The 144179-nt window shown below is 45.8% G+C and overlaps 1 protein-coding gene across 1 annotated transcript; it reads right to left on the minus strand.

The window, feature by feature from the left end:
* Positions 1 to 30335: 30335 nt before the first annotated feature.
* Positions 30336 to 96732, minus strand: LOC135057349 (uncharacterized). Its single transcript, XM_063963238.1, has 5 exons — positions 96685 to 96732; positions 67900 to 68018; positions 65854 to 65958; positions 61381 to 61484; positions 30336 to 30557 (listed from the first exon to the last, which is right to left on the minus strand). The coding sequence occupies exons 1-5, from the start codon at positions 96730 to 96732 to the stop codon at positions 30385 to 30387; spliced, it is 549 nt and encodes a 182-aa protein (XP_063819308.1). The 3' UTR covers positions 30336 to 30384.
* Between the last annotated feature and the right edge of the window lie 47447 nt (positions 96733 to 144179).

The following is a 144179-nucleotide window of genomic DNA, read 5'->3' on the forward strand; positions in this document are numbered from 1 at the left end:
ACACACTGTCCCACTTTGTATCACAATATACACTGCTCAAAAAAATAAAGGGAACACTAAAATAACACATCCTAGATATGAATTAATGAAATATTCTTATTAAATACTTTGTTCTTTACATAGTTGAATGTGCTGACAACAAAATCACACAAAAAATAAGAATTTACTTACCGATAATTCTATTTCTCGTAGTCCGTAGTGGATGCTGGGAACTCCGTAAGGACCATGGGGAATAGCGGCTCCGCAGGAGACTGGGCACAAAAGTAAAAGCTTTAGGACTACCTGGTGTGCACTGGCTCCTCCCCCTATGACCCTCCTCCAAGCCTCAGTTAGGATACTGTGCCCGGACGAGCGTACACAATAAGGAAGGATTTTGAATCCCGGGTAAGACTCATACCAGCCACACCAATCACACCGTACAACCTGTGATCTGAACCCAGTTAACAGCATGATAACAGAGGAGCCTCTGAAAAGATGGCTCACAACAATAATAGCCCGATTTTTGTAACAATAACTATGTACAAGTATTGCAGACAATCCGCACTTGGGATGGGCGCCCAGCATCCACTACAGACTACGAGAAATAGAATTATCGGTAAGTAAATTCTTATTTTCTCTGACGTCCTAGTGGATGCTGGGAACTCCGTAATTACCATGGGGATTATACCAAAGCTCCCAAACGGGCGGGGGAGTGCGGATGACTCTGCAGCACCGAATGAGAGAACTCCAGGTCCTCCTCAGCCAGGGTATCAAATTTGTAGAATTTAGCAAACGTGTTTGCCCCTGACCAAGTAGCTGCTCGGCAAAGTTGTAAAGCCGAGACCCCTCGGGCAGCCGCCCAAGATGAGCCCACCTTCCTTGTGGAATGGGCTTTTACAGATTTTTGGCTGTGGCAGGCCTGCCACAGAATGTGCAAGTTGAATTGTACTACAAATCCAACGAGCAATAGTCTGCTTAGAAGCAGGAGCACCCAGCTTGTTGGGTGCATACAGGATAAACAGCGAGTCAGATTTTCTGACTCCAGCCGTCCTGGAAACATATATTTTCAGGGCCCTGACTACGTCCAGCAACTTGGAGTCCTCCAAGTCCCTAGTAGCCGCAGGTACCACAATAGGCTGATTCAAGTGAAACGCTGAAACCACCTTAGGGAGAAATTGAGGACGAGTCCTCAATTCCGCCCTGTCTGAATGGAAGATCAGATAAGGGCTTTTACAGGATAAAGCCCGCCAATTCTGACACGCGCCTGGCCGAGGCCAGGGCCAACAACATGACCACTTTCCATGTGAGATATTTTAACTCCACAGATTCAAGTGGTTCAAACCAATGTGACTTTAGGAACCCCAAAACTACATTGAGATCCCAAGGTGCCACTGGAGGCACAAAAGGAGGCTGTATATGCAGTACCCCTTTTACAAACGTCTGAACTTCAGGAACTGAAGCTAGTTCTTTCTGGAAGAAAATTGACAGGGCTGAAATTTGAACCTTAATGGACCCCAATTTTAGGCCCATAGACACTCCTGTTTACAGGAAATGCAGGAATCGACCTAGTTGAAAATTCCTCCATCGGGGCCTTACTGGCCTTGCACCCGCAACATATTTTCGCCAATTGCGGTGATAATGCTTTGCGGTTACATCCTTCCTGGCTTGATCAGGGTAGGGATGACTTCATCCGGAATGCCTTTTTCCTTCAGGATCCGGCGTTCAACCGCCCTGCCGTCAAACGCAGCCGTGGTAAGTCTTGGAATAGACAGGGTCCTTGCTGGAGCAGGTCCCTTCTTAGAGGTAGAGGCCACGGGTCCTCCGTGAGCATCTCTTGAAGTTCCGGGTACCAAGTCCTTCTTGGCCAATCCGGAGCCACTCCCCTCCGTCTTATAATTCTCAGTACTTTTGGAATGAGAGGAAGAGGAGGGAACACATACACTGACTGGTACACCCACGGTGTTACCAGAGCGTCCACAGCTATTGCCTGAGGGTCCCTTGACCTGGCGCAATACCTGTCAAATTTTTTGTTTAGGCGGGACGCCATCATGTCCACCTTTGGTTTTTCCCTATGGTTTACCATCATGTGGAAGACTTCTGGGTGAAGTCCCCACTCTCCCGGGTGGAGGTCGTGCCTGCTGAGGAAGCCTGCTTCCCAGTTGTCCACTCCCGGAATGAACACTGCTGACAGTGCTATCACATGATTTTCCGCCCAGCGAAAAATCCTTGCAGCTTCTGCCATTGCCCTCCTGCTTCTTGTGCCGCCCTGTCTGATTACGTGGGCGACTGCCGTGATGTTGTCCGACTGGATCAGCACCGGCTGACCTTGAAGCAGAGGTCTTGCTTGGCTTAAGGCATTGTAAATGGCCCTTAGCTCCAAAATATTTATGAAGTGATGTCTCCAGGCTTGACCACAAGCCCTGGAAATTTCTTCCCTGTGTGACTGCTCTCCAGCCTCGCAGGCTGGCATCCGTGGTCACCAGGACCCAGTCCTGAATGCCGAAACTGCAGCCCTCTAGAAGATGAGCACTCTGCAACCACCACAGGAGAGACACCCTTGTCTTTGGTGACAGGGTTATCCGCTGATGCATCTGAAGATGCGATCCGGACCATTTGTCCAGCAGGTCCCACTGGAAAGTTCTTGCGTGGAATCTGCCGAATGGAATTGCTTCGTAGGAAGCCACCATTTTTCCCAGGACCCTTGTGCACTGATGCACTAACACTTGGCCTGGTTTTAGGAGGTTTCTGACTAGTTCGGATAACTCCCTGGCTTTCTCCTCCGGGAGAAAACACCTTTTTCTGGACTGTGTCCAGGATCATCCCTAGGAATAGAAGGCGTGTCGTCAGGATCAGCTGCGATTTTGGAATATTGAGAATCCACCCGTACTACCGCAGCACTATCTGAGATAGTGCTACCCCGACTTCCAACTGTTCCCTGGATCTTGCCCTTATCAGGAGATCGTCCAAGTAAGGGATAACTAAAAACTCCCTTCTTTCGAAGGAGTATCATCATTTCGGCCATTACCTTGGTAAAGACCCGTGGTGCCGTGGACAATCCAAACGGCAGCGTCTGAAACTGATAGTGACAGTTCTGTACCACAAACCTGAGGTACCCTTGGAGAAGGGTAAATTGGGACATGTAGGTAAGCATCTTTGATGTCCAGAGACCATATAGTCCCCTTCTTGTTGCAGGAGGGGTACCTTGATTATCACCTGCTGGGAATACAGCCTGTGAATGGCTTGCAATACTGTCTCCCTGTCTGAGGGAGACGTCGGTAAAGCAGACTTTATGAAACGGCGAGGGGAAGACGTCTCGAATTTCTTGAGACGGGCCCCTACCGTGCCTGAGACCGCTTGTAAAGCCCCAGCGTCATGCTGAGGACTTTGCGGAGGCGGGAGAGGGCTTTTGTGGGAATTGGCTGTTTGCTGCAGCCTTTTTCCTCTCCCTCTGCCACGGGGCAGAAATGAGGCGCCTTTTGCCCGCTTTATGGGGCCGAAAGGACTGCGCCTGATAATACGGCGTCTCTTAGGTTGAGAAGCTACCTGGGGTAAAAATGTGGATTTTCCAGCCGTTGCCATGGCCACCAGGTCTGTTAGACCTACCCCAAATAACTCTTCCCTTTTATAAGGCGATACTTTCCTCAGATGCAGGAAAAACTACAGGCAGTTTTTTCTCACCCAACATAATACCCTTTTTAGTGGTACTGGTATTATCAGAAATGTGTAAAAACATTTTCCATAGCCTCAATCATGTAACGTGTGGCCCTACTGGAAGTCACATTCGTCTCTTAATCGTCGACACTGGAGTCAGTATCCGTGTCGGCGTCTGTATCTGCCATCTGCGGTAACGGGCGGTTTAGAGCCCCAGATGGCTTTTGAGACACCTGGACAGGCACAGACTGAGTCGCCGGCCGTCACTTGTCATCAATCTTTTGTAAAGAGCTGACACTGTCACATAATTCATCCACTCAGGTGTCGACTCCCTAGGGGGTGACATCTCTGTTACAGGCAATTGCTCCACCTCCACCTCATTTTCCTCCTCATACATGTCGACACAACGTACCGACACACAGCGCACATACACAGGGAATGCTCTGATAGAGGACAGGACCCCACTAGCCCTTTGGGGAGACAGAGGGAGAGTATGCCAGCACACACCAGAGCGCTATATATATATATACAGGGATAACCTTATATAAGTGTTTTTCCCTTTATAGCTGCTGTATTGTTATACTGCGCCTAATTAGTGCCCCCCTCTCTTTTTTAACCCCTTTCTGTAGTGTAGTAACTGCAGGGGAGAGCCAGGGAGCTTCCCTCCAACGGAGCTGTGAGAGAAAATGGCGCCAGTGTGCTGAGGAGATAGGCTCCGCCCCCTTCTCGGCGGCCTTTTCTCCCGTTTTTCTGTGGAATCTGGCAGGGGTTAAAATACACCCATATAGCCCTGGGGGTTATATGTGGTGTATTTATGCCAGCCAAGGTGTTTTACATTGCTGCTAAGGGCGCCCCCCCCTAGCGCCCTGCACCCTCAGTGACCGGAGTGTGAAGTGTGCCTGAGTAACAATGGTGCACAGCTGCAGTGCTGTGCGCTACCTTGTTGAAGACTGATGTCTTCTGCCGCCGATTTTTCCGGACCTTTTCTTGCTTCTGGCTCTGTAAGGGGGCCGGCGGCACGGCTCCGGGACCGAGCTCCGAGGCTGGGCCTGTGTTCGGTCCCTCTGGAGCTAATGGTGTCCAGTAGCCTAAGAAGCCCAATCCACTCTGCACGCAGGTGAGTTCGCTTCTTCTCCCCTTAGTCCCTCGATGCAGTGAGCCTGTTGCCAGCAGGTCTCACTGAAAATAAAAAACCTAAAACTAAACTTTTCACTAAGAAGCTCAGGAGAGCCCCTAGTGTGCACCCTTCTCGGCCGGGCACAAAAATCTAACTGAGGCTTGGAGGAGGGTCATAGGGGGAGGAGCCAGTGCACACCAGGTAGTCCTAAAGCTTTTACTTTTGTGCCCAGTCTCCTGCGGAGCCGCTATTCCCCATGGTCCTTACGGAGTTCCCAGCATCCACTAGGACGTCAGAGAAATTATCAATGGAAATCAAATTTATTAACCCATGGAGGTCTGGATTTGGAGTCACACTCAAAATTAAAGTGGAAAAACACACTACAGGCTGATCCAACTTTGATGTAATATCCTTAAAACAAGACAAAATGAGGCACAGTAGTGTGTGTGGCCTCCATGTGCCTGTATGACCTCCCTACAACGCCTGGGCATGCTCCTGATGAGGTGGCAGATGGTCTCCTAGATGGATCTTCTCCCAGACCTGGACTAAAGCATCCGCCAACTCCTGGACAGTCTGTGGTGCAACGTGGCGTTGGTGGATGGAGCGAGACATGATGTCCCAGATGTGCTCAACTGGATTCAGGTCTCGGGAACGGGCGGGCCAGTCTATAGCATCAATGCCTTCGTCTTGCAGGAACTGCTGACACACTCCAGCCACATGAGGTCTAGCATTGTCTTGCATTAGGAGGAACCCAGGGCCAACTGCACCAGCATATGGTCTCACAAGGGGTCTGAGGATCTCATATCGGTACCTAATGGCAGTCAGGCTACCTCTGGCGAGCACATGGAGGGCTGTGCGGCCGCCCAAAAAAATGCCACCCAACACCATTACTGACCCACTGCCAAACCGGTCATGCTGGAGGATGTTGCAGGCAGCATAACATTCTCCTTGGCGTCTCCAGACTCTGTCACGTCTGTCACATGTGCTCAGTGAGAACCTGCTTTCATCTGTGAAGAGCACAGGGCGCCAGTGGCGAATTTGCCAATCTTGGTGTTCTCTGGCAAATGCCAAACGTCCTGCACGGTGTTGGGCGGTAAGCCCAACCCCCACCTGTGGACGTCGGACCCTCATACCACCCTCATGGAGTCTGTTTTTGATCGTTTGAGTAGACACATGCACATTTGTGGCTTGCTGGAGGTCATTTTGCAGGGCTCTGGCAGTGCTCCTCCTGTTTCTCCTTGCACAAAGGCGGAGGTAGCGGTCCTGCTGCTGGGTTGTTGCCCTTCTACGGCCTCCTCCACATCTCCTGATGTACTGGCCTGTCTCCTGGTAGCGCCTCCATGCTCTGGACACTACGCTGACAGACACAGCAAACCTTCTTGCCACAGCTCGCATTGATGTGCCATCCTGGATGAGCTGCACAATCCTGAGCCACTTGTGTGGGTTGTAGACTCCGTCTCATGCTACCACTAGAGTGAAAGCACCGCCAGCTTTCAAAAGTGACCAAAACATCAGCCAGAAAGCATAGGAGCTGAGAAGTGGTCTGTGGTCACCACCTGCAGAACAACTCCTTTATTGGGGGTGTCTTGCTAATTGCCTATAATTTCCACCTGTTGTCTATTCCATTTGCACAACAGCATGTGAAAGTGATTGTCAATCAGTGCTGCTTCCTAAGTGGACAGTTTAATTTCACAGAAGTGTGATTGACTTGGAGTTACATTGTGTTGTTTAAGTGTTCCCTTTATTTTTTTGAGCAGTGTATATACATATGAGAACCTATGAGAACTGGATCTGAGATGTATTTTTGTGTACATTATCCATAGTAAAGTTAAGGACCAGCTACACCCCGGCCACAGCATGTTTAACTTGCTTCCTTCAGACAGGCGTTACAGGGCCGTCCCCGCCGGGTCCACCAGAAGCCTCAAAAGTTTCTTTCCCCAAGCGGTCCACCTGCTGAACTCCTGATCATTGACTGACTAGACGTACATGTAACTCACTTATGTCCCTACGGTATACCTATCTGTATGACTTTACTTGCCCCCACCTGCTTATCTGTTACCTACTTGGCTGTTGTATAGCAAACGAAAGACAAATTCCTAGTATATGCAAGCATACCTGGCCAATAGAGCTGATTCTGATTCTGATCTACTGCTGTAGGCTGGGGCGGATTGGGAACAAAAAGCGGCCCTGGAAAAATTTGTACTAGTGGCCCCACATGGGCAGCACCAGAGATGTAAGGTCTAGCCATGGGCCATGGCAGCAGCACCCTCCCCCCAAGACTTTCCAGATAGTGGGGATGTCTAGCATCATGGGGGAAGTTAAAAAGAAATAAAATTAAATATTATGAGCACATTATATGATACACCTTCAGAATTTAGGAAACTATATAATTCTTTAGAAATTCTTTAGAAAGATACACTAGATCATCTGCAATCACAGGCTAAGTGGCAAAGTCATTTTCATATATGCAAATTATTTTGCATCTTATTCATTATGTCTATAAAAAGGACCACATGTCCTCAAACAAAACAGGCCCGCGGGTGCGTCGGCCCACCGGGAATCTTCCCTGTAAACCCTATGGCCAATCTGCCTCTGGCTGTAAGCTTGTAAAAGGTCCGGACAGGACCGAAACGTCGCCGACTATGGACTTGTAAGCACTTTAATGATTTAATAAATTTGTTGCATTAATAAGGAGAGTGCCTGGATTTGGAATAGTGTGTGTGTATATATATATATATATATATATATATATATATTAGATCACAGTCAGGATCCCGGCTGTCGGTATCCTGGCAGTCAGAATTCTGACGCCAGAATACTGACCCTATTCTGAAAGCCAACACCAGCAATCCAGAATGGGTGCACCATCCTGGCGCCAGAATACCGACAGCCGGGATCCCGAGCGATGACAGACCACGGCACAACACAGGTAAGCCACGAGGGGGGAGGTTAGGTTTAAGCTGTGTGGTGGAGGGTTAGGGTTAGGCTGCATCCCGGAAGGTTAGGGTTATGCAGCGGGGAGGGGGTGTTAGGGTTAGGCACCCCCCTTGGAGGGTTAGGCTGCGGAGGGGAGGGTTAGGTTTAGGCAGCGGGGACATGGGGTTAGGTTTAGGCACCTCCGGGGAATGGTTTGGGTTAGGCACCAAGGGGGGAGGTTAGAATTAGGCTGCGGGTAGGGAGGGTTAGGGTGTTGGGGAGAACCCTTACTCACCTATGTCGGCTTCTTCAAAATTGGGATCCTGGCGTCGGTATTTGAGAGCCGGGATCTCATACTAATCCCATACACACACATATATATGCACTCAAGTGTTAACAATCTAAAGTTTAACTAAATATGTAGGTTTAATACATGGGTAGGTTTAACACAATGCGTGATGTAAATCCAAACAGACCATAGTACAAAATCAGTTTTTGTACAAATAACACGTGTGAATTGCAAGCAGGACAGATAAGATATAGCAGCACTCTATGTAAAAGAAGATTATATGGGGTATGTTACGCAACTAGCGCAGCCATTCCCCCAGCTATCTCCTGCACCAGTTTACGCAGATTTCATAGCCCACTTCTTGAGAACATCTAAGAGGCCCACCAACTGTCAGATTAAAGTTAGTGGAGGCACCAGGGCAACTAAGTTGTGGTGGCCCACAGCAATAAAATTGATGCTGCCACTGCTATGCCTCTTACCATGTCTCCAAACTCTTCACCGACTCACAGCATCATAGCTTGGGTTACCAGATAATTCCTCTCTCTAGTAAGGGAAGCAGGGGTGAGAGAGAGAGGGGAGCGAGAATTAGACAGAGCGAGAATTAGACAGAGAGGGTGTCAGGTAGAAAGAGACGGTGTCAGAGATAGAGAGAAAGAGAGGGGGAGAGAGAGAGGGAGAAAGAAAGGTAAACGGAGAGAGGCAGATAGAGAGGTAGAGAGTACGAAAGTGAGGGTGTCAGAAAAAGTCTGAGTTTGGCTAGCATCCCGCACAGCCGCCAAACTAGGGCGTCATTATATCTGGCTCTAGATGGGCCAAATGATTCTTATCTGCCGTCAAATTCTGTGTTTCTAGTTTTTGCAGATGTGCACGTCTAACATAGATTTGGGCATTCAGTTGCACCAATGTGAAAATGGTAAAAAAAAATTAAAAAATTTGAATAAATTAATTAAAATCTTCAGTCTTAATTCATTCAAAAATGTTTTAATAACATTCTCCCTCAACCCATATTAGCAGGTCACTGATCCCTTATAATACCCACGGATTTCATGGCCCCTGCCTCTATACCATACACTCGGGAATTTGCAGCATGCCCGCGAAAGGGCAGGGCTACGATGGTCAGTCACACGCACTCTCTACAGTCTAAATATGCAAAACTCACCAACTGTTCCGCTGCCTGGAGCCAGCGGTTAGGGCAGTGATGGCTAACCTTGACACTCCAGCTGTTGTTGAACTACACATCCCAGCATGCCCTGCTACAGTTTTGCTATTTGGCCATGCTAAAACTGGTACAGGGCATGCTGGGATGTGTAGTTCAACAACAGCTGGAGTGTCAAGGTTAGCCATCACTGGGTTAGGGTAATGTCTGCTGCAAAATGGGCTGTCCCGGCCTACCGTCATGCCTATAATCCGACCCTTGCCCCGCCCACTTCTCAATGCATTGCAAAGATCTAATGGGCCCTACACACTTCACGATTGCCGGGCGAGGTGTCCGATGGCTAATACGGCCGACGGGCGCCCCGGCGGCGGGGGAGTGATGGGGAGAGTGAAGTTTCTTCACTCCCCCCGTCTCCCGGCTCCATAGCAATGCATACTAATATGAACGAGATTGTCTGTATTGGCTTGCATGTTTAAACGTGCCGGCACCAGCGATGAACGAGCACGAGGCCGCACATCGTTCATCGCTGGTGCCTACACACTGAAAGATATGAACGAGTTCTCATTCATTAATGAACAAGATCATTCATATTTTTCACTGGTATCAGCCAGTGTGTAGGGCCCATAACACAGATAATATAAGTGAAGAGACTGCAGCTTCCGACAACATAATGCCTGCCCCTGCACAGGCTGCCTACAGTGCCTGAACCTCTCTCTCAGTGGCTGTGCTGCGGGCAGCGCTCGGGGGATTTTCCTGCATGCAACCGACGCTCCAACGTTATGACACATGGGAGCTTCATAAAGTGCATAGGAGCGGGACTTATCCAACATCCCCGGCAGCACTACCGCAGCTACAATAAAAAGGAAAAACACACACTAGGCGCTGATTCTTCAGAGAACCCTCTACATATAATCGTATTCACAGTATGCTGCAGCCTCATAAATGGAGAGCACCAATTCTCCAACCATCAGATAGACACAAACACAAACTAATGAATCACTGTCATACCAGAATACTTTGATATTCATTTTTTAATCCCACAAAATCACATATAAGCTAGAGATGAGCGGGTTCGGTTTCTCTGAAACCGAACCCGCACGAACTTCATGTTTTTTTTCACGGGTCCGAGCAGACTCGGATCCTCCCGCCTTGCTCGGTTAACCCGAGCGCGCCCGAACGTCATCATGACGCTGTCGGATTCTCGCGAGACTCGGATTCTATATAAGGAGCCGCGCGTCGCCGCCATTTTCACACGTGCATTGAGATTGATAGGGAGAGGACGTGGCTGGCGTCCTCTCCATTAGAAATTAGATTAGAAGAGAGAGAGAGATTGTGCAGAGTCAGACAGAGTTTACCACAGTGACCAGTGCAGTTGTTGTTAGTTAACTTTTATTTATTTTAATATAATATATCCGTCCGTTCTCTGCTATATCCGTTCTCTGCCTGAAAAAAAACGATACACAGCAGCAGCCAGTCACACAGTGTGACTCAGTCTGTGTGCACTCAGCTCAGCCCAGTGTGCTGCACATCAATGTATAAAAGGCAAAGCTTATAATAATTGTGGGGGAGACTGGGGAGCACTGCAGGTTGTTATAGCAGGAGCCCCCAGGAGTACATAATATTATATTAATTTAAAATTAAACAGTGCACACTTTTGCTGCAGGAGTGCCACTGCCAGTGTGACTAGTGGTGACCAGTGCCTGACCACCAGTATAGTAGTATATTGTTGTATGTATTGTATACTATCTCTTTATCAACCAGTCTATATTAGCAGCAGACACAGTACAGTGCGGTAGTTCACGGCTGTGGCTACCTCTGTGTCGGCAGTCGGAACTCGGCAGGCAGTCCGTCCATCCATAATTGTATTACAATATATACCACCTAACCGTGGTATTTTTTTTTCTTTCTTTATACCGTCGTCATAGTGTCATACTAGTTGTTACGAGTATACTACTATCTCTTTATCAACCAGTGTACAGTGCGGTAGTTCACGGCTGTGGCTACCTCTGTGTCGGCAGTCGGCAGGCAGTCCGTCCATCCATAATTGTATTATTATTATAATATATACCACCTAACCGTGGTTTTTTTTTCATTCTTTATACCGTCATAGTGTCATACTAGTTGTTACGAGTATACTACTATCTCTTTATCAACCAGTGTACAGTGCGGTAGTTCACGGCTGTGGCTACCTCTGTGTCGGCAGTCGGCAGGCAGTCCGTCCATCCATAATTGTATTATTATTATAATATATACCACCTAACCGTGGTTTTTTTTTTCATTCTTTATACCGTCGTCATAGTGTCATACTAGTTGTTACGAGTATACTACTATCTCTTTATCAACCAGTGTACAGTGCGGTAGTTCACGGCTGTGGCTACCTCTGTGTCGGCAGTCGGCAGGCAGTCCGTCCATCCATAATTGTATTATTATTGTAATATATACCACCTAACCGTGGTTTTTTTTTCATTCTTTATACCGTCGTCATAGTGTCATACTAGTTGTTACGAGTATACTACTATCTCTTTATCAACCAGTGTACAGTGCGGTAGTTCACGGCTGTGGCTACCTCTGTGTCGGCAGTCGGCAGGCAGTCCGTCCATCCATAATTGTATTATTATTATAATATATACCACCTAACCGTGGTTTTTTTTTCATTCTTTATACCGTCGTCATAGTGTCATACTAGTTGTTACGAGTATACTACTATCTCTTTATCAACCAGTGTACAGTGCGGTAGTTCACGGCTGTGGCTACCTCTGTGTCGGCAGTCGGCAGGCAGTCCGTCCATCCATAATTGTATTATTATTATAATATATACCACCTAACCGTGGTATTTTTTTTTCTTTCTTTATACCGTCGTCATAGTGTCATACTAGTTGTTACGAGTATACTACTATCTCTTTATCAACCAGTGTACAGTGCGGTAGTTCACGGCTGTGGCTACCTCTGTGTCGGCAGTCGGCAGGCAGTCCGTCCATCCATAATTGTATTATTATTATAATATATACCACCTAACCGTGGTTTTTTTTTCATTCTTTATACCGTCGTCATAGTGTCATACTAGTTGTTACGAGTATACTACTATCTCTTTATCAACCAGTGTACAGTGCGGTAGTTCACGGCTGTGGCTACCTCTGTGTCGGCAGTCGGCAGGCAGTCCGTCCATCCATAATTGTATTATTATTATAATATATACCACCTAACCGTGGTTTTTTTTTCATTCTTTATACCGTCGTCATAGTGTCATACTAGTTGTTACGAGTATACTACTATCTCTTTATCAACCAGTGTACAGTGCGGTAGTTCACGGCTGTGGCTACCTCTGTGTCGGCAGTTGGCAGGCAGTCCGTCCATCCATAATTGTATTATTATTATAATATATACCACCTAACCGTGGTATTTTTTTTTCTTTCTTTATACCGTCGTCATAGTGTCATACTAGTTGTTACGAGTATACTACTATCTCTTTATCAACCAGTGTACAGTGCGGTAGTTCACGGCTGTGGCTACCTCTGTGTCGGCAGTCGGCAGGCAGTCCGTCCATCCATAATTGTATTATTATTATAATATATACCACCTAACCGTGGTTTTTTTTTCATTCTTTATACCGTCGTCATAGTGTCATACTAGTTGTTACGAGTATACTACTATCTCTTTATCAACCAGTGTACAGTGCGGTAGTTCACGGCTGTGGCTACCTCTGTGTCGGCAGTCGGCAGGCAGTCCGTCCATCCATAATTGTATTATTATTATAATATATACCACCTAACTGTGGTATTTTTTTTCTTTCTTTATACCGTCGTCATAGTGTCATACTAGTTGTTACGAGTATACTACTATCTCTTTATCAACCAGTGTACAGTGCGGTAGTTCACGGCTGTGGCTACCTCTGTGTCGGCAGTCGGCAGGCAGTCCGTCCATCCATAATTGTATTATTATTATAATATATACCACCTAACCGTGGTATTTTTTTTTCTTTCTTTATACCGTCGTCATAGTGTCATACTAGTTGTTACGAGTATACTACTATCTCTTTATCAACCAGTGTACAGTGCGGTAGTTCACGGCTGTGGCTACCTCTGTGTCGGCAGTCGGCAGGCAGTCCGTCCATCCATAATTGTATTATTATTATAATATATACCACCTAACCGTGGTTTTTTTTTCATTCTTTATACCGTCGTCATAGTGTCATACTAGTTGTTACGAGTATACTACTATCTCTTTATCAACCAGTGTACAGTGCGGTAGTTCACGGCTGTGGCTACCTCTGTGTCGGCAGTCGGCAGGCAGTCCGTCCATCCATAATTGTATTATTATTATAATATATACCACCTAACCGTGGTTTTTTTTTCATTCTTTATACCGTCGTCATAGTGTCATACTAGTTGTTACGAGTATACTACTATCTCTTTATCAACCAGTGTACAGTGCGGTAGTTCACGGCTGTGGCTACCTCTGTGTCGGCAGTCGGCAGGCAGTCCGTCCATCCATAATTGTATTATTATTATAATATATACCACCTAACCGTGGTATTTTTTTTTCTTTCTTTATACCGTCGTCATAGTGTCATACTAGTTGTTACGAGTATACTACTATCTCTTTATCAACCAGTGTACAGTGCGGTAGTTCACGGCTGTGGCTACCTCTGTGTCGGCAGTCGGCAGGCAGTCCGTCCATCCATAATTGTATTATTATTATAATATATACCACCTAACCGTGGTTTTTTTTTCATTCTTTATACCGTCGTCATAGTGTCATACTAGTTGTTACGAGTATACTACTATCTCTTTATCAACCAGTGTACAGTGCGGTAGTTCACGGCTGTGGCTACCTCTGTGTCGGCAGTCGGCAGGCAGTCCGTCCATCCATAATTGTATTATTATTATTATAATATATACCACCTAACTGTGGTATTTTTTTTTCTTTCTTTATACCGTCGTCATAGTGTCATACTAGTTGTTACGAGTATACTACTATCTCTTTATCAACCAGTGTACAGTGCGGTAGTTCACGGCTGTGGCTACCTCTGTGTCGGCAGTCGGCAGGCAGTCCGTCCATCCATAATTGTATTATTATTATAATATATACCACCTAACCGTGGTTTTTTTTTCATTCTTTATACCGTCGTCATAGTGTCATACTAGTTGTTACGAGTATACTACTATCTCTTTATCAACCAGTGTACAGTGCGGTAGTTCACGGCTGTGGCTACCTCTGTGTCGGCAGTCGGCAGGCAGTCCGTCCATCCATAATTGTATTATTATTATAATATATACCACCTAACTGTGGTATTTTTTTTTCTTTCTTTATACCGTCGTCATAGTGTCATACTAGTTGTTACGAGTATACTACTATCTCTTTATCAACCAGTGTACAGTGCGGTAGTTCACGGCTGTGGCTACCTCTGTGTCGGCAGTCGGCAGGCAGTCCGTCCATCCATAATTGTATTATTATTATAATATATACCACCTAACCGTGGTTTTTTTTTCATTCTTTATACCGTCGTCATAGTGTCATACTAGTTGTTACGAGTATACTACTATCTCTTTATCAACCAGTGTACAGTGCGGTAGTTCACGGCTGTGGCTACCTCTGTGTCGGCAGTCGGCAGGCAGTCCGTCCATCCATAATTGTATTATTATTATAATATATACCACCTAACCGTGGTTTTTTTTTCATTCTTTATACCGTCGTCATAGTGTCATACTAGTTGTTACGAGTATACTACTATCTCTTTATCAACCAGTGTACAGTGCGGTAGTTCACGGCTGTGGCTACCTCTGTGTCGGCAGTCGGCAGGCAGTCCGTCCATCCATAATTGTATTATTATTATAATATATACCACCTAACTGTGGTATTTTTTTTTCTTTCTTTATACCGTCGTCATAGTGTCATACTAGTTGTTACGAGTATACTACTATCTCTTTATCAACCAGTGTACAGTGCGGTAGTTCACGGCTGTGGCTACCTCTGTGTCGGCAGTCGGCAGGCAGTCCGTCCATCCATAATTGTATTATTATTATAATATATACCACCTAACCGTGGTTTTTTTATACCACCTAACCGTGGCAGTCCGTCCATAATTGTATACTAGTATCCAATCCATCCATCTCCATTGTTTACCTGAGGTGCCTTTTAGTTCTGCCTATAAAATATGGAGAACAAAAAAGTTGAGGTTCCAAAATTAGGGAAAGATCAAGATCCACTTCCACCTCGTGCTGAAGCTGCTGCCACTAGTCATGGCCGAGACGATGAAATGCCAGCAACGTCGTCTGCCAAGGCCGATGCCCAATGTCATAGTACAGAGCATGTCAAATCCAAAACACCAAATATCAGAAAAAAAAGGACTCCAAAACCTAAACTAAAATTGTCGGAGGAGAAGCGTAAACTTGCCAATATGCCATTTACCACACGGAGTGGCAAGGAACGGCTGAGGCCCTGGCCTATGTTCATGGCTAGTGGTTCAGCTTCACATGAGGATGGAAGCACTCAGCCTCTCGCTAGAAAAATGAAACGACTCAAGCTGGCAAAAGCACAGCAAAGAACTGTGCGTTCTTCGAAATCCCAAATCCACAAGGAGAGTCCAATTGTGTCGGTTGCGATGCCTGACCTTCCCAACACTGGATGTGAAGAGCATGCGCCTTCCACCATTTGCACGCCCCCTGCAAGTGCTGGAAGGAGCACCCGCAGTCCAGTTCCTGATAGTGAGATTGAAGATGTCAGTGTTGAAGTCCACCAGGATGAGGAGGATATGGGTGTTGCTGGCGCTGGGGAGGAAATTGACAAGGAGGATTCTGATGGTGAGGTGGTTTGTTTAAGTCAGGCACCCGGGGAGACACCTGTTGTCCGTGGGACGAGTATGGCCGTTGACATGCCAGGTGAAAATACCAAAAAAATCAGCTCTTCGGTGTGGAGGTATTTCACCAGAAATGCGGACAACAGGTGTCAAGCCGTGTGTTCCCTTTGTCAAGCTGTAATAAGTAGGGGTAAGGACGTTAACCACCTCGGAACATCCTCCCTTATACGTCACCTGCAGCGCATTCATAATAAGTCAGTGACAAGTTCAAAAACTTTGGGTGACAGCGGAAGCAGTCCACTGACCAGTAAATCCCTTCCTCTTGTAACCAAGCTCACGCAAACCACCCCACCAACTCCCTCAGTGTCAATTTCCTCCTTCCCCAGGAATGCCAATAGTCCTGCAGGCCATGTCACTGGCAAGTCTGACGAGTCCTCTCCTGCCTGGGATTCCTCCGATGCATCCTTGCGTGTAACGCCTACTGCTGCTGGCGCTGCTGTTGTTGCTGCTGGGAGTCGATGGTCATCCCAGAGAGGAAGTCGTAAGACCACTTTTACTACTTCCACCAAGCAATTGACTGTCCAACAGTCATTTGCGAGGAAGATTAAATATCACAGCAGTCATCCTACTGCAAAGCGGATAACTGAGGCCTTGACATCCTGGGTGGTGAGAAACGTGGTTCCGGTATCCATCATTACTGCAGAGCCAACTAGAGACTTGTTGGAGGTACTGTGTCCCCGGTACCAAATACCATCTAGGTTCCATTTCTCTAGGGTTGCGATACCGAAAATGTACACAGACCTCAGAAAAAGAGTCACCAGTGTCCTAAAAAATGCAGCTGTACCCAATGTCCACTTAACCACGGACATGTGGACAAGTGGAGCAGGGCAGGGTCAGGACTATATGACTGTGACAGCCCACTGGGTAGATGTATGGACTCCCGCCGCAAGAACAGCAGCGGCGGCACCAGTAGCAGCATCTCGCAAACGCCAACTCGTTCCTAGGCAGGCTACGCTTTGTATCACCGGTTTCCAGAATACGCACACAGCTGAAAACCTCTTACGGCAACTGAGGAAGATCATCGCGGAATGGCTTACCCCAATTGGACTCTCCTGTGGATTTGTGGCATCGGACAACGCCAGCAATATTGTGCGTGCATTACATCTGGGCAAATTCCAGCACGTCCCATGTTTTGCACATACCTTGAATTTGGTGGTGCAGAATTTTTTAAAAAACGACAGGGGCGTGCAAGAGATGCTGACGGTGGCCAGAAAAATTGCGGGACACTTTCGGCGTACAGGCAGCACGTACAGAAGACTGGAGCACCACCAAAAACGCCTGAACCTGCCCTGCCATCATCTGAAGCAGGAGGTGGTAACGAGGTGGAATTCAACCCTCTATATGCTTCAGAGGTTGGAGGAGCAGCAAAAGGCCATTCAAGCCTATACAACTGACCACGATATAGGAGGTGGAATGCACCTGTCTCAAGTGCAGTGGAGAATGATTTCAACGTTGTGCAAGGTTCTGCAACCTTTTGAACTTGCCACACGTGAAGTCAGTTCAGACACTGCCAGCCTGAGTCAGGTCATTCCCCTCATCAGGCTTTTGCAGAAGAAGCTGGAGACATTGAAGGAGGAGCTAAGACAGAGCGATTCCGCTAGGCATGTGGGACTTGTGGATGGAGCCCTTAATTCGCTTAACAAGGATTCACGGGTGGTCAATCTGTTGAAATCAGAGCACTACATTTTGGCCACCGTGCTCGATCCTAGATTTAAAACCTACCTTGGATCTCTCTTTCCGGCGCACACAAGTCTGCTGGGTTTCAAAGACCTGCTGGTGAGAAAATTGTCAAGTCAAGCGGAACGCGACCTGTCAACATCTCCTCCTTCACATTCTCCCGCAACTGGGGGTGCGAGGAAAAGGCTCAGAATTCCGAGCCCACCCGCTGGCGGTGATGCAGGGCAGTCTGGAGCGACTGCTGATGCTGACATCTGGTCCGGACTGAAGGACCTGACAACCATTACGGACATGTCGTCTACTGTCACTGCATATGATTCTATCACCATTGATAGAATGGTGGAGGATTATATGAGTGACCGCATCCAAGTAGGCACGTCACACAGTCCGTACTTATACTGGCAGGAAAAAGAGGCAATTTGGAGGCCCTTGCACAAACTGGCTTTATTCTACCTAAGTTGCCCTCCCACAAGTGTGTACTCCGAAAGAGTGTTTAGTGCCGCCGCTCACCTTGTCAGCAATCGGCGTACGAGGTTACATCCAGAAAATGTGGAGAAGATGATGTTCATTAAAATGAATTATAATCAATTCCTCCGCGGAGACATTGACCAGCAGCAATTGCCTCCACAAAGTACACAGGGAGCTGACATGGTGGATTCCAGTGGGGACGAATTGATAATCTGTGAGGAGGGGGATGTACACGGTGATATATCGGAGGATGATGATGAGGTGGACATCTTGCCTCTGTAGAGCCAGTTTGTGCAAGGAGAGATTAATTGCTTCTTTTTTGGTGGGGGTCCAAACCAACCCGTCATTTCAGTCACAGTCGTGTGGCAGACCCTGTCACTGAAATGATGGGTTGGTTAAAGTGTGCATGTCCTGTTTTGTTTATACAACATAAGGGTGGGTGGGAAGGGCCCAAGGACAATTCCATCTTGCACCTCTTTTTTCTTTTATTTTTCTTTGCGTCATGTGCTGTTTGGGGAGGGTTTTTTGGAAGGGACATCCTGCGTGACACTGCAGTGCCACTCCTAGATGGGCCCGGTGTTTGTGTCGGCCACTAGGGTCGCTTATCTTTCTCACACAGCTACCTCATTGCGCCTCTTTTTTTCTTTGCGTCATGTGCTGTTTGGGGAGGGTTTTTTGGAAGGGACATCCTGCGTGACACTGCAGTGCCACTCCTAGATGGGCCCGGTGTTTGTGTCGGCCACTAGGGTCGCTTATCTTTCTCACACAGTCAGCTACCTCATTGCGCCTCTTTTTTTCTTTGCGTCATGTGCTGTTTGGGGAGGGTTTTTTGGAAGGGACATCCTGCGTGACACTGCAGTGCCACTCCTAGATGGGCCCGGTGTTTGTGTCGGCCACTAGGGTCGCTAATCTTACTCACACAGCTACCTCATTGCGCCTCTTTTTTTCTTTGCGTCATGTGCTGTTTGGGGAGGGTTTTTTGGAAGGGACATCCTGCGTGACACTGCAGTGCCACTCCTAGATGGGCCCGGTGTTTGTGTCGGCCACTAGGGTCGCTTATCTTACTCACACAGCGACCTCGGTGCAAATTTTAGGACTAAAAATAATATTGTGAGGTGTGATGTGTTCAGAATAGGCTGAAAATGAGTGTAAATTATGTTTTTTGAGGTTAATAATACTTTGGGATCAAAATTACCCCCAAATTCTATGATTTAAGCTGTTTTTTAGGGTTTTTTGAAAAAAACACCCGAATCCAAAACACACCCGAATCCGACAAAAAAAATTCGGTGAGGTTTTGCCAAAACGCGGTCGAACCCAAAACACGGCCGCGGAACCGAACCCAAAACCAAAACACAAAACCCGAAAAATTTCCGACGCTCATCTCTAATATAAGCATAGAAAAACTAGAGATGAGCGCCTGAAATTTTTCGGGTTTTGTGTTTTGGTTTTGGGTTCGGTTCCGCGGCCGTGTTTTGGGTTCGAACGCGTTTTGGCAAAACCTCACCGAATTTTTTTTGTCGGATTCGGGTGTGTTTTGGATTCGGGTGTTTTTTTCAAAAAACACTAAAAAACAGCTTAAATCATAGAATTTGGGGGTCATTTTGATCCCAAAGTATTATTAACCTCAAAAACCATAATTTACACTCATTTTCAGTCTATTCTGAATACCTCACACCTCACAATATTATTTTTAGTCCTAAAATTTGCACCGAGGTCGCTGTGTGAGTAAGATAAGCGACCCTAGTGGCCGACACAAACACCGGGCCCATCTAGGAGTGGCACTGCAGTGTCACGCAGGATGTCCCTTCCAAAAAACCCTCCCCAAACAGCACATGACGCAAAGAAAAAAAGAGGCGCAATGAGGTAGCTGTGTGAGTAAGATTAGCGACCCTAGTGGCCGACACAAACACCGGGCCCATCTAGGAGTGGCACTGCAGTGTCACGCAGGATGTCCCTTCCAAAAAAACCCTCCCCAATCAGCACATGATGCAAAGAAAAAGAAAAGAAAAAAGAGGTGCAAGATGGAATTGTCCTTGGGCCCTCCCACCCACCCTTATGTTGTATAAACAAAACAGGACATGTACACTTTAACCAACCCATCATTTCAGTGACAGGGTCTGCCACACGACTGTGACTGATATGACGGGTTGGTTTGGACCCCCCCCAAAAAAGAAGCAATTAATCTCTCCTTGCACAAACTGGCTCTACAGAGGCAAGATGTCCACCTCATCTTCACCCTCCGATATATCATCGTGTACATCCCCCTCCTCACAGATTATCAATTCGTCCCCACTGGAATCCACCATCTCAGCTCCCTGTGTACTTTGTGGAGGCAATTGCTGCTGGTCAATGTCTCGGCGGAGGAATTGATTATAATTCATTTTAATGAACATCATCTTCTCCACATTTTCTGGATGTAACCTCGTACGCCGATTGCTGACAAGGTGAGCGGCGGCACTAAACACTCTTTCGGAGTACACACTTGTGGGAGGGCAACTTAGGTAGAATAAAGCCAGTTTGTGCAAGGGCCTCCAAATTACCTCTTTTTCCTGCCAGTATAAGTACGGACTGTGTGACGTGCCTACTTGGATGCGGTCACTCATATAATCCTCCACCATTCTATCAATGTTGAGAGAATCATATGCAGTGACAGTAGACGACATGTCCGTAATCGTTGTCAGGTCCTTCAGTCCGGACCAGATGTCAGCATCAGCAGTCGCTCCAGACTGCCCTGCATCACCGCCAGCGGGTGGGCTCGGAATTCTGAGCCTTTTCCTCGCACCCCCAGTTGCGGGAGAATGTGAAGGAGGAGATGTTGACAGGTCGCGTTCCGCTTGACTTGACAATTTTGTCACCAGCAGGTCTTTCAACCCCAGCAGACCTGTGTCTGCCGGAAAGAGAGATCCAAGGTAGGCTTTAAATCTAGGATCGAGCACGGTGGCCAAAATGTAGTGCTCTGATTTCAACAGATTGACCACCCGTGAATCCTTGTTAAGCGAATTAAGGGCTGCATCCACAAGTCCCACATGCCTAGCGGAATCGCTCCCTTTTAGCTCCTTCTTCAATGCCTCCAGCTTCTTCTGCAAAAGCCTGATGAGGGGAATGACCTGACTCAGGCTGGCAGTGTCTGAACTGACTTCACGTGTGGCAAGTTCAAAGGGCATCAGAACCTTGCACAACGTTGAAATCATTCTCCACTGCGCTTGAGACAGGTGCATTCCATCTCCTATATCGTGCTCAATTGTATAGGCTTGAATGGCCTTTTGCTGCTCCTCCAACCTCTGAAGCATATAGAGGGTTGAATTCCACCTCGTTACCACTTCTTGCTTCAGATGATGGCAGGGCAGGTTCAGTAGTTTTTGGTGGTGCTCCAGTCTTCTGTACGTTGTGCCTGTATGCCGAAAGTGTCCCGCAATTTTTCTGGCCACCGACAGCATCTCTTGCACGCCCCTGACGTTTTTTAAAAAATTCTGCACCACCAAATTCAAGGTATGTGCAAAACATGGGACGTGCTGGAATTTGCCCATATTTAATGCACACACAATATTGCTGGCGTTGTCCGATGCCACAAATCCACAGGAGAGTCCAATTGGGGTAAGCCATTCCGCGATGATCTTCCTCAGTTGCCGTAAGAGGTTTTCAGCTGTGTGCGTATTCTGGAAAGCGGTGATACAAAGCGTAGCCTGCCTAGGAAAGAGTTGGCGTTTGCGAGATGCTGCTACTGGTGCCGCCGCTGCTGTTCTTGCGGCGGGAGTCCATACATCTACCCAGTGGGCTGTCACAGTCATATAGTCCTGACCCTGCCCTGCTCCACTTGTCCACATGTCCGTGGTTAAGTGGACATTGGGTACAACTGCATTTTTTAGGACACTGGTGAGTCTTTTTCTGACGTCCGTGTACATTCTCGGTATCGCCTGCCTACAGAAGTGGAACCTAGATGGTATTTGGTAACGGGGGCACACTGCCTCAATAAATTGTCTAGTTCCCTGTGAACTAATGGCGGATACCGGACGCACGTCTAACACCAACATAGTTGTCAAGGACTCAGTTATCCGCTTTGCAGTAGGATGACTGCTGTGATATTTCATCTTCCTCGCAAAGGACTGTTGAACAGTCAATTGCTTACTGGAAGTAGTACAAGTGGGCTTACGACTTCCCCTCTGGGATGACCATCGACTCCCAGCGGCAACAACAGCAGCGCCAGCAGCAGTAGGCGTTACACGCAAGGATGCATCGGAGGAATCCCAGGCAGGAGAGGACTCGTCAGACTTGCCAGTGACATGGCCTGCAGGACTATTGGCATTCCTGGGGAAGGAGGAAATTGACACTGAGGGAGTTGGTGGGGTGGTTTGCGTGAGCTTGGTTACAAGAGGAAGGGATTTACTGGTCAGTGGACTGCTTCCGCTGTCACCCAAAGTTTTTGAACTTGTCACTGACTTATTATGAATGCGCTGCAGTTAACGTATAAGGGAGGATGTTCCGAGGTGGTTAACGTCCTTACCCCTACTTATTACAGCTTGACAAAGGGAACACACGGCTTGACACCTGTTGTCCGCATTTCTGGTGAAATACCTCCACACCGAAGAGCTGATTTTTTTGGTATTTTCACCTGGCATGTCAACGGCCATATTCCTCCCACGGACAACAGGTGTCTCCCCGGGTGCCTGACTTAAACAAACCACCTCACCATCAGAATCCTCCTGGTCAATTTCCTCCCCAGCGCCAGCAACACCCATATCCTCCTCATCCTGGTGTACTTCAACACTGACATCTTCAATCTGACTATCAGGAACTGGACTGCGGGTGCTCTTCCAGCACTTGCAGGGGGCGTGCAAATGGTGGAAGGCGCATGCTCTTCACGTCCAGTGTTGGGAAGGTCAGGCATCGCAACCGACACAATTGGACTCTCCTTGTGGATTTGGGATTTCAAAGAACGCACAGTTCTTTGCGGTGCTTTTGCCAGCTTGAGTCTTTTCAGTTTTCTAGCGAGAGGCTGAGTGCTTCCATCCTCATGTGAAGCTGAACCACTAGCCATGAACATAGGCCAGGGCCTCAGCCGTTCCTTGCCACTCCGTGTGGTAAATGGCATATTGGCAAGTTTACGCTTCTCCTCCGACAATTTTATTTTAGGTTTTGGAGTCCTTTTTTTACTGATATTTGGTGTTTTGGTTTTGACATGCTCTGTACTATGCCATTGGGCATCGGCCTTGGCAGACGACGTTGCTGGGATTTCATCGTCTCGGCCATGACTAGTGGCAGCAGCTTCAGCACGAGGTGGAAGTGGATCTTGATCTTTCCCTAATTTTGGAACCTCAACATTTTTGTTCTCCATATTTTAATAGGCACAACTAAAAGGCACCTCAGGTAAACAATGGAGATGGATGGATTGGATACTAGTATACAATTATGGACGGGCTGCCGAGTGCCGACACAGAGGTAGCCACAGCCGTGAACTACCGCACTGTACTGTGTCTGCTGCTAATATATAGACTGGTTGATAAAGAGATAGTATACTCGTAACTAGTATGTATGTATAAAGAAAGAAAAAAAAAACACGGTTAGGTGGTATATACAATTATGGACGGGCTGCCGAGTGCCGACACAGAGGTAGCCACATCCGTGAACTACCGCACTGTACTGTGTCTGCTGCTAATATATAGACTGGTTGATAAAGAGATAGTATACTCGTAACTAGTATGTATGTATAAAGAAAGAAAAAAAAACCACGGTTAGGTGGTATATACAATTATGGACGGGCTGCCGAGTGCCGACACAGAGGTAGCCACAGCCGTGAACTACCGCACTGTACTGTGTCTGCTGCTAATATATAGACTGGTTGATAAAGAGATAGTATACTCGTAACTAGTATGTATGTATAAAGAAAGAAAAAAAACCACGGTTAGGTGGTATATACAATTATGGACGGGCTGCCGAGTGCCGACACAGAGGTAGCCACAGCCGTGAACTACCGCACTGTACTGTGTCTGCTGCTAATATATAGACTGGTTGATAAAGAGATAGTATACTCGTAACTAGTATGTATGTATAAAGAAAGAAAAAAAAACCACGGTTAGGTGGTATATACAATTATGGACGGGCTGCCGAGTGCCGACACAGAGGTAGCCACAGCCGTGAACTACCGCACTGTACTGTGTCTGCTGCTAATATATAGACTGGTTGATAAAGAGATAGTATACTCGTAACTAGTATGTATGTATAAAGAAAGAAAAAAAAACCACGGTTAGGTGGTATATACAATTATGGACGGGCTGCCGAGTGCCGACACAGAGGTAGCCACAGCCGTGAACTACCGCACTGTACTGTGTCTGCTGCTAATATATAGACTGGTTGATAAAGAGATAGTATACTCGTAACTAGTATGTATGTATAAAGAAAGAAAAAAAAACCACGGTTAGGTGGTATATACAATTATGGACGGGCTGCCGAGTGCCGACACAGAGGTAGCCACAGCCGTGAACTACCGCACTGTACTGTGTCTGCTGCTAATATAGACTGGTTGATAAAGAGATAGTATACTACTAATATTATATATACTGGTGGTCAGGTCACTGGTCACTAGTCACACTGGCAGTGGCACTCCTGCAGCAAAAGTGTGCACTGTTTAATTTTAATATAATATTATGTACTCCTGGCTCCTGCTATAACCTATAACTGGCACTGCAGTAGTGCTTCCCAGTCTCCCCCACAATTATAAGCTGTGTGAGCTGAGCAGTCAGACAGATATATAATATATATAGATGATGCAGCACACTGGCCTGAGCCTGAGCAGTGCACACAGATATGGTATGTGACTGACTGAGTCACTGTGTGTATCGCTTTTTTCAGGCAGAGAACGGATATATTAAATAAACTGCACTGTGTGTCTGGTGGTCACTCACTATATAATATATTATGTACTCCTGGCTCCTGCTATAACCTATAACTGGCACTGCAGTAGTGCTCCCCAGTCTCCCCCACAATTATAAGCTGTGTGAGCTGAGCAGTCAGACAGATATATAATATTATATATAGATAATAGATGATGCAGCACACTGGCCTGAGCCTGAGCAGTGCACACAGATATGGTATGTGACTGAGTCACTGTGTGCTGTGTATCGCTTTTTTCAGGTAGAGAACGGATTATAAATAAAAGTGGTGGTCAGTCACTGGTCACTATCAGCAAAACTCTGCACTGTACACTTCTGAGTACTCCTAATGCTCCCCAAAATTAGTAAATCAAGTGTCTAAACGGAGAGGACGCCAGCCACGTCCTCTCCCTATCAATCTCAATGCACGTGTGAAAATGGCGGCGACGCGCGGCTCCTTATATAGAATCCGAGTCTCGCGATAGAATCCGAGCCTCGCGAGAATCCGACAGCGTCATGATGATGTTCGGGCGCGCTCGGGTTAACCGAGCAAGGCGGGAAGATCCGAGTCGCTCGGACCCGTGAAAAAAAACATGAAGTTCTGGCGGGTTCGGATTCAGAGAAACCGAACCCGCTCATCTCTAAGAAAAACATACATACACATGGCCTGTGTTGAATTAAAATACAATATAGTAATTAAAAACACCTAACAGGTAATCACCATACAGCTGTTACATAAACACCAGAGAAACTTTACTGATCACGATCAGTATTGGGGAAAATAAGTAACTGATGCAGGTGATCAATAACCTCTTATTCTAGAATATTTATTTTTTGTTTTTATTCTATTAGGAATCAATTTTATTACTTCTCCCAAAAGACTGAGGGGCAGATTTATTAAGCTCGGTGAAGTGATAAAGTGGAAGGTGATAAAGGACCAGCCAATCAGATCTTAACTGCCATATCACAGGCTGGGCTTGAAAAATGACAGTTAGGAGCTGACTGGCTGGTGTTTTATCACCTTCCACTTTATCACTTCACCAAGCTTAATAAATCTGCCCCACAGTCACTTTGTAAGGAATCCAGCCACAGTTGGTTGTTTAATAAGTGGTCATCACCATCTCCAAGATTGATTATTTAGTAAGTGGTCATTGCCATCTCCATTGTACAGGGTCGGACTGGCCCACAGGAGTGTCAGGGAAACCACCGGTAGTGCCCACTCCTTCCTCTAGGGATCAGGTTCCAGACTGTGCACTTGTATTATACATGGTAGTATGTTGCATTACACTGCACTAAACTATTGTGTATTTCAAGCCTCTGTGGAGTCTGGCCACACCCCCTTTGTAGGCTGGCCACACACCCTTAAGTATGGGCCCCTATCACTGCATCCCCCCGGTGGGCTCTTCATGCCCCAGTCCGACACTGCCATTGTATCCTTACTTTATGCTGTGTCAATCAACTGCTATTATAAGCACAAACACATGCATGCATCAAGCAGAGATTAGTTGTTTTAGTATGCAGTCTTTATAGTCTCCATTTGTCCTTGCTTAATGCTGTATAAATAGACTGGTTAGTATAAGCAGTCACACCTGTCAAACAGTGATTAGTGATTTACTGTAATAAGCAGTCAGTGCACTGTCCATATCACCTTCCTTAGTGCTGCATATTTGGGCTTGTTAGTATAAACATGGTCACATAGTATCCAATTGAACTGTCATGAACCAAAATGACAATAGGCACAGTCACATATAAACCCCTTTTACATGCATGGTACAATAAGCAGCAGCTCGGTTTTGAGACAATAGTCCTTAGTTATCGGCTTGGTGCATTAAGGTCTCACAATGGAGCTAGGCAATCTCACCATACAGCGTTCCCTCCTTGGAGTCCTATTTACCGCACTGCAGGTCCATTTGTAAAGAAGTCTCACCAAGCATTCAGCTGCCAAATGGAATCCCGGATCCGTGTATAACACCTCAACGCGTTTCCCCGCTTCCTCAGGAGTATCTACCGCAGCTACACCTGCTCCTCAACAGCCAGGTCTGCTTGTAGGACTAATTCAGCCACTCCCTAACGATGGCCTCCTTCGCACCCTCTGGGCCTTAAGCAGCCGCCTTGGATGCCTAGGGGTAAATCCGCTACTGGATGTTGGCAAAAGATACCGAGAATTGGGAAGGTTGGATGATAATAAAGTTAGGCTTAGATATGTCAGGTTTAAGAATGTGCTGAGCGGGGGTGTATTAAGAGAGGAGGAGGCACATCTGTGGTCTCTATCAAGGCCCCCTACTCTAGCAGGCAGTGTCAGTGACTCTGAGGGCTAGGTTATGCTCAGGTCTGTGATATTCTTTACTGTGCAAGCGTAAATCGCTGGAAAAAATGGACGCTGTGCCCACTGGCGTGCGCAGCACATTTTATTAGGGAGTGCACCGTCGGAGGGGTGTGTCTAGCACCGTCTATTGATGGTCAATGCATATAAAATATCCACCTTTGTACCAATCCTAATAAAGCAGATACATTGTCAGATGTTGTGGTGTGCTCCAAACAAACACCCCTGATGGCACTCACTGAAATGACACTGTTCCTCCTCTGCCTGGTCTGGCTCCCCCTGTCTTTCCCCTGCAGACTGCAGCAGCTTACTTACAAGTCAGTCACTCACTGACACTGACAGTCGCAGACTAGTACTGCTGCTGCTGCTGCCGCTGCTGGAAAAACAAGTGACGTGTCAATGCTGCTGCCGGCCGTCCGCCAGTATTGAATTTGTCTTCCTAAGAGGAACGCTGGCTGCATGCTGCTCCTCATCAGTGGCTGGTGTTGGCATAGCATAGAATGAAAGAGGTGTGTATATGGCGGGTGTGACGGGTGGGCATGCCAGCAGCATGATATCATCACGTCACATCACACTGTTTTTGTACATTAGGCGGAGCCGGGAGTTTGAAAGCCGGTGGCAGTGGCACCCTTGATTAACCCAGGCGTCCGGTCAGTAATGCAGTCCTGACAGGGTGCAGCGCAGAGGGGACAGTAATCAGCCTGCTCGGCGATCGCTGCCTCAGGCATGTGAGATCAGGGTGCCAGACATTAGGGGGTGCCTGTGCGCACCAGGCACCCCCCCTGCGCACACCTATGGCTGTGCCATTTCCCCAGAGACCTGCGTACAACCTTATGCTCACAGTCAGTGCCACTGCTGGAGGACTCTGGAGGTTAGTATTGATAAAAAAAATGGGTGCTGTGTGTGCGGTATGGGCCTTTCTGGACCCAGGGGCCCATGTGCACTGCACACACTGCTCCCATTATAGATATGCTACTGGTGCTGAGACATCCAGTAGAGTATAGAAGAAAAACAGCATGAAATGTGTGAGAGTGAAAGATCTAAGTATTCCCTCAGCATAGAGATGGTATTTGATGCCCGACAAGCTAAGAAATACAAACGTAGAAAGTTTATATGATGAAAAGGAGAGGGACAGTCACATCATCGCTTCCTCTGCCTAGGCCCTTGCACTGGCTGGTTGAAGGAGGGTTATCTACATTTAGGAGTCTCATGGAAATTCCAGGTGGTCTGCATGGTACTTGCTGCCTAATGTAAAGACAGAAAACTGGTAATCATATAGGTTGCTCATTAGACAATGACAAAGATACAGGGGCAAATGCATCGTCAAGTTCCCGGCGAGACTGCACGATCGCTGGTTTTGGGTTTTAAATGATTGCCCCTTTAACACATCGGGCAGTCTCACTGGGAACTTGACGTTACACGCTTCGCATAGGCTATTACAATTTGCCCCACAGTATGTTAGACTTAGGTATGTGAATCTGTTGACAAGAGACTAATATACTGTTTCAGCAAGAACCGAGGTGTAAATGTATCGTCTGTCGTAATGGTGAAGAAAAAGTATCAGCGCATGTTATGTGCACTATGCCGCTTCTCCCCCATGTATGATGGCAGCAGTGTGTCCACAGTGACAGCGATACACTCTGTGCCCCTGTCCACATCAGCGCTGCTATCTATAAGATGCAGGCCGGTATGTGAGGGCAATGTAAGAATGGCATGCCGATATGTGTGGACAATGTAAAAATGCCATCGCAGACCGTTCCGACACCTGCAGCTATCGTTTTCGACAGCTGCATGGTGTCGATGCCCTATCTCAGCAGGAGGGACAGAGCTGTCCCTCACTGAAGCCGGTGCCGGCTCCAGACTTGTCAGGGGATCTCGTGTAAGTAGTGAGATTCCGCACATGCGCAGTGCAGCCTGCCGGGCAGGGAGACACAGTGATCAGGTGGGGGGGGATTGCAGGAGGGGAGCGTTTTCTTCCTCCGCCTTGGCAGACAAGATGTTTATACATCTTGTCGATATCCCTTCCTACTTCACCTCACTAATGAGATGATGAAGGAAGTGTTATAGCGACATGATCCATGTCGCAATAATACATTTACTCACGAGTTTCTCAAAATCAGATTATGTAGCTAGCAAGTCATATGGTTATGTTGAAAATTTTTAATTTAATAAAAAATATATATTTTTTGGCATAGATGTTACTTTTTTATGATTTACGTATTTATTATGGTGTAATATTGTGTATAATGTGTCTGCAGTTGTATCCCTACAGGAGGTACTTAAAGCAGGATGCGTTTGGCACCCCGGCGGTCATGTGACGGACGCCGGAATCCCAACACCCCTTAGGATCAGGAGACCGGCGCCGTGAATCTGACAGCCGACATCCCGAAGGTGAGTATCGGGGTAGGTTAAGGTTAGGACCGGGGTGGGGGGGCTTGGGGGTTAGCTCTGGCCAACAACCCCTTAGGGCTAGCCCTAGCTGACACCCTCGGAGAGTTAGGGGAGTGGAGAGGGGTAAAATACTAACCACCGCCGATGTCGGGATTCTCACTGTCGGGATGCCATGGTTGGTCATGTGACCACCCAGCATCCCGACCGCCGGCATTCCATACCCAACCCCTTAACCACTTGCCTGGCATGGTCGCATCTAATTCTCTCATTAAAAAAACAGACAATTTCAGAGCGGTTTTTGGCAAAATAAATCGTCAGTTATGTGGTTAAAACAGCATTAATTATGTATTAGATCTAGTACAGTATGTAACCATGATTCATATAATCTTTTGCTAGAGCCTATTTAAAAATAAATAAATAATAATAAAAGTAATAAAAGCTTAAGATTTGTATATATTTTTTAATTATGTTGGTAAATAACTTTCAAGTTCTTCCTGTATGCTTTGCCTAAATGTTTACTGGAAACTTGGCTTCCCAATGCTAAATTAGATACAGGTGATTATGTAACTGAATGCCCCTTCACACAAAAAGAAGTAAGACTACAAAAGAAGTATGCAGATTTTTATTTTGTAAATGCATTGGCAGTTATATAATTGAATTCTCAGGTGGCATAATACAATTTGAAATGTTTTTGTTTAGAACAGATTGGTCTTTAACATTATCTCAATGAATTCCCTCATGTCCACTGCCTGATCTCCATTTTTGTCAGCTGCCTGCAGCATCTCTTCTAGCTCTTTGCTTGAAAAGTGAATTCCAGCTAGCTTGGAGGCTTCCCTTAAATCTGCAGCTGTTATTTTTCCATCTTTATCTGTAAGCAGGGAGAGAATTACAATGTATGGCGTACTAGAAACATAGACTGTAACGTCAGAATAGAACATAAAGGTCTAGGTATAGTAGTGTGCCTTTTTGTGTGGGTTTGTTTTTTAAATGCTTTATTTTATTGTATTTTTAAATTAAGAGATATATACTGCTTCTCGCCGGCGTTTGACTCCAAAATGTAAATTGGTACTAATATTAAGTGTACCTGGTGTATTTTGCACTTAATATTAGCTCCACTGTAAATCTTGACGTCAAACCTAATGCTTTATAAATATACCAGTAGGTGTGACCAACAGCAATACTGTGGGCCAGCTCTACTAAGCCTTGAAAAGTGGGGAGTGATAAACTACCAGCCAACCAGTACCTATCATTTTTCAAACAGGGCCTGTGACATGGCAGTTAGGAGCTGTTTGGCTGGTACTATAGCACTCCCCTCATTATCCCTCTTTAAGGCTTAGTACATCCAGCCAAGTATGTTTGCACAATGCATCCTGGCATCCTCGTGAGTATAAATCCTCACCATAACTGCTGGGAGACTGTTCTAAGGATCTGTCACTAATAGATATTATTTATATATATATATATATATATATATATATATATATAGTGTGTGTAACATAGTAACATAGTTTTTGAGGTTCAAAAAAGACAATTTGTCCATCGAGTTCAACCTATTGGTGGTCTCATACACTGTATTATTTTTACGACTAATTTTATCTGTTGTGAATGTCGGTTGTTATGTTTATTCCCTTTTTTTCTAACTATAGTGCGTGATCTACCCACCGTAACCCTGTATATCCTTATCCATTAGGAATTTATCTAACCCATTCTTAAAAGTATTGACCGAGTCTGCCATTACTACTTCTCTCAGGCAGGGAATTCCAAACACGTATTGTCCTTACTGTAAAGAAAACTTTTGGCCTCTGTGTGCGAAATCTATTCTAAGTGGATGTCCACGTGTCCTCTGTGTCAATCTTATCAAAAACAGATCCTCTGCAAGCTCTGCATATTGTCCCCTTATATATTTGTAAATGTTAATCATATCCCCTCTTAATCTCCTCCTTTCCAGCGTAAACATGCCTAACCTAGCAAGCCTTTCTACCTATTCCGGTGTCTCCATCCCCTTACTCTGTTTGGTCGCCTGCCTCTGAACCTTTTCAGGTTCCAGGATATCCTTTTTGTAGTATGATTCCCAAAATTGTGCACAGTATTCAAGATATGGCCTCACTAGGGATTTATATAATGGGAGTATAACACTCTCATCCCTTGCATCAATTCTCTGCTGTATACATGCTAATACCTTGTTTGCCTTCTTTGCTGCAATCCTACTTTGGGTACTGCTGCTAAGTTTGTTATCTATGTGAACACCTAAGTCTTTTTCCAGTACAGAATCCACTATTTTTACCCCATTTAGTTTGTAGGTGCTATTTATTTCCTTGGTACCAAAGTGCATTACCTTACACTTGTATGTATTGAACCTCATTCTCCATTTTGCTGCCCATGCTTCCAGTTTAAATAAATCGTTCTAAAGAGACTCAGCATACCCCACCGAATTTATAACCTTAAACAGTTTGGTATTATCTGCAAAAATTGACACCATGCTCTGTAGACCTACTGTTAGATCATTTTTTAAAATGTTAAACGATAGTGGTCCAAGGACAGACCCTTGTGGCACACCACTTAGTACTTCAGTCCAATTTGAAAACATTCTATTTACCACAACTTGCTGCTCCCTGTTATATAACCAATTTCTAACCCAAATGCATATTGTGCTCCCTAGCCCCAGTTCTTGTAACTTGTAGATAAGTCTCATTCCGAGTTGATCGCTCGCTAGCTACTTTTAGCAGCCGTGCAAACGCATTGTTGCCACCCACAGGGGAGTGTATTTTAGCTTTGCAAGTGTACGATCGCATGTGCAGGCGAGCGGTACAAAAACATTTTGTGCAAAACAAGACCAGCCCTGTAGTTACTTATCCTGTGCGATGATTCCAGCGACGGAGGTCCCGGAATTGACATCAGATACCCGCCCTGCAAACGCCTGGTCACGCCTGCGTTTTCCCTTCCACTCCCAGAAAACGGTCAGTTGAAACCCATAAACGCCCTCTTCCTGTCAATCTCCTTACGACTGGCTGTGCAAATGGATTCGTCGCTAGAAGCATTGCACAGCAACGATGCTGTTTGTACCCGTACAACGCGCGTGCGCATTGCAGTGCATACGCATGTGCAGTTTTGCCGTTTTTTTACATGATCGCTGCGCTGCGAAAATCAGCAGCGTGCGATCAACTCGGAATGACCCCCCATATGTGGTACTGTGTCAAAAGCTTTAGCAAAGATTTAAAAAGATTACATCCACCTCCTTACCCTGATCTAGGTTCGTGCTAACTGTTTCATAAAAGCCTAGTAAGTTTGTTTGATATGTTCTATCCTTCACAAATACATGTTGGTTCCCATTAATGACCTTATTGGCTTCAAGGAACTTCTGTATACTATCCCTTAAAATACCTTCCAGTACTTTTCCCCACTATAGATGTAAGACTAACTGGTCTATAGTTACCTGGTTCAGATTTACTTCCCTTTTTTGAATATCGGCACTACTTCCGCTATGCCACTGTTACACTGTTACCTGTTCCCACTCAAAATTACAGGACTTTACCCGGGCTTCACCCACTCTGTGGAATGCACTCCCACGCACAATAAGACTCTCCTCTAGTCTCCAAACCTTTAAACGTTCTCTGAAAACTCATCTCTTCAGACAAGCCTACCAAATTTCAGACCCACACACATAACCTTCACAGCTTCCCTATCAAGTTACATCCCCTCTGTACAGTCCACATAAACTCACATTTTGTCTTCCAACATTGCTGGGTGATCATATCATATACAACCCATTAAGAACCTAGCAACCTGGGGAAACATTATGTAACAGGTAGCATCTATCCTTGTGTATCAATGCCTATTTCCCTATAGATTGTAAGCTTGCGAGCAGGGCCTTCCTACCTCTGTCTGTCTGTCTGTCTGTCTGTCTTTGCCCAGTTTTGTTCTATAATTGTTGTTCTAATTGTAAAGCGCAACGGAATATGCTGCGCTATATAAGAAACTGCTAATAAATAATAAATAAATAATATGCGCCAGTCTTTGGGAACCATGCCTGATGAAAGAGAGTCATTGAAGATCAAAAATAGATCAAAAATAGCGGTCTTGCTAGTACAGTGTAGTTCCATTAGAACCCTTGGGTGAATTCCGTCGGGACCGGGTGATTTATTAATCTTAATTTTTTTAAATTGGTCACAGAATCATTCCTTCCTTAGATAAGCACTTAGTAGTGGGACATAATCATTGCTGAGGCTATGTGTTAATCCCGTCATCTGGTCCTCAATTGTGAATACAGATGAGAGAAACTCATTTAATTTTTCCACTATTTCATTATAGTTTTTGATTAAGACGCCCAACTTGTCCTTTAATCTTTGGCTGTTGATGTATTTAAAAAACTTTTGGGGGTTTGATTTACTTTCCTTTGCTACTCACTTTTCAGTTCCTATTTTAGCCACTCTTATTTCTTTTTTGCAACTTGTGTTACAATCCTTATAGTACTGGAATGACTGTGCTTTCCAATCTGATTTATATTTTTTGAATGCTTGCCTCTTTTTGCCCATTAGTTTCTTGATCTTTTTGTTAAGCCACATTGGTTTGGATCTATTAATCCTTGGTTTGCTGCCCATGTGAATAAATTTACGAGTAAAATTATTTAGCAGCATTTTTAGTACCTCCCATTTCTCCATAATATTTTTTCCTTGAAACAAAATTTCCCATTTAATGTCCCTTTAAAGCTTCCCTCGTCATTTCAAAGTTGGCTTTGCTAAAGTTTAGATTCCTAGTTGAGCCTATATAGGACTGCTTATGAGCACTGATATTGAACGTGGCCATATTGTGGTCGCTGTTTCTCATGGGCTCTCCTACTGTAATATTTGATATCAATTCCCCATTAATTGTTAATACCAGGTCTAATATTGCATTGTACTTAGTTGGTATCTTGATTAGTTGAAGTATGTAGTTATCATTTAGTGTGTTTCGTGTCATAGCTGCAGATTTAACAACCGGCACCCAGAAAGACCAGAGGTATTTTTTGGACAACCACTCCGTGACTTGTCAGCCACAGTCCCATTTTCTTTGAATTTGGAAATTAGGCACCTGACAGTGTTATGTGAAATTGGAGGTCTTTCTGTGTGCCAGTTGTTAAAATCTGCAGCTATGACACAAAACTTTGTTCTCTAGACATCAAAATGACCTCAATTCTCTTCTCTTTTGTCAAAGCCATCTTCAGTTACCTGCAACAAAATGTGTTGTAACTTTTGAACCATAACTGCTATCTCAAATCTGTTTGCAGCAATAAACCTTTTAGCAAATTATGATGTTGTTTGATATGTTATACGATTCCCTTTCCATTTGAAAAACCTGATTTAGATTAAAGATGGACGATTTCAAGATGGCACCCATGTTCCATACATACCCTAAAAGATAGCCCACCTCACCTATACCTTACTGGGGTATTCAGTTTTCCCATTTCCTGCACAGTTTTGGAAACAAAAGGGTGTACTGAGACTTTTGAATCACCCTGTATATAAATAAACATATACATATATATAATTCGGATTTATCAGGTTCTTAACGCCAGAATTAGAGCAAGTTCAGATTTTCTGGATTTTTATTATTGGCTAACCAAAACACCAGACATCCAAGAGCCAATAAGGAGATCTGGGTAAATCCGAATCAGCTCATCTCTAATATATATATATATATATATATATATATATATATGGAGGAGTCAGAACAAGCAAATGTTCAAGACAGGACATGGCACTCCAGGACTTAATATAGATGATTTTTAACGTATCAACTTGGTCCACGACCTGCATCACTCCAAAAGCCAGTGGTGCAGTGTAAAATGTCACATCATAGCACAAGCAAGTTACAAACGATGCAGCATTTCGGGTCACGCAGGACCCTTCCTCAGGTCGTGCTAGTGCTTCTAACAGACAGATAAACAAACACACATATAACATAAATCTTACCTATATAGCGTCCCCATGCCGGCGTCCTCGGTCTCAGGGCAGCGTGGAGCTTCCGGTCAGGACGAGACGCCTGGAAGATGACGTCATTGGGCAGCGGCGGTAACCACAGCAACCCGATGCACGGAGCTGCTGACGCTTCCGGACAGGACTGGACGCCTGGGTGATGTCATCATCGGGAGGCGGCGGTAACCACAGCAACCCGATGCACGGAGCTGGTGACGCTGTCCCCGGCCGTGCTGCCTGGCAGGGGAGGCTATCAAAATATAAACATATAGAGCAATTGGTAAAAGAGCAACAACAGATAAGGTGGAAAAACGAAACACAATACATTTAAGAAATAAGTGTGCAGTGCTGGTACGCAGGTTGAGACACACTAAAATGTGACCTACAACCTGCGCATCAAACACCACAGAACCAAACCTCATATTATAATGGATAAACAGTAATGCATGGAGCTAACTGGCATACACTAGTGGAGGATAGTATATCATGGTGTCGTTATTAGATAATTTGGCCACCTAGCCGGAATTACCTATGTTGTAGATAATTCCAATTAATTTTCTCATTAAGTCCTGAAGGGCGCAACGTGTTCAACTTAATGATCCACTTAGCCTCTAGTCTATGTAATGCCAGGACCCTATCACCACCTCTATGTAACTCTGGGATATAGTCAATTATTTGATAACGGAGTTCAGACAGTGTATGGGCTTTGGCGCAACAATGTCTGGATACCGGTTGTTCATTGGCATTACCTGCTAATGCCTGACTAATGTTGGAGCGGTGCAAAGCCATGCGTTCGCGTAAAGTGCGGGTAGTAAGACCCACATATAGTAATTTGCATGGACAAATAATGTAATAGATGATGAATCTGGTCGTGCAGTTTAACACATGCCTGATGTTGAATTTCTGTTTAGTTACTGGATGTATAAAAATTGATCCTGTAATCAAAGAAGAACATGTAACGCAAGAAGGGCATTTGTAACAACCAGCTTTCTTAACTGATCCAAAAATGCCTGGTTTAGGGGAGTAATCAGTGATATCGGTTTTAACTAACACGTCACGCAAATTGCGACCTCTTTTGTAACTCGTCATGATTTGAGTGTTGTGGAAACCCGGTAGGAATTTGTCGGTCTTAATTATAGGCCATAGTGCTTTACTAGCACGGGGTATGATGGGACTAGCAGTAGAATATCTAGTGGACCAAATAAATTTATTATGATCTTGCTTCTTATCAGGTGTTTCTTGGAGTATAATTTCTCGATCTTGACTCATCACCCGATTTTTAGCTAATTGCAGATCCCTACTGTTATAACCACGGCTTCTAAACTTAGTGACCACAGTTTCCAATGCATCACCTAACTGTTCAGGATTGCTGGTAATGCGAGCCACCCGTAGCATTTGCGAATAGGGAAGACCCTTCTTCAACGCTACTGGATGGTGGCTGCTAGCGTCAAGCAATGAATTACGATCAGTGTTTTTATAAAACACTGTAGAGCTCAATTTGCCATCAATTAGATGGACTGTGACGTCCAGGTAATCAATCTTATCGGGTCTACAAACAAAAGTGAACTTGATGGGACCTGGTGTCTGGTTAATATTCTGCATCATTTCGTAAAAAGAAACATAACTCCCCTGCCATAGCATAAATAAATCATCTATATACCTAGCGAACCATCTGATGTTGGCACTGTATATAGCATTGTCAAAAAATAATTTTTGTTCCTGATCGAACATAAATACATTGGCATATGCTGGTGCCACACTGCTGCCCATGACACAACCAGCTCTCTGTAAATAAAACCTACCATTAAACAAAAAATAATTTTTGGTAAGGACCAATTCTAGTAATTTAAGAAATAATGTCTTATCCAGACCAAATTCAACATCTAAGTTACTAATAAATCTGTCCATGGCATCTAATCCCTCTCCATGTGGTATGGACGTGTATAGGGAAGAGACGTCCATAGTGCAAAGTAACGTGTCTGCTGGCAGTTCATCAAACTCCTTGATCTTTCTAAGAAATGTTGTCGTATCCTTGAGATATGTATGTCGTATGGTCACGTGAGGTTGGAGAAGAGAGTCCAGGAATTCCGCTGTCAGCTGGTACAGAGATCCCCTAGCCGACACAATCGGTCGACCCGGGGGGTTCACTAAGCTCTTGTGAACCTTTGGCAGTGTATATAGACAAGGAATAATAGGATTCTTGGGAATGAGGGCCTCCTTCAGTCTCGGATTGAGCAATTTGTCCAAGACCGCCTGGTCTAAAATCGTGTTAAGTTCCTTTTGAAAATCTACCGTCGGATCTTTTTCTAAAATCATGTAAGTATCGGTGCAAGCAAGTTGTCCCATAATTTCTTGGACATACTGTGATCTATCTTTCAACACTATGCCCCACCCTTGTCCGCTGGGCGGATAATGATGGACGCATCTTGGCTCAGATCTTTCAAAGCTTTGTACTCATCACGTGATAGATTGTTGTAAATCGGTTTTGGAGTAGCTAAGAATCTATTGACTGAATCGTCCATCAACCTCCCAAACATCTTCAACAATGCATTGTTGGAGACGGGATCGAATGTTGAGATATGGTACTTCCGCATGATGTAATTCGCTGGGTCCGATGATGGTTGACTGCTTGTATGTTGAAAAAATTCTCTTAAACGTAACTTTCTATTCATCTGATGTATGTCGGCCTGCCACTCAAAAGGGTCATGATGATTCGTTGGGACGAAAGACAGTCCTCTATTGAGTACAGCTTCTTCCGTAGATGTTAATTGCCTCGAGGACAAATTAAAGATCAAGTTTTCTTGGACTTGTTCCCTTTTGCTGATCCTTTGGTTTTGTCCGCCGCGTCTCGTGGGTTTGGACCAGCCTCTGCTCTGGCCCTGGTGGTAGCCCCTAAAGGGGGACGTTTTGCAGAAAGAGCATCATCTGAATCGGCGACCACAAAGTCGCTGTCGCTATTTGATGAATGGTGTCCTTTATCCGGACGTCCCCTGCGTTGCCGATACATAGTACGTGTCTGAGCTCTGTAGTTGGATTTGGCGGAATCTGTACCCGTTAGCCATCTATAAACCTGGAAGTCTTCATAATCATTTTGAACAACTTGTAATTTTGATTTCTTAAATTTGAGTAATTCTTTGCGGTAATTTTCTATTTGTTGTGTCAATTTAGCCCAGGTTGCTGCATGGTTAGGGTCAGACATAATTCCTGCATGAGTGGTATTAAGAGCCTCAATTTTAGACTTGTCGACTTGTAATTCTCGTCCTGATTCTTCTATGACAAGAAGCATCAAGTCAAAACTGCACTTATTCAGTACAGAAATCCACCGTCGGCAAAATTCGGGGTTAGTCCTCCCTATTGTCGGGGTGTTGCGGACACGGAAACCTTGCGGGATCAGCTTTTGTCTAAAGTAATCTGAGAGTGTAGAGCCGTGTAATAGATAGTCAGTTTCACATTTCTTCAAACGTAATAGTTGTTTAAATACATCGTCAACCGTATCATCCAATGCCTCTGGCACACAATCTTCAGCAAATAAGATACGGTCAGCTTGTGCTTTATTGAAGCTCAATGTATCACCAATCTGAGATGACATGTCCATGAATGGACTGGCCTCCACTCTGTCGACGCCAGTAGCTTCCATCTTGCAAATTATATCCACCAATGCTGGTCATGAATCACCAACGCAATAAATGTAAAAAAAGAATAAATGGTGACTGGTGCCTTGATACACAGGGGTATTACCCCAATCACACACAATGTCCAGATAATCCGGCATTCCCAGTAATGTCCAACCGCCTGTGTGCCCCTGTCCAAAATTCAGATATATGGAGGAGTCAGAACAAGCAAATGTTCAAGACAGGACATGGCACTCCAGGACTTAATATAGATGATTTTTAATGTATCAACTTGGTCAACGACCTGCATCACTCCAAAAGCCAGTGGTGCAGTGTAAAATGTAACATCATAGCACAAGCAAGTTACAAACGATGCAGCATTTCGGGTCACGCAGGACCCTTCCTCAGGTCGTGCTAGTGCTTCTAACAGACAGATAAACAAACACACATATAACATAAATCTTACCTATATAGCGTCCCCATGCCGGCGTCCTCGGTCTCAGGGCAGCGTGGAGCTTCCGGTCAGGAAGAGACACCTGGAAGACGACGTCATCGGGCAGCGACGGTAACCACAGCAACCCGATGCACGGAACTGCTGACGCTTCCGGACAGGACTGGACGTCTGGGTGATGTCATCATCGGGAGGCGGCGGTAACCACAGCAACCCGATGCACGAAGCTGGTGACGCTGTCCCCGGCCGTGCTGCCTGGCAGGGGAGGCTATAAAAATATAAACATATAGAGCAATTGGTAAAAGAGCAACAACAGATAAGGTGGAAAAACGAAACACAATACATTTAAGAAATAAGTGTACAGTGCTGGTACGCAGGTTGAGACACATTACTGTTTATCCATTATAATATGAGGTTTGGTTCTGTGGTGTTTGATGTGCACGTTGTAGGTCACATTTTAGTGTGTCTCAACCTGCGTACCAGCACTGCACACTTATTTCTTAAATGTATTGTGTTTCGTTTTTCCACCTTATCTGTTGTTACTCTTTTACCAATTGCTCTATATGTTTATATTTTTATAGCCTCCCATGCCAGGCAGCACGGCCGGGGACAGCGTCACCAGCTCCGTGCATCGGGTTGCTGTGGTTACCGCCGCCTCCCGATGATGACATCACCCAGGCGTCCAGTCCTGTCCGGAAGCATCAGCAGCTGCGTGCATCGGGTTGCTGTGGTTAACGTCGCTGCCTGATGACGTAATCTTCCAGGCGTCTCGTCCTGACCGGAAGCTCCACGCTGCCCTGAGACCGAGGACGCCGGCATGGGGACGCTATATAGGTAAGATTTATGTTATATGTGTGTTTGTTTATCTGTCTGTTAGAAGCACTAGCACGACCTGAGGAAGGGTCCTGCGTGACCCGAAATGCTGTATCGTTCGTAACTTGCTTGTGCTATGATGTTACATTTTACACTGCACCACTGGCTTTTGGAGTGATGCAGGTCGTTGACCAAGTTGATACATTAAAAATCATCTATATTAAGTCCTGGAGTGCCATGTCCTGTCTTGAACATTTGCTTGTTCTGACTCCTCCATATATCTGAATTTTGGGCAGGGGCACACAGGCGGTTGGACATTACTGGGAGTGCCGGATTATCTGGACATTGTGTGTGATTGGGGTAATACCCCTGTGTATCAAGGCCCCAGTCACCATTTATTCTTTTTTTACATTTATTGCGTTGGTGATTCATGACCAGCATTGGTGGATATAACTTGCAAGATGGAAGCTACTGGCGTCGACAGAGTGGAGGCCAGTCAATTCATGGACATGTCATCTCAGATTGGTGATACATTGAGCTTCAATAAAGCACAAGCTGACCGTATCTTATTTGCTGAAGATTGTGTGCCAGAGGCATTGGATGATACGGTTGACGATGTATTTAAACAACTATTACGTTTGAAGAAACGTGAAACTGACTATCTATTACACGGCTCTACACTCTCAGATTACTTTAGACAAAAGCTGATCCCGCGGGGTTTCCGTGTCCGCAACACCCCGACAATAGGGAGGACTAACCCCGAATTTTGCCGACGGTGGATTTCTGTACTGAATAAGTGCAGTTTTGACTTGATGCTTCTTGTCATAGAAGAATCAGGACGAGAATTACAAGTCGACAAGTCTAAAATTGAGGCTCTTAATACCACTCATGCAGGAATTATGTCTGACCCTAACCATGCAGCAACCTGGGCTAAATTGACACAACAAATAGAAAATAACCGCAAAGAATTACTCAAATTTAAGAAATCAAAATTACAAGTTGTTCAAAATGATTATGAAGACTTCCAGGTTTATAGATGGCTAACGGGTACAGATTCCGCCAAATCCAACTACAGAGCTCTGACACGTACTACGTATCGGCAACGCAGGGGACGTCCAGATAAAGGACACCATTCATCAAATAGCGACAGTGACTTTGTGGTCGCCGATTCAGATGATGCTCTTTCTGCAAAACGTCCCCCTTTAGGGGCCACCACCAGGGCCAGGGCAGAGGCTGGTCCAAACCCACGAGACGCGGCGGACAAAACCAAAGGATCAGCAAAAGGGAACAAGTCCAAGAAAACTTGATCTTTAATTTGTACTCGAGGCAATTAACATCTACGGAAGAAGCTGTACTCAATAGAGGACTGTCTTTCGTCCCAACGAATCATCATGACCCTTTTGAGTGGCAGGCCGACATACATCAGATAAATAGAAAGTTACGTTTAAGAGAATTTTTTCAACATGCAAGCAGTCAACCATCATCGGACCCAGCGAATTATATCATGCGGAAGTACCATATCTCAACATTCGATCCCGTCTCCAACAATGCATCGTTGAAGACGTTTGGGAGGTTGATGGACGATTCAGTCAATAGATTCTAAGCTACTCCAAAACCGATTTACAACAATCTATCACGTGATGAGTACAAAGCTTTGAAAGATCTGAGCCAAGATGCGTCCATCATTATCCGCCCGGCGGACAAGGGTGGGGGCATAGTGTTGCAAGATAGATCACAGTATGTCCAAGAAATTATGGGACAACTTGCTTGCACCGATACTTACATGATTTTAGAAAAAGATCCGACGGTAGATTTTCAAAAGGAACTTAACACGATTTTAGACCAGGCGGTCTTGGACAAATTGCTCAATCCGAGACTGAAGGAGGCCCTCATTCCCAAGAATCCTATTATTCCTTGTCTATATACACTGCCAAAGGTTCACAAGAGCTTAGTGAACCCCCCGGGTCGACCGATTGTGTCGGCTAGGGGATCTCTGTACCAGCCGACAGCGGAATTCCTGGACTCTCTTCTCCAACCTCACGTGACCATACGACATACATATCTCAAGGATACGACAACATTTCTTAGAAAGATCAAGGAGTTTGATGAACTGCCAGCAGACACGTTACTTTGCACTATGGACGTCTCTTCCTTATACACGTCCATACCACATGGAGAGGGATTAGATGCCATGGACAGATTTATTAGTAACTTAGATGTTGAATTTGGTCTGGATAAGACATTATTTCTTAAATTACTAGAATTGGTCCTTACCAAAAATTATTTTTTGTTTAATGGTAGGTTTTATTTACAGAGAGCTGGTTGTGTCATGGGCAGCAGTGTGGCACCAGCATATGCCAAAGTATTTATGTTCAATCAGGAACAAAAATTATTTTTTGACAATGCTATATACAGTGCCAACATCAGATGGTTCACTAGGTATTTAGATGATTTATTTATGCTATGGCAGGGGAGTTATGTTTCTTTTTACGAAATGATGCAGAATATTAAGCAGACACCGGGTCCCATCAAGTTCACTTTTGTTTGTAGACCCGATAAGATCGATTACCTGGACGTCACAGTCCATCTAATTGATGGCAAATTGAGCTCTACAGTGTTTTATAAAAACACTGATCGTAATTCATTGCTTGACGCTAGCAGCCACCATCCAGTAGCATTGAAGAAGGGTCTTCCCTATTCGCAAATGCTACGGGTGGCTCGCTTTACCAGCAATCCTGAACAGTTAGGTGATGCATTGGAAACTGTGGTCACTAAGTTTAGAAGCCGTGGTTATAACAGTAGGGATCTGCAATTAGCTAATAATCGGGTGATGAGTCAAGATCGAGAAATTATACTCCAAGAAACACCTGATAAGAAGCAAGATCATATTAAATTTATTTGGTCCACTAGATATTCTACTGCTAGTCCCATCATACCCCGTGCTAGTAAAGCACTATGGCCTATAATTAAGACCGACAAATCCCTACCGGGTTTCCACAACACTCAAATCATGACGAGTTACAAAAGAGGTCGCAATTTGCGTGACGTGTTAGTTAAAACCGATATCACTGATTACTCCCCTAAACCAGGCATTTTTGGATCAGTTAAGAAAGCTGGTTGTTACAAATGTCCTTCTTGCATTACATGTTCTTCTTTGATTACAGGATCAATTTTTATACATCCAGTAACTAAACAGAAATTCAACATCAGGCATGTGTTAAACTGCACGACCAGATTCATCATCTATTACATTATTTGTCCATGCAAATTACTATATGTGGGTCTTACTACCCGCACTTTACGCGAATGCATGGCTTTGCACCGCTCCAACATTAGTCAGGCATTAGCAGGTAATGCCAATGAACAACCGGTATCCAGACATTGGGGTAAATTTACTAAGATTCGTATTTTCCCGTTTGAGGTCAAAGTTCAATCACGAATGACATCGAAAGTGTAAATATGCAACTTTTTGAATTGATTACGACTAATTTACTAAGCTGCCGTATTCTGCATTTTCGGGTTTTCCGATGTCGATGTCATTCGTTTTTTTTGGAAGTGTTTTACGTGAGTGACTTGTAAAACACTGCCGACTTTAATACAATGAATCTCGGCCGGATCTGAGAGATCCGTGCAGGGCTTCATTGTGCACCTTGTAAAATAAAAAAAATGTTTAAATGTAAAAAAAAAATTGCGTGGGGTCCCCCCTCCTAAGGCAAACCAGCCTCGGGCTCTTTGAGCCGATCCTGGTTGCAGAAATATGGGGAAAAAATGGACAGGTTTTCCCCCATATTTAAACAACCAGCATCGGGCTCTGCGCCTGGTCCTGGTTCCAAAAATACGGGGGACAAAAAGCGTAGGGGTCCCCCGTATTTTTGAAACCAGCACCGGGCTCCACTAGCTGGACAGATAATGCCACAGCCGGGGGTCACTTTTATACAGTGCCTTGCGGCCGTGGCATCAAATATCCAACTAGTCACCCCTGGCTGGGGTACCCTGGGGGAGTGGGGACCCCTTCAATCAAGGGGTCCGTCCCCCCAGCCACCCAAGGGCCAGGGGTGAAGCCCGAGGCTGTCCCCCCCATCCAATGGGCTGCGGATGGGGGGCTGATAGCCTTTGTGAAAAGTGTTTGATATTGTTTTTAGTAGCAGTACTACAAGGCCCAGCAAGCTTCCCCCGCAAGCTGGTACTTGGAGAACCACAAGTACCAGCATGCGGCGGAAAAATGGGCCTGCTGGTGGTACCTGTAGTAGTACTACTACTAAAAAAATACCCCAATAAAGACAACACACACACACCTTGAAAGTATAACTTTAATACATCCATCCACACCTCCATATACACATACTTACCTTATGTTCCCACGCAGGTCGGTCCTCTTCTCCAGTAGAATCCATGGTGTACCTGTTGAAAAAATCCTACTCACCAAATCCAGTGTAGAGGGCTCCTCGGATAATCCATGTGTAATCCACGTACTTGTAAAAATAAAAAAACGGGACACCCGACCACAAACTGAAAGGGGACCCATGTTTTCACATGGGACCCCTTTCCCCGAATGCCAGAAACCCCCTCTGACTGATGTCTAAGTGGGTTTCTTCAGCCAATCAGGGAGCGCCACGTTGTGGCACCCTCCTGATCGGCTGTGTGCTCCTGTACTGTCTGACAGGCGGCACACGGCAGTGTTACAATGTAGCGCCTATGCGCTCCATTGTAATCAATGGTGGGAACTTTCAGGTCAGCTGTTGACCGAAAGTGACCTCACCGCTGACCTGAAAGTTCCCCCATTGGTTACAATGGAGCGCATAGGCGCTACATTGTAACACTGCCGTGTGCCGCCTGTCAGACAGTACAGGAGTACACAGCCGATCAGGAGGGTGCCACAACGTGGTGCTCCCTGATTGGCTGAAGAAACCCACTTAGACATCAGTCAGAGGGGGTTTCTGGCATTCGGGGAAAGGGGTCCCATGTGAAAACATGGGTCCCCTTTCAGTTCGTGGTCGGGTATCCGTTTTTTTATTTTTTCAAGTACGTGGATTACAAAAGGATTACAAGCAGAGGAGCCTTCAACCATGGATTATGTGAGTATTATTTTTTCTACAGGTACACCATGGATTCTACTGGAGAAGAGGACCGACCTGCGTGGGAACATAGGTAAGTATGTATGTATGTTGGTGTGGATGTATGTATTAAAGTTATACTTTCAAGGTGTGTGTGTGATGTCTTTATTGGGGTATTTTTTTAGTAGTAGTACTTAGAGATGAGCGGGTTCGGTTTCTCTGAATCCGAACCCGCCAGAACTTCATGTTTTTTTTCACGGGTCCGAGCGACTCGGATCTTCCCGCCTTGCTCGGTTAACCCGAGCGCGCCCGAACGTCATCATGACGCTGTCGGATTCTCGCGAGGCTCGGATTCTATCGCGAGACTCGGATTCTATATAAGGAGCCGCGCGTCGCCGCCATTTTTCACACGTGCATTGAGATTGATAGGGAGAGGACGTGGCTGGCGTCCTCTCCGTTTAGAATAGATTAGAGAGACACTTGATTTACTAATTTTGGGGAGCATTAGGAGTACTCAGTACAGTGCAGAGTTTTGCTGATAGTGACCACCAGTTTTATTTATAATCCGTTCTCTGCCTGAAAAAAGCGATACACAGCACACAGTGACTCAGTCACATACCATATCTGTGTGCACTGCTCAGGCTCAGGCCAGTGTGCTGCATCATCTATTATCTATATATAATATTATATATATCTGTCTGACTGCTCAGCTCACACAGCTTATAATTGTGGGGGAGACTGGGGAGCACTACTGCAGTGCCAGTTATAGGTTATAGCAGGAGCCAGGAGTACATAATATATTATATAGTGAGTGACCACCAGACACACAGTGCAGTTTATTTAATATATCCGTTCTCTGCCTGAAAAAAGCGATACACACAGTGACTCAGTCAGTCACATACCATATCTGTGTGCACTGCTCAGGCTCAGGCCAGTGTGCTGCATCATCTATATATATTATATATCTGTCTGACTGCTCAGCTCACACAGCTTATAATTGTGGGGGAGACTGGGGAGCACTACTGCAGTGCCAGTTATAGGTTATAGCAGGAGCCAGGAGTACATAATATTATATTAAAATTAAACAGTGCACACTTTTGCTGCAGGAGTGCCACTGCCAGTGTGACTAGTGACCAGTGACCTGACCACCAGTATATATAATATTAGTAGTATACTATCTCTTTATCAACCAGTCTATATATTAGCAGCAGACACAGTACAGTGCGGTAGTTCACGGCTGTGGCTACCTCTGTGTCGGCACTCGGCAGCCCGTCCATAATTGTATATACCACCTAACCGTGGTTTTTTTTTCTTTCTTTATACATACATACTAGTTACGAGTATACTATCTCTTTATCAACCAGTCTATATTAGCAGCAGACACAGTACAGTGCGGTAGTTCACGGCTGTGGCTACCTCTGTGTCGGCACTCGGCAGCCCGTCCATAATTGTATATACCACCTAACCGTGGTTTTTTTTTCTTTCTTTATACATACATACTAGTTACGAGTATACTATCTCTTTATCAACCAGTCTATATATTAGCAGCAGACACAGTACAGTGCGGTAGTTCACGGCTGTGGCTACCTCTGTGTCGGCACTCGGCAGCCCGTCCATAATTGTATATACCACCTAACCGTGGTTTTTTTTTCTTTCTTTATACATACATACTAGTTACGAGTATACTATCTCTTTATCAACCAGTCTATATTAGCAGCAGACACAGTACAGTGCGGTAGTTCACGGCTGTGGCTACCTCTGTGTCGGCACTCGGCAGCCCGTCCATAATTGTATATACCACCTAACCGTGGTTTTTTTTTCTTTCTTTATACATACATACTAGTTACGAGTATACTATCTCTTTATCAACCAGTCTATATATTAGCAGCAGACACAGTACAGTGCGGTAGTTCACGGCTGTGGCTACCTCTGTGTCGGCACTCGGCAGCCCGTCCATAATTGTATATACCACCTAACCGTGTTTTTTTTTTCTTTCTTTATACATACATACTAGTTACGAGTATACTATCTCTTTATCAACCAGTCTATATATTAGCAGCAGACACAGTACAGTGCGGTAGTTCACGGCTGTGGCTACCTCTGTGTCGGCACTCGGCAGCCCGTCCATAATTGTATATACCACCTAACCGTGGTTTTTTTTTCTTTCTTTATACATACATACTAGTTACGAGTATACTATCTCTTTATCAACCAGTCTATATATTAGCAGCAGACACAGTACAGTAGTTCACGGCTGTGGCTACCTCTGTGTCGGCACTCGGCAGCCCGTCCATAATTGTATATACCACCTAACCGTGGTTTTTTTTTCTTTCTTTATACATACATACTAGTTACGAGTATACTATCTCTTTATCAACCAGTCTATATATTAGCAGCAGACACAGTACAGTGCGGTAGTTCACGGCTGTGGCTACCTCTGTGTCGGCACTCGGCAGCCCGTCCATAATTGTATATACCACCTAACCGTGGTTTTTTTTTCTTTCTTTATACATACATACTAGTTACGAGTATACTATCTCTTTATCAACCAGTCTATATATTAGCAGCAGACACAGTACAGTGCGGTAGTTCACGGCTGTGGCTACCTCTGTGTCGGCACTCGGCAGCCCGTCCATAATTGTATATACCACCTAACCGTGGTTTTTTTTTCTTTCTTTATACATACATACTAGTTACGAGTATACTATCTCTTTATCAACCAGTCTATATATTAGCAGCAGACACAGTACAGTGCGGTAGTTCACGGCTGTGGCTACCTCTGTGTCGGCACTCGGCAGCCCGTCCATAATTGTATATACCACCTAACCGTGGTTTTTTTTTCTTTCTTTATACATACATACTAGTTACGAGTATACTATCTCTTTATCAACCAGTCTATATATTAGCAGCAGACACAGTACAGTGCGGTAGTTCACGGCTGTGGCTACCTCTGTGTCGGCACTCGGCAGCCCGTCCATAATTGTATATACCACCTAACCGTGGTTTTTTTTTCTTTCTTTATACATACATACTAGTTACGAGTATACTATCTCTTTATCAACCAGTCTATATATTAGCAGCAGACACAGTACAGTAGTTCACGGCTGTGGCTACCTCTGTGTCGGCACTCGGCAGCCCGTCCATAATTGTATATACCACCTAACCGTGGTTTTTTTTTCTTTCTTTATACATACATACTAGTTACGAGTATACTATCTCTTTATCAACCAGTCTATATATTAGCAGCAGACACAGTACAGTGCGGTAGTTCACGGCTGTGGCTACCTCTGTGTCGGCACTCGGCAGCCCGTCCATAATTGTATACTAGTATCCAATCCATCCATCTCCATTGTTTACCTGAGGTGCCTTTTAGTTGTGCCTATTAAAATATGGAGAACAAAAATGTTGAGGTTCCAAAATTAGGGAAAGATCAAGATCCACTTCCACCTCGTGCTGAAGCTGCTGCCACTAGTCATGGCCGAGACGATGAAATGCCAGCAACGTCGTCTGCCAAGGCCGATGCCCAATGGCATAGTACAGAGCATGTCAAAACCAAAACACCAAATATCAGTAAAAAAAGGACTCCAAAACCTAAAATAAAATTGTCGGAGGAGAAGCGTAAACTTGCCAATATGCCATTTACCACACGGAGTGGCAAGGAACGGCTGAGGCCCTGGCCTATGTTCATGGCTAGTGGTTCAGCTTCACATGAGGATGGAAGCACTCAGCCTCTCGCTAGAAAACTGAAAAGACTCAAGCTGGCAAAAGCACCGCAAAGAACTGTGCGTTCTTTGAAATCCCAAATCCACAAGGAGAGTCCAATTGTGTCGGTTGCGATGCCTGACCTTCCCAACACTGGACGTGAAGAGCATGCGCCTTCCACCATTTGCACGCCCCCTGCAAGTGCTGGAAGGAGCACCCGCAGTCCAGTTCCTGATAGTCAGATTGAAGATGTCAGTGTTGAAGTACACCAGGATGAGGAGGATATGGGTGTTGCTGGCGCTGGGGAGGAAATTGACCAGGAGGATTCTGATGGTGAGGTGGTTTGTTTAAGTCAGGCACCCGGGGAGACACCTGTTGTCCGTGGGAGGAATATGGCCGTTGACATGCCAGGTGAAAATACCAAAAAAATCAGCTCTTCGGTGTGGAGGTATTTCACCAGAAATGCGGACAACAGGTGTCAAGCCGTGTGTTCCCTTTGTCAAGCTGTAATAAGTAGGGGTAAGGACGTTAACCACCTCGGAACATCCTCCCTTATACGTCACCTGCAGCGCATTCATAATAAGTCAGTGACAAGTTCAAAAACTTTGGGTGACAGCGGAAGCAGTCCACTGACCAGTAAATCCCTTCCTCTTGTAACCAAGCTCACGCAAACCACCCCACCAACTCCCTCAGTGTCAATTTCCTCCTTCCCCAGGAATGCCAATAGTCCTGCAGGCCATGTCACTGGCAATTCTGACGAGTCCTCTCCTGCCTGGGATTCCTCCGATGTATCCTTGCGTGTAACGCCTACTGCTGCTGGCGCTGCTGTTGTTGCCGCTGGGAGTCGATGGTCATCCCAGAGGGGAAGTCGTAAGCCCACTTGTACTACTTCCAGTAAGCAATTGACTGTTCAACAGTCCTTTGCGAGGAAGATGAAATATCACAGCAGTCATCCTACTGCAAAGCGGATAACTGAGTCCTTGACAACTATGTTGGTGTTAGACGTGCGTCCGGTATCCGCCGTTAGTTCACAGGGAACTAGACAATTTATTGAGGCAGTGTGCCCCCGTTACCAAATACCATCTAGGTTCCACTTCTCTAGGCAGGCGATACCGAGAATGTACACGGACGTCAGAAAAAGACTCACCAGTGTCCTAAAAAATGCAGTTGTACCCAATGTCCACTTAACCACGGACATGTGGACAAGTGGAGCAGGGCAGGGTCAGGACTATATGACTGTGACAGCCCACTGGGTAGATGTATGGACTCCCGCCGCAAGAACAGCAGCGGCGGCACCAGTAGCAGCATCTCGCAAACGCCAACTCTTTCCTAGGCAGGCTACGCTTTGTATCACCGCTTTCCAGAATACGCACACAGCTGAAAACCTCTTACGGCAACTGAGGAAGATCATCGCGGAATGGCTTACCCCAATTGGACTCTCCTGTGGATTTGTGGCATCGGACAACGCCAGCAATATTGTGTGTGCATTAAATATGGGCAAATTCCAGCACGTCCCATGTTTTGCACATACCTTGAATTTGGTGGTGCAGAATTTTTTAAAAAACGACAGGGGCGTGCAAGAGATGCTGTCGGTGGCCAGAAAAATTGCGGGACACTTTCGGCGTACAGGCACCACGTACAGAAGACTGGAGCACCACCAAAAACTACTGAACCTGCCCTGCCATCATCTGAAGCAAGAAGTGGTAACGAGGTGGAATTCAACCCTCTATATGCTTCAGAGGTTGGAGGAGCAGCAAAAGGCCATTCAAGCCTATACAATTGAGCACGATATAGTAGGTGGAATGCACCTGTCTCAAGTGCAGTGGAGAATGATTTCAACGTTGTGCAAGGTTCTGATGCCCTTTGAACTTGCCACACGTGAAGTCAGTTCAGACACTGCCAGCCTGAGTCAGGTCATTCCCCTCATCAGGCTTTTGCAGAAGAAGCTGGAGGCATTGAAGGAGGAGCTAACACGGAGCGATTCCGCTAGGCATGTGGGACTTGTGGATGCAGCCCTTAATTCGCTTAACAAGGATTCACGGGTGGTCAATCTGTTGAAATCAGAGCACTACATTTTGGCCACCGTGCTCGACCCTAGATTTAAAGCCTACCTTGGATCTCTCTTTCCGGCAGACACAGGTCTGCTGGGGTTGAAAGACCTGCTGGTGACAAAATTGTCAAGTCAAGCGGAACGCGACCTGTCAACATCTCCTCCTTCACATTCTCCCGCAACTGGGGGTGCGAGGAAAAGGCTCAGAATTCCGAGCCCACCCGCTGGCGGTGATGCAGGGCAGTCTGGAGCGACTGCTGATGCTGACATCTGGTCCGGACTGAAGGACCTGACAACGATTACGGACATGTCGTCTACTGTCACTGCATATGATTCTCTCAACATTGATAGAATGGTGGAGGATTATATGAGTGACCGCATCCAAGTAGGCACGTCACACAGTCCGTACTTATACTGGCAGGAAAAAGAGGCAATTTGGAGGCCCTTGCACAAACTGGCTTTATTCTACCTAAGTTGCCCTCCCACAAGTGTGTACTCCGAAAGAGTGTTTAGTGCCGCCGCTCACCTTGTCAGCAATCGGCGTACGAGGTTACATCCAGAAAATGTGGAGAAGATGATGTTCATTAAAATGAATTATAATCAATTCCTCCGCGGAGACATTGACCAGCAGCAATTGCCTCCACAAAGTACACAGGGAGCTGAGATGGTGGATTCCAGTGGGGACGAATTGATAATCTGTGAGGAGGGGGATGTACACGGTGATATATCGGAGGGTGAAGATGAGGTGGACATCTTGCCTCTGTAGAGCCAGTTTGTGCAAGGAGAGATTAATTGCTTCTTTTTTGGGGGGGGTCCAAACCAACCCGTCATATCAGTCACAGTCGTGTGGCAGACCCTGTCACTGAAATGATGGGTTGGTTAAAGTGTGCATGTCCTGTTTTGTTTATACAACATAAGGGTGGGTGGGAGGGCCCAAGGACAATTCCATCTTGCACCTCTTTTTTCTTTTCTTTTTCTTTGCATCATGTGCTGATTGGGGAGGGTTTTTTGGAAGGGACATCCTGCGTGACACTGCAGTGCCACTCCTAGATGGGCCCGGTGTTTGTGTCGGCCACTAGGGTCGCTAATCTTACTCACACAGTCAGCTACCTCATTGCGCCTCTTTTTTTCTTTGCGTCATGTGCTGTTTGGGGAGGGTTTTTTGGAAGGGACATCCTGCGTGACACGGCAGTGCCACTCCTAGATGTGCCCGGTGTTTGTGTCGGCCACTAGGGTCGCTAATCTTACTCACACAGCTACCTCATTGCGCCTCTTTTTTTCTTTGCGTCATGTGCTGTTTGGGGAGGGTTTTTTGGAAGGGCCATCCTGCGTGACACTGCAGTGCCACTCCTAGATGGGCCCGGTGTTTGTGTCGGCCACTAGGGTCGCTAATCTTACTCACACAGCTACCTCATTGCGCCTCTTTTTTTCTTTGCGTCATGTGCTGTTTGGGGAGGGTTTTTTGGAAGGGACATCCTGCGTGACACTGCAGTGCCACTCCTAGATGGGCCCGGTGTTTGTGTCGGCCACTAGGGTCGCTAATCTTACTCACACAGTCAGCTACCTCATTGCGCCTCTTTTTTTCTTTGCGTCATGTGCTGTTTGGGGAGGGTTTTTTGGAAGGGCCATCCTGCGTGACACTGCAGTGCCACTCCTAGATGGGCCCGGTGTTTGTGTCGGCAACTAGGGTCGCTAATCTTACTCACACAGCTACCTCATTGCGCCTCTTTTTTTCTTTGCGTCATGTGCTGTTTGGGGAGGGTTTTTTGGAAGGGCCATCCTGCGTGACACTGCAGTGCCACTCCTAGATGGGCCCGGTGTTTGTGTCGGCCACTAGGGTCGCTAATCTTACTCACACAGCTACCTCATTGCGCCTCTTTTTTTCTTTGCGTCATGTGCTGTTTGGGGAGGGTTTTTTGGAAGGGACATCCTGCGTGACACTGCAGTGCCACTCCTAGATGGGCCCGGTGTTTGTGTCGGCCACTAGGGTCGCTTATCTTACTCACACAGCGACCTCGGTGCAAATTTTAGGACTAAAAATAATATTGTGAGGTGTGAGGTATTCAGAATAGACTGAAAATGAGTGTAAATTATGGTTTTTGAGGTTAATAATACTTTGGGATCAAAATGACCCCCAAATTCTATGATTTAAGCTGTTTTTTAGTGTTTTTGGAAAAAAACACCCGAATCCAAAACACACCCGAATCCGACAAAAAAAATTCGGTGAGGTTTTGCCAAAACGCGTTCGAACCCAAAACACGGCCGCGGAACCGAACCCAAAACCAAAACACAAAACCCGAAAAATTTCAGGCGCTCATCTCTAGTAGTACTACAGGTACCAGCGGGCCCGTTTTTCCGCCGCATGCTGGTGCTTGTGGTTCTCCAAGTACCAGCTTGCGGGGGAGGCTTGCTGGGCCTTGTAGTACTGCTACTAAAAACAATATCAAACACTTTTCACAAAGGCTATCAGCCCCCCATCCGCAGCCCATTGGATGGGGGGGACAGCCTCGGGCTTCACCCCTGGCCCTTGGGTGGCTGGGGGGGGACCCCTTGATTGAAGGGGTCCCCACTCCCCCAGGGTACCCCGGCCAGGGGTGACTAGTTGGATATTTGATGCCACGGCCGCAAGGCACTGTATAAAAGTGACCCCCGGCTGTGGCATTATCTGTCCAGCTAGTGGAGCCCGGTGCTGGTTTCAAAAATACGGGGGACCCCTACGCTTTTTGTCCCCCGTATTTTTGGAACCAGGACCAGGCGCAGAGCCCGGTGCTGGTTGCTTAAATATGGGGGAACCCCTGTCAATTTTTTCCCCATATTTTTACAACCAGGGCCGGCTCAAAGAGCCCGAGGCTGGTTTGGTTTAGGAGGGGGGACCCCACGCATTTTTTATTTTGAAAAATTATAACATTTCCCACCCCTTCCCACTGATAAACATGCACGGATCTCATGGATCCGTGCATGCCTATACAAACACGGGATAAAAAAGCAGGTCTGTTTTTTTTTTAGCACTTTTTCACGATTTGTATTTTAGCACGGCAGTGTTTGGCTATTGTCGGCAGTGTTTGTGTTTTGCACTTTTTAGTAAATTCCCGATTTCTAGCAAATTGCAGGCGTATTTGACCGATGGTGTATTGATTCGTGATTTTTTCCTAGGACTTCCAAAATATTACGAATGCCCTCATCACTGCCGTGATTTTTGCTTAGTAAATTACCGAGATGACACTTTGAAGAAAAAACGGCATCTCGGTCAAAATCGGGACCTTAGTAAATATACCCCATTGTTGCGCCAAAGCCCATACACTGTCTGAACTCTGTTATCAAATAATTGACCATATCCCAGAGTTACCTAGAGGTGGTGATAGGGTCCTGGCATTACATAGACTAGAGGCTAAGTGGATCATTAAGTTGAACACGTTGCACCCTTCAGGACTTAATGAGAAAATTAATTGGAATTATCTACAATATAGGTAATTCCGGCTAGGTGGCCAAATTATCTAATAACGACACCATGATATACTATCCTCCACTAGTGTATGCCAGTTAGCTCCATGCATTACTGTTTATGCATTATAATATGAGGTTTGGTTCTGTGGTGTTTGATGCGCAGGTTGTAGGTCACATTTTAGTGTGTCTCAACCTGCGTACCAGCAGTGCACACTTATTTCTTAAATGTATTGTGTTTCGTTTTTCCACCTTATCTGTTGTTGCTCTTTTACCAATTGCTCTATATGTTTATATTTTTATAGCCTCCCCTGCCAGGCAGCACGGCCGGGGACAGCGTCACCAGCTCCGTGCATCGGGTTGCTGTGGTTACCGCCGCCTCCCGATGATGACATCACCCAGGCGTCCAGTCCTGTCCGGAAGCGTCAGCAGCTCCGTGCATCGGGTTGCTGTGGTTACCGCCGCTGCCCGATGACGTCATCTTACAGGCGTCTCGTCCTGACCGGAAGCTCCACGCTGCCCTGAGACCGAGGACGCCGGCATGGGGACGCTATATAGGTAAGATTTATGTTATATGTGTGTTTGTTTATCTGTCTGTTAGAAGCACTAGCACGACCTGAGGAAGGGTCCTGCGTGACCCGAAATGCTGCATCGTTTGTAACTTGCTTGTGCTATGATGTTACATTTTACACTGCACCACTGGCTTTTGGAGTGATGCAGGTCGTTGACCAAGTTGATACATTAAAAATCATCTATATTAAGTCCTGGAGTGCCATGTCCTGTCTTGAACATTTGCTTGTTCTGACTCCTCCATATATCTGAATTTTGGACAGGGGCACACAGGCGGTTGGACATTACTGGGAGTGCCGGATTATCTGGACATTGTATGTGTATATATATATATATATATGAAATGATAGATGTAAGGGGAGCGCTCAAACAACAGTCTCAATATTTCTTCAGATTGAATATCCACATTCGACAAAGGTTTCTAGAAAAAACCCTCTCACCAGAATACACCCAGTCAGCAAATTCACTAATTAGTCCATTTCCTTTAAAACGGTATAATTTATTAAAACTTTATGTATTAACAGCTCTTACATTTGTCTTGACATTCATGGGATAAGATCTTAATTGGACTCGCTGTCTACCCCAGCCGGGGGGAGCTCCTAAAACAGCTTGTCCACCCACTATGTCTAAGACCGTCAACCAACGCGTTTCGTCTATACAGACTTCCTTAGGGGTGTTTTCTACAGATAAGAGCAATATGTCCTAGCGGATAATTTGTATAAAATGGGGGACTCCCATACCGCCACAATTATTAAAATTAATATATATCCTAATATGACCAGACGATCCCAGAATCTTAAATAGCCAACGTTTTAAGAACCTCCAAATGTCTCTATAACATTCATTATTTATTACTTGTAATCTGGAGCTTGTGTCCTCTGTGCTGGCTTAGCTCGGATTCAGAATGTCAAGACAAATGTAAGAGCTGTTAATACATAAAGTTTTAATAAATTCTACCGTTTTAAAGGAAATGGACTAATTAGTAATTTAGCTGTCTGGGTGTATTCTGGTGAGAGGGTTTTTTCTAGAAACCTTTGTCGAATGTGGATATTCAATCTGAAGAAATATTGAGACTGTTGTTTGAGCGCTCCCCTAACATCTAGCATTTTTTATATATATATATATATATATATATATATATATATATATATATATATATATAGAACTCCAAAAAAGGCAGCGGCACTCGAGGATTTGGTAGATAGAAGAAATTGTATTCAAAAACAATTACATGAAGCCGACGTTTCGGGGCTCACATGCCCCTTTGTCAAGATGTGTAACACACCTTGACAAAGGGGCATGTGAGCCCCGAAACGTCGGCTTCATGTAATTGTTTTTGAATACAATTTCTTCTATCTACCAAATCCTCGAGTGCCGCTGCCTTTTTTGGAGTTCTGCATTATTGTTCCAGAAGGCACCGAGGGCCATATCGTCAGTAAGGAGAGTGCCAGTCCATTTGGGAGCTATATATATATATATATATTAGAGATGAGCTGATTCGGATTTACCCAGATCTCCTTATTGGCTCTTGGATGTCTGGTGTTTTGGTTAGCCGATAATAAAAATCCAGAAAATTTGAAGAAATATTGAGACTGTTGTTTGAGCGCTCCCCTTACATCTATCATTTCATCTTTAAATTTCTGGTTCTCAACTGGCAAGAGGACCTGCTATTGGGGTTTGGCTGCCAAAATTTCTCCAAGGACTTTTATTCCATAAAGGCTACACATTTAGCGCAACTGGTTATTGTTTTGCTAATAAATAAATAAATAAATATATATATATATATATATATATATATAAATCATGTATTTTCATTGTAATAACGTCTTCCTGACCTATACCAACATTTTTGACATATTTGTCATATAAACAGTTTGTCAAGTAGGAGTCTGACACATCTAGGGAAAGATTGAACTTTTGCAGAAGCTCATGGCTGGTGAGATTATGCACCTCTTTAGACAAGTAAGAGGAAGGAGTTTAGTATGTTTGCTCAATCTGTACTATCCTCTTGCGGTGTAAATAGTGTTTATTTTTTTAAACTGCTTAACTCCCATCCTTCACCTGTTTCACTTCAGTTCCTATTCTATAGTGTTCCTACACTAATAAAACTGTTGTTGAAATTTATGTCATAAACTTTGGGGGTTATTCAGAGTGGTTAGCAAACAAAAAAAGATAGCAGTTGGGCAAAACCATTTTGCACTGCGGGGGGGGGGGTGCAGATATAACATGTGCAGAGAGAGTTACAGTAGATTTGGGTGGGTTATATTGTGCAGGGTAAATACTGGCTGCTTAATTTTTACACTGCAATTTAGATTTCATACTTCACCCACATCTAACTCTCTCTGCACATGTTACAACTACCCCACCTGCAGTGCAAAATGTTTTTTTTTCTTAATTGCTAACTTTTTGGGTTTACTAACATCTCTGAATAACCCCTTTTGTCCTCTACTAGTTGGTGTTGAGGTGGTAGTGGCCCTGGGTCAAGTCCTGACCATCATATCTCAAGATTACTATCTATTTTTTTGTATTATTTATTTATTACCAGTTATTCCACCAACTAACACAACTGACCTATGTGAATACCGTGGGGGGTTATTAAAGGTTATAGCATCTAAATTTATATTTCCCTTGTTGAGAGAAAAAACCTGTAGATAATAATAGGTAGTTTTTTATAGCCTGAGATTTAGGATGCTAATGTTTATTTTTTTGTGTGATTGTGTCCTGAGGATTACATACATCCCAACTGTCCCGATTTTCACGGGACAGTCCCGTTTCTTTGGGTCTGTCCCACTGTCCCTCCCGTGGGCCGCAGTGTCCCCGGTGGGTGGGGGGTAGTTGGGAGGCTCCTCCACTCGCTGCTCAGAGCAGAGCAGCAGAGCCGTCTTAACAGCAGTGTAGGCCCCTGGGCACAGCAATGCACTGGGGCCCCTACCCACCCATCAGCGATAGGGGTGGGAGGTGCTATCAGCAGTAGCTTTGATGTCCTGCGGGTGGTAGGGGGGTTCTATCTTTCGCTCAGCATGTAGGACCTGGAGCAGTAATTTCTGCTAATTACTCCTTTACTGCACAGATGGGGAGGGAAGGAGAACACTAAACTGTAGAATGAAGGGGCACTGGTACATGACTTCCAAGGCGGTAGGGGGTATTTAATACACAGGGGAGGGAAGGATAGTGGAGTGGGCTTAATATTCATAATTTTCCGGGGGTCAGGGCAGCTTGCTTTACTGCAGATATCTCCAGTTCCTGGAAATAGATTTCAGATAGTCCCACCTTTCAGGAGGTACTGGGGACTTGGGGATCAGAGTTCAGGAGCCAGAGCAATCCACCAACGAAAATATAAAACTGCATATTATGCGTGTGGAGCTGTAGCAGGGACCAGCTGCTTGAAGGCTGATATCTCTGGTTCTGGGCATAGTAGAGACAAGCTGCCAGTGTCCACTGAAAGGGGAGAGTCTCGGCTTTTGGAGTATACCCTCAGAAAAACTCTAAGTTAGACAGAACTCGAGATATCTGGCTGGGAAGAGCAATTAACAGGCTTGGATGGGGACAACTGCTTTGAAGTCAGATATCTCCGGTTTCCCAGGGCCGATTTTCAAAAATCTGGTACCCCTGGAAAGAGTGGACCCTCAGCTATCAGCCTAGAGCCCTTTTACTCCTGGGGCCCTTGGGCAAGAGCCCATTGAGCCCATACGAAAAGACGGCCCTGCAGAGCAGCGGTGAATAGACGCTGTGCGCATGCGCACAGCATCTATTCCAGTGAGGGAGAGGGACTGGGGTCATGCCAGCAGCTCACAGAGCACTAGCCATGCCCCCACTGTGACAGAAATGGGAGGCGTGGCTTGATATTGCCTCATTCACGCAAAGCCACACCCCCTTTCTAATAGGCCATGCCCCCTTTTTGGCTCCGCGTAGCTGCGCCACGCAGAGAGTCCAGCTCTTCAGCCTCCAGATGTTGGGAGGTATGGGATTATATAGACATTTCAGAGAAGCGTTACTAAAAGGGTGAATGGCTCCTGGGTAAGTCAGGCCACTGGGACACAAGTGCAGTTCAATATTATTAGACCCTAGTCAGGAAGGAAACACTTAAACCGGCATCAGAGGAGGATGACAGTAAGGAGGGTGACAGGTGTAAAGCAGTTATATACAGTTGATATCATTCTAATGCTATTAGATGGTATAGTGAGCTAACATACTAAAATACAGTGGTGGATTTTACCTATTTACCTAAAATCCGCCCCAGCTCAGTGTTATTGAAGCCAGATGCAGTCCGTGAGACTGCACTGGCTTCACTGTGACTGGCATTGACTTCCTATTGGAAGTCCTACCTGTCAATCACAGACACAGAAGGCAGTCCCATTGGGAGGTGTTTCCTCCCTCTAGGACTGCCAGACCAGGCTGCAATTGGAAGCCACCCCCTGCCTCGTCAGCCCTAGCCAGCTTCCATGCTCAGTCCGATCACCGCTGGTGTGCATGCGCCGCTCCTGACACATGCTGGATCCATTCTCTTAATGGGGAAATGCGATAGAAGGCCATATGTTCTACAGAGCAATGCCCACCGCATCCAAGCCCGGATTCTATCGCATTCCAGGGCTTGGTGCAAGAAAACGGCACTTTTGGATATTTGGCCACATTTTTAACCTTGGTGCATCCTGCCGTTTTAGAGAAATAAAGTGGATGGAGATAGTGGCATATATACTAAGCCTCAGAAAGTGATAAAGTGGAGAGAGGTAAACTGCTAATCAATCAACTCCTGTCACTTTTCAAACGCAGCCTGTAACATGGTAGGAGATGATTGGTTGGTACTTTATCTCTCTACACTTTATCGCTCGCCAAGACTTAGTCCATCTCCCCCAAAGTCTCAGCAATCAGCTCCTAACTGCCATGTTACAGGCTGGGCTTCAAAAATGGCAGGAGCTGGATGGTTGATACTTTATCTCCGTCCACTTTATCTCTCTCCAAGGTTTAGTATGGGTATGGGTCGTTGGGTCGACTCAACTTAGGTTGACAATCATTGGGTCGACCACGATAGGTCGGCATGCGTTAACTCGACATGGTCATTGGTCAACCTGTACTAGGTCGACAGGTGAAAGGGTCGAGATGAGTTTTTGGATTTTTTTGGGGTGTCGTTTTCTTCGTAAAGTGATGAGGAACCCCAATTAGTGCACCGTGTTCCCTCGCTCGCCATGCTTCGGGCAAGGTTACCGTTCCAATCGTAGTCCACGTGGATCGTCAAGTATGGAAAAAAAAAAGAAAAAAAAATGTGAATAACTCATGTCGACCTAATGACCATGTCGACCTATCGTGGTTGACCCAATGCTTGTCGACCTAAGTTGGGTTGACCTAACGACCGTATCCCCTTAGTACATAGGTGGTTATTCCGAGTTGATCGCTCACTAGCAGTTTTTAGCAGCCGTGCAAACGCTATGCCGCCGCCCACTGGCAGTGTATTTTAGCTTAGCAGAAGTGCGGATGAAGGAATCGCAGAGTGGCTACAAAATATTTTTGTGCAGTTTCAGAGTAGCTTCAAACCTACTCAGCGCTTGCGATCACTTCAGACCATTCAGTTCCTGATTTGACGTCACAAACACGCCTTGCGTTCGCCCAGCCACGCCTGCGTTTTTCCGAACACTCCCTGAAAACGGTCAGTTGACACCCAGAAACGCCCTCTTCCTGTCAATCACTCTGCGGCTGCCTGTGCGACTGAAAAGCATCGCTAGACCCTGTGTAAAACTACTTCATTCGTTGTAATAGTACGCCACGCGTGCGCATTGCGACGCATGCGCAGAAGTGCCATTTTTGTGCCTCATCGCTGCACAGCAAACGAATGCAGCTAGCGAACAACTCGGAATGACCACCATAGACCCCTAAGTTACATGGAAGGAGAAGCTCATTAGTCAGGTGTGGAGAGGGTTAAAACTTTTTAATGTAGGATTTTCTTTTACTTCACACTGCAATTGCCACATTGGGCCATTTTGCATAATAGATACTGTAGCTATGACTTACAAATATACTGCAGGCTTCTGGCTAGCAAAACTATTATTTTCTCACCAAAATCAATGACTGAAAATCCTTTTTTGAGTTCTCTGTAAAAATCTCGTGTCACACCCTGCCAGTCTGTAACAAGTTTCTGGAATGCGCTGAAGTTGAGATTCCTAAGGTGGGTGAGAAAGAAAAAAATAAGAGATAAAAGAATAACATAAAAGAACATAAAATCAGCAACACATTTCAGTTTCATACATGAGCCAGAAGCCAAGTTTTGCAATCTATTCTGTTAGTTCATATACTGGGCAAATGCCTGAATAAGTCATGACACTGACCAAGTGAATTATGGGTCTATTTACTAAGCATTGGATGGAGGTAAAGATGAAAGAGATAAAGTACCAGCCAATCAGCTCCTAACTGCCATGTCACAGGCTGGTTTTGTAAAATGACAGTTAGTAGCTGGGTGGCTGGTACTTATATCCGCCCACTTTACCTCCATCCAAGGCTTAGTAAATAGACCCCTTCATAACTCAAACCAGCTAATTATGTGATGTATGTTATAAATGTTATTTTAGTATTTGCTAAATAAATACTTTATATCTCTATCCCTGTTTGTAGTAGTGATGTACTTATAGGGGTAAATTTACTAAGATGAGAGTTCTATTTAAGATGAGATATTGCCCATAGCAGCCAGTCAGATTCTACTTCTCATTTATCTAGCACCATCTAGAAGATAATACCTGGAATTTGATTGGTTGCTTCGGGCAACATCCCATCTTAAATAGAACTCCCATCTTAGTAAATTTACCCCATAGTGTGTGTATTCTCGTACCAGTTTCTGAGCATATGTAATAGTCTCAAGTGCATGAGCACCCCCTGGTGGATGAAGTGGATGAACTTGGATAAGAAGTTAACATACATTTCCACAATGATTTTATCACTCTCAACTATGTTCAGGACCGTAACTAGGGGTGCCGAGTGTGCTCAGCCCACAGCGCATATCCACTGTGGGCAGAGAACCAGTAGCACCCCACATCCACCAAGACCAGGCATCCGCATTCGAATCCACCCTTCGCATCGCTGCCTGCTGTAATGTATGTAGCGCTACATACATTACAGCGGGCAGCACTGCAGCTGCCCGCCCATGTGCTCCACCCCCTCCCAGCTCCCCTGTCTCTCCCAGTATCACCTAGTCTACAGTGACAGTGACTGCAGGCAGGAATAGAGAAGTAAAGCCACTGTGTGGCCCGGCGCAACAGGGAAAGTACTGTTCTCAGTGCACCAGCTCACGATGAAAGAGAAGGTGGGAAGGAGGGTGGTTGTGGAAAGAGAAATGATCAGGAGGAGTAGAAGGAGCTATGATGAGGAATGATTATGGGCCAGATGCATCATCGCTTGGAAAGCGATAAAATGGAGAGTGAAATAGTGCCAGCCAATCAGCTCCTAACTGGTATTTTTCAAACACAGCCCGTGACATGGCAGTTAGGACCTGATTGGCTGGTACTTTTTCACTCTCCATTTTATCACAAGCGATGATGCATCTAGCTATTTTACAGCAGCTGGGGGGGGGGGGGTGGAATAATGAGGAGGAATTATGTGCATGAATGTGGAGGATTGATGATGAGGAATGAGGAGTTGGAATGATGGTGAGGAGGAATGATGATGATGATGATGATGAGGTACAGCAGCTGGGGGGGTGATAAGAAATGAGGAAGAGGAGCAGTACAGAGGAGATGGAATAAGGAGGCGGGGGATGACCTCTACTGTGGTGTAATGTGTATAAGTGGCTCTACTATGCAGTGTAACATGTGTAAGGGGTACTACTGTGCGGTGTAAATGTGAATAACGGACACTACTGTGTGGTGTAACGTATATAAGGGGTACTAATGTGCGGTGTAATGTGAATAACGAACACTACTGTACGGTGTAACGTATATAAGGGGTACTAATGTGCGGTGTAATGTGAATAACGGACACTACTGTGTGGTGTGATGTGAACATCCAATTCCCCACAAAGTCAACCCCCTTTTATTTTTGGTGTGCTATTCCTGTTTCGAATATGGGTGGGGCACCGATTATCTTTCTGGCACAGGGCAAATTGTCTAGTTATGGTACTGACTACATATCTTGTATGATGTGTAAGGACTCATTGACATTTGGCAACTATGACAGACATGTGTATTAGGCTTGTGTACACATTACCATTAAAATTCTGCTTTAAGATGTGTTTCCAATTTAAGCACATGTGAAAATAAAAACATTGTACCAAATGAGACAGCACATATTTGCATGCTCACATGTATTTAACTGCAGGGTTTTTTCACAGCAACTACCAGAGAATGTCGTAGACCACCTGCATCACTGAGTTACTGCGTGAGCTGCTGCTGTGTAAAGTAATTCATCGCAGCACTCTGACTTCTCCCCACCAGATACAGCGAGAGTGTAAAGGGCCCTACACATATAAAGATTCGCCGCCGAGCTGCCCGGTGGCGGATACGGCCGACCCGACGGCGGGGTGCAGTGACGGGGGGAGTGAAGTTTCTTCACTCTCCCCGTCACCCGGCTCCATTGAAGTGCAGGCAAATATGGATGAGATCGTCCATATTGGCCTGCATGCACAGCCGACGGGGCACCAGCGTTGAACGAGCGCGGGCCGCGCATCGTTCATCGCTGGTGACTCCACGCTCAAAGATATGAACGGTATCTCGTTCAATAATGAACGAGATCATTCATGTATTTGAGGAATATCGGCCAGTGTGTAGGGCCTATAAGAGCTGCTAGCAGGGTTTTATTTGGAAAGTGATGTGAAGTGGGACTCACTTTCCAACTGTCCCTGTTCGACGGTTCCCTAAAATCTGAGAATCAGGACAAGTGTCAGACTGCCCTGCTAGTTCCTGTTTTTCCATTCAGGGCGCTCCTCCAGAAGACCTACATCTTCCTCTGTCTCTGGGCCTCCATCTAGTCATAACTTGACTGGTGTCCTTCACAAACTTTCTGTCCTTCATGAAGACTGATTGCAATTACACCTGGACTAATTGCTTCAACCTTCCACCATTGCCAAGTACTCCCAGGCAGCTCATACTCACCCTGCCCCTATAACCCTCACTTTCTCACGGCCAGGACTGCTATGCTCCTGTATGCTTTTCTTTTAGTCATCTTCCTCAACTATTCCCATTATGTGATCCTCTTCATACCATCAACATTGTGCACTATTGTTGTACTCATCAGCATTTTGGGGGTAATTCATATCTGATCGCTGGGCTGCATTTTTTGCTGTCCTGCAATCAGATAGTCGCCGCCTCTAGGGGGGAGTGTAAATTCGCTGTGCAAGTGTGTGATCTCATGTGTATGCCGAGCTGCGAAAATCCATTTTGTGCAGTCTGTGCGCAGCCCAGGACTTACTCCTCCAGTGTGATGAGAACAGGCTGATCGGGGCTGGAGTTGACGTCAGACACCCTCCCTGAAAACGCTTTGGCACGCCTGCGTTTTTCTTGACACTCCCTGTAAATGCTCAGTTGCCACCCACAAATGACCTCTTCCTGTCAATCACCTTGCGAATGCCCGTGCGATAGGATTTTTTGCAACATCCCGTCGCTGACCGGCTCTGCCCGTTGTTGTTGTCCGATGCGTGTGCGCATTGCGGTGCATACGCATGCACAGTTAGGACCTGATCGCCCGCTGTGTGAAAACGCACAGCAGCAATAGTATCTGAATTACCCCCACTGTTCCATAACTCACTAGCATTTTAAGTTTGACTGTGTGCATCTTTGTCCCTTTCACCTGTTGCTACCTTCTATAAAATGAGTGAACATTGAAGTGAGCAGGATGGAGAGATAATACCAGGAATCACAAGTCCATAGGGAAGGGGTCAAGCTAAAATTACATGATTCACATAGTTTGATCCTCCCAGCAGACCTACGATTTGCAGCATGTTGCTGCAACAGGGGCGGGGCCTAATGACATAAAAACAACGCTCCCAAAATCGGTCAGCTACAGCCTCTCTCTGGGTTCCTCAGGGATATAAGCAACATAAAGTCGGTAAGTATGGTTTAACCTTCCTCAGACACTATTACAGTACTTTGAGATGAACTAAATGGTGAGTGCCCTCATTTTCTGCAAAGTATCTAATATGTTCATCGCAATAATATGTAGCACCCCATGTGTTTCAAATGAATGAGAAGTGGTATCTTTCTCCTGGGAAATGTGTGTGTAAATACTGTATATATAAAATAGTGAAACATACATATTGTGGGTCGCACTTACATGAATGTTACACAAAGTGTGCCATGTGAAAGTGATGTCACTTGTTTCACTCTCAAAAATATTTGTTCAGCCGCACAGTGCAAATAGCATGTACAATTTAATGTACCTCTTCCATACTTACAACATGGCTAGCTTTCAGCGTGTACCATAGGCGTTTTTGTGTTCATGATCCATGTTTATTTTACATACTTACATTTAAATGTACTTTGGTGTTGCTTCACAATGTTGCATTTATGTGTGACTTTATTCTTTCTTGTCTTGATTTATTGCACTTACCCTTTATTAGAATTAATGGATTTTCTTATGTATTCCTTTCCTTCATTGTTGACTACAAAGCCAAATAGTTCTAGAGCACTGTGCACTTCATTTTCATTAAGACATCTAGGGCAAAAATAATGTATTTGGTGAACATTTTGTTTTTCTCTAATGTTACCATTATAAGTACAGATGAGCCCTGCTCATCTATCCCTTTAATAGGATTAATTGAACCAGTGCTGTTGGACTTAATCCCCTGCTGTATTGTTCTCTCTGTATTGTATTGCAGCTGGGAACAATAGATGAAAGGCTTATGCTAATAAACCTTGGTGCACCTAGGCGCAACAGAGAAGGCTAGATGAGCGCGGCTCCATCTGTACATATGAATTAGTTTTATAGTTTAGTACTCCTCACATTGAATTTAATTACATTTTATTTGACTTAATTTGTATAAAATGATGAGAATAACACTACATAGTCACAATTTTAATCAAACTTGGCAACTTTAAAATGATCCTCTGAGAGATTCTCTGCAGGGGAGATACAGCTGATCACTATGTGGGGAGAGGTTGGATGCTCATCATCATTAGAATCATGTCATTGCAATGCTGTCCCTCCCATATACCTAGGAAGAGGGCAGGATAATACATCTACATATTGCTAGGTGCTCAGTTGATATCGTGTCATGTAAAAAAATATTGTGATAAATTATTACCCTGCATTTTCTACTATAACCCTACAACCTGAAACATTGTTACTGCTTCATAAAGTAACAGTAAAGTTCTTAACATCAGTGGTATGCATCTACTGTGTCTGAGGGTGCGGGAGTCCTTGCCTCTGTTGTGGGGTTGAAAAAGGGGAAGTCAGTGAACTACTTAAGATCTGTACAAAATCAAGAGGATGACCCCTCATATACTGCTGCAGCTAAATTAACATAGGGTCTGTCTTATCCATCACTTATAACAGTTCCAAATTATTTCTGGGTGCGACACAATGATGGACCGTTGTCCCTTTTACCAAGACATGCAATCCATCCATTTGCACGCTATATATAGATATAGATATGTATCTTGTTTTGTGAACCTATCTGTAGCTGTCTAAATTGGTCACTCCTTCATTCGTAGATCCTACATCATGTCACCTAATTTCCTGTATTCACAAGATGCACCTGCCCAGCCCGTGTTTACAGTTTAGGGAACACAGAATTCACCAGTCCTGACACCTACCATAAACTATACACAACATTAACCCCCGAAGTTACCCCTAATTATATGTTGTTGACCTCTTCGGTTGAATCTGTTCCTCTCATGATGTAGCCACACAGTAGTCCCCAGGAAGCAGAAAGCAGATGCTTGTCAGGCAAGTACCTTCGAGGTTGTGACTTTTGTGAGAAGGAGGTGGATCCATGCACCAATAGATAAGAAAGGCAGTGGCTGTACATCCTGTTGCACAGAGTACAGCCCCTGAGAGGAGATAATTGTAGGCTGACCAGCCCCTCCCTACTCTCCGGCATTGCTGCTAACACAGCGGCAATGCCTGATCCCCTGCTGGTGTCCCCCTCCTGTTTCCCTGAGCACATGTCCTACCTGCTCCCCCAGCTGCCCCAAAGAGGTGTATGTGGAGACATGTTATGGCAAATGGGGGGTCCAAGGGCATAAGTTAATGGGGGAGATGTACTAAGCCTGAAAAGTGATAAATATCACTGTGATAAAGCATCAGCCAATCGGCTTCTAACTGCCATGTTACAGGCTGTGTTTGAAAAATGACAGTTAGGAGCCGATTGGCTGGTGCTTTATCACAGTGATATTTATCACTTTTCAGGCTTAGTACATCTGGCCCAATGTATTTTTAAGTTATTACAAAAACTGTCAGTAATGTACATCCTCTCTGAAGATTAAAGGTGCGTGTATCATATTGACCCTCAGTGATCTATTAGGTAAAAGGTGATTGACAGCAACTATAAATTAGCTCAGCTAATTCCAAAAATGTTAACTTTTAAATATTATGCAATTTAATATTTTTATTGTATATTGCATTCTAATGCTAAATGCAAGGCATTAAACTCACCCTTTGTTATTTGAGTCAACACATTTGAAAACAAGCCTTAGGTCTTTTGTGGTCCTTTCTCCATTACTATTTGATATAAGCACTTGTTGATTTTTCCAATCTTGAAGAGCCGCCAGCAGCTATATAACATATAAAGGGATAACTTATAGTCAGTTTAATACATGTTTAGTAAGTATCCTGAAAATGTATCCTCTAGAGCAGGGGTTCTCAAACTCGGTCCTCAGGACCCCACACAGTGCATGTTTTGCAGGTAACCCAGCAAGTGCACAGGTGTATCAATTACTCACTGACACATTTTAAAAGGTCCAGAGGTGGAGCTAATTATTTCACTTGTGATTTTTTGAGGAGACCTGCAAAACATGCACCGTGTGGGGTCCTGAGGACCGAGTTTGAGAACCTGTGCTCTAGAGCACAGGTTCTCAAACTCGGTCCTCAGGACCCCACACAGTGCATGTTTTGCAGGTCTTCTCACAGAATCACAATTGAAATAATGAGCTCCACATGTGGACCTTTAAAAATGTGTCAGTGAGTAATTAATACACCTGTGCACCTGCTGGGTTACCTGCAAAACATGCACCGTGTGGGGTCCTGAGGACCGAGTTTGAGAACCTTTGCTCTAGAGCACAGGTTCTCAAACACGGTCCTCAGGACCCCACACAGTGCATGTTTTGCAGGTAACCCAGCAAGTGCAAAGGTGTATTAATTACTCACTGACACATTTTAAAAGGTCCACAGGTGGAGTTAGTTATTTCAATTGCGATTCTGTAAGGAGATCTGCAAAACATGCACTGTGTGGGGTCCTGAGGACCGAGTTTGAGAACCTATGCTCTAGAGCAGTGGTTCTCAACCGCGGTCCTCAAGTACTCCCAACAGTTCATGTTTTCCAGGTGTCCTCACAGGATTGCAAGTGAAATAATTTTCTCCACCTGTGTGTCTTTTATAATGTGTCAGTGAGTAATGAATACACCTGTTCAACTGCTAGGTGACCTGGAAAACATGAACTGTTGGGGGTACTTGAGGACCGAAGTTGAGAACCACTGCTCTAGAGCAGGCATTCCCAACCTTGGTCCGCAAGGCACACTAACAGACCGGGTTTTAGTGGTATCCATGCTTGAGCACAGGTAAATTAATTAGTACCTCACTTATTTTGACTTAACCATCTGTGGTGAAGCCTGGATATCACTAAACCCTGCACTGTTAGTATGCCTTGAGGACCAAGGTTGGGAATACCTGCTCTAGAGAATGTTTAATTTCTATAAGCCCTTTACATTAAATAAATACAGTTAATGTAAAGACAGCGAGATATTAGGATCACCCAATACAAATATCTTGTTTTGAGATATGATCTGGTCTAGGACTTATGTGCCCCAGAAGCTCCAGTATCTCCAGCATCATGCAAGAGTGGCTGGGTGACATGTCTGACTCGACCAATGGTCACATGTAGACCCCCTCCAATATAATACAGAGATGTATCCTTATTCCTTAGGTTCCGGTGTTTGTAACCTTTTGTTTTTTGTGTGTACTAACCTAAACTGAATCATTGACCTTGACTGAACTCCACCTGCACTGACCTTTTGTTTTCTTCCTGACCATTAATCCTTGGGGCCAAATGTAATAGAGTGAGAATTTCAGAAAGTGAGAGATTTGGTAAGGTTTTGCAGTTTTTTTTTAAAGTGGCAATCATTTACACTGCAAAACCAGGTCGATCTTGCTGTTTAAATGATTGCCACTTAAAAAAAAAACTGCAAAACCTTACCAAATCTCTCACTTTTTGAAATTCTCACTCTATTACATTTGGCCCTTGCTGTCCTTCTGACCTTACAGTACTGTCCATTTTACCTTGCTACTTTGTCTGCTAATTTGGTACTTTGATACTGTTCATGGGTGGTCATTCCGAGTTGTTCGCTTGCTAGCAGTTTTTCTCATACGTCCTAGAGGATGCTGGGGACACCATAAGAACCATGGGGTATAGACGGGATCCGCAGGAGACATGGGCACTTTAAGACTTTGAATGGGTGTGAACTGGCTCCTCCCTCTATGCCCCTCCTCCAGACTCCAGTTTAGAATCTGTGCCCAGGCAGGCACATTGAGGAGCTCTACTGGGTTTCTCGGAAAATACTTTGTTAGGTTTTTTTATGTTCAGGGAGCACTGCTGGCAACAGTCTCCCTGCATCGTGGGACTTAGGGGATAGAAGTCAGACCTACTGTACTTCTAGGGAGTTTAAAGGCTCTGCTTCTTGGCTACAGGACACCATAAGCTCCTGAGGGTTTGGAACACTAGGTACGCCTAGGGGTTCATTCACAGAGCCCGCCGTCACCCGCCTTGCAGAGCCAGTAGTCAGAAGACAGGTGAGTAAAAGAAGACAGAAGACTTCAGTGACGGCTTCTGAGGTATCGCACAGCGAACGCACTGCGCGCCATGCTGCCACACACAGCGGCACTACAGGGTGCGGGGGGGGGGGGAGGCGCCCTGGGCAGCTATTAAAAAACCTCTTTTGAGACTGGCAAAGTGCAATTAGAGTGCCTAGGCACTAAATTCTTACCCCCGCCAGTATAATTAGTTTGAAAAATAGCGGGCTGAAGCGCGCCATGAAGGGGGCAGGGCTTAGCCCTCACAGCTCTCATCAGCGCAATTTTCTCTTCACAGAGCTGCAGAGACGCTGGTCCTTCCTCACCACTGCTGTACAAGTAACAGGGTGCAAAACAGGGGGGGGGGGGGGGCACAGTAAATTTGGTGCTAAAATAAGTTATTATACAAGTGCTGCAGGGTCTGAGGCATTATATTAAGGTTTCAGAGCCGGGATAAGCGTTGGGTTGTGAGCTGGCAAACTCCCTCTGTGTTTCTCTGACAGGCTTTACTGTGGGTCTATCCCCTATTGGCCCAGTGTGTCGGTGGGTGTCGGTACACGTGTGTCGGCATGTCTATGGCGGGGTGCTCTTCCCAGGAGGAGACTGTGTTAGGGGCAGAAACAGCTGTGGGAGTGACCCTGTCGGCACCGCCGACTCCTGATTGGGTAAATGTGTTGAATGCTTTGAATGCTAATGTGGCTCTTATTAATAAGAGATTAGATAAATCTGAGTCTCAGAACCAGGTATGGAAGAAATCTGTGGAGGATGTGTTGTCACAGGTCCAGACCGCCTCGGGGTCACAGAAACGTTCGTTTGCTCACTTGGCAGACACAGATACCGACACGGACACCTACTCCAGTGTCGACTGTAGTGATACCAGATTAGACCCAAATTTGGCAAAGAGCATTCAGTACATGATTGTGTCAATAAAAGATGTGTTGCATATCACCGAGGACCCTGCTGTTCCTGATACTAAGGTCTGTATGTATAAGGGAAAGAAACCTGAGGTAACGTTTACTCCCTCTCATGAACTGAATACCCTTTTTGAAAAAATGTGGGAAAATCCTGACAAAAAAGTTTCTGATTCCCAAAAGGATTCAAATGGCGTATCCGTTCCCCTCTGGGGATAGAGAAAAGCGGGAGTCACCTCCCATTGTGGACAAGGCGTTATCACAGTTGTCTAAAAAGGTGGATTTACCGTCTCCTGACACGGCAGCCCTTAAGGATCCTGCGGATCATAGACCGGAAAATAAGTTCAAATCCATTTACGTCACCACAGGTACACTGCTCAGACCAACCATTGCATCGGCGTGGGTGAGTAGTGCTATCAAAAAGTGGGCAGATAACTTGTCATCTGATATAGATACCCTAGATAGGTATAGCATCCTTTTAACGCTGGGTTATATCAGGGACGCTGCAGCCTACCTAAAGGAAGCGGCGAGAGATATTGGCATTTTGGGGTCAAAAGCCAATGCCATGGCAGTCTCAGCTAGGAGGGCATTGTGGATTCATCAATGGAATGCTGATGCTGACTCTAAGAAAGCTATGGAGTCTCTTCCATATATTGGTGATGGTCTCGCTGATTTGGTATCTATGGCTACCGCGGGTAAGTCGTCATTTTTGCCTTATGTTCCTCTACAACAAAAGATAGCTCACCACTTTCAGATGCAGTCCTTTCGGCCAAATAAATACAAAAAAGGCTGAGGTTATTCCTTCCTTGCTAATAGAGGAAGAGGTAAAAGATCTCCGGCCGTGGCAGGTTCCCAGGAGCAGAAGTCCTCCCCGGCTTCTGCCAAATCCACCGCATGATGCTGGGGCTCCTCTGCGGGAGTCCGCACCGGTGGGGGCACGTCTCAAGCTCTTCAGTCAATTCTGGGCTCGTTCGGTCCTGGACCCATGGGTTTTAGAAATAGTGTCCCAGGGGTACAAACTGGAGTTTCAAGACTTCCCCCTCGACATTTTTTCAAATAGGCCTTACCAGCTTCTCTTCCGGACAGGAAGGTTGTATGCAGGGCCGGTTCAAGGGCGCAGAGCGCCCCGGGCAGGAAAGGGGCGTGGCCTAATACAAGGGGCGTGGTGAGCCACGCCCCCTGTACATTGAAAGCGCCGCTTGAATGCTGAGCGGTGCGCGATGACGTCATCGCGCACCGCACAGCAAAAGGTCCTCTCCACGAAGAGAAACTAGACGCTATGCGTCTAGTTCCCTTCGTGGAGAGGACCTTTGCTGTGCGGTGCGCGATGACGTCATCGCGCACCGCTCAGCAGTTACTCTCCACGAAGGGAAACTAGACGCATAGCGTCTAGTTCCCTTCACAGGAGGCGCCGAGGACGGGGACGGCAGCGGGCAGCGGAGGCGGACGGGGGACACAGCGGGCAGCAGTGGCGGATCTTGCCACGGTGCGGCGCCCTCCGGATGGCGCCAGCGCCCTCCGGAAGGCGGCGCCCCGGGCAAAAGTCCTGCTTGCCCGTGGCAAGAACCGCCACTGGTTGTATGCGATGCAATACAAAAGTTGTGTCTAAATCAAGTCATTATCGGGGTTCCCCCATCTCAACAGGGATAAGGCTTTTATTCAAGCCTGTTTGTGGTCCCGAAGCCGGACGGCTCAGTCAGAACAATTCTGAACCTAAGTCCCTCAATCTTTACCTAAGAAAATTCAAATTCAAGATGGAATCTCTCCGAGCAGTGATCTCCAGTCTGGAGGAAGGGGATTTCATGGTGTCGGTCGTCATAAGGATGCCTACTTACATGTCCCCATATATCCTCCGCATCAGGCTTACCTGAGGTTTGCTATTCAGGATTGTCATTACCAATCCGAGGATTTTCACCAAGGTAATGGCGGAAATGATGGTTCTCCTTCGCAAGCAATGAGTCACAATTATCCCTTACCTGGACGATCTCCTGATAAAGGCGAGATCCAAAGACAAGCTGGAGCAGGACATTGCGCTCTCCCTGACAGTTCTGCAACAACATGGTTGGCTCCTAAACCTGCCGAAGTCACAGTTGAATCCGATGAAGCGGCTGTTGCTTTTGGGAATGATTCTGGACACGGAATTACAGAGAGTTTTTCTTCCAGAAGAGAAGGCTCTGGAAATTCAGAGTTTGGTCAAACAAATTCTGAAACCAGCGAGAGTATCAATTCATCAATGCACTCGGTTGCTGGGGAAGATGGTGGGGGCCTACAAGGCCATTCAGTTTGGCAGATTCCATGCCAGAGTGTTTCAGTGGGACCTGTTGGACAAGTGGTCCGGATCCTATCTGCATATGCACCAGAAAATAATTATATACTCCAAGACCAGAATCTCACTCCTGTGGTGGCTGCACAGCTCTCACCTCCTAGAGGGATGCAGGTTCGGGATCCAGGACTGGATCCTAGTAACCACGGAGGCTGGGGAGCAGTCACACAGGGGGAAACCTTCCAGGGAAAATGGTCAAGCCAGGAAGTTGTCTACACATAAACATTCTGGAGTTAAGGGCCATTTACAATGACCTTCTTCAAGCGGAACGTCTTCTTCGCAACCTGCCCGTCCTAATACAATTGGACAATATAACAGCAGTAGCGCACATAAACCGCCAGGGCGGAACAAAGAGCAGGGCGGCAATGGCTGAGACCACAAAAGTTCTCCGCTGGGCGGAGAGACATACAAGCGCTCTGTCAGCGATCTTCATTCCAGGAGTGGACAACTGGGAAGCAGACTTCCTCAGCAGACACGATCTCCATCCTGGAGAGTGGGGTCTTCATCAAGAGGTCTTCACAGAAGTGACAAGTCTTTGGGGAATTCCTCAAGTAGACATGATGGCGTCTCGCCTCAACAAGAAAATTCAGAGATATTGTTCCAGGTCGAGGGACCCTCAAGCAATAGCGGTGGACGCGCTGGTAACACCATGGGTGTTTCAGTCGGTGTACGTGTACCCTCCGCTTCCACTCATTCCAAAGGTGCTAAGGAGGGCTAGGTATCCAGATCTTCAGGAATTACTCAAAAGAGATCCCTGGCCTCTTCCTCTACAAGAGGATCTGTTACAGCAAGGGCCATGCGTGTATCACGACTTACTGTGGCTACGTTTGACGGCTTGGCGGTTGAACGCCGGATCCTAGCCCGAAAGGGTATTCCCAGTGAAGTTATTCCCACACTTCTTCAGGCTAGAAAAGGAGTAATGTCTAAACATTATCACCGTATTTGGAGAAAATATGTGTTTTGGTGTGAATCCAAGAAGGCTCCTACGGAAGAATTTCAGCTAGGGAGTTTTCTCCATTTCCTGCAAGCAGGTGTGGATGTGGGCCTAAAGTTAGGCTCGATTAAAGTACAAATTTCGGCCTTATCGGTTTTCTTTCAAAAACAATTGGCTTCCCTTCCAGAAGTTCAGACTTTCGTGAAAGGAGTTTTGCACATCCAACCTCCATTTGTGCCCCGAGTGGCACCATGGGATCTTAACGTGGTATTGCGTTTCCTTCAATCACATTGGTTTGAACCTTTACAGAGGGTTGAGTTGAAATTTCTCATTTGGAAAGTGGTCATGCTATTGGCCTTAGCATCCGCAAGGAGGGTGTCTGAGTTAGCGGCTTTGTCTCACAAGAGTCCTTATTTAATCTTCCATGAAGATAGAGCGGAGTTGAGGACTCGTCAACAATTTCTGCCGAAGGTGGTTTCATCGTTCCACATGAACCAGCCGATTGTGGTACCAGTGGCTACTGACGCCTTCGCGGAGTCAAAATCTCTCGATGTTGTCAGGGCCTTGAAGATTTATGTCGCCAGAATGGCTCAACTTAGGAAAACGGAAGCTCTGTTTGTCCTGTATGCTGCCAACAAGATTGGAACGCCTGCTTCCAAGCAGACTATTGCGCGCTGGATCTGTAATACGATTCAGCATGCTCATTCTACGGCTGGATTGCCGTTACCGAAATCAGTGAAGGCCCACTCTACCAGAAAGGTGGGCTCATCCTGGGCGGCTGCCCGCGGGGTCTCGGCATTACAACTCTGCCGAGCAGCTACTTGGTCGGGTTCAAACACTTTTGCGAAATTTTACAAGTTTGATACCCTGGCTGATGAGGACCTCATGTTTGGTCAATCTGTGCTGCAGAGTCATCCGCACTCTCCCGCCCATTCTAGAGCTTTGGTATAAACCCCATGGTTCTTATGGTGTCCCCAGCATCCTCTAGGACGTATGAGAAAATAGGATTTTAATACCTACCGGTAAATCCTTTTCTCTTAGTCCGTAGAGGATGCTGGGCGCCCGTCCCAGTGCGGACTCTATCTGCAGTTATTAGTTATGTTTACACACGGGTTGTGTTATGTTGTAGTCAGCCTGTTGCTGACGTTGTTCATGCCGTTGACTGGAGTTCTGTTAAATGTCATGTTGTACGGCGTGTTGAGGTGTGAGCTGGTATGTATCTCACCTTAGTTTAACAATAATTCCTTTCCTCGAATTGTCCGTCTCCCTGGGCACAGTTCCTATAACTGGAGTCTGGAGGAGGGGCATTGAGGGAGGAGCCAGGTCACACCCATTCAAAGTCTTAAAGTGCCCATGTCTCCTGCGGATCCCGTCTATACCCCATGGTTCTTATGGTGTCCCCAGCATCCTCTACGGACTAAGAGAAAGAATTTACCGGTAGGTATTAAAATCCTATTTTTGCAGCCTTGCAAACGCTATGCCGCCTCCCACTGGGAGTGTATTTTAGCTTAGCAGAAGTGCGAACGAAAGGATCGCAGAGCGGCAGCAAACTTTTTTTTATGCAGTTTTAGAGTAGCTCAGTACCTACTCAGCACTTGCGATCACTTCAGACTGTTCAGTTCCTGTTTTGACGTCATGAACACCCCCTGCGTTCACCCAGCCATGCCTGCATTTTTCCTGGCACGCCTGCGTTTTTCCGAACACTCCCTGAAAACGGTCAGTTGACACCCAGAAACGCCCACTTCTTGTCAATCACTCTGCGGCCAGCAGTGCGACTGAAAAGCTTCGCTAGACCTTGTGTGAAACTACATCGTTCGTTGCAATTGTATGACGTGTGTGCGCATTGCGCCGCATACACATGCGCAGAAGTGCGTTTTTTTGCCTAATCGCTGCAGAGCGAACGAAAGCAGCTAGCGATCAACTCGGAATGACCACCTTGGAACCATACTTTGCTATATCTAATATAGATAATCAGGGCCTGATAAAAATGATGTTATCACATTGGAATGTAATGACAGTTGGTCAGACCTCTGACCCATCCAAGCAGTGTCAGCGATGCACAGGAGAGTGAGGGGGCAGCAGAGCCAGATTAAGGCTGCGGGGGGCCTGGGGTACTTAAGACAAGGGGGTCCCCTAAGAACTATATATATCATGCATACATACATACATACATACAACACACAGCATACCTACAAGCACTCACAGTATACATACACACACATAGCATGCATACATACATACATACATACATACATACATGCACATAGCATGTATACACACACACACACACACACAGCATATATAGTCACAGAGTATATGTACAAATGCACAAATAGCATGCATCCACATACATCATATCTACATGCACATAGCATCCGCATGCATTCACACACAGCATACATACATACAACACATACACAGTCACACACAGCATACCTAAAGTACAAACACACACAGTATTCATCCACACACATACATCATACATACATACACACACACGCACGCACGCACACACACACACACACACACACACACACACACACACACACACAGTGTCGGACTGGGGCAATGCAGTGGTAGGGACCCATGCTTAAGGGTGTGGCCTGGCAATAGTGGAGGTGTGGCCAACCACAACAGAGGCCCCACTAACTGTAAAAGAGTGCATGGGCTGGGCCATAGTACTGTGCAGTATAAGGTAACATATGTATAATGTATATTTAAAGTGCACTAGGATACAGTTTGGAACCTAATCCCTAGAGGAGGAGGTGGGCCCACAGGCAGTGGGGCCCACCGGTGGTTTCTCCTGTTCCCCTGTGGGCCAGTCTGACCCTGCATACACATAACACACATACAAATACACATAGCATACATACATATATACACACTACAGCAATAACCAAGGGAGGAGGAGATTCACTACTGAAGCCCATGTGAGTGGAGCTGCTGCTGCTGCACATGCTCAGTAGCTTGCTCAGCTGTGTGTACAATGTTTCCAGGCCAGCGCAGAGGGCGCACCTGTACATGCGCTCCGATTGTGCCCGTGGGTGGCCTTGGCCAGTGCAGAGATGGAGAAAAGACTGTCTCCATCTCTGAAAAATGAATTTGGTCCAGCATGGGGGTGCCCTAAAGGATGGGGGACCTGGGGTAATGTATACCCTGGGTTCCCGTTACTCTAGTACTGAGGGGGCGGTGATAGAGAGACACAGTGGGAGCAGGAGAAGGGAGATGGGGAGAAAGAGTTAAGGGGAGAGAGAGACTTGGGGGGGGTGAGGGGAAGTGGAGACAAACAGAAAAAAATTATAAAAGCCTAGTAATGCCGGGCAATACATATAGTATTATTAATTATATGATGTTGTTGTTGTTGTTGTTGTTGTTGTTGTTGTGGTGTGTGTGTTTTATTGTTGTGAGGGATATGCATTTGTAGTGAAATAGTTACGTTATATTGATCATACATGTATATATTATATTAATAATATGCAAGTTGTACCTCTTATTATAATGAGAAATTAAAACCTTCACTTTAGTAAATGTGAATATAAATATAATATTTATTTTAGTGGCAGCCCCAGAGGTGGGGCTGTCACACCTCTCTCTCCCCTAAGAGGCTCTACCTGGTGCAGTGTGTATAAAGGTCTCTCCCTGGCGCATTGTGTATAAGGGGCCCTACCTGGCACAGTGTGTATAAAGGGCTCTACCTGGCACAGTGGGTATAAGGGGCTCTACCTGGAGTAGTGTGTATAAGGAGCTCTACCTGCACAGTGTATATAAGGTGCTCTACCTGGTGTAATGTGTATAAATGGCTCTACCTGGTGCAATGTGTATAATGGTCTCTACCTGCCGCAGTGTATATAAGGGGCTCTACCTAGCGCAATGTATATAAGGGGCTCTGCTCTTCTGTGGTGTAATGCATGTAAGGGGCTCTAAGATGGCATAATGTGTATAAGAGATACTACTGTGGGATGTAATGTGGCTGACGGACACTACTGTGCGGTGAAATGTGAATTGGTACTATTCTGTGGCCACGCCCCTTCCGCATGAAGCCACTCACCTATCTTTTGCCATATACTTTCGGCACACACTAACCCTGTTTTGAAGTGGGGGACGCCTAAGGAAAAGTTGGCCCTGGGCGCCACAAGGTCTAGAACTGGCTCTGGCTGCAGACCCACCTCTAATAAAGCCATTTTACCCTGCCTTTGTTCCTTGACTTTTCATTCAATAACAAAAATCGGTGACCGACTTTAGTAAGCTATTGTATAATCAGAAAAAGATATATATAAGATGCTCTGTCTAGGGGTAAATTTAATAAGAAGTGATATTCTTGTTATCACTCATCACGAATATTAAATGATACTCCACCGAATCAGATCCTATCATTTTTCAAACACATAACAGGAGCTGATCGGCTGGAGTACCATTTAACATTCATAACAATTGATAAGATATCACTCGTTAAATTGTTAATTTTAAATAAAACTCAGCAGAGATAATTTACAAGCAAATAGCTATGAGGGTGCACTTTACATTGTGTAAGTGAGATGATACATGTTTCTGCATGGCAAACTGCGAAATGGTCAGTCAGCTTTCTGATGTTGGTCTGTCTCACTCTTTGCACGTCATTTTATAAACTTATGTCCATGAGAGGAATGCATGTCTCAGTATAAATACATTTTAATGGGTGTATTTATCAACACATGGAGAGAGATAAAGCACTAACCAATCAGCTCCTGTCATTCTTCAAACATACTGTACCTTTAAACTGGGACATTAATGAATTACACAGATTCTGTGGCTGGCTGATTTCAAACCTGCAATTCACCTGGTTTAATAATCAGCCACAGAACCTGTGTAATCCATGAGTGTCCCAGTTTAAAGGATGGTATGGTAAACCTATTCAAACATGGGCCCTCATTCCGAGTTGTTCGCTCGCTAGCTGCTTTTAGCAGCATTGCACACGCTAAGCCGCCTCCCTCTGGGAGTGTATCTTAGCATAGCAGAATTGCGAACGAAAGATTAGCAAAATTGTGAATATACATTTCTTAGCAGTTTCTGAGTAGCTCCAGACTTACTCAGCATCTGCGATCAGTTCAGTGCTTGTCGTTCCTGGTTTGACGTCACAAACACACCCAGCGTTCGGCCAGACACTCCCCCGTTTCTCCAGCCACTCCCGCGTTTTTACCAGAAACGGCAGCGTTTTTACACACACACCCATAAAACGGCCAGTTTCCGCCCAGAAACACCCACTTCCTGTCAATCACACTCCGATCACCAGAACGAAGAAAAATCCTCGTAAAGCCGTTAGTAAAATACCTAACTTTTGAGTAAAATAACTAAGCGCATGCGCTCTGCGAACATTGCGCGTGCGCAGTAAGCGACTAATCGCAATATAGAGAAAATCGGCAATGAGCGAACAACTCGGAATGAGGGCCATAACCTGTAAAATAACAGTTAGAAGCCGATTGGTTAGTGCTTTATCTCTCTACAGGCTTTGATAAATACCCCCTAAAAATCACTCAAGGCATACCTCCCTCGATGACCCTCTCCAGGAGGGACTGAATGCTCTTCTTCTGGACTTTTCTCTTATTTTATGATTGCCTGCACCTGTTTTGAACAGGTTAATAGATAAGAAAGGTGTTTTAGCGGGAATGGGACTCCAGGTCGACACCAATTAGGTCGACACCCATTGGTCAACAGTGGGAAGGTCGACACTAGAAATAGGTCGACATGGCCATTGGGTAGACATGAACAAGATCGATATGAAAAAAGGTCGACATGCTTTTTTGGTGTCATTTTCTCCGTAAAGTGACGGGGAACCCCAATTAGTGCACCGTGTCCCCTTGCATGGCTAGCTTCACTCGCCATGCTGCAGGCAAGGTGCCTCGCTCCTCTACCGCTGCAATTGGCACAGGTTACCGTTCCCAATTGTAGTCCACGTGGATCATAAAGCATGAAAAAGTAAAAATAAAAAAAATGAAAAACTCATGTCGACCTTTTTTCATGTTGACCTTGTTAATTTCGACCTAATGGCCACGTCAACCTATTTCTAGTGTCGATCTATCCACTGTCGACCAATGGGTGTCGACCTAATGGGTCTTTACCTAATTGGTGTAGACCTAGAGTCCGGATACCGTTTCAGCACAGGTGCCAGCAATCATAAATTAAGAGAGAAGTCCAGGAGCAGAGCATTGTGTCCCTCCTGGAGAGGGTCATGTTGGGAGGTATGCTCAAGGTATTACCTACTAAAATATTTGTAAGTACAAGGACATTGGCCCAAATATATTAAACCTTAAAAAGTGATAGAGTGGAGACAGATAAAGAGTGATAAATGACCAGCCAACCAGCTCCTGTCATTTTTCAAACGCAGTCTATAACATGACAGTTAGGAGCTGATTGGCTGGCCATTTATCACTTTTTATCCGTCTCCACTCTATCTCTTTTTAAGGCTTAAGGGGCCCATACATCTGCAATCACAAATTACTGTTTCACAGATCGTGACATTTTTTCCCCCAGATTTATTGTTTTTACAATCCATCTGACTTTGCCCATACATTACCGATATTTTTCAATGATTTGCAGGTCATTTTCAGTTAAACAGATCTGCCAATCTGAAAAGACTCATCAGTTTGCTAGAAACGGTCTGCACTGCAGATCTGCAGATTGTTGCCCATACACTAGCAATCTACAGTCCTAATTGATCTGTGAAATTAAACAAGTTGAAAAACCTGATTTAACAATCCCAAACGATTTGTAGCCAAAAGCTGCGATCTGTGAACACCATACTGTACATTGCAGATTTATATGCACAAGCATCTGCATATTGCCAAATTGTCTCAATTGATTGCTGATGTATAGGCCCTTTAAGACATTTGGGCCATTGTTGCTTTATTTACTTTATGTGCCACAATTCTATTGTTTGAATTTTTATATATGTTAATATTATAATAGGATTGCAATAATATCCCTTCAATCCAGGTCACCTCTGATTTATACATGTTCTGGGGTTGGCTAAATTCAAACAAGCATTTCACCTGGTATTAATCAGCCACAAAATCTGTGTGATTCATAGTGTCCCGGGTTAAAGTAATATCATGGCAAGCCTATAACTGTGAATGTTGTCTGTACACCCAGTGCCGCAACTAGACATTTTAGCACTGTGTGCAAGAAACAGCATCGGCGCATCGGCGCCCCCCCCCCCCCCCCCCCCAAACACACACCGTATATAAAACAGGGCCTATGCGCGCCGTAGGCACACACAAAAATATAGGGGCATGGCTTCACGGGGTAGGGGCGTGGCCACAGAGCTCCCTTTTACACAGCACGGCAGGCAGAGTTCCCTTTTACACAGTGATAAAGCTAAATATTTATCGTATATAAAACACTTTAAGAGGTCTAAGAACACTGTACGCTATCTACGTAAGAAGTACCGTAAGGGTACGCAAGTTGTGTAGCGATCGCTCAACCGTAGTCGAGACGCTCAAGCGTCACGTTCGCTTACGGCCCAGTGATCACAGGCAGGCACGCTATTGGCTGCCGACTAACGTAATGATTCGCTATAGCGTAGCGTACGCTCGGGACCATGAGGAGATCACCAGCGGTGGAGACGCTTACAACGTTAAACCTTTATATCTATACCTTTAACGATGAGATACACAGTATACCTTAGTGTAGAGACAGAGTGTAAGTGCAACCTGGTGTAACCTGATTAACTACAAAGCTGCTTGAGCGTCACCGACGCTCAGAGAATACTTAACCCTTATAAAGAATACACAGATACCTGGGCTTAGGGTCCAAAACCTATTATATGTATTATAACTATTATACTTGCAAAAAGGAATCACAGTACAAATGATACACTACAATATAACATAAACCAACTAACCAGATAACTACACAGGAAATACAATACAATACAATTAAAGGAAAATACGAGAGAGATAGAGAGAGAGAGAGAGAGAGATGGCTCACAGTAAGACAATATGATTACGGAGAAAACTTACGCACAAGGGGAAACGATCGCATGCGCCTCGATATCCAGCTCCCGATTATCAGCAATGAGAACCGTTGAAGAGAGTGAAGTTGGATATGGTCGGCTTGCCTATTTATGCCCCACACACAATACAATTCAATGGTCCCTACAATCTCATTGTTCATTGGACACAGGAATTCGGCTTCGCATTATAACAAAAGGTCATAGGTTGATTCATACAGGTGGGCTGTGACTATTTCCAACTGCTCAGGTGGGAGGGAAACTGGGTTTCCCGCCGCATGGGTAATAAAGTGCAAATAAAGTAAATGTTCATAAACTTCTTATGTCCATAACTATTCGCACGAGCGATTGATATGCTTCAAACCAACACCGGAATATTTCTAATTAAATATTCTTCCGATGGATACTAAACACCACTGTATTACTCCTGTCTGACCCTTCGTATCAAACAAAGAGGGATTCCTCTGTTCATAAACATTCTATATTAACCAAACTTTCAGAATCTATCAAAAGGACCATGATCTACAAAATACATTATTAGTGAAAATATGTAATGATTGAGTCGCACGCTACGATCGCATAAACTCTACCGTAAATACGCATACCATGCGCCTGCGGGTGCCCGCGACTGTGAGTATGCGCACGTACGGGAGAGCGTACGCATGCGCAGCACGGACCTGTGTGAGGTGCAAATATGGTAGTGTGCATAGAGATATTTTTCTGACTTTGACAGTCCACCCTTTGGCAGTCAATAATAACTGCCACCTTCTAAAACATTTCAAAAGGAGAAAAATATATGTCAGGGGTTAATTCATTTCCATGGTTGGGTAAGGGAGGAGAGAGGAGTAGGTGGGAAGAGGGTATGACCTAGTGAGATAGCAGAAGCATGTGTGTATGAGTCCATGTTTGGGGGGTCATGTATCATCGTGCCGTACGTGTTGTAAATCAAGCTTCGAGGTATTGCGAAGTATACATTTGAATTCCTTCTTATCCCGTGGTACGGGTCTGTGGATGGGCTGTCAAACTTTACCGAGCTCTTTTCGGATTTTGAACAAAATGGGGAGCACATTTTAGTTGATGATACATGAATGGGGGAATATGTGATTGCTGATATCTGTGCCTGTATTCCCTATACTATGTGTGTCATTACCTGAGGGTTGTAGAAATGAAGAAAAGACATAATTACGGTAAATGCGGTGGTATTCTATGTCAGGTTAATGTACATCTGTCGGTTGAAGTTTTGTTCGGTATCAGTTGAAAGTCGTCTTCTTTGCGCTGTGTTGCCCATTAGGTGTGAGCAAAAAGCTTTGTCAATGCCATTAGATTTACAAAAAATGTTGGGCTAGCGTAAGTTTAAGAATTCTAGGGAAACTGGGGATCCATGGCAAAGTTCATCAAATGTCCATATCTCAAGTGGTCAAAACTTCTTCTTTGGTCTATCCGTTGTCTGTATAGCGTCTCGTCAACTTCCTCGTCCAAGTGGGTCTTTTTTATCTTGGAGAAAAACCAGAAAAACAGGTGAAAGAAACGGACCGTAGAAATCGCATTTTCATCACATCATTGTTTCTATCATTGGGTCATAAATCAAATCCAGGTTAATTACAGTTTCCTCACTCCTCAAACTCATTACCCTGGTACGATGTTTGCACTTCATTAAAGCCTGACCGCATCTAAATATCAAGCCAATTGATATGACAACACCTAAGATACATAGGAGAAACTTCCCAACATCCATTATGACTCCTTGAGCCCAGTCTCCCAAACCGGAGAACCAATTTCGCGGGTTCAACCATGACACCCAACCAGTCAGCTCATTACCTACAGCAGCAAGAGTGAGATTGTGTTTTCGGCGAAATTCCCACTTCAATTGGAGAATATCGTCCATCTTTTGGTCTATGACCTCGACCGGATCCTCGGTGCTATTCGTGATATACGTGCAACACTTCACGCCGTACTGTGTTGCCAATGTAACACAATATCCGCCTGTCACTGCTGTGAGGTAATTAAGAACCATTCTATGCTGCACCAGTTCTGTTTTATAAGCTTGAAGTTCCCTTCCAGTATATCTAAACGTGTCATCATACATTTCAGTGATATTATCTAACAAATTTGCGAGCGCCGATATGTATTTATAATTTAGCACTCCTCTAGCGGTGCGGGTGAAATCTAACGCGATTAAGAATTGAATCCCGGTGGATTCACTTATCAGATCAGAGGCCGGATGCTCTGTCTTCTCTATCAGGTGCCTTTTAACAACGTGCTCGTAATGGGTGTGAGTATAAGGAGCTTGGGCACCACGATGTATGTCTTTCATTTTGTCATGTGTTACAGTCATTACTTCAGGCAATACTTTTCCAATATAACACAATCCTTCAGAGTTTGGGGCAAGCCACTTGTACGCCTTTCTCCCGCATATGAAATATGCATCATCGGGGAGAACATATGGGACGGAGAAGGACATAACCATATTACACACCTTCCAGGTGAACTCTCCTAACCCTAATTCTTCCATCTGCTTAATACACGTATCAGGTTGTATGATATGTGCACAGTATCCTGGTGATACTTCTCCAACTCTCGTAATCCTATTTCCTAAGGTGTACCTATACCGGAAAGATTTTCCTCTACTGGCTATGTGGCGTACAAGCTCTGTATCTGTAGGCATTCTATCTGCTCTATGCGAAAAGGTCATGGTGTGGTTACTCCATGACACTTCCCAATTTCCCGGCTTTCTGGGATTGGAGATGTTGAAACATAATAGGGACCTATCCACATGGTATTGGTGGAGCTTCAAACTAGGAGGGCTGGAGATATTAAACCTCCTGTCCACCGGTCTCCCACCATTTAACTCAAGTACCTCCCCTATTGTTAAAGGAAATGGTACTAGCCCTGATTTGCTATGACCTTGAGGTACTTGAGAGCATACCCAACAATCTGTTTTGTTTAACACATTACCCACTAAGGAGTGATAGTCACTCAATGGATGCCGGTCCATATGGATATTAAAACTGGATTGGCATTTCTTAATGCACCCATCTTCAATGACATTGTTACAGAGCCTACAGATACAGTTTTCCTCAGCTAACAATCCGTCACAATTCCTTCTATGGTCAATGCTATCGGATCGTTTTCTGATACTCGCCTTTGCTTGTTGGTTAGGTTGATCTTGGAAAACTACGCCTCCATCTTTATCATCAGAACCCATTCCAGAACCTCTATCGACCTCCATGGTACTCTCGCCGGAACAGACTGCTCTGGTCAACATCATGGTCAACAGGAAAATCCGGATCACAGTCTCTTGGGGCAAGTCCATCTTATAGGAGGAAACGGAGAAGAATGAGAAGGAGGAAAAAGAAATTTGAGGGAGAGGGGATGGGAAGTGGAGGAAAATAATAAAAGGGAGTGGGGAGTCGACAACAGCTCTCGGTCTTCAAGGCTCAGGTGCCGCCTCAGTCCTCCTGGAACAGACACTCCAGTGATACAACCTCTACCGTCTGTTCCTTATCACGGGACTTCTCTGGATCAGCAACCTTCTTGCAGTGGGATGAATGGACCCAAGTCTCTCTCTCAGCAACCTTTAATGCTGTAGTGCTAGTCAATAAGACCTGGTATGGTCCTTCCCATCTGTCAATAAGGCAACCTGAGCGTAGAAAATTCCGTATCATTACATAATCCCCAGGTTCAATATCATGACAATTACTATCAGGTAGATCAGGAATCACCAACTTCAGATTATCATTTTGATTCCTTAACTGTTTACTCATGTTAATCAAGTACTTTACAGTTACTTCATTGTTACATTTCAAATCATCCTGAGGGTTAATCATAACATGCGGTTGTCGACCAAACAAGATTTCAAAGGGAGACAGATTAAGAGGGGACCTGGGAGTGGTTCTGATACTGTACAATACAATGGGTAAAGCTTCTGGCCATGTCAATCCTGTTTCTGCCATCACTTTACTCAATTTATTTTTAATAGTGCTGTTCACTCTTTCGACCTTCGCACTCGCCTGTGGACGGTACGGAGTGTGCAGCTTGCTATCAATTCCCATCAACTTACACATTCCTTGAAAGACATCACCTGTAAAATGGGTACCCCTATCACTTTCGATTATTCTAGGGATACCATATCTACATACAAATTCCTGCACAATTTTCTTAGCAGTAAACATAGCGGTATTTGTAGCCGCAGGAAATGCTTCGACCCAATTTGAGAAAACATCTATACAAACAAGTACATATTTCAAATTCCGACAAGGGGGTAATTGTATAAAGTCAATTTGTATTACCTGGAAAGGGCCGCCGGCAGGTGGGATATGGGATGGTTCTGTAGGTATTGCCTTTCCAATATTCTTTCTCAAACAGGTAAGGCATGACATTGCTCTTTTACTCACATGAGAGGAGAATCCTGGGGCGCACCAGTATGCTCTCACCAATTTGCACATCCCTTCCTTGCCTAGATGAGTCAGCCCGTGAGCTGCTTCAGCCAGACATGGAAGATATGCTCTGGGGGCCACTGGTTTACCATGTCCATCCGTCCAGAGTCCTGAGGACTCCTGGCCACATCCCTTTGCCTTCCAGACTGCCTTTTCCTGTGTGGAACACAAATTTTGCATTTCACACAACTTCTGTGTGTTAATGGTATTAAATACCATCAATTGTGTGGTGTCTGTCTGTATGGGGGTAGCAGCTGCTAACTTAGCAGCTTCGTCTGCTCGGCTGTTACCAAGTGATACCGGGTCTTGGCTATATGTGTGTGCTTTACATTTGATAACAGCCACTCTGTCGGGTTCTTGTATCGCTGTTAGAAGCCTTTTTATGTGAGCTGCATGCGCTACCGGTGTACCAGCGGCCGTCATGAAATTTCTGAGACGCCATAGGGCTCCGAAATCATGGACTACTCCGAATGCGTATCTAGAATCGGTGTAGATATTGGCTGACTTACCCTTAGCCAATTCACATGCTCTGGTTAGGGCGACCAGTTCAGCAACCTGGGCTGAGTGAGGTGGGCCTAGCGGTTCCGCTTCTATGGTGTCTTGGTCATCTACGACTGCGTATCCAGTACACAAGTCTCCCGAGTCTGACTGTCTATGACAACTACCGTCCGTGTAGAACGTGAGTTCTGCATCTTCCAGTGGGTTGTCACTGATGTCAGGCCTTGCGGTAAAATTTTGGGTCAAATATTCCATACAATCATGTGTATCTTCCTTTGTATTAAATCCTCCTTCCCCATCACTCTCACCTTCCACCCTTTGTGCCTGACCAGGCACACCTGGGAGATACGTTGCAGGATTTAATGCACTGCATCTCCTTATGGTGATGTTTACGGGGGCCATTAGTGTCAATTCCCATCTTGTAAACCTCGCTGATGAGACGTGTCTGGTTTGGGCAGAATTCAATAAGGCTGATACTGCATGTGGCGTATGGATTGTGAGGTTGTGGCCTAGCACGACATCTTCGCTTTTTGTCACTAGCAATGCTATCGCAGCAACGCTTCGCAAGCATGTGGGGAGGGATCGCGCTACCGTGTCTAGTTGAGCGCTGTAGTATGCAACTGGCCTGCTGGCATCACCGTGTTTTTGGGTTAGTACACCTGCCGCGCAACCAGCACTTTCTGTTCCGTATAGTTCAAAGGGTTTCCCATAGTCTGGCATACCTAGTGCTGGTGCCTGCGTTAGGCACTGTTTGAGTCTCTCAAATGCTGTTTCGGACTCGTCTGTATGCGAAATCCTATCAGGTTTGTTTGAGGAGACCATTTCCTGCAAAGGTAACGCCAAAATGGAAAACCCTGGGATCCAATTACGGCAATACCCACACATTCCTAAAAACGTTCTGATCTGTTGCTGGGTTTGTGGCAGAGTCATGTCTCTAATTGCTTGGATTCTATCAGCGGTCAGGTGTCTCAGTCCTTGTGTTAGACAGTGTCCCAAATATTTTACCTTAGTTTGGCATAATTGTAACTTGTCTTTGGACACCTTGTGTCCTGTGTCTGAAAGATGAAACAGGAGCTGTTTCGTATCCTTCAGAGATGCTTCCAGTGAATCTGAACACAGTAATAAATCGTCCACATACTGTATCAATACTGATCCACTGTCTGGTTGGAAAGACTGTAAACAATCATGCAAAGCCTGAGAAAATATACTTGGACTATCTATGAAACCTTGGGGTAATCGAGTCCACGTGTATTGGACTCCTCTGTATGTAAATGCAAACAAATATTGGCTGTCAGGGTGCAGAGGTACCGAAAAGAAAGCGGAGCAGAGGTCAATAACAGTGAAAAATTTGGCAGTGGGAGGGATTTGCATTAGGATGACAGCTGGATTTGGCACTACGGGGAACTGACTCTCAACTATTTTGTTAATCCCCCTTAGATCCTGCACTAGCCGGTAACCCCTCCCCCCACTCTTTTTCACAGGGAAGATGGGACTATTAGCAGTGCTGGACGTTCTTACCAGAATGCCCTGTTGTAGCAAGCGCTCTATTACTGGGTAAACTCCTAACTCCACCTCTGGCTTCAGAGGGTACTGTGGGATTTTTGGAGCTATCCTACCATCTTTTACTTGTACAACTACTGGAGCTACGTTTGCCATTAATCCAGTGTCTTGTCCGTCTTTTGTCCAAAGTGACTCTGGTATCTGAGATGTCATCTCTTCTATTTGGGATGGATTCCTATTTGTCATAATGGTATGTGACATTAATTTTGATGGGGAGTCTAACATGTCTCGCACTTCCTGAGTGTGTTTCTCAGGTATGTCCAAGAATACACCTTCAGGAGTACAATAAATGACACACCCCATTTTACACAGTAAGTCTCTTCCCAGGAGATTGGTTGGTGCCGATGCAGCCAGCAAAAACGAATGCTTGGTATGCAAAGGCCCTATTGTAATCTCGGCTGGTTTGCTAACAGGGTAGTGCTGGACTACTCCTGTTACTCCCATGGCTGGAATTGTCCTACCAGTGGTTCTCATGCCCACTGTCGAATTTATCACTGACTTGGCCGCCCCTGTGTCTACAAGAAAGTTTAAAGTTTTACCAGCTACATTAATTGCGATCTCGGGTTCACTTCCAAGGTTGGCAATTAATTTTACTGGCTGCAGATTACAGGTATGGCCACACCCCTATTGGGTATGGTGACCTCCCTGAATCCCGCTGGCAGCAACTACTTGTGAGGGAGATAGTTGGGAACTACCAGAGGCATGCCAGTCTCTGTTTGGGGGATATCTTTTTGTTTCCCCTGTATGTGGCTCATAACTCCGTTTCTGCGGACCTTGCTCCCAATGTCGTGTGTCGTGTCGTTGTCTAGGGGGTTGGTATGAGTTTCGTGGATTCTTTACTCTACAATCTCGTGCCATGTGTCCCTGTTTGTGACAAGAATAACAAGTAACCATACTTGACTTACCCACAGGATTTGGTGATACAAACAAAGGCTGCCTTGTGGTCAGGGCCTGTATACTTACTGACATTAATTTATCACCTTGTTGTTCCCTGTGTCTGGTGATGTTTCTATCGTGATCAATAGCAGCCTCTCTCAAAGTAGCCACAGACAGACCTCGCCAACATGGTTGTGTGGTCTGTACCCTAGTCTTCAATGACTCTTTTAAACCATCCATCAGTACCGATACTGCTACTTCCCGATGGTTTGTGTCTGTTTTAATGTCCTCTATGCCTGTGTATTTTGCCATTTCTAATAATGCTCTGTGAAAATACTCTGCAGCTGTCTCTGACTCCTTCTGTTTAATTGAGAATATCTTATTCCATTTAGCTACTGCTGGGAAATACTCTTTTAACTGCAAGTTTATTCTTTTCACATTATCTTGGTTGTACACATCTGTAAGAGGTACATCATGATCTAGTCCGCAATCAGCTAAAAATTGAGTTGCGTCGACATTTGAGGGTAAACATGCTCTCAGCAATATCTGCCAGTCTTTATTGTTGGGCTCTGCAGTGTTACCTAAGTCTCTGATGTATTTTTGACTGGCAACTAAGTCTTTTCTAGGGTCAGGAAATTCAGACACTATGGTCCTTAATTCCATTCGGGAAAATGGAGTGTACATGGCAATGTTCCTAATGGGAGTGGCTCCTGATGCGTCTGTTTTCCCATTTGGCACTGCTATTACTCTAACAGGTGTAATTCTAACAACCTCATTCTGTGTAGATTCTACAGGCTGTGGTGAAATAGTTTCAGCATAATGCATGGTGCCGTACTTACCAGTTGATACGACCTCACCTATCCCTCCGCTAGGGGCCTTTACTAATCTCGTGGGTGGAGCTGTGCCTACTGTGGTCTCTGCTATGGTGGCTGCTAGAGAGAGCGCTGAAATCGTTGCCGATTCGTCCTCTTGATCACACTCCTGAGGAAAGTTCAAAACAGGGTACAACTTGCACGGGTTAATACTTGCATGGGTTAATGGGTTAACATTATCATTAACATTTACACAGTTACTAAGTGATTTTGTGTTACACCTTAGTGCGTCTTTCTCCGCAATCAACTTCTCTCCTGATATATATGGTGGCGGTGGGGCCGTGGCAATCAGTTTTCTGTTAGAGCCAGATCCCGCCGCCTGAGCCAAACCTCTATGTATCTCACCTTCCTGTTGCCATAACTGTAAATAATCATAATGCTGGATTCGTCTCTTTGTTGATTTTATGAGACATATCCTCCTCCTTAAATTTTGTAACACTTCTGAGCTGAAGCTCCCTACTCTTGGGAATTTCTCCCCGTCATGTACAGTCATTCTCTCCCATTCATCACATAAAGTTTCTGTGTGACTTCCATATTTCTCACACATTATATACCTGGCCGACCCAATTGGTCGGACCACTGAATCAACCCGAACCGAGGTTGATCGCCCCCTACCTGAACAAGTGGCCCCCATAGTTCGAAAGTGTTGCTTTATTTAGCCAACCCTTTACGCAAAACCAAATGTCAACAATAGGCTGACGGTGGCGGTTTACCGAGTACCCCACTCACTCGCCCACGCCGACCAATACGACCTGATCACACCGATATGGTGCTGGCGTACTCGACCTAGGGCCCCTGCGACCTGAACCTCTATTTACTGGAACCTGCGAGGGTTATCCGAAGAACACTTACTCTTTCCAGTAACTATTGGTTGCTGGATAGTTCCTGAGTGAGCAGCGAACTTCCCTTAAAATAAAAAAATTACACAAATCACGTTAGAGTGTACAGATAGCGTTTGTGACCCCTTTACTCTAATGGTATTAGGTCAGATTACTAACTACTGCACACACTTACGTGCGGTCCAGTCGTTCAGTACACAAACAACTAAGCTTATGTACGGAAAGACCAATGGAATCGAAACTTACGACTGCGAATTCCTTCAGCCAGAGCTTATATGGCCTATATGGGTGTTGCACCAACCCTTTTCGGTGTTGTGCCTGTGAACTGTATAGCGGACTTCCTTGTCGGCTGTACCTGGACCTCCTGGTCTGTTATGACCTCCTGGTCTTGTTACAGTATGACCTCCTGGTCTTGTTACAGTATGACCTCCTGGTCTGCTATACTCTAATGCTCAAAATTGTATATTTAACCAGAGATGCCTCCCTAGCCACCGTGCACGTCACTTACACGCATGTACCTCACGAGTACTCGACTTTTCTTGTGGTTCAACCTTTAAAAATTGTAAAAACACTCACTCATCACATGTACACTTTTGTTTCTATTTCTATTTCTGCGCAGAAATTTTTCTTCAGATCAGGTGTGTTACCAATTAGGAGCAGGATCTGTTAATTAAATTTCGGACACCCAAAAATAGACTTGCGTTATTTCTCGCCTCGCGTTATTTACCGCTTTGCGTTAAAAATCAACTTATCGTGACTTGAGCTACGTGGGCGTAACCGGACGCTCCGTTGCGTAACGTACGCTGCGTGCGTCGGCCTTTGGATTGCGTACGCAAGTCTTTGTTAGAGACACGTATACGCAAAGCAAAGATCCACCGTAACACAATTTATACTTTTATCAATGTAGATGATCCTTGATCATCTACCACACAAACACACTGACTTCGCCTTATCTCCCAGGCGAAACTGTGTGTTTGTCTATCTTTTAACTATATTACCTTTACTCTTAAACTATGAAATAACGGCAAATCTTTTTTAGCACTTCTATCAACTATAAAACTGGCAGACAGGAGAGTGATATACGAAAATGAAAAAGAAAAAGAAATGCAGATATATATATGTGTGCGTGCATGTGTACGCAAGACAGAAAAATAAACAGTTTTAAAAGACACTAGCGTTTTGTTCTTACCTCCGGTTCCCGGATTCCTTCAGCACTCTTTACCTAAGCGAAGCAGACGCTTATCCTGTCAGCACTACGAGGGATACAACCTCCCGCCCTTTGCTGAGGGATAATGTCTGCTGATCTACCTAGTGCAGATATGTGAAGGACGGGCGAGCCGCCAATTGATAAAGCTAAATATTTATCGTATATAAAACACTTTAAGAGGTCTAAGAACACTGTACGCTATCTACGTAAGAAGTACCGTAAGGGTACGCAAGTTGTGTAGCGATCGCTCAACCGTAGTCGAGACGCTCAAGCGTCACGTTCGCTTACGGCCCAGTGATCACAGGCAGGCACGCTATTGGCTGCCGACTAACGTAATGATTCGCTATAGCGTAGCGTACGCTCGGGACCACGAGGAGATCACCAGCGGTGGAGACGCTTACAACGTTAAACCTTTATATCTATACCTTTAACGATGAGATACACAGTATACCTTAGTGTAGAGACAGAGTGTAAGTGCAACCTGGTGTAACCTGATTAACTACAAAGCTGCTTGAGCGTCACCGACGCTCAGAGAATACTTAACCCTTATAAAGAATACACAGATACCTGGGCTTAGGGTCCAAAACCTATTATATGTATTATAACTATTATACTTGCAAAAAGGAATCACAGTACAAATGATACACTACAATATAACATAAACCAACTAACCAGATAACTGGCTATGCTTCAGACCTTGCACCTTTTTCCCAGCACCATCACCCCTCACCCATAGCAATACTTATTTTGGTGTTTGCACCCCCTATATTTAAATAGGAACAGTTCGCACATTTGGCGCACAGCCCAAAAAGGGGTGTGTTTTTGCTGGCAAAGGGCATGGCTACACAATAGTAACCCCAATTCCAATTATGCCACACAGTACTGCAACTTTATTTACATTTTTTTCATGCGATAGTGTTCATAATTCATATTACATCCCACAGTAGTATCACTTTACCGTATAAACGTTACTCCTCACAGTAGAGCCCCTGATTCACATTACATCACACTGAATTGCTCCTTATTCACATTACACCACACCCTATTGCTCTTTATTCACATTAGATGACACAGTAGTGCCCTTTCTATACGCAACGCCACATAGTAAAGCACCTTATACACATAATGCCACACATTAGTAATGCATTTATACACAATTCCACACAGTAATGCCCCTTACACATATGAGACACATTAATGTCCTTATAAACATAATGCGCCTAACACATTATGACAATCTTTATTAATGCCCTTTTACACATAATGGCCCTCATTCCGAGTTGTTCGCTCATTATTTTTCTTCACATTGGTGCGATTTTCCGCTAACTGCGCATGCGCAATGTTCGCACTGCGGCTGCGTCAAGTAAATTTGCTAAGAAGTTTGGTATTTTACTTACGGCATTACGAGGTTTTACCTTCGTTCTGGTGATCGGAGTGTGATTGACAGGAAGTGGGTGTTTCTGGGCGGAAACTGACCGTTTTATGGGTGTGTGTGAAAAAACGCTGCCGTTTCTGGGAAAAACGCGGGAGTGGCTGGAGAAACGGGGGAGTGTCTGGGCGAACGCTTGGTGTGTTTGTGACGTCAAACCAGGAACGAAACTGACTGAACTGATCGCAGTGGCAGAGTAAGTGTCGAGTTACTCAGAAACTGCTAAGAAATTTCTATTCGCAATTTTGAGAATCTTTCGGTCGCAATTCTGCTAAGCTAAGATTCACTCCCAGTAGGCGGCGGCTTAGCGTGTGCAATGCTGCTAAAAGCAGCTTGCGAGCGAACAACTCGGAATGAGGGCCCATGTCCCTTACACATATGGCGCACATTATTAATGCCCTTATACACATAATGACACACATATTGCCCCCTACACATTTGCTGCACATTATTAGTGCCCCTATACACATAATGACACACATACAGTAGTACCCAGTTACACACATGCCGCACATTATTAATGCCCTTATACACATAATGACACACATAGTGCCCCTTTACACATATGTTGCACATTATTAATGCATTCTTACATGACACACATAATGCTCCTTACACATATTCTGAACACTACTGCACAACCAACCCACTCACATGCACACAGCACTCACACTGCCACTAACACTGTGACCTCTGCCTCTGCTTGGATACAGATGTGTCCTTATAAATCTTGCCTCAGTGCTAATGTCGGGCACCTTTTTTTATGAAAATGCATCTTATTTGCATTGCTATGTGGCTAGGATGCACAAGCAGCTTCTGCTGATTAAACTGATATGCAGCATTCCTGTATAGTGTGTGAGATGTGGCTGTATCTGCATATGAAATGCTACATACAGAATATAGGCATGCCGCATATCATTTTAATCAACAGAAGCTGCTGATGCCCCTAGGCATATCAAATGCCCTAGGCAATTGCCTAGTTTGCCTATGCCTATGGCCGGCTCTGATCTCTAGCATCCATAAGGGATATTGTGGAGACTTGGGCCCTCATTCCGAGTTGTTCGCTCGCAAGCTGCTTTTAGCAGCTTTGCACACGCTAAGCCGCCGCCTACTGGGAGAGAATCTTAGCTTATCAAAATTGCGAACGAAAGATTAGCAAAATTGCGAATAGACACTTCTTAGCAGTTTCTGAGTAGCTCCACACTTACTTGGCTTCTGCGATCAGTTCAGTCAGTTTCGTTCCTGGTTTGACGTCACAAACACACCCAGCGTTCGGCCAGGCACTCCTCCGTTTCTCCAGCCACTCCTGCGTTTTTCCCAGAAACGGTAGCGTTTTTTCGCGCACACCCATAAAACGGCCAGTTTCCGCCCAGAAACACCCACTTCCTGTCAATCACATTACGATCACCAGAACGAAGAAAAAACCTCGTAATGCCGTGAGTAAAATACCTAACTGCATAGCAAATTTACTTGGCGCAGTCGCACTGCGGACATTGCACATGAGCATTAGCCACTAATCGCTCCGTTGCGACAAAAAAATAACGAGCGAACAACTCGGAATGACCACCTTAGTACGATGGGGACATCCCAAAGCTTACAGAATGGGCAGGAACATGTGGAGACTTCTGCAGCACCGCCTGCCCAAACTGGGTATCCTCTATGGCCAGGGTATCAAACCTGTAGAACTTCACAAAGGTGTTCTTCCCCGACCAGGTAGCAGCTCGGCATAGTTGCAAGGCCGAGACTCCACGGGCAGCCGTCCAGGAATATCCCACTGATCTTGTAGAGTGGGTATTCAGAGACTATGGAACAGGTAAGGCCGCCGACACATAGGACTGTTGGATAGTAAGCCTAAGCCAATGAGCAATAGACTGCTTTGAAGCAGGGCAACCCTTTTTCTGTGCGTCGTGTAGCAGGAACAAAGACTCCGTCTTTCTGATCCAAGCCGTTCTCTTGACATAGATCTTCAAGGCTTGCACCGCATCCAATGCCTCCGGAGGAGCAGAAGTGCCAGAACCTGATGGAACCACAATAGTTTGATTCAAGTGGAATGCAGACACGACCTTCAGCAGGAACTACTGCCTAGTTCTGAGCTCCGCACTGTCCTCGTAAAAGACCAAGTAGGGACTTTTACACGATAAAGCCCCCAATTCTCAGACACGCTTAGCAGAAGCCAGGGCAAGTAACATCACTGTCTTTCACGTAAGGTACTTTTCTTCTACCATCATCAGTGGTTCAAACCAGGAGGACTGTAGAAACTCCAACACAACATTCAAATCTCAGGGTGCCATAGGCGGCACAAAAGGAGGTTGTATGTGAGCACCCCTTGCAAAAAGGTCTGAACTTCTGGCAACACTGCCAATTTCTTGTGGATGAAGATAGAGAGAGCTGAAATATGGACCTTAATGGAACCCAGACATAAGCCCTTGTCCACACCAGCCTGTAGGAAATGTCCCAAGTGGAACTCCGCAGGCGGGTACGTGCGGTCCTCGCACCAAGAGACATATCTTCTCCAGATAGTGTTTTGAGGTCACAGGTTTCCTGGCCTGAACCATGGTAGCAATTACCTTCTTGGAAAAGCCCTTGTGAGCTAGGATGTTCTTCTCAAACTCCATGCCGTCAAACGAAGTCGCCGTAAGTCCGGGTAGACGAATGTTCCTTGTTGAAGAAGATCTCTTCTTAGTGGTCGAGGCCAAGGGTCTTCGACGGACATGTCCAGAAGATCCTCGTACCACGCCCTCCGAGGCCAATCTGGGGTAATCAGAATTTCTGATTCACTTTATCACCCTTGGGAGTAATGGAATCGGAGGAAACAGGTAGACCAGCCGGTAAGGCCAAGACGACGACGGTGCATCCACTGCCCTCGCCTGAGGGTCCCTGGTTCGGGAGCAATACCAACAAAGCTTTTTGTTGAGTTGAGAAGCCATCATGTCTATTTGCAGGCAGCCCCACTGGTTGATGATCTGTTAAAACACCTGATGGTGGAGCCCCCACTACCCCGGGTGGAGATCGTGACGACTCAGGAAGTCCGTTTCCCAGTTGCCTACTCCCTGAATGAAAATTGCTGACATTGCCCTTGCATTTCTTTCTGCCCAGAGGAGTATTCTTGACACCTCTCCCATGCAGGCCCTGCTTTTTGTCCCCCCTTGCCGACTGATGAACGCCACTGCCGTGGCGTTATCCGATTGTACCTGGATCGCATGATCCCTGAGTAGAGGAGAGGCCTGAAGCAGAGCATTGTAGATCGCCCGAAGTTCCAGAATGTTGATCGGAAGGAGGGCTGACCATCTGCCCTGGAACTGAGCCCCCTGGGTGACAGTTCCCCATCCTCTCAGACTCGCATCCATTGTGAGGAGGATCCAATCCTGAGTCCCAAAACTTTGGGCTTCCAGGACATTATATGACTGCAGCCATCACAGGAGGAAATCCTGGCCTGAGGTGACAGTCGTATTATCCGGTGCATCTGAAGATGAGACCGGGCCACTTGCTCAGGAGATCCAATTGAAATGTTCTGGCATGGAACCTTACATATTGGATCGCCTTGTATGAGGCTACCATCTTTCCCAACAATCTTATGCAAAGATGGATATTCCTCTCCACCTTGTAGCCCTGAGAAATTAGGTCCTTCACCCAGGTATCCTGGCAGGCTCTCTCCCAGATGCAGCTGAAATGGTGCATCCGAGCTCCTACCTCGAGATCCCCTCGGGGTGGGTGGGCACCATCATGCTGAGGACTTAGTGGAAGCAGAACTGGTGCTCTGTTCCTGAGAACCGGTGCGTGCAGGTTTTCTTGTCTTACCTCTGGTGCCTCTAGCCGCATTGGAGGCACCTCTGGCCCTAGATCAAAATCTGTTACACCGAAAGGACTGAACAGATGGCCCTGGGTAGGAACGTCTAGCCGGCGGGGCCCCAGAGGTGAGAAACATGGATTTCCCCGCAGTAACTTTAGAATTCCTTGTATCCAACTCAACCCCAAAGAGCCATTCCCCAGTAAAGGGGAGAGATTCCACACTGCACTTGGACTCTGCATCCGCCATCCATTGACGCAACCACAAGTCCCTGCGCGCCAACACTGCCATGGCAGAGGTCCTAGCATTAATATTGCCCATCTCCTTGAGAAAGTCACACAGGACGCGGGCAGTGTCCTGGATGTGCCTTAGGAGAGATACCGTAGTAACCAGGGGCATATCCCCCGAGAGGCCCTCCTGAATTTGAGAAGCCCACATATGAATGGGCATAGCAACCTGCTATGACCGGCCTTTGAGATATACCTGCTGCAGTATAGATAGACTTTAGTGTAGTCTCTATTTTTCTGTCCCCAGGGTCCTTCATGGTAAAGGAGCCCGAGGTAAGCAGCACCGCCTTTTTAGACAGGCGTGAGACTGATACGTCAACCACCGGTGGTTCTTCACAGAAATTCCTACCTTCAGGAGCATATGGGAAAGTGTGCAAAAATATTTTTGACACTTGGTATTTTTTGTCTGGATTTTTCCATGCTAACTTAAATAGGTCATCTAACTCTGCAGAATCAGGAAAAGTGACAGCAGGTTTGTTCTGTGTAAAGAAAATGACTGCTGTGACACAGCGTCCTCTAGAGGGATTTTTAGCACATCCCAAATAGCCATAATGAGGGGTTCAATACCCTGAGCAGAAGTGGAATCCCCACAAACGGGATCCACATCCTCCCCATCCTCCTGTATCTCATCATCTGAATCATAGAGTAAGACAGGTAAACCAGCTATTCATGTGCTCCTGAGTTAGAGGGGGGCTATGTAACATCTGCCCTGGCAGCCAGGTCTGCAACAGCCTGCTGTAGTAGCTGAGTTTTTTGAGCATTAGAAGTGAGTTGTGATGACATATCAGACATCATAGTTTTAATGGCACCGAGCCAGGAAGGCTCTTGACCCTCTCCCCCAGCCCGCTCACTGAGTTGTGAAAATTGGCTGCATTGTTCACAGGATACAGAATCAGATGTCGAGGGAGAGACTGTGATGTGACACACATTGCATAATTTGTGTTTACCCATATTCACAGTAAAGCACAGTTACATACACACAGACAAGTAATAAATTAGCAAGCTTGCCCTTACTGTATGTGAGAGGGAGACAGAGAGAAAGAGACCAGCACATTCCAGCTACACAGCCCCAGTGAGGCTGTAAGCTGTTATATCACAGTGAAACACCTATAATTACTGTCCTTTATAGGAGGTGCTATCTGCTGAGATTTTATGGTACTACATGAGAAAGAAAGGGTGCAGATGCACTATACTATTGTTACTCTAAATTACAATATACAATATAATAAGAGGTTGTTAGCATATAATTGGCCAATGATATGGGCTTGCCCACCGCATCGAGGTCACCTCCAATTGAGCAAGTCCCCCTCCCCCCTTGCAGTCTAACTCTAACTTTCCCCGGTGGTGCCTACACCTAATCCCTTCTCCCCGAAGCCTAAACCTAACCGCCCCTTCCTGGAACCTAACCCCAATCCTTCCCCTGTAGCATTGGTCTTTCATCACCTGGGATCTCGACTGCCGGTATCCTAACTGGATTCCGTTTGTAATTAGGAGCTGTGTAATTGTGTCTAGTGATGTGTTACTGTCATGTGGTTCGGATGTGACCGTTTGTATTTAGGAGCTGTGTAATTGTGTCTAGTGATGTGTAACTGTCATGTGGTTCGGATGTGACAATTAAAGTGTTTACTTTTCATTGTAATAGAATTTGCTGTTCAGGAATGAAATTTAAAAAATAACTGATCAGAATTAGAATATATTTACTGCGTGACTTGCACTGATAATTCTAGAACTTGTTGAAATGTTTTGCCCCTTTTCAGTGGTATCCTAAGGTTGCCCTATGCCAGTGTTCTCTTTTCTTACTGGAAATTCAGTGTGCTGGAAAATCAATTGGATAGCTCTCAGTGTGTTCACTTGTCATTATACGTATAATCAGTACTCATGGGTTTGTTAGCTTACAGACTGAAAAAGTAATACCTGTTGCAGGGTGATAATGGTACTTCATCCCCTCACATGTGACATCATGCTGAGGGACAAAGCAGTCAGCACCAGGTAGAACCTGAGCTCCTGGAGCAGCCTACATACACACCAGGATGTCATGATGAGGGATGGGGCTGCTAGGACCAGGAAAAACTGAGGACATACTGGGCAGCTCTGTGTCTCGTGTTCAGGCTGCAAGGTGCCATTCCAGGCACTTTGCAAGTCAAATACAGGTGCCACCAGAGCAGTGGCTGTGCCAACCCGTTTATTTATGGCCCTGCTTTCAACATCATGCAGTGATAGGAGGCCACCTTTCTAACAAGTCAGAAGAACTAGCTGGGTTAACTATAGGAGCTGTTATTTTGAAGTGAAAATACCTGGGAGCAATAAAACTCAGCTGTGAAGAGGCAGGTCACATATACTCACAGAACAAGACTGCCAAGTGCCAAAGCGCATTGCACATACAAGATTTCTGTCATTGGTTACAGCATCAACTTCTGACTGCTAAAATGCCTCAGGCGGCTCTATCTGCACAAGAAGTTTGTTGCAAGCTCATAGACTGGGCTTCCATGGCCAAGCAGCTATACACAAGCCTTAGCTCAGCATGCCTGAGCCTGATATAGATGTGGTCACAATGCTGACGCAGCAGCAATCCTTTTCAGTGATGGAACTGTGAGGCATCGCAAGTGTAGCAGCTGCCCCCAAGTGAACAGAGACGCCCACTGAAGACATTGTAACAATCTTAGCAACTGCAATGCAGAGGAGAGGAACATTGACTGCCTGAGTGCATCCATATCCACACAGAGTAGCGGCGGGAGCTGCTATGCTGGTGCCATGTTTTATGCGTACGATATTGCAGTCACTGAGACTTAGCCAGAAACGACACACACCTACGTACGTGTGCATATGTTCCTCATTACCTCCCCCAAAATTGCCTCTTTCAGTTAGGCTAATTTTAAAGTTTGTCTTGGGCCCCTTAGTTCCAGTAAAAATCTATCTTACTGTTACCATATATAATGACATTCTAGACAATTTTGTGTTTCCTACTTTGTGGTAACAGTTTGCGTTAGATACTTTTCGGTTTCACAATAAAAGATAGGCCAATGTAAATATGGTTTGCCAAGTGTGGTGTATAATAACAGGATGGACTGGCCTTAGTATTTCTAAAGTCAAAGGGCCAAATGTAATAGAGCGAGAGTTTCAGAAAGTGAGAGATTTGGTAAGGTATTTCAGGGTTTTTTTTAAGGTGGCAATCATTTACACTGCAAAACCAGGTTGATCTTGCTGTGTAAATGATTGCCACTTTAAAAAAAAACTACAAAACCTTACCAAATCTCTCACTTTCTGAAACTCTCACTCCATTACATTTGGCCCAAAATGTAAATTATTTATTCTCTGTGCAGCCAAGAAGGATTTTTATTTTCTAAAAAAAATGTATGGATGTGAAAAGAAAGTTTGCCATTTGGCACAGAACCAGACAGAAAATTCTATATTTCTATGAAAATTAAAGATCAACAGAAAAAAACCTACAAAATAGTGTAATACTTTCACAGATTGGTATGAGGAAACAATACTTTCAATATTCATCTGCTCACCTGATTTGGGAGGTATACAGGTATGTAATATAGCCCTGCCTGCTGGGTCTTTGTTAGGTGTGGTTTATGAAATTCACTGGGTTTTTTTTGTAACCATCCCAAAGATAGAATGAAAGACTACTGTATGATTGAATCATTAAAAAAATCACTTTTATTCATTAAAAATAATAAGCAGAGTGAGATTACAAAAGTACCATCATTAATAACATGAAAATCATGGCAGATTCAGTTACAATTATAAGCCCGGAACAAAGGAATTGATAAGTACTTTGTATTAAATAGTCACCCCAATTTTTAAACTCTACCCTTTAAATAGTCACATGGTGACAAAACGCGTTGGAACACCCACTATCAACCTAGAGCTATATAGAAAGTGCCATTAACTCTGTACAAGTTTATGGAACACATAGATATTGCATTGCTTTATATGTGAATCTAGTGTGTAATAAACTAGATTAGCAAAAAAAACACAAAAAACAATAAATATATTAAAAATTAGCAGCAGTGCAATCCATCCCCTCACAGTCGCTGACTCCCAAACACACTGCAGCCACAGAAGGAACAAAAGTTTATGGAGACCAGCAAAGAAGTGAATAGTGTTTGGTGAGTAGAAACCATCTCATCTACCTCTTTTTCCCAGCAGTGAAATGAGCGACCTGCTAGATCGTGCCTACATGCAGGCCAATCTAGCACCAGCGATAGCGACGCGCGGAGAAGCGCATCACTATCGCTGTGGGGCATACACACGGAGAGATCCATGCTTAGGGGGACATGTACTAAGCAGTGATAAAAGTGGAGAAGTGAGCCAGTGGAGAAGTTGTCCATGGCAACCAATCAGCATTGACGTAACATTTATAATTTGCATACTATAAAAGCATACAGAGCAGCTGATTGGTTGCCATGGGCAACTTCTCCACTGGCTCACTTTTCTACTTCTATCACTGCTTAGTACATGTCCCCCTTAATTTCTCCGCAATCTAGTCAGATTGCTTAGAATTTATACACTGATCTCTTCGTGTGTACCCTCCTTAACCCTCATGCCGCAGCCTAACAATGGTGCGCAACTATAACCCTCCTCCTGCAGCCTAACCATAACCCTTCCCCCTTAGTGCCTAAACCCCCCACACACACCACAGCCTAATCCTCCCCAGTATACAATTATAAATGATACAATTATAGATTATAAAAAAACTTGCATACAATTGGGATGCCGACAGTATGGATTCCGACGCCGGCATTGTGAGCGATGTTGGGATACTGGCGTCGGTCTTTTGACAAGTAAGGATTCTGGCTACCGGTATGCTAACTGGATTCTTCCACTGATATATAGTATTGTTATTATATAGTTGGAGGGGACCATACAGTGACATATGATGAGGGAAGGGTAACACAGCTCTCGGCACACATATGTGCAGGGGTGTATTTTAATAGAGTAGTGGGCATGAGTGAAATCTCCATTCAGGGGCGTATCTACCCATTGGCCAGGATGGAACTCGCAAGGGGCGCCAGCCGAGGAGGGGGCTGAATCACTTAGTAGTGGCATCGCCTGGGATGGAGGATCTCACAGTCGGCAGGAACAGGCGCCGGTGTTCGACACCGCAATGCACTAGTGAAGAATGTGAAAGTAAACTACAGTTCCCAGCAGCTCTTGCTGTCGGGAGCTCCTGGCAGCAAGGGTTGCTGGGAGCTGTAGTTTACTTTCACTTTCTTCACGAAGTGTGGTGCGGTGCCGAAGTGTGGTGTTACTGCCTACTGTGCAATCCTCCAGCCCAGGCGATGCCCAGCTCATCACACTAGGTACTGCAACATATTAATTGATATGTGTTTTGACTTAAGTGGGGAGGACTATATGCAGGGAGGGGAAAGGACTATATGTAGGGAGGGGGGAGACTATGTGCTGGGAGGGCAGATGACTATATGCAGGGGGAGACTCTGTTCTGGGAGGGGAGAGGACTATATGCAGGGAGGGGGGAGACTATGTACTGGAAGAGGAGAGGACTATATGCAGGGGGGGGGGAGACTCTGTGCTGGGAGGGGAGAGGACTATATGCAGGTGGGACTCTGTGCTGGGAGGGGAGAGGACTATATGCAGGGGGGACTCTGTGCTGGGAGGGGAGAGGACTATATGCAGGGGGGACTCTGTGCTGGGAGGGGAGAGGACTATATGCAGGGGGGAAACTCTGTGCTGAGAGGGGAGATGACTATATGCAGAGGGGGACACTGTGCTGGGAGGGGAGAGGACTATATGCAGGGGGGAACTCGGTGCTGGGAGGGGAGAGGACTATATGCAGGGAGGGGGTAGACTGTGCAGGGAGGGGAGAGGACTATATGCAGGGGGGGAGACTCTGTGCTGGGAGGGGAGAGGACTATATGCAGGGGGGGAGACTCTGTGCTGGGAGGGGAGAGGACTATATGCAGGGAGGGGGTAGACTGTGCTGGGAGGGGAGAGGACTATATGCAGTGGAGGAGACTCTGTGCTGGAAGGGAAGAGGACTATATGCGGGGGGTCTCTGTGCTGGGAGGGGAGAGGACTATATGCAGGAAGGGGGGAGACTATGTACTGGGAGAGGAGAGGAATATATGCAGGGAGGGGGAGACTATGTACTGGTTGGGGAGAGGACTATATGCAGGGGGGGACTCTGTGCTGGGAGGGGAGAGGACTATATGCAGGGGGGGGAGACTGTGCTGGGAGGAGAGAGGATTATATTCAGGGGGGGAACTCTGTGCTGGGAGGGGAGAGGACTATATGCAGGGAGGGGGTAGACTGTGCTGGGAGGGGAAAGGACTATATGCAGGGGGCGAGACTCTGTGCTTGGAGGGGAGAGGACTATATGCAGGGGGACACTTTGTGCTGGGAGGGGAGAGGACTTTATGCAGGAAGGGGGGAGACTATATACTGGGAGAGGAGAGGAATATATGCAGGGAGGGGGAGACTATGTACTGGGAGGGGAGAGGACTATATGCAGGGGGGACTCTGTGCTGGGAGGGGAGAGGACTATATGCAGGGGGGAGACTCTGTGCTGGGAGGGGAGAGGACTGTATGCAGGGAGGGGTAGACTGTGCTGGGAGGGGAGAGGACTATATGCAGGAAGGGGGGAAACTATGTACTGGGAGAGGAGAGGAATATATGCAGGGAGGGGGGAGACTATGTACTGGAAGGGGAGAGGACTATATACGGGGGGGGGGACTCTGTGCTGGGAGGGGAGAGGACTATATGCAGGGGGGGAACTCTGTGCTGGGAGGGGAGAGGACTATATGCAGGGAGGAGGGAGACTCTGTGCTGGGAGGGGAGAGCACTATATGCAGAAAGGGGGGAGACTATGTACTGGGAGAGGAGAGGAATATATGCAGGGAGGGGGGAGACTATGTACTGGAAGGGGAGAGGACTATATGCAGGGGGACTCTGTGCTGGGAGGGGAGAGGACTATATGCAGGGGGAGACTCTGTGCTGGGAGGCGAGAGGACTATATTCAGGGGGGACTCTGTGCTGGGAGGAGAGAGGACTGTATGCAGGGAGGGGTAGACTGTGCTGGGAGGGGAGAGGACTATATGCAGGGGGCGATACTTTGTGATTGGAGGGGAGAGGACTATATGCGGGGGGACGACGACTCTGTGCTGGGAGGGGAGAGGACTATATGCAGGAAGGGGGGAAACTATGTACTGGGAGAGGAGAGGAATATATGCAGGGAGGGGGGAGACTATGTACTGGAAGGGGAGAGGACTATATACGGGGGGGGGACTCTGTGCTGGGAGGGGAGAGGACTATATGCAGGGGGGGAACTCTGTGCTGGGAGGGGAGAGGACTATATGCAGGGAGGGGGGAGACTCTGTGCTGGGAGGGGAGAGCACTATATGCAGAAAGGGGGGAGACTATGTACTGGGAGAGGAGAGGAATATATGCAGGGAGGGGGGAGACTATGTACTGGAAGGGGAGAGGACTATATGCAGGGGAACTCTGTGCTGGGAGGGGAGAGGACTATATGCAGGGGAGGAGACTGTGCTGGGAGGAGAGAGGACTATATTCAGGGGGGACTCTGCGCTGGGAGGGGAGAGGACTATATGCAGGGAGGGGGGAGACTCTGTGCTGGGAGGGGAGAGCACTATATGCAGAAAGGGGGGATACTATGTACTGGGAGAGGAGAGGAATATATGCAGGGAGGGGGGAGACTATGTACTGGAAGGGGAGAGGACTATATACGGGGGGGGGTGACTCTGTGCTGGGAGGGGAGAGGACTATATGCAGGGGGGGAACTCTGTGCTGGGAGGGGAGAGGACTATATGCAGGGAGGGGGGAGACTGTGCTGGGAGGGGAGAGGACTATATGCAGGGAGGGGGGAGACTCTGTGCTGGGAGGGGAGAGGACTATGGGCCTAATTCTGAGTTGATCGCAGCATCAAATTTGTTAGCAGTTGGGCAAAACCATGCGCACCGCAGGGGGGACAGATATAACATGTGCATAGAGAGTTAGATTTGGGTGGGGTGTATTCAAACTGAAAGCTAAATTGCAGTGTAAAAATAAAGCAGCCAGTATTTACCCTGCACAGAAACGAAATAACCCACCCAAATCTAACTCTCTCTGCAAATGTTATATCTGCCCCCCCCCCTTCCCCTGCAGTGCACATGGTTTTGCCCAATTGCTAGCAAACTTGCTGCTGCGATCAACTCAGAATTACCCCCTATATGCAGAAAGGGGGGAGACTATGTACTGGGAGAGGAGAGGAATATATGCAGGGAGGGGGGAGACTATGTACTGGGAGGGGAAAGGACTATATACGGGAGGAGACTCTGTGCTGGGAGGGGAGTGGACTATATGCAGGGGGGGAGACTCTGTGCTGAGAGGGGAGAGAACTATATGCAGGGAGGGGGGAGACTCTGTGCTGGGAGGGGAGAGGACTATATGCAGGGAGGGGGGAGACTCTCTGCTGGAACGGGAGAAGACTATATGCAGGGAGGCAGAGCCGTAACTACGTGTGTGCCAAGGGGGCTTGGCACACAGCGCAGTTGCCCTGGGGGCGCACGGCCAGCGGCATGTAATGAGTCAAATTGACTCATTACATGCCGCCTCTGTGTGCGCCGCGCTGGAGGAGAGAGACCAGCGCCGGAGGCAGCGGACAAGGAGGAGGAGGGAGGGGGAGCAGGGAGCCGCAGCAGCGCTATGTTATTGGTAGTAAGCGCCGCTGCAGCATCCCCCTCTCTTTCCGTATTGGCTGCCCGGCAGCCAATACAGAAGGAGAGGGGGATGCTGCAGCGGCGCTTACTACCAATAACATTGCGCTGCTGCGGCTCCCTGCTCCCCCTCCCTCCTACTCCTTCTCATCTCACTGCCGCCACCGAGGGAGCAGCACGAGGAGCCTGTCAGCGGGGAGAAGGTAAGTATATTCCCCCCCCCTCTCTCTCTCTCTCTCTCTCTCTCGGACACCGCCTGCCGCAATGTGTAAAAAATGGGACTGGCTGCCGCAATGTGTAAAAAATGGGACTGGCTGCCGCAATGTGTAAAATGGGACTGGCTGCCGCAATGTGTAAAAAATGGGACTGGCTGCCGCAATGTGTAAAAAATGGGGATGGCTGCCGCAATGTGTAAAAAATGGGACTGGCTGCCGCAATGTGTAAAAAATGGGGATGGCTGCCGCAATGTGTAAAAAATGGGACTGGCTGCCGCAATGTGTAAAAAATGGGGATGGCTGCCGCAATGTGTAAAAAATGGGACTGGCTGCCGCAATGTGTAAAAAATGGGGATGGCTGCCGCAATGTGTAAAAAATGGGACTGGCTGCCGCAATGTGTAAAAAATGGGGATGGCTGCCGCAATGTGTAAAAAATGGGACTGGCTGCCGCAATGTGTAAAATGGGACTGGCTGCCGCAATGTGTAAAAAATGGGACTGGCTGCCGCAATGTATAAAATGGGACTGGCTGCCGCAATGTGTAAAAAATGGGGACTGGCTGCCGCAATGTGTAAAATGGGACTGGCTGCCGCAATGTGTAAAAAGGGGGACTGGCTGCCGCAATGTGTATAAAGGGGGACACCGTCTGCCGTAATGTGTAAAAACGGGGACGCTGTCTGCTGTAATTGTAAAAAAGGGACGATGTCTGCCGCAATGTGTAAAAAGAAGGACCGGCTGCTGCAATGTGTTAAAAGGGAGACTGGCTGCTGTAATGTGTAAAAAGGGGGACTGGCTGCCGCAATGTGTAAAAAGGGGGACACTGTCTGCTGTAATGTATAAAAGGGGCTCTACCTGGTGTAGTGGCGCTACTGTGCAGCGTAATTTGAATAATGTAGACTACTGTGCACCGTAGTATGAATTGCTATTATTTTGTGGTCACGCCCCTTCCCCGTGAAGCCACGCCCCTCGAAATTTTTTGCGCGCCTACGACGCGCTCTGCCCCTATCTTACATGGGGGGAAGGGGGGCGCCACTGTCGTTTCTTGCACACAGCGCTAAAATGCCTAGTTACGGCACTGCAGGGAGGGGGGAGACCATTGGCTATGTACAGAGAGGGGGGAGACCATTGGCTATGTGCAGGGAGGGGGATGGAGACTACGGCTATGTGCTGGGAGGGGAATGGAGACTACGGCTATGTGCTGGGAGCGGGATGGAGACTACGGTTATGTGCTGGGAGAGGGATGGAGACTACGGCTATGTGCTGGGAGCGGGATGGAGACTATGGCTATGTGCTGGGAGTGGGATGGGGACTACTTCTATGTGCTGGGGGGGTGGGGACTACGGCTATGTGCTCGGAGCAGGATGGAGACTATGGCTATGTGCTGGGAGGGGGATGGAGACTACGGCTATGTGCTGGGAGGGGGGTGGGGGCTACGGCTATGTGCTGGGAGTGGGATGGGGGCTACGGCTATGTGCTGGGAGTGGGATGGAGACTACGGCTATGTGCTGGGAGTGGGATGGGGACTACGTCTATGTGCTGGGGGGGTGGGGACTATGACTCTGTGCTCGGAGCAGGATGGAGACTATGGCTATGTGCTGGGAGGGGGATGGAGACTACGGCTATGTGCTGGGAGGGGGGTGAGGGCTACGGCTATGTGCTGGGAGTGGGGTGGAGGCTACGGCTATGTGCTGGGAGCGGGATGAAGACTACGGCTATGTGCTGGGAGTGAGATGGAGTCTACGGCTATGTGCTGGGATTGGGATGGAGACTACGGCTATATGCTGGGAGCGGGATGGAGACTACAGCTATGTGCTGGGGACAGGAGGTTATCTACCCATTGGCCAGGATGACACTCACCAGGTGCACTTGCCGAGGAGGGGGCGCTGCCTGGTGGTGCCACCCTTGGCCAGGGAGTGGAATCACTTAGTAGTGGAAGTGCCTGTGCTGGTGGTTCACACAGCAGCCAAGAGCTGGCGCCGGTGTTTGGCACCACAGTGAAGAAACTACTAGCATGCTATTCTTAATATATCACTACATCACCACTACTAGGTAGTGTGCAGAGATACTTTTTCACTGCCATTAATATTTGATTATACCCCTGGCTGCGGGTGGCATCGTCAGGTGGTGCCCCTCCTTGGCTGCGCCAGGCACTGCTGATTTCTCCAAGGGTGACAAGGATTACTGTGTGGGCATGATGTGTAAGGGGCACTAGTGTGTGACATAATGTGTATAAGGGGTACTACTGTGTAATGGAATTTGAATTGGGAGTGCTATTGTGTGGTCATGCCCCTTTCCAACAGATCATGCCCCTTTTTTGCACATACACCTTCCCTATTTCAAATATGGGAGGGCGCGCCAATCCCTTACTTTGCCTGGGGCGCCTGGTCCCCTAGATACGCCTCTGTCTCCATTCGTACCCACTCCTCTGTCTCTTGCCGGCAGTCAGACAGCGTAGTCACTCTAGGGGTAATGTGCAAAATGCTGGGGAAATGGCCACTGTGCCATTTTCCCCGTGATTTTGCAGGACACAATTCTCCAGAGAGGCAAGTACTGAAGACCTAAGGGGCCAATGTGCACCACACCCATTGCACCCATACAGACATACATAGAGGAGAGAGGACCGTCCAGTGATATATGAGGGGGAATACCAAAGCTCCCAGGTCACACTGATATGTAGTATTATTAATATATAGAGGAGAGGGGACCATCCAGTGATGGTATACAGTCTCTAGGTTGACAGTAACTAGGTCGACAGTAACTAGGTCGACAGGGTCTCTAGGTCGACAGGGTAGCTAGGTCGACAGGGTCTCAAGGTCGAAATGTTCTAGGTCAAAAGGTCAACATGAGTTTTTCACAATTTTTTCTTTTTTTTTACTTTTTCATACTTAACGATCCACGTGGACTATGACTGGGAATAGTAACCTGCCTTGCCCATGCGAGGGGACATGGTGCACTAATTGGGGTTCCGGGTCATTGTACGGAGAAAACGATAACAAAAAAAACATCAAAACCTCATGTCAACCTTTTGACCTAGACCATGTCGACCTAGAGACCCTATCGACCTTTAGACCCTGTAGACCTAGTTACTGTTGACCAATAGTGGTCGACCTAGACATTGACGACCTAGTTACTGTCAACCTTTCATACCACACCCCCAGTGATATGAGGGGGAATAACACAGCTCCCGGATCACACTGATATGTGGTTTTATTATTATAGAGTATTATTATTACATTATTATTATATTATATCCATCTTAAACTTCTTCTTTTTTTATATTAATCCCGATGTTAAGGTTTTTTTTTTTACGTGTGGTAGAGGGGAAAAAACATAGTGAAGGGGGAATATGGGGGGCACCAGTTCCTTCGTTTGCCAGGGGTGCTTGGACTCCTAGATACTGTACACCACTGCAAGTAAGTAAAGACTTTGCAAAGAGAATGTCAGGAATCGACTTACTACAGCTGCACCTGTCGCCGGTGCAACCTCCGTCTGAGGCTTCCATGCATACTTGCCTACCTGCCCCTCTCCATGAGGGAGAAAATGCTCTGTTCCTGGACTTTCCTGGCAATGAATGATTGCCATCACCTGTGGTGAGCTAGTTAATTGATAAGAAAGGTGTTTCACCACAGGTGATGGCAATCATACATTACCAGGAAAGTCCAGGAACAGAGCATTTTCTCCCTCATGGAGAGGGTCAGGTAGGCAAGTATGCTTCCATGTCTCGCTGCACACCTCCCAACATGACCCTCTCCAGGAGGGACAGAATACTCTGCTCCTGGACTTCTCTCTTCATTTATGATTGCCATCACCTGCTCTGAAACACCTTTCTTATCCATTAACCTGTTCAAAACAGGTGCCGGTAATCATAAGTTAAGAGAAAAGTCCAGAAGCAGAGCATGGTGTCCCTCCTGGAGAGGGTCATGTTCGGAGGTATGTCGCTGCCACTGGTCACCTTCTCGCTAAATGCCATTCTGGGCCTAAGAACACTGTCATGGCGGTGCCCATGCCGTGGTTTGGCGGGAATGCGGCGTGCGGAATGCGCACGCCGCATTCCCGCCAAACCACGGCATGGGTGCCGCCATGACAGTCCCCGTCAGCTCTTCCACATCAGCCAATCCAGAGCCTGGCCGCACCTCCTGTTCACTCCCAATTTATACCTGCAGACCGGGGGGTATATCAGGAGCAGCAGGGTGAGTCAGTCCTTGCCTTGGACTTCGTGTCATTCCTCTGACCTGTGTCTCTGGCTCCGTTCTCCAGTTCCACTTGGTACCTGCTCTGCTTTCCAGTCTGGTCCTGCACTGCCGTGGAACCACAAGCACCAGCAACCCGGGTACCTGTGATCAGCTTCACACCTTATCCAGCTACAGAGTGCTCCAGCCCTCTGCAGTAGAGACTCTCCTCTAGGTGCATCTCGTTACCTACACCTGTTCGTCAGCCTGCAAGCTGCCAGTGTTTTCTAACCTGCACTGAGGATTTAAACCACTTATTCCTGTCTCCTGCAACAGTTACCTGACTCACTATTCCCACCATCATCCCTACTGTGCTCCACGATCCAGGAACCATCGGTTCCCATACCGATACATCGGTCCCCTGATCGATTGTTACCCACGTCACAGACTTTGCCATAGACTTTCAGCTTCCACGCTGTTCCACCCACAATTGCATATCTTCTGTTGTCATCAGTGCTCCTGCTGCCATATTGTTTGTATCAATTGCTAAATAAACAACACAGCGCACATGCGCAGGAATCTTATCCAGCCTCCTTGTTTTCTCCATCCCATCTCCACTGACCCACTAGTGCCCTCTCCGGGAACACAAACTAGAAAGAGCCTGACAGGGAAAATCTAATTGAACTGGTACTGATAACAGTGGAGATGAAAGGCTTGTTATAAAAGACTATTTACAAAGAACTTTGTTATATTTGAAGGACAATACTACATTACCTTAGGCAATTAGTGATTACATCTGCAAACACAAGACACATACAGTACAGTATAAAATTCTGAGTTTGCAGTATTTCAGACACATATTTAAGGACAACCAGGGGTTAAATTGGGCCGGAACAGGGTTGGAACTGCATTTTGTCACTTGTGTATGGAGGCGGAACCATCCCCGCTGTGCCTTATCGATAATGCTGTACCATCTGCCACATTAACAGAGGAGGTGGACAGCACTAGACAGTCACTCCTTTAGCCCGCAGCACCTCTCCCAGCCAGTCCCCCTCCAATGGCGCTAGTGGCTGGAATGAGATGATGCATGAAGTGTTATCATCACGTGTCCATCTCTCATGCCCTGTGAGAAGGAGCTTATAGTGACCCAGGGATGGCCATTGGCGTTACCGCCATCGATTATTACCATTGATGGCATTGGTGAGACAAACCATCGATTGCAGCTAAGTATTCTGTGCATAGCCATCAATGGTTTTACCATAAGTGTGTTTGCACATGCACGGATCCTTGCTCTTCTGCTGTGAAAGAGCCAGGGGCGGGCTGAGCTGTGAGTGACAGCTCAGGCTCTTAAGGAGGAGGGACATCCCAATCCTGGCTCTTACACACAGACTAGCAGCCCTAAAATCGAAAGGTGGGGGAATACCTTCGTGCATACAGCTACCATCAAGGGTGTATAACCATCTGATAATACACCATGGATGGTAAAAGTATTTAATATCGGCTATAGACCATCAATGATTTTGACTCATCAATGGTCGATGGCCATCCCTACTTCGAACTGAAGGGGTCATTCTGACCCGATCGCATGCTGCAGTTTTTCGCAGTGGTGCGATCGGGTCTGAACTGCGCATGCACCACGACCGCAATGCGCAGGCACGTAGCTGCCCGGCGATGGGAGATGCCGGGTAGCGTGGGACCTTATGAAGAAATCGATCGCAAGGTGATTGACAGCAAGAAGGCATTTCTGGGTGGCAACTGACTGTTTTCTGGGAGTGCTGTGGAAAACAGGCATGACCAGGCGTTTGCAGGGCGGGTGTCTGATGTCAATTCCGGGACCTGAGAGGCTGAAGTGATCGCAGTGGCTGAGTAAGTTCAGAGCTACTCAGAAACTGCACAAAAACTTTTTGCACAGCTCGCTTGCACAAGCAAACTCACACTTGCTATGCTAAAATACACTCCCCCATAGGCTGTGGCATTATATGTAGAAGCAGCACTACCGTGGCATTATATGTAGAAGCAGCACTACTGCTGTGGGCATTTATGTGTATAAGCGGTACAACTGCTGTGGGCATCATGTGTAAGTGGCACTACAATTGTGGGCATTATGTGTGTAAGCGGCACTATTACTGTGGGCACTAAATGTATAAGCAGCACTACTGTGTCAATATGTGTATAAGCGGCACTACAGTGTTATTATATGTATAAGCGGAAGAGGCACAACTGCTGCGGGCATCATGTATAAGTGGCACTACTGCCATGGGCATCATGTGTATAAGAGGCACTACTACTGTGGGCATTATGTGTAAAGTAACACTATTGTGGCATTATGTGCATTAGCAGCACCACTACTGTGGGCACAATGTGCAAAAGTGGCGCTGCTACTATGGGCATTATGTATGTAAGGGGCACTACTGTGGGTTTTATGTGAAAGGGGCACAACTACTGTGGGAATTGAATATAAGGGGCACTACTGTGTGGCGTAACGTGTATAAGGGATATCACTGTGAAGTGTAATGTGAATAAGGGGCACTACTGTATGATGTAACGTGAATATGGGGCACTACTGTGTATCCTAACTTGAGTAAGGGTCACTACTATGTGGTGTAATATGAATTAGGGGCACTATATGTGGTGTAATGAGAATATAATTTTACTACTGTGTGTTGTAATTTGAATTGAGGGGTACTAATGTGTGACCATGCCCCTTCCTTGTGAGACCACACCCCTTTTTGAACCACATGCCTTCTGCATGCATTGTACCTTTGGAAAGTATGGATGGTAGGGCACAAATTTATAGTTTGTAGGGGGGCGCCAAACACCGTAGCACCTACTCTGGATCTGCCTCATGGGATGGAGGGGGTTAGTGGCGGGGGAAATGAGTTCCACTGAAGCACTGAGGAAATTGATTTGGTATAAGCGCAATAGCTATTAATTATTGGCATATTATTATTGGAGTATGGACTCAGAAAAACTATTTACATAATTTACTTATATTTACATTTATATTTATATCTATAAAACTATTCCTGAGTGCTGTTAAAGACTATTAATAAATTACATTAAAACAAATTTTCTCCACTGCAGAAATAAAACACTCTAAAAATGAAGAAAAGTCCTCTGAAAAAGTCTGACCATTTCTCTTTATGTAAAAGCAGTTCTGTAGAAATGAGTGCAACACATGTTATGAAACTTGTGAGTGTCTGTTAATTCTATAGCAGCTACTGTAGGTGAACCTTTGCCTCTCTTTTTTATAGATCTGGGATGACACTGATAAGTTAGGGGATTCCCCATGAAAGCTTGCTCTTTGTACCGGTATCTATTGTCACTATTATATTTCATGGCTCTTTTTGTGTCATAGAGCAAATTTTCCGTTGCGGCTTCCGGAGAGAAAGGTCCCAAGGCAATAATCATCAGCTGACTTATACTGTCCTCTGCATTCTTGATATTCTAAACATGTTCTACGTGCATGATTTCAGGGCAGATAAGTTGCTGTACATCTTACTGCACACCTTATTTTTAATAGAATGGTAATAAACCTGAGGAGTATGAACATGCATTAGGTCATCAAGGTCAAAAGGTTGACATGGAAAAAGTTGAGAGTAGAACAGGTACAAAAGGATGACAGTTAGGCTGGTTATTGGCTACATTATTTAACCTTTCCTTAGCAAAGTGTATAGTGCCTAAGTGTCTGAAGACTACAACGATAGTCCAGAGCCGGATTAAGGGGGGGGCCCAGGGGGTATGTACCCCGGGCCCCCCTTTCTAAAAGGGCCCCCGCTGCCTCATCTGCCACAGATCGGATCTGTGTTACCGATCCGACCTGCAGCACTGCGCTCCAGGACCCCGCGTCGTCTCATAGGTTGCCCTGGCAACCTAACAGCGGTGGCACCGGCGTTGCGTGAAGGACAGGACAGCTGAGCGACGGCTCAGCTGTCCAATGGCGTGATGTAGCCAGTCAGTGGCTGGGCGCGCAGGCTGCACGGAAGAAGTGGAGCCAGCACTCGCTCTCCTGTATCACCAGCAGCCGTGCACGAAGTAAGCTGGCTCAGGCTGTATTTTTTTTTCTTTAATCCTGCTGCTACTCTATGTTAAATTGTTGGGTCTGTCAGACACATATCTACATATATCTATACATATACATATATAGAGAGAGATATGTATTTCTCTGACGTCCTAGTGGATGCTGGGAACTCCGTAAGGACCATGGGAATAGCCGGGCTCCGCAGGAGACTGGGCACTCTAAGAAAGAATTAGGACTACTGGTGTGCACTGGCTCCTCCCTCTATGCCCCTCCTCCAGACCTCAGTTAGAATCTGTGCCCGGCTCGAGCTGGTTGCACACTAGGGGCTCTCCTGAGCTTCTAGTAAAGAAAGTATTTATTAGGTTTTTTATTTTCAGTGAGATCTGCTGGCAACAGACTCACTGCTACGAGGGACTTAGGGGAGAGAAGTGAACCTACCTGCTTGCAGCTAGCTTGCGCTTCTAGGCTACTGGACACCATTAGTTCCAGAGGGATCGAACACAAGCCCAGCCTCGATCGTCCGGTCCCGGAGCCGCGCCGCCGTCCCCCTTGCAGAGCCAGAAGCAAGAAGAACGTCCTGGAAATCGGCGGCTGAAGACTCCGGTCTTCATTAAGGTAGCGCACAGCACTGCAGCTGTGCGCCATTGCTCCCTATGCACACCTCACACTCCGGTCACTGATGGGTGCAGGGCGCTGGGGGGGGGGGGGGCGCCCTGGGCTGCAATTAGAGTACCTTACATTGGCAAACAGCACATAATATAGTCTAATAAACTACATATGTGCAAAAATCCCCTGCCATAATATTAATATAAGAGCGGGAGAAGCCCGCCGAAAAGGGGGCGGGGCTATCTCCCTCAGCACACTGGCGCCATTTCCTCTTCACAGCTCCGCTGGAAGACAGCTCCCCAGGCTCTCCCCTGCAGATTCCAGGCTCAAGGGGTAAAAAAAAAGAGAGGGGGGGCACTAAATTTAGGCGCAAACTGTATTTGTATAGCTGCTATAGGGAAAATCACTTTGTGTTTGTGTAAATCCCTGTTATATAGCGCTGTGGTGTGTGCTGGCATACTCTCTCTCTGTCTCTCCAAAGGACTTTGTGGGGTCCTGTCCTCAGTCAGAGCATTCCCTGTGTGTGTGCGGTGTGTCGGTACGGCTGTGTCGACATGTTTGATGAGGAGGCTTATGTGGAGGCGGAGCAGGTGCCGATAAATGTGATGTCACCCCCTGCGGGGTCGACACTAGAGATGTGCACCGGAAATTTTTCGGGTTTTGTGTTTTGGTTTTTGGTTCGGTTCCGCGGCCGTGTTTTGGGTTCAAACGCGTTTTCGCAAAACCTCACCAAATTTTTTTTGTCGGATTCGGGTGTATTTTGGATTCGGGTGTTTTTTTTCAAAAAACCCTAAAAAAACAGTTTAAATCATAGAATTTGGGGGTCATTTTGATCCCAAAGTATTATTAACCTCAATAACCATAATTTCCACTCATTTTCAGTCTATTCTGAACACCTCACACCTCACAATATTATTTTTAGTCCTAAAATTTGCACCGAGGTCGCTGGATGACTAAGCTCAGCGACCCAAGTGGCCGACACAAACACCTGGCCCATCTAGGAGTGGCACTGCAGTGTCACGCAGGATGGGCCTTCCAAAAAACACTCCCCAAACAGCACATGACGCAAAGAAAAAAAGAGGCGCAATGAGGTAGCTGTGTGACTAAGCTCAGCGACCCAAGTGGCCGACACAAACACCTGGCCCATCTAGGAGTGGCACTGCAGTGTCAGGCAGGATGGCCCTTCCAAAAAATACTACCCAAACAGCACATGACGCAAAGAAGAAAAAAAAGAGGCGCAATGAGGTAGCTGTGTGAGTAAGCTAAGCGACCCTAGTGGCCGACACAAACACCTGGCCCATCTAGGAGTGGCACTGCAGTGTCACGCAGGATGGCCCTTCCAAAAAACACTCCCCAAACAGCACATGACGCAAAGAAAAAAAGAGGCGCAATGAGGTAGCTGTGTGAGTAAGCTAAGCGACCCTAGTGGCCGACACAAACACCTGGCCCATCTAGGAGTGGCACTGCAGTGTCACGCAGGCTGGCCCTTCCAAAAAACACTCCCCAAACAGCACATGACGCAAAGAAAAATGAAAGAAAAAAGAGGTGCAAGATGGAATTGTCCTTGGGCCCTCCCACCCACCCTTATGTTGTATAAACAGGACATGCACACTTTAACCAACCCATCATTTCAGTGACAGGGTCTGCCACACGACTGTGACTGAAATGACGGGTTGGTTTGGACCCCCACCAAAAAAGAAGCAATTAATCTCTCCTTGCACAAACTGGCTCTACAGAGGCAAGATGTCCACCTCATCATCATCCTCCGATATATCACCGTGTACATCCCCCTCCTCACAGATTATCAATTCGTCCCCACTGGAATCCACCATCTCAGCTCCCTGTGTACTTTGTGGAGGCAATTGCTGCTGGTGAATGTCTCCACGGAGGAATTGATTATAATTCATTTTAATGAACATCATCTTCTCCACATTTTCTGGATGTAACCTCGTACGCCGATTGCTGACAAGGTGAGCGGCGGCACTAAACACTCTTTCGGAGTACACACTTGTGGGAGGGCAACTTAGGTAGAATAAAGCCAGTTTGTGCAAGGGCCTCCAAATTGCCTCTTTTTCCTGCCAGTATAAGTACGGACTGTCTGACGTGCCTACTTGGATGCGGTCACTCATATAATCCTCCACCATTCTTTCAATGGGGAGAGAATCATATGCAGTGACAGTAGACGACATGTCCGTAATCGTTGGCAGGTCCTTCAGTCCGGACCAGATGTCAGCATCAGCAGTCGCTCCAGACTGCCCTGCATCACCGCCAGCGAGTGGGCTCGGAATTCTGAGCCTTTTCCTCGCACCCCCAGTTGCGGGAGAATGTGAAGGAGGAGATGTTAACAGGTCGCGTTCCGCTTGACTTGACAATTTTCTCACCAGCAGTTCTTTGAACCCCTGCAGACTGGTGTCTGCCGGAAAGAGAGATCCAAGGTAGGTTTTAAATCTAGGATCGAGCACGGTGGCCAAAATGTAGTGCTCTGATTTCAACAGATTGACCACCCGTGAATCCTTGTTAAGCGAATTAAGGGCTCCATCCACAAGTCCCACATGCCTAGCGGAATCGCTCTGTGTTAGCTCCTCCTTCAATGTCTCCAGCTTCTTCTGCAAAAGCCTGATGAGGGGAATGACCTGACTCAGGCTGGCAGTGTCTGAACTGACTTCACGTGTGGCAAGTTCAAAAGGTTGCAGAACCTTGCACAACGTTGAAATCATTCTCCACTGCGCTTGAGACAGGTGCATTCCACCTCCTATATCGTGCTCAGTTGTATAGGCTTGAATGGCCTTTTGCTGCTCCTCCAACCTCTGAAGCATATAGAGGGTTGAATTCCACCTCGTTACCACTTCTTGCTTCAGATGATGGCAGGGCAGGTTCAGGCGTTTTTGGTGGTGCTCCAGTCTTCTGTACGTGGTGCCTGTACGCCGAAAGTGTCCCGCAATTCTTCTGGCCACCGACAGCATCTCTTGCACGCCCCTCTCGTTTTTTAAATAATTCTGCACCACCAAATTCAAGGTATGTGCAAAACATGGGACGTGCTGGAATTTGCCCATATTTAATGCACACACAATATTGCTGGCGTTGTCCGATGCCACAAATCCACAGGAGAGTCCAATTGGGGTAAGCCATTCTGCGATGATCTTCCTCAGTTGCCGTAAAAGGTTTTTAGCTGTGTGCGTATTCTGGAAAGCGGTGATACAAAGCGTAGCCTACCTAGGAAAGAGTTGGCGTTTGCGAGATGCTGCTACTGGTGCCGCCGCTGCTGTTCTTGCAGCGGGAGGCAATACATCTACCCAGTGGGCTGTCACAGTCATATAGTCCTGAGTCTGCCCTGCTCCACTTGTCCACATGTCCGTGGTTAAGTGGACATTGGGTACAACTGCATTTTTTAGGACACTGGTGAGTCTTTTTCTGAGGTCTGTGTACATTTTCGGTATCGCCTGCCTAGAGAAATGGAACCTAGATGGTATTTGGTACCGGGGACACAGTACCTCAAACAAGTCTATAGTTGGCTCTGCAGTAATGATGGATACCGGAACCACGTTTCTCACCGCCCAGGATGCCAAGGCCTCAGTTATCCGCTTTGCAGCAGGATGACTGCTGTGATATTTCATCTTCCTCGCAAAGGACTGTTGGACAGTCAATTGCTTGGTGGAAGTAGTAAAAGTGGTCTTATGACTTCCCCTCTGGGATGACCATCGACTCCCAGCAGCAACAACAGCAGCGCCAGCAGCAGTAGGCGTTACACGCAAGGATGCATCGGAGGAATCCCAGGCAGGAGAGGACTCGTCAGAATTGCCAGTGACATGGCCTGCAGGACTATTGGCATTCCTAGGGAAGGAGGAAATTGACACTGAGGGAGTTGGTGGGGTGGTTTGCGTGAGCTTGGTTACAAGAGGAAGGGATTTACTGGTCAGTGGACTGCTTCCACTGTCGCCCAAAGTTTTTGAACTTGTCACTGACTTATGATGAATGCGCTGCAGGTGACGTATAAGGGAGGATGTTCCGAGGTGGTTAACGTCCTTACCCCTACTTATTACAGCTTGACAAAGGCAACACACGGCTTGACAAATGTTGTCCGCATTTCTGTTGAAATACTTCCACACCGAAGAGCTGATTTTTTTGGTATTTTCACCAGGCATGTCAATGGCCATATTCCTCCCATGGACAACAGGTGTCTCCCCGGGTGCCTGACTTAAACAAACCACCTCACCATCAGAATCCTCCTGGTCAATTTCCTCCCCAGCGCCAGCAACACCCATATCCTCCTCATCCTGGTGTACTTCAACACTGACATCTTCAATCTGACTATCAGGAACTGGACTGCGGGTGCTCCTTCCAGCACTTGCAGGGGGCGTGCAAATGGTGGAAGGCGCATGCTCTTCACGTCCAGTGTTGGGAAGGTCAGGCATCGCAACCGACACAATTGGACTCTCCTTGTGGATTTGTGATTTCGAAGAACGCACAGTTCTTTGCTGTGCTTTTGCCAGCTTAAGTCTTTTCATTTTTCTAGCGAGAGGCTGAGTGCTTCCATCCTCATGTGAAGCTGAACCACTAGCCATGAACATAGGCCAGGGCCTCAGCCGTTCCTTGCCACTCCGTGTGGTAAATTGCATATTGGCAAGTTTACGCTTCTCCTCCGACGATTTTATTTTAGATTTTTGAGTCCTTTTTTTACTGATATTTGGTGTTTTGGATTTTACATGCTCTGTACTATGACATTGGGCATCGGCCTTGGCAGACGACGTTGATGGCATTTCATCGTCTCGGCCATGACTAGTGGCAGCAGCTTCAGCACGAGGTGGAAGTCGATCTTGATCTTTCCCTATTTTTGGAACCTCAACATTTTTGTTCTCCATATTTTAATAGGCACAACTAAAAGGCACCTCAGGTAAACAATGGAGATGGATGGATACTAGTATACTTATGGATGACGAGTGACTGCCGACACAGAGGTAGCTACAGCCGTGGACTACCGTACTGCGTCTGCTAGTATAGACTGGATGATAATGATATAAAAATTATATATATATATCACTACTGCAGGACAGGTATATATTTTATAATGACGGACCTGCTGGACCTGCCGTGCTGTTGTAGCACTTCCTGAGATAGTGCTTCTCCGACCAACAACTGCTCCCTGGACCTCGCCTTTATAAGGAGATCGTCCAAGTACGGGATAATTATAACTCCCTTCTTTCGAAGGAGTATCATCATTTCGGCCATTACTTTGGTAAATACCCTCGGTGCCGTGGACAGACCTGTGGTGTCTTTTTTTCTTTATACTATAAATGCAGTCTGCTGACAGTGTCCACCAGGTCCATTATACTGTATATAGCAGTACGGTAGGCCACTGCTGTACCTACCTCTGTGTCGTCACTCGTCGTCCATAAGTATACTATCCATCCATCTACATTGTATACCTGTGGTGTCTTTTTTCCTCTATACTATAAACGCAGTCTGCTGACAGTGTCCACCAGGTCCATTATACTGTATATAGCAGTACGGTAGGCCACTGCTGTACCTACCTCTGTGTCGTCACTCGTCGTCCATAAAGTATACTATCCATCCATCTACATTGTATACCTGTGGTGCCTTTTAGTTGTGCGCATTAAAATATGGAGAACAAAAATGTGGAGGTTAAAAAAATAGGGAAAGATCAAGATCCACTTCCACCTCATGCTGAAGCTGCTGCCACTAGTCATGGCCGAGATGATGAAATGCCATCAACGTCATCTGCCAAGGCCGATGCCCAATGTCATAGTACAGAGCATGTAAAATCCAAAACACAAAAGATCAGTAAAATGACCCAAAAATCAAAATTAAAAGCTTCTGAGGAGAAGCGTAAACTTGCCAATATGCCATTTACGACACGGAGTTGCAAGAAACGGCTGAGGCCCTGGCCTATGTTCATGGCTAGTGGTTCAGCTTCACATGAGGATGGAAGCACTCATCCTCTCGCTAGAAAAAAGAAAAGACTTAAGCTGGCAAAAGCACAGCAAAGAACTGTGCGTTCTTCGAAATCACAAATCCCCAAGGAGAGTCCAATTGTGTCGGTTGCGATGCCTGACCTTCCCAACACTGGACGGGAAGAGCTTGCGCCTTCCACCATTTGCACGCCCCTGCAAGTGCTGGAAGGAGCACCCGCAGTCCAGTTCCTGATAGTCAAATTGAAGATGTCAGTGTTGAAGTACACCAGGATGAGGATATGGGTGTTGCTAGAGCTGGGGAGGAAATTGACAAGGAGGATTCTGATGGTGAGGTGGTTTGTTTAAGTCAGGCACCCGGGGAGACACCTGTTGTCCGTGGGACGAATATGGCCATTGACATGCCTGGTGAAAATACCAAAAAAATCAGCTCTTCGGTGTGGAATTATTTCAACACAAATGCGGACAACAGGTGTCAAGCCGTGTGTTGCCTTTGTCAAGCTGTAATAAGTAGGGGTAAGGACGTTAACCACCTCGGAACATCCTCCCTTATACGTCACCTGCAGCGCATTCATCATAAGTCAGTGACAAGTTCAAAAACTTTGGGCGACAGCGGAAGCAGTCCACTGACCACTAAATCCCTTCCTCTTGTAACCAAGCTCCCGCAAACCACACCACCAACTCCCTCAGTGTCAATTTCCTCCTTACCCAGGAAAGCCAATTGTCCTGCAGGCCATGTCACTGGCAAGTCTGACGAGTCCTCTCCTGCCTGGGATTCCTCCGATGCATCCTTGAGTGTAACGCCTACTGCTGCTGGCGCTGCTGTTGTTGCTGCTGGGAGTCGATCGGCATCCCAGAGGGGAAGTCGGAAGACCACTTGTACTACTTCCAGTAAGCAATTGACTGTCCAACAGTCCTTTGCGAGGAAGATGAAATATCACAGCAGTCATCCTGCTGCAAAGCGGATAACTGAGGCCTTGGCAGCCTGGGCGGTGAGAAACGTGGTTCCGGTATCCATCGTTACTTCAGAGCCAACTATAGACTTGATTGAGGTACTGTGTCCCCGGTACCAAATACCATCTAGGTTCCATTTCTCTAGGCAGGCGATACCGAAAATGTACACAGACCTCAGAAAAAGAGTCACCAGTGTCCTAAAAAATGCAGTTGTACCCAATGTCCACTTAACCACGGACATGTGGACAAGTGGAGCAGGGCAGACTCAGGACTATATGACTGTGACAGCCCACTGGGTAGATGTATTGCCTCCCGCTGCAAGAACAGCAGCGGCGGCACCAGTAGCAGCATCTCGCAAACGCCAACTCGTTCCTAGGCAGGCTACGCTTTCCACCACTTTTACACCGCTTTCCAGAATACGCACACAGCTGAAAACCTCTTACGGCAACTGAGGAAGATCATCGCAGAATGGCTTACCCCAATTGGACTCTCCTGGGGATTTGTGACATCGGACATCGCCAGGAATATTGTGCGTGCATTACATCTGGGCAAATTCCAGCACGTCCCATGTTTTGCACATACCTTGAATTTGGTGGTGCAGAATTATTTAAAAAACGACAGGGGCGTGCAAGAGATGCTGTCGGTGGCCCGAAGAATTGCGGGCCACTTTCGGCATTCAGGCACCGCGTACAGAAGACTGGAGCACCACCAAACACACCTGATCCTGCCCTGCCATCATCTGAAGCAGGAGGTGGTAACAAGGTGGAATTCAACCCTCTATATGCTTCAGAGGATGGAGGAGCAGCAAAAGGCCATTCAAGCCTATACATCTGGCCACGATATAGGCAAAGGAGGTGGAATGCACCTGTCTCAAGCGCAGTGGAGAATGATTTCAACGTTGTGCAAGGTTCTGCAACCCTTTGAACTTGCCACACGTGAAGTCAGTTCAGACACTGCCAGCCTGAGTCAGGTCATTCCCCTCATCAGGCTATTGCAGAAGAAGCTGGAGACATTGAAGGAGGAGCTAAAACAGAGTGATTCCGCTAGGCATGTGGGACTTGTGGATGGAGCCCTTCATTCGCTTAACCAGGATTCACGGGTGGTCAATCTGTTGAAATCAGAGCACTACATTTTGGCCACCGTGCTCGATCCTAGATTTAAAATCTACGTTGTATCTCTCTTTCCGGCAGACACAAGTCTGCAGGGGTTCAAAGACCTGCTGGTGAGAAAATTGTCAAGTCAAGCGGAACGTGACCCGTCAACAGCTCCTCCTTCACATTCTCCCGCAACTGGGGGTGCGAGGAAAAGGCTAAGAATTCCGAGCCCACCCGCTGGCGGTGATGCAGGGCAGTCTGGAGCGAGTGCTGACATCTGGTCCGGACTAAAGGACCTGCCAACGATTACTGACATGTCGTCTACTGTCACTGCATATGATTCTCTCCCCATTGAAAGAATGGTGGAGGATTATATGAGTGACCGCATCCAAGTAGGCACGTCAGACAGTCCGTACGTATACTGGCAGGAAAAAGAGGCAATTTGGAGGCCCTTGCAGAAACTTATTCTACCTAAGTTGCCCTCCCTCCAGTGTGTACTCCGAAAGAGTGTTTTGTGCTGCCGCTCACCTTGTCAGCAATCGGCGTACGAGGTTACTTCCAGAAAATGTGGAGAAGATGATGTTCATCAAAATGAATTATAATCAATTCCTCCGTGGAGACATTCACCAGCAGCAATTGCCTCCAGAAAGTGCACGGGGACCTGAGATGGTGGATTTCAGTGGGGATGAATTAATAATCTGTGAGAAGGGGGATGTACACAGTGAAAGGGGTGATGAAGCGGAGGATGATGATGAGGTGGACATCTTGCCTCTGTAGAGCCAGTTTGTGCAAGGAGAGATTGATTGCTTCTTTTTTGGTGGGGGTCCAAACCAACCAGTCATTTCAGTCACAGTCGTGTGGCAGACCCTGTCGCTGAAATGATGGGTTCGTTAAAGTGTGCATGTCCTGTTTATACAACATAAGGGTGGGTGGGAGGGCCCACGGACAATTCCATCTTGCACCTCTTTTTTCTTTCATTTTTCTTTGCATCATGTGCTGTTTGGGGACAATTTTTTTGAAGTGCCATCCTGTCTGACACTGCAGTGCCACTCCTAGATGGGCCAGGTGTTTGTGTCGGCCACTTGGGTCGCTTATCTTAGTCACACAGCTACCTCATTGCGCCTCTTTTTTTCTTTGCGTCATGTGCTGTTTGGGGAGTATTTTTTTGAAGGGCCATCCTGCGTGACACTGCAGTGCCACTCCTAGATGGGCCAGGTGTTTGTGTCGGCCACTTGGGTCGCTTAGCTTAGTCACACAGCTACCTCATTGCGCCTCTTTTTTTCTTTGCATCATGTGCTGTTTGGGGACAATTTTTTTGAAGTGCCATCCTGCCTGACACTGCAGTGCCACTCCTAGATGGGCCAGGTGTTTGTGTCGGCCACTTTTGTCGCTTAGCTTAGCCATCCAGCGACCTCGGTGCAAATTTTAGGACTAAAAATAATATTGTGAGGTGTGAGGTGTTCAGAATAGACTGGAAATGAGTGGAAATTATGGTTATTGAGGTTAATAATACTATGGGATCAAAATGACCCCCAAATTCTATGATTTAAGCTGTTTTTTAGGGTTTTTTGAAAAAAAACACCCGAATCCAAAACACACCCGAATCCGACAAAAATTTTTAGGTGAGGTTTTGCCAAAACGCGTCCGAATCCAAAACACGGCCGCGGAACCGAACCCAAAACCAAAACACAAAACCCGAAAAATTTCCGGTGCACATCACTACACACAATATGTGTATTAGTTAGAATATATATAACACTGTAGTTCACTTCTACCTACAGTGTCACACAATAAATGTATGATACACTGTGGTCTGACCGGCAGTGTCACAGAAAAATAATAGTATAGTACACTGGGGTATAGCATAAAAATAAATATATATTATTGTTTTCCAATTTTATTTGTGGCTTTAATTTTTTTTTACACTGGGGTCGCACCCCTAGTTTGACAGAGCACCTCTGCATGGACAACGCAGCACACATGGGGATTGACCACCTACAGTGCCACACATTACGTGTATGATACACTGCGGTCTGACTGGCAGTGTCACAGAAAAATAATAGTATAGTACACTGGGATATAGCACAAAAATAAATTCTATTTGTGGCTTTCATTTTTTTTTTACATTGGGATTACATCCCTAGTATGACAGAGCACACCTGGATGGACAATGCAGACCATTTTTTGAGCTTTCATTTTTTAAATCACTGGGGTCACACCCCTAATTTGACAGAGCACCCCTGGATGAACACAGCAGTCCCTTGTTCATCACAGCATCTCTGTATGTACAACAAAGCACGCCTGGGGATGGACCACCTACAGTGTCACACAATACGTGCATGAGCCATTGCGGTCTGACCAGCAGTGTCACAGAAAAATAATAGTATAGTACACTCGGGTATAGCAAAAAAAATAAAGGGAACACTAAAATAACACATCATAGATCTGAATGAATTAAATATTCTTATTAAATACTTTGTTTTTTACACAGTTGAATGTGCTGACAACAAAATCACACAAAAATGATCAATGGAAATCAAATTTATTAACCCATGGAGGTCTGGATTTGGAGTCACCCTCAAAATTAAAGTGGAAAAACACACTACAGGCTGATCCAACTTTGATGTAATGTCCTTAAAACAAGTCAAAATGAGGCTCAGTAGTGTGTGTGGCCTCCACGTGCCTGTATGACCTCCCTACAACCCACACAAGTGGCTCAGGTTGTGCAGCTCATCCAGGATGGCACATCAGTGAGAGCTGTGGCAAGATGGTTTGCTGTGTCTGTCAGCGTAGTGTCCAGAGCATGGAGGTGCTACCAGGAGACAGGCCAGTACATCAGGAGACGTGGAGGAGGCCGTAGGAGGGCAACAACCCAGCAGCAGGACCGCTACCTCCGCCTTTGTGCAAGGAGGAACAGGAGGAGCACTGCCAGAGCCCTGCAAAATGACCTCCAGCAAGCCACAAATGTGCATGTGTCTACTCAGACGATCAGAAACAGACTCCATGAGGGTGGTATGAGGGCCCGACGTCCACAGGTGGGGGTTGTGCTTACAGCCCAACACCGTGCAGGACGTTTGGCATTTGCCAGAGAACACCAAGATTGGCAAATTCGCCACTGGCACCCTGTCCTCTTCACAGATGAAAGCAGGTTCTCACTGAGCACATGTGACAGACGTGACAGAGTCTGGAGACGCCAAGGAGAACATTCTGCTGCCTGCAACATCCTCCAGCATGACCGGTTCGGCAGTGGGTCAGTAATGGTGTGGGGTGGCATTTCTTTGGGGGGCCACACAGCCCTCCATGTGCTCGCCAGAGGTAGCCTGACTGCCATTAGGTACCGAGATGAGATCCTCAGACCCCTTGTGAGACCATATGCTGGTGCGGGTGGCCCTGGATTCCTCCTAAGGCAAAACAATGCTAGACCTCATGTGGCTGGAGTGTGTCAGCAGTCCCTGCAAGATGAAGGCATTGATGCTATTGACTGGCCCGCCCGTTCCCCAGACCTGAATCCAATTGAGCACATCTGGGACATCATGTCTCGCTCCATCCACCAACGCTACGTTGCACCACAGACTGTCCAGGAGTTGGCGGATGCTTTAGTCCAGGTCTGGGAGGAGATCCCTCAGGAGACCATCCGCCACCTCATCAGGAGCATGCCCAGGCGTTGAAGAGAGGTCATACAGGCACGTGGAGGCCACACACATTACTGAGCCTCATTTTGACTTGTTTTAAGGACATTACATTAAAGTTTGATCAGCCTGTAGTGTGTTTTTCCACTTTAATTTTGAGGGTGACTCCAAATCCAGACCTCCATGGGTTAATACATTTGTTTTCCATTGATCATTTTTGTGTGATTTTGTTGTCAGCACATTCAACTATGTAAAGAACAAAGTATTTAATAAGAATATTTCATTCATTCAGATCTAGGATGTGTTATTTTAGTGTTCCCTTTATTTTTTTGAGCAGTGTGTGTATATATATATATATATATATATATATGACAGAGCACCCCTGGATGGACAACATTATATAGATCACTAGTGAGGCCACATCCTGAGTACTGTGTATGATTATTGGTACCACACTACAAAAGGATATCCTGGAACTAGAAAAGGTTCAGAGACGAGCAACCAAATTGATAAAGGGGATGGAGACTCTAGAATACAAGGAAAGGCTTGCTAGGCTAGGCATGTTTACACTGTAAAAAATTAGATTAAGAGGGGACATGAGTAACATGTACAAATATATAAGGGGTCAATACACAGAGCTAGCGGGGTATTTGTTTTTGGTAAGCTCATCAAAAAGGACACGTGACACCCGCTTAGGTTGGAGGAGAGGAGATTTTGCACAAAGAGGCGGAAAGGTTTCTTCACAGTAAGGACAATACATATATGGAATACTCTGCCTAAAAGAGTAGTGATGGCCGACTCGTCACTACTTTTAAAAATGGGCTTGATAAATTCCTAATGGATAAAGATATACAGGGTTATGGTGGGTAAATCATGTACTCTAGTAATAAAAAAACAGAGTTTTTTAATTTACAGTAGCTGTGTAGGAGACCAGTAACAGGTTGAACTCGATGGACAAATTGTCTTTTTTCAACCTCAGAAACTATGTTACTATGTTACCCCTGTATGGACACAGCATGGAGAGCACCCCTGAAGGACAGAACATCCCCAGCCCCTTGATGGATAACACTGCAGCACCCCTGAATGGACAACACTGCAGCTCCCCTGAAATGACGAACACAGCACAGACACATCTGCACTATACCAGCTCCACAACCGGAGTGAAATGGGGAAAGCAGTTAGTTTCCCGGCTATCAGGATACCGGCAGTCAGGATACGAATGCGTGAACCCTGAAAGCCAAGGGAATCCTCGAGGTTGGAATCCCGATCGGGGCCCGGAATCCCCACTTGGAGGGTGGTCCACGCCACATTTCCCCTGAGAGGGAATAAATTAATGTGTCCAGTGAAGTTCGCCACCTGGCCTAAAGTGTGGCGAGCGCAGCGAGCCTGCGAGGTGACACGCTGCGCTCACCATCGGGATCCCGACTGTCATGATTCCGGTGCCAGTCTTATGACCGTCGAGATCCCTTACTGAATCCTGAAATGGCACAGATCCCCGGGATCCAAAACCCATGAGAATCCGACAGCGGAAGGATGACGTTTTGCCTCATTTTGGGATCCGAGTCAGGCGGGAAAACTCAAGCTGGACTAGGATCCTGGCTCGGATCACAAAGTTCAGGTGGGTCTGGTTCTCTGACTCATCTCTAATTGTGCCAACCGAAAGTCTCTGATAGAGAACCGGAAGTCCGTGTTATGGATGGCAGCAGTATATTAGTTAGTGCCAATCAGAAATAGTTTTTACCGCACTTTACAGAGATAAAGCAGCATATTTATCAGAAAACACACCCAGAAAATGGGTGTTCCTGCAAATACTATGTATCACCTGACATAGGTACACAATACTACAGCAGATATCCCAGAAATATGCTCCAGTCCCCCATTTTTTTTTTAGCTCAAAAGCTGCCCCTATAGAAATGCTGAATTTACCAAGCTAAGAATGCAATGCACTCCTGAGATTGGCCCAGTTCTGCAGATGGTGTAAACAATTGAGGTCTATGGGCTACAGATAGCAACAGTTTCTGTGAGAGGTACAGTATCTGTAAAGATGCGCAGTAGCAAGACCGGGACCTGAACCTGAAAGTAAAGTGATCACATATTGCAGGGTTTGACTATCAGAGCTCCTGTCCCTGTATGCAATTATTGATACATCCCTGTAATACTTAATTTCTTACTACCGTAATAAGTCCCAGTGGAGCTTACAATTTATATTCCCTCCAACATGTACACACCCATATACAGCACATAAAGACACACACACACACACACACACACACACACACACACACACACACACACACACACACACACACACACACACACACACAGGGTTGGACTGGCCCATAGGGGTACAGGGAAAACCACCGGTGGGCCCTACTGACTGGTGCCCCACCCCCTCCTCTAGGGATCAGGGGGGTAATTCCGACCTGATCGTAGCTGTGCTAAATTTAGCACAGCTACGATCACTTACACTGGCATGCGGGGGGATGACCAGCACAGGGCTAGTCCGCCCCGCATGTCTGGCCGGCCCCCCTTCACATGTACAAAAGCACATCGGCGATGCTTTTGTACTTGAAGAGTAACTCCCAGCCAGCACAGCTCCTGCGGCTGGCCGGGAGTTACTTGTCGCTGCCTGGGTCGCAGTGATGTCACACGCAGCCACTGCGGCATGCCCCCGCATGGTACGCCCATGCCTGCATTGGCCGGACCGCGCCCACAAAACAGCGGCCAAACGCCGCCGTGCCGCCCCCTCTCACTCAGTGACCGCCTCTCCTGTCAATCAGGCAATGACAGTTGTCGGCTATCAGCCATGCGCCGGCACACTGGCGCTGGCACATGCGTAGTTCTGACCTGATCGCTGCGATGAACTGCAGCGAGCGATCAGGTCAGAATGACCCCCTAGGATCTAGACTGTGTTGTTACTAAACTAGTACATTATCTTGCATGCACTACAGTATTTACTGTATATATTTATCTAGGGGACCAACACTTGTAAAATGGTTAGGCAAACCAATGTGGTGGCTGGGCGCACCCCCTCTAGAGACTGGCCACACCCCTAAACATGGGCCTTTACCACTGCATTCCCCCGGTGGGCCCTACATGCCCCAGTCCAACACTGCACACACATGATGACCAGAGCACCAAGAGGAATTCCAAGTGTAGCGTCCAGCGCTTATGACAGGCAGCAGATGTGAAATTGGACACCGGCCATTTTGTGTTTAGAGACTACATCTCCCAGACAGCCTTGGGTTTCAGAGGATACACAGAGAGACACGCAGAGGCTGTCGGGGGTGGAGAAACAGGGCATGGAGAGGGGGGAGTAGAGAATGGAATGCTTTTGTCCAGAGGAGTGGAAGAGCAGATGGGCCAGGAGGGAGAAGTAACCATGTCTTGGATATAGCTAGGATGCAGCTGACAATGACTGGAGAATACTGGGGAAGAAGTCAACGTGACTGTACAGAAAGAGCCCTACTGAGAGGGAGAATCCCAGTCTGATGAAGTTAAGTGGCCTGCAGAGGATAATGCATTTCAAACCTTCCTTTTTAACCCCTGGAGAGGACAGGTTGCAGAGGGACACACTTTGGAGGAATTTGAGATAAGTAAGAGTTTACAGTGTTATGTTTCTTGGTAAAGACTTACAAATATTAGCTAACAAAGTGTGTGATTTCACCAAGAATCAGTTTGTGGAACTACAAGTACCAGCGTTGCTGAAAGTGCCAATTGAAACCTTTTAAAGTACAGTTTCCTTCAAGCCATAGCATGCAGAAGATAATGAACTCCGAAATAACAGTGCACTATAGTGGGGGATGTATTGTCTAATTCCTTGTGATACTGCTGTTTAAGTTGTCATTACCCAGTCAGTGTTTGCAAAGGCCAGGGTGTTATTTGTAGACAAAAGGAAAGTTCAGGAAGGGACAGACAGGAGAAAGCAGATTCATGTGTTATGTTGATTTTTTATTATTACTGCATTATACACCCTTTAGATATGTGTGTGCATTACTGACCAATATGTTTCTATGCCTATTTAGTATATGTCCTCTTTTATTGATCGTACTATAGTACCTTGTATATCAATGCAAAAAAAAGCAATTGCTATTCCAGACCCTTTAATAAATGTGCCAGGGTGGCTTTTGCAACATATCCGTGTGATATATTCCTGTAGTGGGGGGCGGTCTAAGCACGTGGTGGGCAGGGGGTTTCCCGAATCTCCCTCTGGTGTTCCTGAAATTGAACACTTTCCAGAAGAGCACATCACGTCAAGATTCGGGTGGAGGCACTAATACCAAGAGAAGTACAAGGTGAGAAGCATTGCAAAGCGGGAAGAGTTTAAATACACACCATTACCTAGAAAACCCAGGTAAAGGGGTGTTACACAAGTAAACATGGGGAGAGCACCCAAAGTCCATATATAGTGCTATAAGGCAGCAATGCTAATATCTCAGGGCCTAATTCAGAGATGTATGCAAACCCAATGGTTTACAGACATCTCCAATAGTGTGAGATCTGCACATGTGCCGTGGACACTGCAGCCTGACTGACAGGCTGAAGCCGTTTGGGGGCGTCAACATACAGCATTACAGAAAATGGAGATGTTTTTGCCCTGTTTTCTGGGTGTACTAAAACTAGAGATGAGCGGGTTCGGTTCCTTGAGAACCGAAGCCCCCCACCCGAACTTCATGCTCCGAGCCGGTATCCGAACCCGGCTCGGGACTTCCCGCCAGACTTAGAAACTAGAACTAGGCAAAACGTCATCATTCCACTGTCGGATTCTCACAAGTTTTGGAGTCCACATAAACAGCAGCGTATCCCTGCCATTTTCACTCCAGACTTGGAGAGTGAGGGAGACAGACCTGTCTAACTCTATGGGTGGTGGCGTCGGGTGGGGTTAGTGTGTGCTCTGAAGGGGTGCTTTTCTAGTCACTGTGGTGTATCTGTGCTGTTTTAGGGGTGCTGTCCTGGTTGTCACTGGTGTTTCATGTGCTGTTACGGCAGGGTGCTGCAGCTGTACATGGGTGTTGCTCTCACTGTGTTGTACAGGGTGCAGGGGCACTGCCCTCCTGTATGCTGTAAAATATAGGGGTGCTGCTGATAAAAAAAAACATTACACTGGCCCTGTATGTTGTAAAAATTCAGGGGTGCAGTTGTTAAAAGTACACTGCTCCTGTATGCTGTAAAATATAGGGGTGCTGCTGTTAAAATAACATTACACTGGTCCTGTATGCTGTAAAACTTCAGGAGTGCAGCAAAATCAATATATACTGACCCTGCCTTGTATGCTGTAAAAATTCAGGGGTTCAGTGAAAATAAATGTACACTGGCCCTGTCTTGTATGCTGTAAACATTCAGGGGTTCAGTGAAAATAAATGTACACTGGCCCTGTGTTGTATGCGGTCATAATTCTAGGGTGCAGTGAAAATCAATGTACCCTGGTCCTGTCTTGTATGCTGTAAAAATTCAGGGTTGCAGTGAAAATAAATGTACACTGGTCCTGTCTTGTATGCTGTAATAAGTCTAGGGTGTAGTGAAAATCAATCTACACTGGCCCTTTCTTGTATGCTGTAAAAATTCAGGGGTGCAGGTAAAATAAATGTACACTGGCCCTGTATGCTGTAAAAATATAGGGGTGCAGTGAAAATAAATGTACACTGGCCTTGTCTTGTATGCTGCAAAATTACAGGGGTGATGTGAAAACACAGTGGTCTGGCACTGTCCGCGGTTGCAATGTCTAGGCCTGACCTTCCCAACACTGTATGGGAAGAGGAGGCTCCTACCACCATTTGCACACCCGCTGCAAGTTCTGGGAGGAGCACTGCCAGTCCAGTTTCTGATATTGAGATTGATGATGTCACTGTAGAAGTACACCAGGATATGGGTGTAGCTGGGCTGCGGAGGAAGTTGACAATAAGGATTCTGATGGTGATGTGGTTTGTTTGAATAAGGCAGCAGTGTAGACAGTTGTTGGCCATGGGATGAAAAAGCCCATTGTCATGCCTGGGCAAAATACCAAAAAGCCACCTCTTCGGTGTGGAATTATTTCTCCACAAATCTGGACAACAGGTGTCAAGCCATCTATTGCCTTTGTCAATCCATAATAAGTAGGGGTAAGGATGTTAACCACCTAGGAACACCCTCCCTTATACATCACCTGCAGCGCATCCATCATAAGTCATTGTCAAGTTCACAAACTTTGGGTAATAGCATAAGCAGTCCACTGACACCTAAATGATGTGGGTTTGTTTGAATATTAGAGGATGAGGATGTAAACACTGAAGAGGGGGTGGGGGTGGGGTGGGGGTAATCTGAGGATGAGGACATCTTGCCACTGTAGAGCCAGTTTGTGCAAGGAGAGATTAATTGCTTTTTTTTGGTGGGGGCCCGAACAAACCAATAATTTCAGCCACAGTCATGTGGCAGACCCTGTCACTGAAATGATTGGTTTGTTAAAGTGTGCATGTCCTGTTTATACAATATAAGGGTGGGTGGGAGGGCCCAAGGACAATTCCATCTTGCATGTCTTTTCTTTGCCACATCATTCCAGGGGTGCTGCCCTATATGAGGTGCTGCCCCTCTGCCCTATCAGTCCAGGGGTGCTGCTCCACTGACGTTTAAGTCCAGGGAAGCTGTTGTCTGTTTGCTGTGCTGTGTAATTCTCCAGGGGTGCTGCCTAAACTGTATAAATCCAGGGGTGCTGCTGTACTTGAAACTAGTTTTAAATGAAAGCCTAGATCAGATATGACACAAGCTTCAACATCACAAACAGATTTGTGAAAACTAGCCGCAAAGGTGGAAATGAAAATTGCCGAAGTGTTTTTAAATAAAGTGGGGAGAGACCACATTTGTGGCCAAAGTCAGTGTGAAGAGACTGAATCCCAATCCAGCGCAAATGCTGGAGAGGTAAAAGTGAGATTTCTGCCGGAGCATTAGAGAGAGGTTCTTCTCAATTATTTCATGTTAGGGACTCACTCAAATGAATGGCTCCAATTAGTCAGCCTTAATTTTAATTTATTATTGATGTTCCACATTTTGGGATTATTTATTTAGAAGATGTGCATTTGTTGTACAGGGATCTTAATTTCCTAAAAGGCTGCGTAGGGTTATCGCAAGACCTCATGGTGTTAGAAGAATAGAGTTTCAGTGATCTTGCATTGCATCAGCTTTCCATTGCACTGCAGCACTAGATGGGCCAGGACCTCCTGTGAGGCACAAACAGTAACTGAATAAGGCCCAATATGGAGTCTCATGGTGGCTTACAGACATGAAGATGCCTGGCTTGCCAGGCTGAGGCATGCTGTGGGCACAGAGGTTAGCATTGCTTCCTCCCACAGTCCTACTTATAGTATGAACTAAGTTTCAACTGTAGAGTGGTATGCTCTACTAGGGCAGGGGATCAATAACAAAAAAAATTACTGGACAGTCATGCTTAGTACTTTGTCAAACCCACCTGAACTCAACCATCTGGGGCTGCTGTGGGGGCTAAGGAGGAGCTGCTAAAACATCTAAGGGGCTGCTTTATTTAAAAATAAAATATTAATAAAATAAAAAAGAGCGTCAGTGGGTGTGATCCCACAGACAAAAGGTGGGCGCTGATTACTAAAACTGGTTTAAGGAATATAATTAATTAATTAAATAGGTGTTATACCTATGGTATGAAAATTACCCTATTAGCTGCCCACAATGGTGGACCTGGGTATCCACCTAACTATGCGAAGAAGAAAAAATGGTGATAATGTGGGCGCTCAAGGGAATTTTAAATACAACAGCTGCTGGTTTTGTAAAAAATCAATATCATTTATTGGTACAAATAAAAATTATCTAAAAAGAGCAAATCAACATATATTGTTCGGTTGCCCTTAATGGCAACTGATAACAAATTAATAAAACATGTTACAACAATAATAAGGTAGTTTAAAAGATATTATTAGTGAACACTGTGTCCTGGGTCCCGGGACTTTAAGTAATGTTAGTGCACTATCCCAGATTTCAATTGTTAGTTCTCTTGCATGCCATTAGGCCTCAATGAAAACATCGAGCTGAACAACATCTAGCACATCCTCCATATAAAAGTATCTCCTTTTTCCAAATATGTCTATTTAATCATTCTGGGTAGCTTCTTTTTGTGCTCGTCTCCTACATACCTCCTCTCCTCGCTTATTCGAACATAAATAACATATTGCCCCCTCCCCCCTTCCATTAATCCGGTGGTTTTGGGTCAGGATAAGGGGTAGTTACAATTACTACACTTCTAAGACGAATTTTCCATTTCATCATAAATATCATAGTGCCTGTGGTACTGTCCATGTTTGGTTCGTTACCAACATTGAAATGGTTAACGGTTAGAATTACCCAACTAAGTTGAGACATACAATCCATATTTATGATGTATATAATATAAGGACAGAGCCACCAGGTGTGGTTCCCTCCCTTTCCCCCTCATTGCGCTCCACTCCTCTCTCTTCTTTTCATGTCTAAGAAATTTATTGTTTGAATCATTGGTTCATGATTTAATAATTTTTCATAATTTATTATTTTTATAATATATTTGATTTTGAATTTTAATTTTAATTCTATTTTTTATGTATATTATATTTAGTATGACTCATAATTATTATTAGTCTATATATTTTTCTTTTACATTTTTCTTTTATAAATTTATATTTTTATTGAATTATAAATCAAACGGCGATCTTGTATAAATTCATAAAAACCTAATTATAGAAATCTAGATCTTTGCACTTAATAAGGATTATTGTCTCTGTCCTCATTCTTTCATTATACTGTTTGTATGAATTTGTATATATATTCCATTAGCATCTCAGTGTGGTATAACAAGTATTTATTGAACATGTTCACATAATGTTGTGTCCTAAAACGTCTTTTATTGTTTATTTAAATGTAATAGTCAATACAAATAAGGTCCAGCTTTCGCTGACACACTGCTGGTTTCTGTTTTAAAAAAATTAAACCACATAGAAAGGGTTAAAAATAATCCTCCTGTTTTGGTAACCAATAAGGATGGAAAAGTGGGTATAAAAAGAGATCGGAATCACCTCCAAGCAATACCTCTGAAGAAACCGCCCATTGTGGAGGCGGAGAAACGCGTCAGGTGACTTGCAGAACTGTGGAACGCAGGTGGACCGCAAACCGGAAGCCGGAAGCACCGTAACCGGAAGTCGCGAACCGCGGCATCGTAGCGTCCCCTGCTACCCAGGATCTCCACACACGGCTCTCTGTCTCCGCTCCAGACGTAGCCGAACACAAGCCTGCAGGACACTGTGCCATACACATCAGGCACGGCCCCAAGAGAAACCGCCGCAGTGCGGCCAGTCGCACGGAGTGAGACAGTTGCAGGACTGGCATACCACCAATTCAGCCACACCAATTGGTGAAGTATAAACAGGCATTGTAGCCTTTATCTTCTTTTATCCCGCAAAGTGCATTTGAGCCAGTAACAGCACTCAATTCCTATTAACTACTAACAGTTATATGCATGCATGCAAGAGAACTAACAATTGAAATCTGGGATAGTGCACTAACATTACTTAAAGTCCCGGGACCCAGGACACAGTGTTCACTAATAATATCTTTTAAACTACCTTATTATTGTTGTAACATGTTTTATTAATTTGTTATCAGTTGCCATTAAGGGCAACCGAACAATATATGTTGATTTGCTCTTTTTAGATAATTTTTATTTGTACCAATAAATGATATTGATTTTTTACAAAACCAGCAGCTGTTGTATTTAAAATTCCCTTGAGCGCCCACATTATCACCATTTATTAATAAAATAAACAAGACACACAGGTATGATCACATGCGTGTAACTGGGACACACAGTTATGCTCACATGCGTGTAACAGGGAGCTGTAAAAAACAAAAATAAGGCATCTGCAACAAAATATATACATATAAATGCAATAAAAAATGGAAAAAAAAGAAACCCATGAGATTTTCACAAAATAAGTGTCCAGACTCCATGGAGGAGAAAATATCCAATCCCTATTCTGTGGTATACATCAGTTTATTTGCATCCCAGCATTAAATCCGAGATTATCTTAATCCCTGAAAATGGAGAAGGGGGTACAATTTTGGAGGCTTTGGCCCCTAGTTTTTCTGTTTGTCAAGTAATGTGGTAATTATATATTTGCTTGGTTGTAGTCTTTCTGTTCCACACCAATATAGGAGTGAAGGTGAAAGCCTGTGTGATGTTCCTGATTGCCCATTGCCTCTCTAATTTTTAATCACCTTCTTGACACTGTCTTCTTCCTCTTACCTCTTCACATAATGTGAAAAGTCATCAAATATGGAGGTGGTATGTTTGTAGCTAGCCTATGACTCTGAGAACTTGGCGAGTTTTTTCCTTGGGGGCCACCTGTCGCTGAAATTATGGGTTTATTAAACTGTGCATGTCCTGTTTAAACAACATAAGGGTGGGTGGGAGGGCCGAAGACAATTCCATCTTGCACCTCTTTTTTTTCTTTGCATTATGTGCTCTTTGGGGCCTAATTTTTAAAACTGCCATCCTGTCTGACACTGCAGTGCCACTCCTAGATGGGCCAGGTGTTTGTGACGCCCACTTGTGTCGCTTAGCTTAGTCATCCAGCTACCTCGTTGCACCTCTTTTTTTTCTTTGCATGATGTGCTCTTTGGGGCCTATTTTTTTAAAACTGCCATCCTGTCTGCCACTGCAGTGCCACTCCTAGATGGGACAGGTGTTTGTGACGCCCACTTGTGTCGCTTAGCTTAGTCATCCAGCTACCTTGGTGTAAACTTTTGGCCTAAAAACAATATTGTGAGGTGTGAGGTGTTCAGAATAGACTGTAAATGAGTGGAAATGTATGTGTTTGAGGTTAATAATAACGTAGTGTCAAAAAATTACCCTAAAATTCTGTGATTTTAGCTGTTTTTATGTTTTAAAAAAAATCATCCAGATCCAAAACCAAAACCAGAAAGGGTGGTTTTGGAAAAAACAATCCAGATCCAAAACAAGAGTAGGGATCCAGATCCAAAACCAAAACACAAAGCCCGAAAAGTGTTAGCCGCACATCTCTGTCACAAATAATAGAGTAGTACACAAGCGCTACTAATCCTAAAAACTCTTTAAAAATTTCCTTCAATTTCTGAAAGATGATCCTCTATATCAGATGTTCAATATTCTCCAGGGGGTTCGCACCTCCAAACTGCCCTCCTCTCAAGTGTTGGTACACACATAAAGGTATCTTTCCAACTATTTCCGATACTCTCCTTCTTCCTCTATGGTCCCTATATCTCTCCTTAGAGATGCTCACCTCATATACGAGCCCTATATGCTCTAAAAGGTTTCTTTTAGATCTTCATACACCACACCATATCCACCGTAATCTGAAGGCACCCTCTCCCTTATTAAGACGCTCACCTTAGGGCATGGTCCTATGTTCCTTGAAGGGTTTCTTTCACTGCCACCTTCACTGGATAGATGATAGAGGTAATCTTATCTCCAGTCCCGGACGTACAATTTTCATAGACACAGGTAGGTATCACACGTCCAAATTACAAGTTCAAGGTTTAATTTCCCAAAAATTCCACACACAGTTAAAAAGAAAAACATAAAAACACACCCCACAAAAAAGGCCGTCTGGGTTTGTCCCTCTATACTCCCCTAGGAAACCGATGGGGACAATTCTTCCCCCAAAAACGCTTTTGGCTCTTAAAGCCTCGGTCCTGGATAGGGAAGATCAAAAATGGAAGACAAACCTTTTGACCGGGGTTAAAAAAGATCAGTACCAACGCGTTTCGGATAAAAATCCTTCCTCAGGGCATATTGCAGGACCTACCCAGTCGGCCTTTTAAACCCAACTGAGCCTCCCTCCCATTTTCTAAACCAATCAGACAATGGTAATATCGATATATATTAAAAACATGATCATAGTACTTCATTTTTAAATCCATACTTTCCTAAAGATAAATGTATAATTCCTTCCATTTCATGTGCAAAACCAATGTAAAATACAGAAATAAAATCCATTTTAACATTAATTGGTAATATATAATCCCCGTCCTGGAGTCCTTAATAAACAAGTTCTCAATTAATTTCATATGGGTAAGTCCCCTCCAGTCCGGATTCAAAGATCCACATAATCCCAGTGTTTTCCCGATATCATTACGGGCAGTCACTTCCAGTTCCGGCTTGACGGAAGTTCCATGCGTCTCCATAGGATTACATTCCCCGGCTGGTCCTCCATTAACAGTGACGTCCTTCCTGTGAGTTACCGTGGAAACCCGTATTGTTGGACCACTCTTCCCCGCACTCGTGCGTCACCGAGTCAGCGTGAAGAAACCATGGAAATGGCTACGCCACGTCGGCTTCTTTCCGCAATGGCGTGTTTCCTGCTTGGTGAACCGCAACAAGGAAGTCCTATGGAACGCATAGGCCACTCCCCACGTATACCACATATTCATAGTTGCAGCGGTGACAGCATATATATACTCCCAATGAAGCACAAAACAAACATAAAGAAAATATATTAGATGATGAGTAAAACAATTACATCACACATATCCACATCTCACTTGTATATTTTTAACATCAATTATTGTCCGGAACCCCCATTCCTATCATTAACTGTCCATACTTCTATTTTTGACCTTACATGATAGAACACAACAAAGGTGTTCCACAATTATAGGAACCACTTCATTTCAAATTCCACATTCAACCCTTTCGGGACCAAAGTCTTCAACTCATAAATGGTCCTCATCTCTATTTTTGCCAACTGTGTTTTCCCATCGTTGGTTCTCCAATTCGGGGTAACCAGTTTAATTCCACAAAAACTAATTAGGTGACTAATATTGCAGTCATGGACCCTATTAAAATGCAATGATACATTATGGGATTCCAATCCTTTTCTGGTGTTACGGGCATGCTCAGCCATTCTCGTCTTCAGCATCCGGGTAGTTCTACCCACATACTGGGACCCACAAGAACATTCCAGGAGATATACAACGTTCTTAGAGTTGCATGTTATAAAATCCTTAATACTGTAGGACTTCTGAGTCTGTGTGGACTTAGATTGAATAATTTTGCTTTCTTTATTCTTGCACATCTTGCACATCATGCATAGGCCGCATCTAAAGAAACCTTTTGATCTATTCCTGGTGAGCATTTTAGGGGCCATGACCACACTGCTCACTATACTTTCCTTTACATTTTTAGCTCTTCTATAGGTAAATTTTGGAACCCTAGAGACCACTTCCTTGAGGCATGGGTCCTTTCCCAAAATGGACCAATGTTTTTTTATAATCTGTTCAACCTGTTTGTATTGGCTGTTATATGTAGCAATGAACAACACCTCATCTGTCCTTGCCTTGTCCCTAACAGGGATTTTGGTTAACATATCCATACGATTATATTCCCCAGTTATCTTCATGGTGGATCTAACATTCTCCTGATCATATCCCTTCATTCTAAACTGTTCCTGTAAGGTCTGTGCCTGCTCCCAGTACACATCAATGTCAGAACAGTTTCTCCTAATCCATTGAAACTGGCTGGTCGGAATACTTTTCAGCCAGTTTAAGTGGTGGTTGCTACTGTAATCTATATAAGAATTCGGTAGGTTTAACATGATTGCTTGTTTTAATTGCATCATTTTCTACATAAATACGAAGGTCCAGGAAATCAACCTCCAAATCGCTGATATTAAATGTCAAATTAATACCATACTGATTAGTATTTAGCTGTCCACAAAAGGAATCCAAAGACTGGTGATCCCCCCTCCATATAAACAAAATGTTGTCGATATAATGACTCCATGACACCAGACTGGCACCAAACTCGTGGCCATTCCACACTTGCTGCTCCTCCCAATGCGCCATGAAAAGATTAGCATAGCTTGGTGCCAGTCTGGTGCCCATGGCGGTGCCCGTTAGCTGCAGATAAAATGAGTTATCAAACCAGAAAAAGTTATTCCCCAAGATCAGGGATGTACCCTCTATAACAAAATTATTCCTATCTATAGGTGTTCCCTCTTTGTCCAAAAAATACTCCAATGCCTCTAAACCCAATTGATGTTTAATAACTGTATATAGGGACGTAACGTCTGCAGTGACAAGTAAAAATCCTGGTTTCCAATCTACCTTCATAAGCTGAATAATGGTGGCTATTGTGTCTTTTAAGTAGGAACGTGTAGTCCTAACAATTGGCTGCAAAATATGGTCAATGTAACATGAAAGGTTAGATAGGCTGGAATTAGTCCCTGCTACAATGGGGCGGCCAGGTGGTGCCTCCTTATTTTTATGTATCTTGGGCAGGACATACAGAACCGGTATGGATGGGTTCTCAATGACCATATATTTATACTCCTCCTCTGTAATAGTGCCCTGTGCAAGATACAATCCCAAGAAGACCTCAAATTTTTTATCTACATTGTCGCTAGGATTTCCCCTTAATTTCTGATACGTGGAGACATCCATAAGCTGCCTCATGACTTCCTTATTATAGTCAACCAAACTCATAATTACGATGCTACCCCCCTTGTCGGTGGGTTTAATTACGATCTCTTTGTTATTCCTCAGACTGGTGATCGCTTTTTTTTACTCCTTAGTTAAATTGATCTTCCTATTGGGTTTAAAGGTGACACTATCTAAGTCAGCCTTTACGGCTTTCTCAAACGACTCAATGAAACTCCCTTTTTTGTGTCTGGGATAAAACGTGGATTTTCTTTTGAACTTTGATTTAGTGCTTGTACCTATGCAAACGAGAAAAACTTTTGAAATCTCCACAGCGCTGTCACTCCAAATAAAGTCTCACTTCTTATTCCTTTTATATATGTTAATTAATTAAAACTTGCACCAAAATTCTTCAGTCAGATCCATAAAAATCCCAAGGAAACTTGATAAAAATCACCAACTTTTATTTAAAACACACACTATTGTCTGAACACGGAGCAAAATCCAGACACATTTGACAGGTAGTGCAGTGCAGCTATACGGAGAGATGTTCTGCTCACCGGACCTCCCAGACGGTAAGGATTTTTCTATATAGCGGTACCCACTCTATCGGGACTTTAGCTACCCGATGATATCCAAAATATGGGTTTCTCTCACCCGCTTTTTGGTCCGTCACTCACGAGACGCCCGGTGCTCCCGTAGCCGCTAGCCGCTACACCTCCCGCTTCCTCCGTGTCCGCTCCCGGCTTCTCCTTCCTTTCACAGTGACCAAATCCACCTGCCAACGTGTTTCCACCCAATCAGGGTCTTTGTAGACAACCCTCGACAAAGACCCTGATTGGGTGGAAACACGTTGGCAGGTGGATTTGGTCACTGTGAAAGGAAGGAGAAGCCGGGAGCGGACACGGAGGAAGCGGGAGGTGTAGCGGCTAGCGGCTACGGGAGCACCGGGCATCTCGTGAGTGACGGACCAAAAAGCGGATGAGAGAAACCCATATCTTGGATATCATCGGGTAGCTAAAGTCCCGATAGAGTGGGTACCGCTATATAGAAAAATCCTTACCGTCTGGGAGGTCCGGTGAGCAGAACATCTCTCCGTATAGCTGCACTGCACTACCTGTCAAATGTGTCTGGATTTTGCTCCGTGTTCAGACAATAGTGTGTGTTTTAAATAAAAGTTGGTGATTTTTATCAAGTTTCCTTGGGATTTTTATGGATCTGACTGAAGAATTTTGGTGCAAGTTTTAATTAATTAACATATATAAAAGGAATAAGAAGTGAGACTTTATTTGGAGTGACAGCGCTGTGGAGATTTCAAAAGTTTTTCTCGTTTGCATATGTTCTACAGCTGATGGGCTGATCAGCATTTTGAAATTACAGCTGCAGTACACTGGGAGCGCTTGAGAAGGGATCTTTGCTTTGTTTGTGTTGTATAGTGCTTGTACCTGTCACGATATTCCCATCAGGCATGTCGCTGAAAAATCTTTTTAAGGTGAGTTTTCGAACAAATTTTTCAACGTCCACCAGGACTTCAAACTTGTCACACCTATTTGTTGGGGAAAATTTCAGACCTTTTTCAAGAACTGATTTCTCATGCATAGTCAATTCACATTGGCTCAGATTGTAAACTTTTGCGATCCCATATCTGCTTCCTTGGGGTCACTTGGTTCTACATTAGCTGTGATCTGACTATTCAAAACATTATCACATCTTTGCCCCTTCCTTCTTCTCTTATTAAGATGCATCTTAATCCCCCCTTTGTTCCCTCGTTTCCTTGTGATTATCTTCTTCTTGGTGGTCTGTACACACCCCTCTCTAAAAAAGAGCTTGAGGGACGGGAGTTAGGTGAACTCGGAATTTCTTCAAAACTTCTTTCACCCCTAATTCCTATACTGCGGTTATCGTACCCTCCCCTATGTTCTGTAGTGACATTAGCTCCCATTTGTCTTCTGTTGTAGTAGTTACCCTTTCCTTCCTTCCCATAGTGACTATCATTCCTTTCCTTCCTTCCTCCCTTTTCTTCATCCTTCCTATTCCTTAAGTCTTTTGATATATTTCTATATTCACTCTGATAACGGGTTTCCTCATGATATATATGTGGGGATCGCATTTCCTCCTCTCTCCTTTTCCTATAACACATCTCTAACAGAAACCGGTGGCTGCATCCTTGAACGCAGCTTCCCTGGCTTCAACAGTGTGAATTTGTCAGCCATCCTTAGTAACCTGAGGGATACTCAGATGACCGATGTTCACGCATGGTGATCCAGTGCAGTGT

Source organism: Pseudophryne corroboree, chromosome 3, assembly GCF_028390025.1.
Source record: "Pseudophryne corroboree isolate aPseCor3 chromosome 3, aPseCor3.hap2, whole genome shotgun sequence".
Lineage (NCBI taxonomy): Eukaryota > Metazoa > Chordata > Amphibia > Anura > Myobatrachidae > Pseudophryne > Pseudophryne corroboree.

Coding starts and splice junctions, on each gene's coding strand:
- LOC135057349 (XM_063963238.1), bottom strand. CDS start 96,732: ATGGAGTTTGAGAAGAACATCCTAGCTCACAAGGGCTTTTCCAAGAAG. Junction 65,959..67,899: donor GTTGACTCAAATAACAAAGG/GTGAGTTTAATG, acceptor TTTTTGCCCTAG/ATGTCTTAATGAAAATGAAG. Junction 30,558..61,380: donor ATTTTCAGTCATTGATTTTG/GTGAGAAAATAA, acceptor CCCTGCTTACAG/ATAAAGATGGAAAAATAACA.